General features: G+C 41.4%; 2 protein-coding genes across 7 annotated transcripts in view; both read left to right on the forward strand.

The window, feature by feature from the left end:
- Positions 1 to 4,186, forward strand: part of ska2 (spindle and kinetochore associated complex subunit 2) — a 12,559-nt gene extending 8,373 nt beyond the window's left edge. For 2 of the 4 annotated variants that reach the window (XM_053441464.1, XM_053441461.1), the window contains exons 4-5: positions 1,084 to 1,158; positions 2,270 to 4,186. In XM_053441464.1, the coding sequence (XP_053297439.1) occupies positions 1,084 to 1,158; positions 2,270 to 2,314 (120 nt within the window). In that variant the 3' untranslated portion in view covers positions 2,315 to 4,186. Of the gene's footprint in view, positions 1 to 1,083; positions 1,159 to 1,509 lie in introns of all 4 variants that reach the window. The other 2 variants (XM_053441462.1, XM_053441463.1) reach the window with 2 other exon arrangements.
- A 27,057-nt stretch (positions 4,187 to 31,243) lies between these two features.
- On the forward strand, positions 31,244 to 98,548 carry amot (angiomotin). 3 transcript variants are annotated; one of them, XM_053440883.1, is made up of 13 exons: positions 31,244 to 31,571; positions 52,003 to 52,996; positions 56,302 to 56,875; positions 57,823 to 57,967; positions 60,273 to 60,365; positions 61,131 to 61,276; positions 62,274 to 62,423; positions 62,887 to 63,083; positions 77,715 to 77,843; positions 80,061 to 80,299; positions 80,453 to 80,707; positions 92,914 to 92,985; positions 94,112 to 98,548. In XM_053440883.1, the coding sequence occupies exons 2-13, from the start codon at positions 52,065 to 52,067 to the stop codon at positions 94,243 to 94,245; spliced, it is 3,066 nt and encodes a 1,021-aa protein (XP_053296858.1). In that variant the 5' UTR covers positions 31,244 to 31,571; positions 52,003 to 52,064; the 3' UTR covers positions 94,246 to 98,548. The 3 variants fall into 3 exon arrangements, with proteins under 3 accessions (XP_053296858.1, XP_053296859.1, XP_053296860.1); XM_053440884.1 differs by lacking the exon at positions 92,914 to 92,985; XM_053440885.1 differs by lacking the exons at positions 92,914 to 92,985; positions 94,112 to 98,548 and adding an exon at positions 85,675 to 85,886.
- Positions 98,549 to 107,329: the final 8,781 nt, after the last annotated feature.

The following is a 107,329-nucleotide window of genomic DNA, read 5'->3' on the forward strand; positions in this document are numbered from 1 at the left end:
TGATGCCAAAGAGCTCAATTTTGGTTTCATCTGACCACAGCACTTGCTCCCAAGACTTCTCTGAATCATTCAGGTGATCATTGACGAACTTCAGACGGGCCTGTACATGTGCATTCTTGAGCAGGGGGACCTTGCGGGCACTGCAGGATCTTAATCCATTGCGGCGTAGTGTGTTCCCAATGGTTTTCTTGGTGACTGTGGTCCCAGCTGCCTTGAGATCATTAGCAAGCTCCTCGCGTGTAGTTCTTGGATCATTTCTCACCTTCCTCATCATCAGTGATACCCCACGAGGTGAGATTTTGCAAGGAGCCCCAGAACGAGGACGATTGATGGTTGTTTTGTGCGTCTTCCATTTTCGAACGATCGCACCAACAGTTGTCTCCTTCTCACCCAGCTTCTTGCCTATGGTCTTGTAGCCCAATCCAGCCTTGTGCAGGTCTACAATCTTGTCCCTGATGTCCTTAGACAACTCTTTGGTCTTGCCCATGGTGGAGAGTTTGGAGTCTGACTGATGAATGCATGTACAGGTGTCTTTTATACAGGTGATTGGTGACTGATTGACACACAGGTGTCTTTGCTGCAGGTAACATGTTTTTTTCAGTGTATCTAAGGAGTAGGAGTATTTAACCAGTCTGTGGGAGCCAGAATTGTTGATGGTTGGCAGGGGATCAAATACTTATTTCACTCGATAAAATGCAAGTCTGTTTATATATTTTATTTAAAGTGATTTCCTGGATTTTCCTTTTGATATTCCATCTCTCACTATTGTAATAAACCTACCATTAAAATTATAGACTGTTTGTGTCTTTGTGAATGGGCAAACTTACAAAATCAGCGAGGGATCAAATAATTATTTCCTCCACTGTATATATAATAATGGGCAAACCATTTCAAAAGACACATGTAGAATTAAGTGATTTTGATGATCACAGTTTCCAACTTATGATATACTGGCACAAGCGTATGTCACATATCAGGGACATGCAGATACATTTTGGGGAGCAGGGGCTCAATTTAGACACCCACACACACATTACACTGAATCCGGTTACTATTGACTGTTTCCTTGTTAATGTACTTTAGGTTGAGCCACTGACGAAGTCAGAGCAAGATGCGGCAGAGAACCTGGCTTCAGCTTTAAGTCAGACCACTACAGAAGTAAGTATGGCAAAGTCATTATCTGTGCAAAACATCTGTGCACCTTGGACAATGGATTTTGTAAAAAATTGTCACACTTGTAAATTCGTATTCACAGACAAAAATGCAAAAATACTTTGTCGCCAACACAAAAATTACACACTCAAATTTGTCATTACAGGTTAACAAATCACATATTAAGAAACTCCTCTCACATGTTTTGCTCTAGTCGCTACAGATATGGTGCTAAACATTCATACACCTGTGACAAAGATGTGTACATTTTGTCCACAACTTCAAATCAGTATGTCAATGAAAGTTGCACAATTGTAGAATATTTTTGATAATATTTTTTTCCCCCTCCTTTTCCAGCAGAAGTTCAGTGTGCGTTCACTTTTGCACCAAGGTTCTCAGTGAAAGTGGAACAAACTGATTTGTTTATCTGTAGAGCCTGGAGTAGGCTTTGTAGATATGTAGATTACACATTAAATGAAATCTCAATACAAAGGTGTTTTTTTGAGTTTTAAAAGTGGTTGACAAACCAGCTTATCCAGAAATGATCCAAAGCCGATGTATGTGAAATCACACATTTTAAGATTTTCTCCAACCAGCCCCCTGGTACAATGGCTGTAGAATGTCCAAGTAAGCCCATGTGAGAAAACAGCCGGATGGTCAGAAAAATTCACAGCAGAATGGAGAGCTGTTGGTGATGTGAATGTGCTCCAAAAACACAGGTGAAATATAAAGTTGCAATCAGAAATATTCAACCCCCCCAAAGATTTTAAGGATTTATCAATTAAAGTTTTTCAAAGAGCAAGATTCTGCTTCGGACGACTTTTTTTTGAGTCAACGCAGAAAATGCATGATGTAATATTTGTGGGTAACAGTATATTTTTTTAACATAGCCATGTCACAATTATTCAGCCCCTATATAATATTGTTGTTTTATTGTCTGACAGTTTTTATGGCCTAAATTGGAGTTGAAACATAATTAAGACTTTTGGAACTCAATAATGATCCTTCATTTGCTTCAGCTGTGATGTATATATAAACCCCACTCATGAAGGTATTGTGATGGAAACCTGGAAATACAAGAGCCTGGAAACACAAAATTTGTCTTTGTATTTCATAGGGGCTTTCTGCAGAAAGGATCAACACAGAGCCACAAGGATCTTAGAGTGAAGATGGAGAACAGTCAAATGCAAGGATCTTTTATAGGCGGACTAAGGCTATCTCTCAGAACAAGTTTCGACTGGTTCTGTAGGCGCAGGTTGAGAGAGGAATCTAAACACAGACAACTGATTTACATATGTTACCTTTGATAAGCAAACCCACATTCAGTTCTTGGGATAGAAATAAGTGATAAAAGGGTCTGAGAGTTTTCAGGTCCTACACAGTTCAGACCATAAAACAGTTCAGGTCAAAGTATTTGGACAGGTTGTATATGTATGTAGATATAGGTCTTAAAACTTACTTTTCAACTACAACATAGGTTTCAACCATACTTAGTTATTTTTTCCACGTTAGTGTTCAAGGTGAATAGCAATCAGGGGAAAGACAAAGGAGCTTCCACAAAAGCTGACAGAGGAGATTATTTCATCACACCTGAAGGGCCTTGGGTATAAAAAGATTTCCAATAAAAATAATATTCCAAGAGACACCATTGGGAGCATTATAAGGAAGTTTAAAACTTATGGAACAGTTGCAATCCTGCCTGGCTGGGGAAGAAAGCCAAACATTTCATCAAGGGCCCTTAGTAACTTAGTCAGAACAACTAAGAAAAACCCCTGTGTGACTGCAAGACCCCTACAGGATGACCTGATGAAGGCTGGTACAAGAGCTTCAGTGGCAACTATAAGATGTGCACTGGCAACCCAGTCTCATCAGAAAACGTGTAGTGGCAACGTTAGTCCCCTTGGAAAGACGTTACCATCTCACATTCTGGCCTCTCAGATTGTGAGATGGGAACGCCTCTGTCCGCCAATTGCTTTTGCATTGGCGTGTTCTCACGTCACGTGACTCCCAAGTTCCCGTCTGCGGAAAGGGAATAAATGGCGGAGATTCCTTGTTTTTTCAGATTAAAATATCATTATGTAACTTAGTTTGGGCATAAAAATACATTCTGACACCATTTCTAGCAAGAAATGTGCTCTTTGCTTCCACAGTCTTCAGCCAGTTCATGCTTATGATATATATTTTAATAGTTATCACGAATGTTTTTATCGTTGCTATGAGGGTTGCTATGAACGCTGCCATGCCGAAAACCACGTCCTAGCGTGTTGTTTAAATCACCGTCCCTGCGTTGTGTCATTCAGTGATCGTGAATAAAATTAATATTTTATGATATATTACACCTCTAATGCGAAGATCTAAGAAGTCCCCGTGACTCCGTTCATACCGAGGCAGGCCCGAGTGAGCATGCGTGAGCGGATCGGTCACCTTGGACGGCTTAAAGGCCAATTTATGCTTCTCTCCGTTTTGACGGACGCGGACAGATAGGATCGCCTTCTTTGCCGTGGAACACCCTCTCCGGGGCTCCTCGCTTTTCGTGCAGCTCAGATTTTCTAACTACACATCGGCATGGCGGAGCATAGATATATATAAACACTAGATGTCTCGTCCGCGTTGCCGGCCAATGGAGTCGAACGTCCGCACATGACGGCCATCTTGCCACAGGCAGCTCGCTCACCCATAACATTGTGTTGGTAGTGGAACATGTACATTTTAATTAACTATAACTTGCTCAATTTTCAACCGATTTTTAAACGGTTTGGTTTGTTATAAACACTGGAGATGTAGTTATGACACTGAATACTTATTAATAATTATGTTATGTTCTAAAAAATAGAGTAATGTTCTTAAAAATAGGTACAAGATTTCCCTCTACAAATGAGATGTATACTAATAATTATAACCATGGGTTTTCATATGGAAATATCATTAAACAGAATAGATAGGGGCAATAAATACACAAATGCACAAGGTTTTTATGTTAAATCAATATATAGGCTACTAAAACTCAACATACAGAATGGCAACATGAGACATATGTATACTTTTATAATAGGAATATTACTAATATATAATAAAATAATTTGAATTATCACATGTTTAGTTTAAACAAGTCATAATTCAAATTATTGTATTATATTAGTAACATTCTTTTTATAAAAGTGACATTTATTTGCAGTAAAAAAAAGGTGTAAGAGTTCCATTTACAAATATACATAAAGAAATGCTGCAAGTTGAAAATCCTCACTCTTTACAGAGATGTATACTTATGAATAATTATAACCATGGGTTTTCATATGAAAATAACATTAAACAGAACAGATGGGGCCATAAATACACACATGCACAAGATCTTTATGTTAAATCAATATACCGGCAACTAAAACTCAACATACAGAATGGCAACATGAGACATATGTATACTTTTATAATAGGAATATTACTAATATAATAAAATAATTTGAATTATTACATGTTTAGTTTAAACAAGTAATAATTTGAATTATTGTATTATATTAGTAATATCCTTTTTATAAAAGTGACATTTCTTTGCAGTAAAAAAAGGGTGTAAGATTTCCATTTACAAATATACATAAAGAAATGCTACTGTGGAGGTATACAGATGGAGGACCGACATAATAAATTACCCAAAAAACAGTGAAATCAATACAAATCTATAATATTTACTAACCTCTAAAGAGGCTGGTGATATTCGCCTAAAACGCTGATATGATAATGGTGATTCTTAGGTGAGTCGCATCGACTTTGTGAACGTTATTTTTTCTATTTCCGGTCTGACTGAGACGTTGATTGTACCGGCTGTGGTGATCGGATCTTGAAATGGTTTACATTTCAGTCCTCACTCCTGAAGTGCTCACTGCAGAGCAGCGTCCTGTCAGAAGCAACAAAACCGTCCCTTCTTAGGGCAACCTCCCACGTCCTCCTCCTCTCTCTGGTTTTGGGAAACCTTAAAAAAATGTGAGAAATGTACCCAGATATTTAAATTATTGTCAACATTTTCATTTATGTATGTATGTAAATTAAGAATAAGAACCACACTAAAAACAATAAAAAGGTGTCCAAACAATCTAGCAATACTATTATGCCATAGCCCCGCTGTTCCTGTACATACTTCCAATGAGTAACTAACGATTATCCTAAAACTAAATCATAATATTGTAATATCCTACAGGTGAAAGGTGATCCCACGGGTTCTCGTTTCGAGACATCGGCGATTGGAGCATCCGTAGGCGGCACAAAAGTCTGGCATCTTCAGAATCAGAATCAGAAAGGATTTATTGCCCAGTAGGTTTACACCTACCTGGAATTTTTCTTTGGGAAAAAAGGTGCATACATTTAACAAAAAAAAAAACAATAAGTACTACAAAAACACAATAAGGACTTCACATAAGAAAGAAATAACTATATATGAAACAAACAAAACAAAATTAATACAAGATGTAAATGCAAAACGGAACAGAATGAGGATGTGCAATATGCAATAAACTGTAGTGTGTGTAAATGTAACACAGAATTGAGGCATGGGGATAAGAGTCAAAGACAGATGGGGGTCAGTTGCAGCCGGGAAGAAGCTGGTCTTGTCCACTGGCAATAAAGTCAGCAATTTCCTGTATAAATCATAATGCAAGATGTGAAACCTCAGTTAAATCATGTGCAGCTTAAGTTATATTGAAAAGAAAGAACAATTCTGCCTCTCCCATAAATGTAAAATTACTCGGTACTAGCCTAGCCTAGCCTAGCCGTGGTACACAACTAAGCTGCACGATTAAGTCGTTTTTCGGAGAGAAAAGCTGCGATTTCAACATGTTCAAGCATCCAGAATTATAACCACATTAATAACGTTTGTAAGAAACCAAACCATTTGTAAATCCGTCAAGATTTCAGCGAGATAAGAGTATAAGTGTTTGAGCAGATCACTGACCCTACCTCAGGTTCCACAGATCCTTCCAGAAAGCCTGCCTGTGGCAAGATGGCCGCCAGTGATGACGTTCTAGACTCCGCCGGAAGACATCTAGTCTTTATATATATCTATGTGGCGGAGAGCCCACGGATAGCCCTTGGCTGTGATTGGTCCGCTAACGCCAGCATTTCGGGACGACATCATTTCCGGACCTCAAACTTCCTGTTTCATTCCCTAAATCACAATGAACCTAAATCACAACTACGACTCTGATTAATGTGACAAGTGTGTTAAGCCAGCGGCGTTGTCCGGCTGACGGTGGCTGGTTAGAGCACTTACGGCATGTGTGTACGGTCACATATGGTTATAACGAACTTTCATAACGGGGCTAACGGGCTAGCCACCATGCTAACTGCGGTGGGAACAGCGCAAAAACCCGCTGACTTTAATCCACGGCTGTCATGACACTGTTTCTCAAAAACCGTCAGGTTAGAAGCAAACACTTGGTAGTAGTTAGTATCGGGTGTCCGTGCTGACTGTGTGTGGAAGCTGGGGGGAAGACAGCTGCCTCCGTGTAGCTTCAAGCTGTTGCAGCTGTTGAATTAGCAACACAGTTTGGAAACAAGGACGGGGTACCGCTGCGCTAAGACACGATAACATAAGCATTATGACCCGCTGGGTGACACTTTATTTCAGCAAAAACTGTCGCGTCATCAACAGCCTTTTTCTGTTAGTTGCCATCGTTCACTGTGTGTGAGGAGCCGGGGGGACGTTAATAAACTAGCGTGGACTTCTTCTATATACCTCATGAGGTAGGCTTTCTAAGCTCGACTTCCGTTGCGCCAACTACTGTTCTGGCTGTGAATTGTTTTCCGAACAAAAAGGCTCGTAGAACTATAAATCAAAAAGTGTCCGTCCGATCCGTCCGCCCGTAACGGACTCGGAGAAGCTTAAGGCCGAATTATAGTCGGGTTGTATGCACGCACGCATGCACGCAAGTCACGCAACACGCCCCTTTCGTGCCCTCTGGCGGCTTGCGTGCGTCCGCCAATTTTTCTAACTATACGACAAAGTGATGCGAGCCTCACGCAGCCCGCAAGGCTTGTCATTGGCCTGCTTACTACATCCCGTTCTGAGTCTAGTTTCTGGTTTCATGCCCCACAATACGTGGAAATCACGGAAGATTTAGAAGAACGAATATGGACCAAATAGATGAGCACTTGGCAGAAGAGATCCGAAAGTATGACCACTAGTATAAGCCGTCACTGACTGGCCGATTTGTCCGCCAGAAATAGGCTTTGAGGAGCGGGAGTGGCGATGTAAATAAACAGTCGACGAAGAAGAAGAAGACGTCTCTTCTTTGTGTGTTTTGTCTTCGACCAAAAACGTTACTCCGCCTAGTGTTCTGGCGGTGAATTAAGTTGCAACGCGTTAGAGAAACATAAACCAAAACGAGTCCGTCGATGCAACTGCGTGGCCTTCCCCGGTTGCAGTCGCAGGACTATAATTCGGTCTTAAGGCCAGCGCATGCTTCTGCAACTGCGTCGGCGGCTTTTCACGCAGCTGTGTCGCAGGACTCTTTGTCATTCATGCTTGTCAAACTGTTGCGCGTGTCAAAAAGCAATTCCCCGCCAGAACACTAGGCGGAGTAACGTGTTTTGTCGAAGAGGACCTTAGAGACGCCTTCTTTCTTCTTCGTCGATTGTTTATTTACATAGCCACTGCGGCTCTTCGTAGCCTTTTTCTGGCGAACAAATCCGCCAGTCAGTGACGGGTTATACAAGTGATCATACCTTCGGATCTCTTCTGCCAAACGCTCTTCAATTTGGTCCATATTCGTTCTTCTAAATCTTCCATTGTTTCTGCCGGTATTACAGGGCATGAAACCGGAAATGCGACTCCGGACGGGATGTAGTAAGCAGACCAATAACAGCCTTGCGGGCTGCGTGAGGCTCGCATAGCTTTGCCGTCTAGTTAGAAAAATTGGGCGACGCACGTAAGCACATAAGAAGGGATACATAAGCACGTAAGGGGCCCGGAAGGGCTCTTGCGCTTGGGAGCCCGTGAAAACGCAGAAGCATGCGCCGGCCTTTAGTATGGCGAGTGCTCATTTCTACAGTGGTAGTGGTAGTTGTTCAGTTAAGACACCGTGTTGTGTTAAATGAGTTTGGGTTTTCCTGAGGGTCAGTGAACAGGTCGGAGTGGGGCATGTGACATTTCTAGACCAATGGCTGTGAGGTTGTGTGGGTTGACAGGCTCTCATTGGCTGTTTTGTAGGGGCGCAAGGGTGAATGAGGAAGGGGAGTGAGGAAGACGTTTGTTGACGTGAGGCGTGTCGGAGGAGGAACAAAAAGTGTGACATGTTCGTGTTGACTTTAATAAAGTTACAAATCAGAGAAGAAGTTCCTTGTCTTCTGTGAGGCGGGGACGTTACAGTATTTATGCCTATTGTGTGCTTGATAAATTTGATATCGACTGTTGATGATGAACATTAAGATTATTTTTCCTAAAACGATAATACTTTTGCTTATAACTTTGTATTTGTATTTCCGCTATGTAAAGAGTTGTCTGTACATACTGTTAATCTTCATGTGCCCTGTATTTGCGATGAATAAAAACAAATCTGCTGTCTCCTGGAATTTTATTTTTTAATTTTGTAAAACTGTATAGATGGATAGACATACTGCATAAGGCAAGGGCTAAATCAATTATATAATTTATATATAAAATTCAGCAAACAATTCCAGCAGCAAATGGTTTCAGCAGTTCACACAATCACACAAGGCGTTGGGGTTTGAAGGGTTTTTAATGTACCATACATACAAAACAAATATGAATACATTCCAAAAATACAAATTAACAGTAAGCTAAAGAAACAGCAGGATAGTCTTTTAAATTAAACAATAGAAAAGAATAGTAATAGTAGTAATATATACTATACAGTATATATACAGTATATATATTGACATGCTGTTGTAATACATCAATCTATCTATATATATACACATATATATATAAGTAATAATGACAAAAACTTCTTGAAAAATAAACACTTGTATATGTGTGTATGTGTTTTGTTTATATTCGTGCTTTGTGTATGTATGTCAACTCCTGGTGTTCTCCTTTGGCACCCACTGCAAGCGCCACTTCTTCCCATTGTAATTAACCGGGAATAAAAAATTGTACATTAGCATCGAATGGAATTCAGATCTTGAAAAGGAAGAAGGGCAGTGAGACACAGTGACCTATAAATGCCATACGCATTGAATATGTTAACATGCACTCAGTAAGCTGATTAGTGTAAATTACCTGATTATTATAATAGTCAATTGTCAAGACAGTAACTTATACTTATATAACATAATGCATATTGTTATATAAGAAAAACTAACGATATATAATACTAATTTCTTAATTGTAATATTGCATTAAACATTAAGTAATTTTAGGGACAATCAAATCCAATTAAGAGACATTCTACATGCCAAATGGAACAGGGCTCCGGCTCCACCAGTTACATTACGTTCCCCTGAAAAACATTAAAACATGTTTACCATTATAAGCAAACCAATGGTCAGATACTTTTACAGTTTGAAGTTGTGGTGATTGTAAATCCAGTTAGTATCTCTGTAGTACAACATTTCTTTGTATATTACAACTGAATTTTTTTACCTCAAATTACAACAAATCAAACTTTCAGCCCTTTGCTTTTCACTCGCCCTTACTCTCAGTATGACCTCATATATTAATATAAGCATTGTTGCACAATTTGCTAATCAATTGTCAGTGAGCATCAAAATACTCCTTCCTAAGCTATGCATTTACTACTGGAAATGCAAAAAAACTGAGTTTGTCAATCTAGGGCTGCAACAACTAATCGATTAACAGTGGACTTCCACTCCAACAAAAAACAATTAGTGTTTGGGGTTCCACATGATTCCCCTTGGCTTTATCATCAGCTAAAGTAACATGATTACGTTGATGACTAGCAACATTTCATCTGATTATCTGCTGAGGACTTCAAACCCATTAACCAATCAGTTGGTTTGAAAAAAATAACCACTAGATGGCAGCAAACCTTATTTGGCTTTAGAACAGGGAAACAGATCATGCTTACTGGTTTTAAATCATAGATATCTCAAAATTACTGTCATCATGATATCAATATGGGCGATATACATGTCGCAATAGTCTGTAAAATGTACTGTCTCCTTAAAAAATTTTGTACAGTGGAAATTGCTAGCAATCATGCTTGTCCAAGGCGAAATTGATGTCTATAAATGGATAATTATATAAAATAATTGCACAGCTTCTTTAAAATAGTTCCAGAATCTGAGGGACAGATAACGGCGCACAAACACAAACTCCACTGTTCATTTTTCTCACTTTTGTCGCCCTACGACATGTTTGTGAGTCAAAATCCACTAAAAACATGTGAAAACATGTATAGTGAGCTCAGTTTTAGGGATCATATCCATTCACACACTTATATATATATGTAAATAAAATGACACCACAACATACACACAATTGACCATCACATTTTATTACAAAGACTTAAACAGTTAATTAACCTTAATGGAACCGCCCTTAACTGGTTTAAATCGTATTTTTCTGATTGCTCCCAATTCGTGCAAATTAATGATAAGTCATTTGGCGCACCAAAGTCAACCATGGTGTTCCACAGGGCTCTGTGCTCGGCCCAATTTTATTCTCATTACATATGCTTCCACTAGGAAACATTATCAGGACACACTCTGTAAATTTCCACTGCTATGCGGATGACACCCAGTTATACAGGGATGGTGGTTTCTCCAACCTCAATAGGAAAAAAAAACATTAATATCAGAGTTATGTTTTGTGGTGTAACTAGAATATGCATTATTTTTCAATATATATAAATAAAATACATCCATACAACTTAATTTGATCTATGCTTTAAATGTGGTGTCTATGACTTTTTTCAGCAGACTGAGCTTTATGTTGAGATTTCATATATGCTTCTCCGAGTCCGTTACGGACGGATCGGACGGACACTTTTTGATTTATAGTTCTCCTTTGCTGAAAACAATTGGGCGCCAGAACAGTAGGTGGCGCAACGGAAGACGAGCTTAGAGAAGCCTACCTCATGAGTTCCCAGAAGAAGTCAACGTTCATTATTTACCTGCTCCCGGCTTTTCACACACACAGTCTACGATGGCAGCTCAATAAAATAAAGTGACACCCAGCGGGTCATAATGCTTATGTTATCGTTTCTTAGCGCAGCGGTTCCCCGGTCTTGTGCCGAACTGCGTTGCTAATTCAACAGCTTGAAGCTACACGAGGCATTTAGCTTCCCCCCCAGCTTCCACACACACAGTCAGCAGGGACTCCCGATACTAACTACTACCAAGTGTTTGCTTCTAACCTGTCGGTGTTTGACAAACAGTCTCATGATAGCTGTGGAATTAAAGTCGTGACAGCATGTTTTTTCAAAGTTACCTACGCAGTTAGCATGGTGGCTGGGACGCTAGCGCCGTTATGAAAGTTCGTTATAACCGTATGTGATCGTACCAGCCACCGTCAGCCGGACAACTCCGCTGGCTTAACACACTTGTCACATTAATCGTAGAATCGTAGTTGTGTTTGGGTTTATTGTGATATAGGAAATGAAACAGGAAGTTTGAGGTCCGGAAATTATGTCGTTCCGAAATACTGTCCTTAGCGGACCAATCACAGCCAATGGCTATCCGTAGGCTCTCCGCCATGCCGACGTGTAGTTAGAAAAAATCAGAGCTGCACGAAAAGCTCTCCGTGGAGCCCGTATAGGGCGTTCCACGGCAAAGAAGGCGGTCCTATCTGTCTGTGTCCGTCAAAACGGAGAAGCATAAATTGGCCTTAACTTGCAGCCACCCCTCCCCTACATTCTATCTGGAGTACTTATTTATTCTCTCACAACAATAATTATACTTATATAATGTATTCATTCATTCACAACAATACTCTTCTGCATGATATATTATGAATACTTCTGAAAATGTTTAATGTTATCATACTGTATGTATCTTAGTGTATTCATTTTCTACTTTCATTACCACTTACATTGACTCTGTATAAATCTATGGTATCCATCTGACTTAATACATATATCAAAGTTAGGTCATTTTCTGTTGTCAAAATAACTAAAATATGTATCAATATATATCCTTTGTTGTTTAATGAGGTTTTTTGTCTGTCATTATCTTTCATCCATATCACTATAATGTCTTTTGAGGTGAGAGGGTGGAATATTTCTTATTGCAGCTGTACACTCACAGGCCACGTTATTAGGCCCACCTGTTCAATTTCTTGTTAACACAGAAAGCTTATCAGCGAATCACATGGCAGCCACTCAATGCATTTAAGCATCTAGACGTGTTGAAGACAACTTGCTGAAGATGAAACCGAGCATCAGAATGGAGACGAAAGGGGATTTAAGTGACTTTGAACGTGGCATGGTTGTTGTTGCCAGACGGGTTGGTCTGACTATTTCAAAAACTGCTGATCTACTGGGATTTTCACACAACTATCTCTAGGAAAATGCCTTGTTGATGTTAGTGGTCAGAGGAGAATTGGCATAGTGGTTCGAGATGATAGAAAGTCAACAATAACTCAAATAACCACTTGTTACAACCAAGGTATGCAGAACACGTTGAACCTTGAAGCAGACGGGCTAGAGTAGCAGAGGACCACACCGTGTGCCACTCCTGTCAGCTAAAAACAGGAAACTGAGTCTACAATTCGCACAGACTCACAAAAATTGGACAATAGAAGATTGGAAGGATGTTACCTGGTCTGATGAGTCTCGATATCAGCTGCGACATTCAGATGGTAGGGTCAGAATCTGCCTGGCATCAACGGTTCAGGCTGCTGGTGGTGGTATAATGGTGTGGGGATATGTTCTTGGCACATTTTGGGCCCCTTAGTACCAATAGAGCATCGTTTAAACGCCACACCTTGTTGAATATATGCTGCGAAGAATTAAGGCAGTTCTGAAGGCATAAGGGGGTCCAACCCGGTACTAGCAAGGTGTACCTAATAAAGTGGCCAGTGAGCGTACGTTGAAAGCTTCCAATACTGAATGAGCGGAATTGCACATATTTAATTAAATTAACAAGGCATCTTCCAGCAGCACATGTGACTCTTTCTGCCCCCCTTCACAGCTTACTCTCTCTCTCTTTCCTCTCCCAATAATATAATAAAAATATATTTAAATATAAAAACATGAAAGGAAAATGAAAATGTGTACATACAAGCAAATTGGAATAACCAATTTTCTCACTTATTTTATTTTATTAAAGGTATGAAAAGAATTCAGACATCTGCTCTAGGTATCACGAGAAAAAAGTCTGCTGTTATTGAAATCAAGTTGTAAATTTTAGTTTTAAGTAATTATAAACAAATATATAAATTACATCTCATAATTCTGACATTATTCTGTTCAACTCTGCAATTTTGTTTATAATATAATTTGTCATGTCGTAAATTTAGCTAATGGAACTTTCTAACATGGATATATATAATGATGGAATGCTACTATCTTAGGCTACTTGGGCTTTGTAAGTTCTCGGGCTTTGTAAGTGCTATGTCATATGTTTGGGTTATTTCTCCCCCTCCTTGGAATGATCTTTGACCTATGGGATAGTATCTGGCCTGCTAAGGGACGGTGAAGATCTAGCTGGTGACTTCAACTTAAGTTACTAAAAAACATGTCCACATTTAGGCATAGACCCTATGTGCTATGTTATTTTATCTATAGTTCTATTGGCAACACCTCCTCTTTAAAAGGTCTTGCCTTACAAAGCAGATTTTCACTATCTGGCCTTTGTGATTTCTCCGGGCAGACCATGGAGCCCGCCGGACCTGTGAAACTTCTGTGTAATAAATTCTGTTATGCTGCAAGTTCTGGGTCTGCGTCTCCTCTCTTCAAACACTGACTTCGACAAGACACTGCTGCTTGAAAGATACGACAGTCATTTATTATTCAAGCCTACCTGCTAAATGTTGCAAAGTCCATGTAATTGTTGCCATGTGTATTTCAAATAATTTACTTCAAATTCACTATGAGTGCTCAGACAAGAAGCATCATATGCAAACACCTACCATGGTAAGTTGGTGTTGTGAAGGTGGATGAGCTTTGACATAGCTAGTGGCTGTTCTACATGCCAGAGACGGCATGTCGTATTGTTTTAACATGCTGTATATCGTATAACATTACAATTGATAAGGGTGTTTATTTGCCCAATCCAGCACCAGCAGAAAACATGCCAGTACAAAAATCACCTCTGAGCCGGTAACAGCCAGTGGCTGGAGGCATTAGGTTTTCCGGATTTCTGTTTGTTGTCTGTCTGAATGTGAAATCTCAACAATGCCCTGAGGTAATATCTTCAAATTCGGTACAAATTGTTGGTTGTCAATCAATAAGTTGGACTCAAAGATGACCGGAAAAGGATTTGGTGGTCTAGGTTCAAGGTCACTGTTGCCCCACAAAGCAAATATCTTGCCTTATGAATGCAATACCTCCGGTATGCCTTCAGGGAATCCTTTCACATTTGGCACAAACATTCACTTTAACATGGATTTAATTATGGTAATGGGGTAAAGGTCAAGATCATGGTGGCCTCGCAAAGTACGTTTATGCTATTCTTTAGATCACCTTGAGGGAATGTCTAAAAATGTGGTATATTGTTCACCTTGGAATCAAAGATAAACTGATTACATGTTGTTGCCTGCAGGCCAAATGTCACAGTAACCTCATGTTCCTTTCAATGTGATGTATAGGACTCCCCGTTAGAAATTTAAATTACATGGCACAATTCACCTGGACTCATGGATCTGATTACAATTTGGTTGTCAAAGGTCACTCTGACCTCAAACACATTTTGCCTTTTGAATGTAACATCTCAAATGAACTCTTACAAATTTGGGACACACTCATTCAATTTCAGTGGTAAAAGGTCACAGTTGACTAAAAAAAATGATGATATTTTTTTGCATGTGATATCCCAAGACTGCGCGCCTGAAGGAATTCATTCAACTTTTGATCAGTAACAACTATAAGACTAAGTGATTGCATTTCTCCAAAGGTCAAGGTGACTTAATACGAATCTGGTATTATTATTGAACGAGTATGTACCTGGAAACTGCACTGGTTGGGGTAATTCTAATTGCATCCACGTAATTGACCGTTTTTAACATGACCTCTGGCCATCAATCACTGTGGCAAGACACTCTTTTAGACCATTTTCATATCGAACAATTTCTTCTTTATTTCAGCTACAGTGTGACTCACAGGTAACAAAGCATTAACATCACTACGCATGTGTCGGCATGTACAGACTATACTTGTCAGAAATGGACTTTTACCCACATTTTACTCAATTTGAGCCACATTTTTAAGCTGATCTGAATTATTGATGTTTTTAATAATAACCTTAAACTGGATTTGGGATTTCAGTTGACTGGACCACGATTTTAGCTGCTTTAAAAGCTATAATCGACTTCCGTAATGGCATTGTGTGTGAGAACTTATCTTGTTTAAGTTGAAAAGCAATATTTCTAGTCTGGAGGATGAAATCAAACTGAAGGATAATATGATTCTGGACTTCTCAACTGTTGCTAGTGCTCAGGCAAAACATTTTTATTCCTGGCATGCCCATTTTGCAAGGGACTTGACCAGCTCAGCCCTTCCCCAACCTTCAGCTCCAGTACCGGCCGATAACGACACCACCATTCCGTGTTCCTGCTTCGTCACCACAGAAGCTCCTGGGGCTGCCCCTGGTCAACTTATTCAGACATTCATATTTCCCTGGGGAGGAATTGGGATCCTCTGACCTTCATCTAGCTCCAAATTAAGCCCAACACTTGTATTTACCTAAAACCTTTGTCTTAATCACAAATCACATTGTTTTTGTGGTTTAGCAGTATGCTGTTACCAAAGAGGAACAAAGATAGTTTGCAGCTGGTGCACCACAATTGCCCCCAGGCCTGTGTGCCATGTTTTTTTATTTTTATATATATATATATATGTGTGTGAAAACTATGAGCATACTTGAATTATAGTCTACAGATGCACTCGATTTCTGAAATTGACTCACTCACTGACAATGAATTTTGAATTTCTCCCAAAAAAGCACTTGGCCATTAGATTGTCTGTGTATGATGGTGATGTGTTTAGTATTTACTTGATTCTAACAATGATAAAACATAAATATAATAAACCACACACACAACCAAATCAATAAATAAAATAGACTCTCTGGATCTGGGATAGTAACAGCTTTGATTGGTCCGCTTTGTAGCATCGCACTACCGACAGACAGTTTTTCCGTAATGTTCTGCTTCGCCTCACTTGTTTAATGGTTATACAGACCATCTCCTCCGACCCCTCTCTTTCTTTTGTGCGTTGGTTTTCTTTAAGAAAACGTTCCATATTTTTCATGTTGTTTTCACTTCATCTCATTCTGTGTGTAAGTGTAAACTCTGCATCAATCCCAGACACAGAGGAGAGAAGCGGAATGTTGGTGACATTTTAAAGTAAAAACAAAACAAAAACCCAATGGGCAATATATATTGAGATCAGCTAAATTAATTAAAATATTTGTACGTATCGTACGATACATTGATATTGTAATTATCACGACAGGCCTTAATATTCTAACAATTGATCTGTATGAATACTGTTCATCATGTTATGATTTAAGTTAAGGTTCGGACCCCAAAGCAGACACGGAGTGGTAGTTGAAGGGTAATGGAACAAAGTTTATTGCTGGTGAGGCAGGAGTAGGCTGGAGAGGCAGGGTGCTGGCTGACTTGAAGGTCCTGGCAGGTTGGAGGACGAAGAGCCGAGCAGGGAGGCACACGAGCGTTCTGGAGCGAAGAGCAGAGTAACGGTTAGCATAAATCCAGGTGAAGCGAAAGTGGAGTGTTCAGGCTGCGACTAGCTACCGTAGAAGACGGAATAATCTGGCGTCGAAGTGACGAGACGACCAGGCTTATATTGCAGGGATGATTAGGTGGATTGGAGGCAGGTGTGCCTGCTGCAGTCACCAGCCAGCCACGCCCCCTGCCACACACAACACACAAGGACAACACAGAAAGGCAGGAGACGACACAGCAACAAACTATAAACACAAAAACACAAACACCACACATCACTTCAGTTTGTCTAAATTGCTGAGTCACAGTTAAGTTCACAGGATCTACTTGCTCTAAATAGTCACTTTCCTCAAAGCATAGCTTTCTCTAACAAATGTGTCAACACTTTTTCATTGGGTTTACACATTTGTATTCCCTCTTTCAAAACAGTTAACTCAGATTTCATACAAAGACCTTCATTTCTATTGATTTAATTGTGTTAAACAAAAGGAAAATATCTTGAGTTGCATATTAAATAATACATGGTTTATAGATATGAGCTGGTGAAGTGGTTCGTCTCATTTTTCATTTTCGTCCGCTTATCCGGGGTCGGGTCGCGGGGGGAGCAGCTCAAGCAGGGGGCCCCAGACTTCCCTTTCCCGGGCCACATTGACCAACTCTGACGGGGGGATCCCGAGGCGTTCCCAGGCCAGTGTTGAGATATAATCTCTCCACCTAGTCCTGGGTCTTCCCCGAGGTCTCCTCCCCACTGGACGTGCCTGAAACACCTCCCAAGGAAGGCGCCCAGTGGGCATCCTTACCAGATGCCCGAACCGCATCAGCTGACTCCTTTCTAAGTAAAGGAGCAGCGGCTCTAATCCGAGTTCCTCACGGATGGCTGAGCTTCTCACCCTATCCCTAAGGGAGACGCCCCAGGGATTGATGAGATCCAGCCAGAAATGCTAAAGGCTCTGGGTGTTGAGGGGCTGTCATGGTTGACACGCCTATTCAACATCGCGTGGGAGTCGGGTACAGTGCCAAAGGAGTGGCAAACCGGGGTGGTGGTTCCCCTGTTCAAAAAGGGGGACCAGAGAGTGTGTGCCAATTACAGGGGTATCACACTTCTCAGCCTCCCTGGTAAAGTCTACTCCAAGGTGCTGGAAAGGAGGGTTCGGCCGATCGTCGAACCTCAGATTGAAGTGGTTCGGTTACAGAAAATGTATTCAAGTAAAAGTATTGCTACTTTGTAATTAAAATGACTCAAGTAGAAGTAGAAGTACTCTAAAAAATAAGTATGTGGAGGCGGCTGGGAGAGCACCTCCACCTGTACGAGAGGATCGATCAGCGCAGATGAGAGCTGTTAGCTGATCGATCCTCAGCTTTAAAAGGCAGCATCGGAGCTGCCTCTGGAGGTACTTCATGAGGGAGACACACACAGAGGACCAAGATACATAGAGGTCTGAGGCACAGAGACACACACACAGGAGGTGAGACTCTGGGAAGCACTCAGCTGCAAAGCTAGACCTTTTAAGTTTAGTTAAGTTATGTTACAACGCGTGTGTGGTGTAAATAAAAGATGCCGAAAAGCAACAATATTGTGCTTCTGGCTGTGTGTGGGAGAGCCCCTTGGCATGTTCATATGCCACAAAGTAGTGGAATAAGAGTAAAAAAGCATTTCATAAAAACTAGTGAGTAACTTCATTAAAATGTATTGCGTTCAAACAGGATATTAAAGGGATGCTTCACGAAAAATTCCTTCATTATCTGCTCACCCCTACTTCTTCAGACATAATAAAACAACAGAAAAAACACAACATGCCTTCATACTGCTCGTGTGGTGTCATCCAAGTGTCCGCAAGCCCCGACATTCATATTTGACTTGAAACGAGGTCTTGGAGGTGAGGGGGCTGGGAGAGTACCTTCACTTGGACCACAGAGGATCAATCAGCACAGGTGAGAGCTGATCCTCATGCTTAAAGGGCAGTGTCTGAGCGGCCTCAGAAGACTCTCGAGACACTGAGAATGGATCACAAGGGAGAACACTCAGACAAACTCAGACACGCCAGCAGAAACTGTTGTCCGCTTTATGTTTGATTTAAGTTAATGTTTACACCGGGTCTATAATAAAATGTTAAAAATCGTATGGTTCGTCTCTGGCTGCTGTGGGGAGAGCCAGTGTCGTGCATGAACGAACGCAAAAGAACGCGTTCATTGAACACGTTCACTTTTGTGAGAACGGTGAACTGAATGCAACTCAATGACAAATAATGAATTTGAACGGTGAACACGTTCATATTTCAGCGTCCTCGCTTATAGACGACAGGAAACTATAGACGACACACTTCTTGTTGTAACTCCGACACGCCTGTCATCCACTACTGTGTTTTTCACTCCCCTTCCTCATTCACCCTTGACATGCCAACTCATCAGCCAATGAGAGCCTGTCATGCCAGATAACTCTCCAGCCATCGGTCTAGAACTGTCACTTGCCCCACCCCGACTGGTTCACTGAACCTATGGAAATCCCAATACTTTGACATGGTGTAGTTAGCTGAACATAAGTCATAACAAACACATAGCAGTCAAACAGAACATAAACCTAACTACCAGTCCGTTACAATATTATCTGAGGTCTAGCTAAAACGTTAATGTCTTCCTTCTCCTGAGGAGAGACGCTGTATAAATCGAATGCTTGCACCATGTCGTTGCTCAGTGCCCGTGAAATGTCCGCGATGTAGCCTAACCTGAACCAAGTAACTCGACTTCGCACTACGTTACCCATGATTCATCGCACACACACATGCACACCAAACAAGCAACATATTCCAAGTGTTTCCTTCTTTGGCCAGTGTCTCGGCTCCGAGCCGTAGTCTGGAGCTCGGCTCACGGGTTATCTTGGCTCGCTGTCTGGCCGCTCCATGAAGAAGGAGGAGGAGATGTTTCTTTACTTGGAATGCGGCCACTTTATTTCTCGGATATACAGCAGGAGCAACACTCGCATCACCTCTAGGTGGTCCGTCACTTCTCGTTATAAACACACTTTTAGGGTCTCTTCCCACAATACCCAGGTGCACTACGTCACACACTACAAACTTTCCTTAAAGGGGCAGGCCATACCTGCAACACAACAGCTCTGGTCTCTTACAAAAATGGCTCACTTTCCACCTTAAACTATGAAATGAACTGAACTATGAACTAGTTCAGAATTTAAATGGTGAACTTTGAACGTGAACTATTCATATTTACTTGTGTGAACTGAACTTTGAACTAGTTCATGAGAGGTGTGAACTTGCACAACACTGGTGAGAGCCCCTTGGCATGGTCTACTGCCACAGAGGTATTTTACACCATGATTTAAGCCTAAATGTCCACTACCGGAAGTGGCTATGCTAGGGGACATCAAACATTGCACCTCCGTGTAGGCTATCAGAGGAAATAAGAGAAATTAAAATAAATTTGAATAATAGTACTTGTAGGATTTGAAGGAGGAAAAAAAAGAGTTTTGGCAGGATCACATTTCTTGGATGAGGTATATATATAGCTCCGACACACACAGACTCTGTAATTAAGTCATGTATCGTTATTGTGCCTTATAAAGACCAGTTATAAGCTAATGTTCAATAGGTCTATATTGTAAATGTTTATATTTCTTTATGAGTGATAATGTGTATTAAGATGTTGGAAGTAAAGAGACACCATAACAATTGAATGTATGTTTTATGCACTTTAAAATACAGTTACACTCAGAGAGGCTCTGTGTCGTTATTGCTGTTGCATTCATGCTGTATTCTACAGATATACTTTGTTGCTGTGGTATCAATCTTGTGACCCGTAACATATATCTCCAACCAATATTTTGACATTAAAAAAATAAAATGAGCCAAAAATGGAAATGGAAAACGGAAGGGGTACGTACCTCCTTGGTGTTGTCAGAACATGCTAGCAAATTGAGGCTTTTGGTTAGAGTGTGTGGGTCCAAGCAACTTCGACGAAGGTAGAAATAATTTTATAATAAGTTTTCGTTTTTTTGGGGGTGGGTGTCAGGAGTGAAGCTTGCCTAGAGCGCCAAATGTGCTAGGTCCGGCCCTGGTCATGTCTGTATTGTTTCACCAACTCAATAAACTCGCGAAAGTTGACATCTCTGCCGTGGAGTTTATTTGAGAGCGTTAAGCTGGTTGGATAGCTAGCGTCCGAGCTAGCAAGACCTTCACATTCTCAGAACTGGGGCTAAGCATGTGCTCATGTGATCTGATGGCGTGGATGCTGGTGGAATACACAGTAAGGATTCTGCTAGCTTTGCCAGCATTGGATAGTATGCTGCATTGTATGTCCACCATGACAAATGATTCTCCTTCTTGGACAGAGTGTCTTCTCCAAAATACATTGTGACCTCCTTTTGCACAGTTTCTGCTGCTCCTCTTCATCACACGCACCGGAGTCTGATCCTAGTATATTGTCGAGGAACAATGTTGCACCGTTGACGTGCATTACTAGGCTTTCTTGTGTTGTGCAGGAGGCTCCATTTTCACTTTCATTGGGCTTCGCTTCTTTTTTTGGCAACAAGTGCCAAGTCTTCTACTGTGCTTTGGACCTTGAATAAGTCATTAGCAGGCAAGATCTTAAGTTTTTGAAACGTGGTATCGAAAGCAGAAGCAATTGGAAACGTGTTTGGAAATTCAGGTTGAAACACAACTAGTCCTGTAAATACCTCACTGGTGATGTCTCAAAAGCGGAACTCTCTATGGACTTCTTAAGGCTTTGGAGTAGCTGTGGAATGCAGAGATTGTGACGTTTTGTTACCCTCTCACAAAACACATTAAATCCTTCAAATGGCTCAAGGCTCAGCTCCTCAATCAGGTTCCATGGAGCTGGCTTGAGATCCTGGTAGTGCTGTTCCAACTTGTGTCTTGAACCAGCATATGTTGCGGTGAACCAATTAACAGCTGCATATTCTTAAGCTGGTGCATGCCACTCCACTCCTTTTACAATGTTCGAAAAAGCATCTTACAGCAGACACACACTTGGAGATAAGCTGTTGGTTCTTCAGACCGCTTTGCACAACTGACTTCAGGGTGTGACCTGCACGTTGCACTGATGTCCATCCATGCTTTTCTGCAAAAATCGTCAACGCTACTACGACATCAGCGCCGCTGTCATGGACAAGAGCTCAGATATTTGTTTGTGTCTCTCTTTGAGACTTATCGTTGTCAGACTGTGTGAGACCATTTCCAAATCCTCCCAAAGAGGTGATTGTAACCCTGAGATACACCTCTATTGCAACACTTCCAACAGAGGTGTATCAGTTGTGAGTGTAATACTGTGAGTCTCCTTAAAGCTCTTCTTCAACCTGTCTTTAATTTCTAAAGACTTTATCCCATAATTTTTATGAAGTAGTGATTGTGAAGTGTGTGCCTGTGTTTATAAGTGTAAATTATCCTTTGAAAGCCTTCATCCTTCACCGTGAACAGTGGGCGAATATTTTTGATAATCATGTTCTAATTGATGTCTATGAACTCGGCTTCTTGCTCAATTTAATATGATGCTGCTGTCCGCATGAGGCTTTCCATATGAAAATATGTGAAATAATAATTAGGCCCGAGCACTAATAGTGCGAATACTCTATTGGAATTACTCTGATTATTCTTATTTTTCATTTTCTAATAATTATTGAAATATTTGGAAACCAATTGCCTGAATAGCGGCCTCAAAGGGCAGCCCTTGCGGCACGTTTTACCGAAATGCATGAAAATAGTTTGTCGTATGTATCATACCCTGGTATACAAAATGTTAAGAGGACCCATATTCCAAACCCAACAAGAAGTCAGCGATTTTGGAATAAGTGGTCATTTTTTGGTGATTCGCACACATCACACTTTAACGAATTCCTCCTAGGAAATTTATGAGATCAACTTGGTCCGCGCAGTCCAAACACCTTGATAATGACATGTTGGACTATTCATGGACTTCACCTTTGTTGTGTTTCCCTGGGAAACATGAAGTTGAAACAGTGTGCCAAACTTGACATTTATGATAAGAGTCCTGGCATGACCATCTTTACATGCAAATATTCAACATAGTCATCGGACCACCAACAGGATGCACACCTCAACAGGATGTGAAATTTAACTCTTTAGACCCTGTGCAAACGTACAAAGCTGTACCAGGCCGTGTCAATGGACCCCAAGCATCTAAGCTGCAGAACACCACGTCATAACGCAGTCTGTGAGGGCCCCGATCATTGTCGCTTGCAGTTAAAAAAAAACTCTTCTTGTACGATATGAGTTTCACCTGCTTTGGTGCAAATGAAAGTGACAACAGGTGCATGGAGAGGCAAAAGCAAGACAACCCCCAAAAAGGGAATGGCTTTACATGGCCACAGACAATTGCTCTCTCCTTTCCTCTGGACTGATTCTTCTTCAGTTTTGTGTATTGCTGTCTGCAATAGTGTCCTCACTAGTGGTTGCATGAGGCGATACCTGTAGCCAAATCAGGTTGCACAGGTAGTCCAGGTCCTCCAGGATGGCACATAGGACATACCAGGGGTCTCATTTATAAAAGAGTGCGTAGGATTCATACTAAAAGTGTACGTACGTACAAAACCTTGAAATGGCGTACACAAAAGATATTTCCGATCTATAAAACCATGCACGCACACCTGAACGCAATGTTCGCTTTATAAATCACAGTCCACCTGGAAATGTAGTGGATCTGCCTCCAAATCCGCCCTCCACAAGCCCACTTTCAACCATAAATGGCCAATGCAAAGCACAGCATGAATATCAAATTATGCTGCTGACCAATGGATTTCCACCGTGAGTCCTGACGGAGTCACAGCATCAAGCGATGAGAAGAGGAAGTGATAGTTTCTGACACTGACATCGAGGTGTTTGTTATTGAGGTCGAGGTGAAGAACGATTTTATGGGACAGCAGTGATCTCACTAATAAAGAAAATACACTGACACTCTGCCGCTGCTGTGGATAACACAATGTGTGAAATCAGAAATCGCTGAACCCTCCCTTCCTCCTCGTCCTTCCATTCGCATGCACACGTCGAGCAGATCCCCGCACCACTGTCCCGGCAGTATTTATTTATTTAGAGCATCGGATCGATTCCCTAACATCAGTGGATCCTTGCCGCCACTCTGGGATATTATTTGGAAAGTTTCTTCATTTCTTGTAAGTGATCTCCTGTGCGCTCTGTGCACTGGGTTCTCTGTGCGCCTGATGGAAAAGTCACGTTCACTGCAGAGATTTGATGATACACGCACAGTGTTATAAGATATTATTAAAACCTATTAATGACTCGGCTCCGTAACTCGGCTGTTAAATCGAATCTGGATGTAATTTGCTCTAAGGTGTTTTATATTTTTTAATTGAAAGGCTCCTGTGGAGCAGATATGTCGCGCGAGCAAAACTAAGATGTTGGTTTTAATGTAAATGATGAATTGGATCAATAATCGGCTTCAGTTCACCACCTCACGTCTGCGTCGCCGCTCTCCCATCTCCAAAACGTTTGTACGCATGGGTCAGAGATGGCGTAGAAATACCCTAATTTTTCCGTCAAGTTTGTTTTTATAAATCCCACATATAAAACCATTTGATTGATGCTAGCTGAAGATTAGCCTGAATTGCTAAGAGATGTTTTTTCTAAAATGTAAAGTGAGACATGTACCACAAGTTAAGTTTAGTCTTAAACATATTTTAGTGTCATATTACATTAGATATGTTTTATTTTTAATGTCATAATCATTGTAGAAAAGCCATCATGCCAAGAAACTACACCAGGAAGACAACCTGGGGCCAAACACCCCTCGCAGAGATGGAGAGTGCAGCCGCTGAGGTCATGCAAGGCAAAAAGTCCTTAAGAAAAGCTGGAAGGGATAGAAATATTGACAAGACAACCCTCAAAAGATTCATAAAGAATAAAATCAGTAGCCTGGGGTGCAGTAGCTGAGGCAAAGAGAATATTCACAGATGAGATTGAGGAGGAGCTTGCCAAACACTTGAAACAACTAGCTGACCAGTTCCATGGCCTTGCTCCAGTTAAGTGACGTGAACTGGCATTTGAATACGCAGAGAAAAACAATATCCCTGTCCCTGCCAAATAGACAGAGAAACAATGTGCAGGTAAGCTAATTGACCAATCCCAATGATTCTGTTACTAGTCCGATATTATTTTTGCAATGTATGGTTGTCAAACCACAAAAAAAGCAATCATATTTTCACTGCTCTTTGTCCTGAAGACATTCTGATCATTTCCATTGCTAGGAAACATCCTGAATTAATGGGAAATGTGTAAATTTTACTGATATATCATTTTAGCTCGCCTAGAGGGGAGCAAATGTTAAACATTTCTCACATTACCCCGCTCTCTCCTACAGCTCGCACACCAGAATTGGCAGGTTCGCCAGTTGTGCCCCGCCAGAAAATTGTCAGTGGCATGGCCAGGATGGAACCTGTGATAATTGTGGGGTTGCATAAAAATCACTATAACATTAACATAAAACATGTGTTTGAATATAAAAAACATGACTACATTGAAGCAAAGCTTGCACTATCAAAATGTAAAAATGTAGTGCAATACATATATCTTTTATATTCATACTGTTTTTGTCTGTAGAGTTGCATTGATTGATTGTTGCTGACGGTCTTATTTATATTGTATGTAGGGCCTGCAACTGAGAAGTTGCTCTAAATTTCAGCTGTGTGATGATAATAAAGGCATTATGTTGTAATCTTCAATACAAGTGTCCCAAACTACTGACTGTTAGGGCTGCACAATAATCAGAAAACATGCGATATGCGATAACGTTGTTTAACATGTGATGATGATATGACATGCGATAAATAAACAGTCCCGGGGTCTCTGTTTGTGTGTGCACTGTTAATTTTCCCCTTCAGGTTCTGTGTTCATATATAAGCGTTACAATTCTTTTATATAATCAACTGCTCATAGGGATGAATTTAGCCCATAATGATCCCAAACAGGATGTGCACGCAGCTTGTCCGGCAGTTTGCCTGTGCCAGTGCAGGATTGTTCCACACAGGGAAAACCGCTGATGGCTGTAGCCGAGGCTGTTCCCCGCTGATTTTTACGTTATTATACAATGTACATCAGTAAAGATTTTTTACTTGAATCATGCTCAAAATTGTTCAGGGAAGCTTTGAGAAGTTGGTGACGCCATGTTTGGAAAATTAAGCCTCTACATCGAACGTGACCTTCGATGAAATGCCAACAAATAGGACGTGTTTGTAATGTCACTGCACATGCTCCAATCTGCATCAAGCTTGACATGTACAGTAAGGGGAAACACATACATAACCCAAGGGCAATATTTGGCAGTTGAGGCCAAATGGATCAACAGTGCCACTTACTGGAAATATGAAGTAGTCATTCTGGTTCAAAGGTCATAGGATTTAACTGAATTTTTCATGGCCAACTCCAGACCTTGTAGATGAATCATAACACATAGTCTGTAATGTTTAAATTGTATTGGGTGAGAGAATTCAGCGTCTGTCAACCCTACTATGTGCAAATTAAGAAATAGTCACTTGCTGAAGTCTGTTTTCCAGACACATCTATGGCTTATGCTTTGGCCACACTGGTTGCAGTTGCGTCACGGAATGGCTAGTTTTTCATTTCTACACACATGTTAAAAGAATAGAGCTGCTATCCTAGCTGTGGCTCAGCCGCGCTGCTCTTCTCAAGATGTGAGAAGGGTTCACCGCAGAATAGTAAGACAAAATGATCTGCCAGCACAGTTTCAATTCTTCATTGTACCTTCCTGTAGACTACCTGCATCAATATGAAAGCACTCCCGCGTTTCTGTTGACTGAATTCTTTTATTTGTTTTTAAAAGGTTTTTATTGTGAAATATTTGCAGGAGCGGAAGATGCACGGCTTCATACTGTATAGTGCTGGTCCTTACTTGAGTACACAGGACTACTTTATACAAGTAAAATACAGTAGCCGTACCAGAAACATCAGACAAATAAAATGAAAGGAATTAAATAAATAAAATAAAATGCAAAGATCCTCACTCAGTGCATTTGAGGTTTCAGAGGTTACTCTGCTTAATATGATGTGCTCTAGCCCCACAGCTGAATATGGGCCATGGGAAGATTTTTTTATTGTAATATCAAATACCCTTTCTAGACAGAAAGTCAGAGCTGACAAAGGAAATAGTGGCCTAAAAGGAAGCAGTCCACCAAGCATTGCCTATCTTATCCACAGAGCTGGACTTGGTCAAGCATCAGACCATACAGCCTATACAATGCTGAGCAGCAGATAGTCCAACATTAAATGATGACAGGGTGGTTCAATATGCAGTTACTACTTCACTTACTACACCTCTAGTCCTTACCACACAATGTCAGAACAACTGATGTTGTGCAATGACAGAATAGTAGTTCCAGAAAAGATGAGGCCTGAAATATTGCACAAATTATATATTGAGTATTGTGAAGTGCAGAAAACCTGCTAGGTGTATTATGTGACATGAGATATACAGAGACATTCAATCAATACCCAGTAAATGAACTGAATAAAAAAAACGACTCATCTTTACCAGATGGGGTTTGCTCAAATGAATACTAATGCCTTTCTTCTTGTACTTTTTGTGTGCTTAAGCAATTTTTACATTTGCCATTCTGTTTTGTCTATTGGATTGAAGGTCATCCCTGGGATTCCTTCCTTTCGGTTCAGTCCCTTGCAGTCACCAATTCTTGAGCAGAGCTTTCATCCAAATTTGTCAGGAGTATGATTTCAGACATATCACAACAAGCCCTCATGCTCAAGCCCATTGAGAGAGAAAGAGAGCTGTCCAGACAGCCAGAATAATTTTAACAGACCGAACATTTCTTCATTGCTGCCATCCCAATAAGGCTACATGCCTCTGCAGTGAACCAGGTTTGATTCCGCATGTTGTGCCCCACTCTCTTTTCCCCCCTTTCACCACTTGCTCTCTCTGTCCTATTGAAATAAAGGTCAAAAGCCCCAACAATATAATTTAACAAAAGAGAGATGTGGGCATGCCTATAACAGCAGGCAATATATCTAAACCTCTGCCAGAGCTGAAGTCCGGAATCAGCGTTGCTGTGATGCTGGCCAACAAACGAGGATGGACAAAAACTGCCACCGTCATTAAAGATTGGGACTCATCAAGGTCATACTTACTGTTGTCCAGAGGGATGGAGGAGAACAATGCAAGAATCATCGCCATCGCAGACCCCTCCTGGATGTTCCAGAGGCCTCTGAGACAAGTGGATAGGGACACTTTGAGTGTGAGGGAGAGTTGAACCCACCTTCTCCCGAAATCCACTTCCTGTTCAACTTTCAGTTACTGCACCACAGACTCTGAATCCAACAGTGTTGTGCAAGTTCACACCTCTCATGAACTAGTTCAAAGTTCAGTTCACACAAGTAAATATGAATAGTTCACGTTCATAGTTCACCATTTAAATTCTGAACTAGTTCATAGTTCAGTTCATTTCATAGTTTAAGGTGGAAAGTGAGCCATTTTTGTAAGAGACCAGAGCTGTTGTGTTGCAGGTATGGCATGCCCCTTTAAGGAAAGTTTGTAGTGTGTGACGTAGTGCACCTGGGTATTGTGGGAAGAGACCCTAAAAGTGTGTTTATAACGAGAAGTGACGGAGCACCTAGAGGTGATGCGAGTGTTGCACCTGCTGTATATCCGAGAAATAAAGTGGCCGCATTCCAAGTAAAGAAACATCTCCTCCTCCTTCTTCACGGAGCGGTCCGGACAGCGAGCCAAGATAACCCGTGAGCCGAGCTCCAGACTACGGCTCGGAGCCGAGACACTGGCCAAAGAAGAAAACACTTGGAATACGTTGCTTGTTTGGTGTGCATGTGTGTGTGTGATGAATCATGGGTAACGTAGTGCGAAGTCGAGTTACTTGGTTCAGGTTAGGCTACATCACGGACATTTCACGGGCACTGAGCAACGACATGGTGCAAGCATTCGATTTATACAGCGTCTCTCCTCAGGAGAAGGAAAACATTCCGTAACGTTTTAGCTAGACCTTAGATAATATTGTAACGGACTGGTAGTTAGGTTTATGTTCTGTTTGACTGCTATGTGTTTGTTATGACTTATGTTCAGCTAACTACACCATGTCAATAAGTATTGGGATTTCCATAGGTTCAGTGAACCAGTCGGGGTGGGGCAAGTGACAGTTCTAGACCAATGGCTGGAGAGTTATCTGGCATGACAGGCTCTCATTGGCTGATGAGTTGGCATGTCAAGGGTGAATGAGGAAGGGGAGTGAAGAACACAGTAGTGGATGACGAGTGTCGGAGTTACAACAAGAAGTGTGTCGTGTTCGCTGGACTAAAGTTACACATAAAGAGAGAAGTTTCCTGTCGTCTATAAGCGAGGACGCTGAAATATGAACATGTTCAGCGTTCAAATTCATTATTAGTCATTGAGGTGCGTTCAGTTCATCGTTCTCACAAAAGTGAACGTGTTCAATGAACGCGTTCTTTTGCGTTCGTTCATGCACAACACTGGAATCCAATACATATGACCTCCACAGGCAGGCTTTTGAAGCCACTGGACAAATATGGAGAGGATGCGAAGTAGTTAGGATGTTTGTTTAATAAATGTATGTTTATGGACAAAGCTCTCTCTGATAAATTTACAGCAACTTGCGCTTGCTGTTTTACCTAATTTGATTTATTTCATTGATCGACTACAGCTTGTAGAAAATTCAGCAGCCAGGGTTTTAACGAGAAAGACTGGAAAAAATCACATTACACCAGGTTTTAGTGTCTTTACACTGGCTTCCAGTATCACTGAGGATTAATTAAAAAATAATTTTACTTGTTTCTAAGTCTCTTAATGGTACACCATCAGGTCTTTTACTCCGGGCTTGCTTAAAATCCCAAGAATTTTCATTAAAGGTTTGGGGAAGCAGCTTTCTGTGGCTATGCACCAAAGGTTTGGAACAAACTCCCACCACACAGACAAGCTCCTAAATTTGATTGTTTTAAGAAACAACTTAACACCTATTTCTATGATCTTGATTTTAATAGATTTTATCTTATTTTTTCCAACATTATTATCTTTATTAATATTTTTTTAAACATATTTTACTCCTTTTTCTAGTTTTATGATTTTTTTTATCGTAAGTCTTTGTTTTATGCTAACTTGTTCTTATTGGTCTCTTATTTCATGTCTTTGATTTAGATTTTGTAGTACGTATAGTAATATATACTGTATATATATATATAAATACATATATACATATATATCAAAGGGTTGTCATGATCTTTGCTGCCTCTGGTCCTATCCTCTGTGCTGTTGCTGGTGGTGGTGCTGGCAATTGCAATAGGGCCGCTGTCACCTAGCTCTCTCCCTGGATCTGACCCTTTCACCATTCTCGGTGACCTGAACACCAACATTGTCTCGTAGAATATAAATCAGCTGTTTCCATATTGATAACTACACAGTTCAAAACAACAACAATACTAATGTCTTTACTTTTTACAAGTTTAAATATGAGAGGGCTTTACATCATAACTCTGAGACAAAAACTAACAAACTTACCTGAGACTCCTTGCCTAAGTCAGTCTGTCCCTGCCTGCCTGTCTGTGCTCAGCTCCTCTCTCTGAGTTGCCTCTCTCTGAGTTGCCTTTATCTAACATCCGTGAATAATTCCCAGAAGCACTTTATTACCTTAATATCAACGTGCATTCATATTACTGGGGTCCTTATACTCAGTTGTTGTTTTGGTGCAGTGATGTTTTTTTTTTTACAGTAGCAGTATATTGAACTTTGAGTAGAGAGCCCCCATTAACTAGGCTAAAGCAAATAATATGTCTGATTAGATTTTGTTTTCCTGAAAAAGCAGATCTCTTATATTTGGCTGTCAATGTGTAAAAGTCCACAACATAATGAACCCTTTCAGACAGTGAACATATGTCCCTGTCCCCCGTGAAATCTGCCCCTGGCTGCAGAGTTACAAGTGTCTTCTGGAACTTATAAAAGACCTTTGTTATTTTTGATCTTTTTCTGAGTTGATGGCTGTGACACATGAGCTCAAAACAACGACCAATTTGTGTTGATAATATAACAAATGCTGTGCTCAAACGTTATAATAGTTTGCTGATGTATTGGTTCCTTCCATGGGCTAATTTTGTTAATTATAATTACGTTTGTGAGTTCAAAAGCGAGGAAAATTAGAGAAGGGTCTTCTCTGATGCATTTTTTTCCTCCAGTTGCGTTGACTTGAGTGTGTGTGTGTGTGTGGGGGGGGGGGGGGGGGGGGGGGGGGGGGAAACACACATTCTTCTCATACTGCAGACCAGGCAGGGGGAACTTCCTGCCGTTTCTCCCACACCGCTTCCTCTTTACAGTGTAGCATGAAACTTGCGGGGAAGGACGAAGTCTTTGTGGCAGCGAAGAGGTTCCCTTTCCTGGAAAAAAGGATTCGAACTCGCAGCGAAAGCCAAAAGTGAGCAGCAGCAGAGAATTGGGTTGGTGTAAAAGGAGGTTCAGTGCAGCCGAAGGAGTCGCTTCAGTTCGCTTCGGAGTAAATAAGAGTAAACGATGTTTCCTCGAGCTGACTGACCAAGAAAGTGAACGGAAGCGGCTCTGCAGAAAGGTAAAACTGCGTATATGGAGTAAAGAAGATAGAATGTTGATTAAACTCTCTGTCTTTTGCTCGTTCAAGTTTTATACTGAACCAGTTGAAGGATTACAAATGGCTGTCAGATAAAATCCGTTGAAACCTGGTCATTTTTTCTTTGTTGATCATGAAAGCAGTCAAACGTCTGTTATTGACCCAGAGAGGGTTTACATCTTTTATTCGGTTTCCACTCTCTCAACGTCTCTTCCACATGCTTCTATGATTCTTGACATTGAAGTATTTCCTGCTGATAGCCTCCCAGCAAGTTAAGCTTGAATATTGTGTAGTGTGTGTGGGTGTATCTTTACCTGCATCCCTGCCTGTGTTACCACAACTCCTTGCGTTAGCTGCTTCTCAGACAGCCTCAGCTTTATATTTTCTAGTGAGGGGCCACACAAGGGGCCCTTGTTGTGGTTCAAGGGGCTCCTCAAGGACATGGAAAAACATAGACGTTGTTCCGTCAATGGTGCTGCATACACAATATTGTACTAAGAACATTCACGTGCATGCTATAATCTGCTTATCTTGAGATTTGTATCACAGTTCAGCCACTTCGCAGTAATATGATTTTGTTCTAAAGGCGGGTTCACAAAGCTTTGGTCTGTAGGCACTGCGGCTTGGCTTATTAATGTGACATCCAGGATACTTCATTGGGTGACCTTTGACCTGTAAAAACATCCGTATCGATGGTAGCATAGATTGTTTATTAATATTATTCAGGGTTATAATAGAACTGTTATATTAATATGTATACGTTTATAACATGTGTTAGATAGTATATTGCATTTAACCTTCGGCCATATGACATTACAGCTGAAAAAGTATGTATCTCTGTGTTGAACCAGTGTGTTAATGGCAGCTTGCAGTTCATCTATTTTGTAAGAGAGTAGTGTGGCACTTGACCTAAAACACAAAGTTGTTACACTCTAGGGTGTGAAATAATTTTGATTCTCTCAGGTCATTTCTGGGGATTCTGCATGTTCTCGCTTATCAGCCACACTTAGCATAGAAATGATATCACTAGTGTCCATTTTCCTAAGTTTACCATACGTTTTTTCCAATGTGCATAGCTGAGTTAGCTCTAATGCTAGTGAGCCTCTCTGTTAGCATAGTTACAACTGACAGATGTGTATTTGGGATATCTCCAGCAGTCATCTTATCTCCTGCCAAAATAGGTTTTCCACGAGATTTTGTTGTTTTTTAGGCACTTTCTAGACACAGAAAAATGTAATGCTTACAGAAAAATGTAATGCTTATTTTGAAGAACAGGGTTGGGGTAGTTCAGGTAACTTTATGAGATTGATTTGTAATACCTGGATATATTTTGACCATTGTGCCATTCTGAGCCTGTGTCTTCTTGAGCAAGCTCCGTTATGTTCCAGTCCTACTTTTAATTAGTCAAATTCAAAAACTGTAAAAGCTTATTCCTCATCATTGGTGACATTTGGTACACTTCTCCTTCATTTGCAGTTAGTCTAGCCCTAAAACCTGCCATATCAAAGAAAATACTGTAAACTGATAGCCAGATCACATCATCATTGTTTGATGTTTATTCACAGTTGCAGTAAGAGGGTAGCATCACAAAGTCAAACTGAACAATGCCTACTATTATCACTTGCTTCCAACATACTGTAAATAGTAAAAAATGTCCCAGAACATATCTTGGGTCGCCTTTCAGAATTTTTTAGAAAACCATTAAAAACACAAGGGTTTTCAAAGTCTTTGACAATTTAATACAAGGACACTATTCATGACAAAAAGAGGGTGATCTATGACTTCAGTGCAGAATGGATTAAATGAAATTGATAAATTAGACAGGGTTCAATATAGTCCTGGAACACAGTATTTTGGGGTTAAATAAATATAAGATTCCGTTTGCCATTGATTGTTTGTCAGATTTTTATTTTATTTTATTGAAACTTTAAATAAGACAGTAATGATTCTCAAAAATTGTGTTGTAATTACAGACAGTGGTAATTCAGATTCCTACATGCTTTAATGGGTTTTACTTTAGTCGTAAATAATTGTGTCCTGATCACCTACCTGAAGTATAAGTCGAGAGAAATTACAGAAGTTAAGCTCAGTAACAACTTCGGCTGTTGCTGTGAGGTCACCAGTGCACCTCAAGAATCTGCCATTTTCATGTAGGAAATATTTGCGTGTAAATGAAAACCTCAAATATAAACACTTCTTGTTCTACTTCTACCACTTTCTTCCAGCCACTGCCCCCTCCCTGTTGTTTTCTGCTCCCTTTCCACTTCTTTAACTTCCTGTCATCTGCACTGCACATTTCTTTTCTTTTTCTTCAAAGTCCTAGGTTTTTCAACTTGACTAAATCTCGCCATGTACTCAAAACTTCTCCCAGTGTGAATGGGGTTGTAGAAATTGAACATTATGGACTTTTATAGAATTTCAGGTATTTTATTAAAAAGGTAGAAAATACCAAATAACAGTTATTTTTTACCAAAAGATCACCCTGAAGAATTAAACCAGGAAGCATTACTATGGTTGTCTTGTGTTTTTCATTGTACTTTGATTTCTCCAATTTAAAAGACCATAACGGGGCATAGGGTTGCAAATAACGATTCTGTTGATAATCGATTAATCTGTCGGTTACTTTTTGAGGAATCGATTATTAAATATATAAAAAGGCAAAAGCTACATTTGACCCTTTCCAGCTGTTTATTCAAAAAGCAACTTCATCTTCCTGTACATTGCAGGTTTAACATGAATTACATATATGTGCTACGTAATTATGATGATAATTCCAAATTCAGATATCTACAATTTAGTTCTGACTAAACATCTTCCAGCAGGTTTGTTTTTGTGCTTTAGAACCAAACAACAATTTGTGTTTTTGGTTCACTGCTTTGTGTTCATTTTCAGAGCTACCTCTCTTTATTCAGCCCATAGGTCTCTCGACTAGGGTTTAGTATCGTTTTAATTTTATGGATTCTGATTCTGCTTATCGATTCCGGTTCTTATCAATTCTGCATTTCATTTTCAAAATGGTAAAAACAAAAAAAGAGGTAAAATGTTTAGATAACAAAAATCTCTTTATTGGACTGGACCGATGCACAGTAGCTGTAGCAGTAACGCCTTGTGGAAGCCAGGCAACATTACAAAAAAAAACCACACAGCTCATCTTGGAGCCTTATCAGACATGCTCTTCAACCCTACTTTGTAAATTAGTAGTAACTGAGATAGAAGCAATGTTGAAACTATTTGCCTTAAAAATGTGTGTGTTTAAATTAACCGAAAAACACATAGTCGTATTGTGGATAATTAGTAGAAGAAAATATTCTAATTGTCCCTGTAAACAAATATGAAATCAATAATTGAAAACTTTAAAGAACTGTAATGAATATTATTCTCTCATATTCATAACCAGATAGTGCAAAGCATTTGTGGATAATACCATTTTGAGTTGCTCTTTGTAGGTCTTATTTACATTACATTACATGACAATTCATTTAGCCAACACTTTTATCCAAAGCGACTTACATTAAATGCATACAACAATAAGGATGCAAACCCAGAACAACAAGAAAATATTTATAGGAAACCTACTGGCATAAACCATACAATTCAATTTCTTGAAAATTAGAAAGCAGCAATAGGAGCAACATTTTAGAACTAAAGTGCATTTAGTGCACACCACCTATCAGCATATCAGCCTTTTCCAGTAGTATACGTGATCTTTCTGGGCAGATAGTGTCTCTAGCAGTGGGTGTACCTTCTAACTAGGGGTTGAGGAGGCTTGCACACAAAAATATGAAATGGCCACATCTGATAGCAAAGGATATTTGGTTCTTTGGGTCCACCACCAGGGTCATCACATGTCAATGTTGGTAGCATCTCTTGGTACAGCTTCAGCTCTCTGTGACTGTTGCTGGTTGGACGTGGTGCTTCTGTTAGATAAGACTTTCATTTTCAGGTCATCTTCAGCAGCAAAATGCTCCTCAAGCAGAGGCATCATAGCCCTCTTGCAGCGAGGTGGCTGCTCCTCCTCTTCCTCACTCTCCTCTCCTTCTCCCTGCTCATTCTACCTTGGTTGTCTTTTCTCCTCCTTTGACTGCATTGTTACACTGTCATGGTCATGCTCTGTTGTCCGCTCAGACTCAGGCAGAAACACAGAGTGTGGATGTTTATAACACCCTCATTAAATGGATGAACTCCTCTGCCCTTCTGAAATTGTAATTTGTCAGTCGAGAAAATCTGTCCCTCTCCATTCGCATTCACAAGCTGGCTGCTTGAATTGCAGGATATTTTAAAGGAATAGTTCCATCATCATCATAGAAGGACTTTCAACGAGTTTGTAATGCATAGGAAATTAGTTCATTTTAAATTTAGTTTGAACAGTTTTAGTCCTATTTTGTTTGTGTGTTTTTAAATGTGCACTGTTTGGTGTTGAGCCTTATCAAAAGACAATGTCCCTAATCTTGGCTGTCCATTTTGCCACTGATGCCGTCGAATACACACTTTATGCCCCAAGATTAAGTGTGTGCAAAACAGCCTATGAAGTGTAGCCTTTTTATCGCCACATCTAAGTTCGTGGCATTGTCAACAGTGACAGCCACTATTTGATCGATTATGCCAAATACTTGCAAAATGTCATCACTTTCTTCAGCCATAATTGGTCCTTTATGCGCTGTGTACACTGGTTTTGTTTTGAGTACTTTCTGTCTCATCTTTGCCTCAATTAAATGGTGTGCTGTCCCTGTAAGATAATGGTCTTGAGAAATGCTTATCTAACTGTCGCTGGTTAAGGGAGCTTTGCTAACATCAGTGAGCTCAGATAAAATGTTTGACTTTTCCACCTTGTATCAGGCAGGAATTATCTGATTGCTCAAGCTATCTCTGGAGTGAGGTGTGTCCTTTGGATCATCTCCCTACAATTTGAAATTTAATTTTGGGACTGTGCACCTGTCTTCTCTGCTTCTACTCGTCCACAGTGGGCCTGTGGCTTTACTTTCCAACGCACTCATCCTCTCCTTCAGGGAAACAGTGTCCTGTCGACTTCAGCAAGTTTTTAGACTGAAAACAGAGTCACTTGTTTGACCACGCAAACACGAGCCGGAAGTTTCATGTCTGCGGGATACAGATGCTTCAGTCACAAGGCTGTGATTGGACGAGCCCTTTACCGTGTCAGCAGTTAATGACTGACGTGACGTTTTCAGAGTAAAACTTCGCAAATGTCCTTTTCACTTTCGAAGCAGAGGTTATAACAGTTTTTAAATTGTACTTTTATATGGGATGAGTATTTGACTGAGGACCATTTTGTTCTTTCTGGTGTTAAGTAAATGTACTTACATAATTCTTGCTGTTCTGTGTTTGTACCCTCATAGTAGAATGCACTTATTGTAAGTCGCTTTGGATAAGAGTGTTTTAATGGAATACTGAGAAAGTTTAATAACAACAATAAGACAATTGAAGTTCAAATTATGAGGCAATTTCAGCAGAGTCAACAGCTTAGTTTGCCATGGAGGTGTGAATAAGGGGATGAGTTTGCCAATATTTTGGGAGGACAAATATTTGGGACTTTGACACGATGACACAGTTAATATGCTTTATGTGAGGCACAGTGTTTTGGTGTCAGCAGAAAGACCTTTTCATAGCATTGACCTTTGCTCATGGTATACCATGTAATTCATTATAGCACACTCACTTACATAAGGGAAATCTATATAAGCTACAAGTTCAGAATTTATATTTATTTTAAGCCTGGTGTACTTACGCCATATATTTCAGTTGGTACCTTAATGTCGGCCGATGGTTCTGCGTTTTCAGAGACACGCAAGGACACGCAGTCGCAAGGCCCCTTGCGGGCCTCTTCTGGCTTGCATACCCCTTCTTGCATTTTTGTAACTATACAACATTTCCGGTTTCATGCCCCATAATACCGGCAGAAAACAAGGAAGATTTAGAAGAACGAACATGGACCAAATAGAAGAGCGTTTTCGCAGAAGAGATCCGAAAGTATGACCACATGCATAACCTGTCATTGACGGGATACAAGGACACGCAGATGGCCTGCAATTCCTGGAAGGCGATCATGGCTAACGTCGGTTTTCAGGTCGACGAGTGTACGAAGCTGTGGAGGAAGATCAGGGACAAATTTGTCCGCCAGAAAAAGGCTATGAGGAGCAGAAGTGGCGATGTAAATAAACAGTCGATGATGACTGCCACACACAAAGAAGGCGACTCTAAGGTCATCTTCGTCAAAAAACGTTACTCCACCTAGTGTTCTTGCGGTGAATTGCTTTGCAACACGTGCAACCCTTGGAGAACCATGAATTAAAATTAGTCCGTTGAGACAACTGCGTGGAAAGCCGCAGTTGCAGATCCATGCGCCGGCCTTTAGTTTGTACCTTTTATAAAAAGGTGTTACCTCTGCACCACTGAGTGAAACTATCCTGATTTGCATCCGAAAAGCTCACAGCATTGTCATTTACTTGTGAAAGCCTCCCCTAGGCCTAGGAACAGGGTTGTAAAACTGCCAGAAACTGGAACCCCGCGTCAATTCTGTGCTGCCTGCAGATTCCTGTGAACAGCCTTTAACTGAAAATTCCCCAGAAATTTGCAGCTACACTACCTGACACAAACTTTTCTTTTCATGCAGTGCCTTTCAATACAAATGCCGCGACCGCTCTGTGCAAGTACCCCTGACTGCAGTGTGTATTCCAGGCGGTGCTCAACCTGGACTAGGCGTCAAACGTTTGTCTCCGGCCCAATGAGCACATCTTCAGAAGACATTGAGAGTCGCCTATCCCGTTAGACTTACTCAGAGGTACCACCGAGTGGTGGAAGCCATGCAGCACATTAAAAAATGACCATACTGCTTGAACATATTATGAACACTGCTCCCTAATGAGACATGTCACACCATTATTGGTAGGCTATATATAGTGTGTGGAATTTGTTGAAAAATACATTGAAATGGAGATATGGCAGCCACAGAGCATCAGTGAACATCATAAAACTAAAACCTGTAGTGGTGAGTGTTCAAGCATTAACCTTACCTAAGCTAGTAGCCTATATAGTACCTGATCCTGCAGAGCTGGATGCTTATATGGCATGCTTCTGTGGGTGGGACTTCTACATCCTGAAAAATATTTTAGGAGGAGGGGTTAAAAGTATAATCTTTAGACTAGTTTAAGACTGTACGATTCATCATACGAAAGCCTCTACCCGTAGTTTATTTTGTGCCTCTGAAGTTCTGAGGGAGAACTAGGCACCACCATCGCTGAATTTGCTGCATGTTCGTCTTGAAAAATATAATCACACAACCAGATGGGTCAACATGTATCTTGAAAAGCCTTGTATCCACTAACAATATAATTTCAAATACTTATTTATACATACCTCAGTGAAGTCACATTCCACTTTTGTCACGATGTACTGTAAAGTAAGAAATAGTAGGTTGTTGTGATAGAAAAATAATAATCCCCCAGAATATAATTTTCAGATGTACAAAACTAAAAGGATGTCACATCAACTCTGCATGAGTTTGATTTATGAATCTTTCCTGTAGTTTAAAATTAGTTAGCAAATAGTAGTGTGTCCAGAGGAATAATAAAGAAGACCAAGATGAGCAATAACAATGGTATGCGTAGCAAGCTGCAATTATTATACATTTTCATATGTTATCAATAACAGAAAATAGGACCTCTATATTATATACTAATACCCAGCATCTTACCATCAAAACAAACACCCCACAGTTGTTTGATAGACCTTGCTTTGGTAGGCCCTGTGGTGTGAAAAGACACCTACATTTCAATAAAGGAACGACAACAACATTTTACTGTTAAGTGAAATCATTAAGAAATATCTAACCTCAACATCATCAACGCCAAAAGTCCTTCAAGGCCCAGGGGACAAGATCTCAGCAATATGTCTGGGAACACAATGTATGTGAAAGTTAAGAAAAAGTACAATTCAACAACTTTTTGGAGTACTCCAAAATCATGCAGAAAAACTTTGAAAACAGTTTGAACAGAATTAGGCGTAATCATGCAAAACAACAAAACAAATAAAAGTCACAATTGGCAGAAGCGAACAGCACAATACAAGTGTCATCCATGGCTCTGTTTAATGCATTTAATCAAATATGAAATATTTTAGTTTGAATAAAACAGAGCCATAGATTAAAAAAAATAGATAAGTGGTCTAACACAGAACTACCACTGCCCAGATGTAATAAAACTGCGCCTACAAAACCTGAATTGTTTGGTGCGACAGTCATATCTCCAGTGAGTGCAACGGAGGGGATCTAGAAAAAAAATCTCCCGTGTGGCCTCAGAATCTGCCAATGTTATGTGTTCAAATATTAAAAAAGACAATTTTGACATACAATTGGCAAACCGACTTTTAAGTTGTGGGATTTATAATATAAAACTAAAGACAGTGTTTAATGAAACATATATACACTTTAAAAATAATATTTATTGACGATGTCTGTCTGATCATGACTATGACGGAAGTAGTTCAGTCTTGTCAAGGTTGATTTTCAGGTGGTTTGCAGACATCCACTGAGAGATGTTAGTCAGACAGGCAGAGACTCGTGCTGCTACCCGTGTTTCAGATGGGGGAAAGAGAGAATTAGTTGGGTGTCATCAGCATAGCTGTGGTAAGAAAAGTATTGTGAGTAAATGACAGAGCTGAGGAGAACTTCCATACAATGTTAATGTCAATTTTATCTATATAGCACATTTAAAACAACTTGGTTGACCAAAGTTCTGGACAGCACTTTGGTCAACACTTTTGTCAAGTTACAACGTAATACATAAAAATTCAAGTAATACATTTAAACAAACATTAAAGTTCAATAATACAAATAAAATACAATTATTAATGTAAAATAAAAATATATAATAATAATAATAATAATAAAAAATAATAGAACAAAACAAAATAAGAATACGATAAGAAAAATAAAATCAGCTGCACTGAAACGCACTCAATGGGACCCAGGACGGAACCTAAGGGACTCTAGTAGTGAGAGGACAAGGTTCAGACTAGAGATGTCACGAGAACCGATACTTACGATACCTTTCGATGCTAAAATAACAAAAGTCCGAAGATGCCCATTTTTTTTGAAGCACCGTAAGCACCGTGAGCGCCGATGCCAGCTGTTAGCATCGGTGCTGCGCCTCATCTGGAGCTGCGGCGCTGATCTCTGAGCAGCTGAGACCAGAGAAACTCAGTGTTTTCAATGTTTGCACTAATGAGAAGCTGCCCGTCAGTCAGTGAGCGGCTGCTTCACGTGAACGAACTCTGATCTCACTGTGTGAGTCTCTGAGCATGTGAGAGGGGCGGGGGGCGGAGCCCCGGGGCCTGTGTGTGTGTCAGCAATCTGGGAGCACGCGTACACACAAACACACACATTCCCCAGCTCCTGGTATTTCATGATGGCCTGATTCTTCACTCACGTTCAACGTATGAAAACTGATTATTGCACACATTTTTGTTAATTAAAAAATTAACAAAATGTTTTCCCAAGGGACCACATGTGAAACATGGACAGTTGTGGAGGGCCGGACCAATAGGCTGAACTCAATTCTGCTCATATTATGATTAGGCAATGAAAAAGTGAGGCAGTCACACTTTAATCAACATTTACAGGAACAGTTTTGAACAAAATATGCATGTTTTTTGCAGTTTTTCAAAGATCAACTTTAAGTTAACTTTATACAAAGTGCTATAACTATTTGCATATAGTCTAATCACCCCATTTGCTGGTTTTACTTCTTTTTTTTTTCTTGTTCAGTGAGAGAAATCTAGTCTGCTTTGGGCATGAACAAGTGCACTGAAGTCAGGTTGAATATCTGAGATGGATATGCGAAGGACAGCTGACAGTTGATCAACAGTGAGAGAGGATCTGTATCTGGATTTGTTAAACTTCATCACAGAAAATGGTTGTTCACGTATGTTAGCAGATCCAAAGAGAACCAACATCTTCTGAGCATGCCTCCTCATGTAGACCTGACTGCCGCTTTTGACAAAGTTGATCACACAATCCAATTGTCACACCTGGAAAACTTTGTAGGGATTAAAGGTACAGCACTCAGGTGGTTTGAGTCTTACCTAACAGATAGGAGTTTTTTCTGTCCACTTGGGGGAACACTACTCTGGGAAGGCCCCAATTACATGTGGGGTACCTCAAGGATCCGTTCTAGGCCCTGTGCTTTTCTCTCTATATATGCTGCTCCTAGCATCAATCTTTGAAAAACATAATATCTCCTTTCACTGCTCTATGACGACATCCAAATATACTTGCTCCTGAACCGCAAAACTACATCACTGCAGCCACTCCTTGATTTCATAAATGGCGTAAAATTATGGATGGATTCAAACTTCCTCATATTACATAACAATAAAACTGAGGTTATCGTTTTTGGACAATCTGAACTGCAAGATGTGGACAATCTTTGGCCGTTGGCTTCTTATGCTCGCTCAACTGTAAAGAGTCTTGGTGTTCTTTTTGACAGGGCTTTTAATTTTGATAAACAAATCTCCTCAGTAGTCAGAGGTAGCTTTTTTCAACTTCGACAAATTACAAAAGTAAAGGCCTACCTACCACAAAAGGACCTAGAGACAATTATAAATGGGTTCATAACCTCCCGTCTGGATTACTGTAATTCCCTGTATATAGGCTTAGACAAAGCATCCATTAAACGCCTGCAGCTAGTCCAAAATGCTGCTGCTCGCCTGCTGACTAGGACAAAAAAGAAAGACCATATCACACCCATGCTACGCCTCCTACACTGGCTTCCTGTATGTCACAGGATCGCTTTTAAAATCTTACTTTTAACTTTTAGATCTCTTAACAGACTGGCACCGTTTTATTTATCAGAAATTCTTATTATACACCCTCCAGTTAGGGAACTGAGATCATCCACTTAACTTCTCCTCAACAAACCGCAGACAAAACTAGTAACAAGAGGAGATTGCGCATTTGCAGTGGCCGCACCAAACCTGTGGAACAACCTACCATTTCACATTAGATCTGCCCCGTCTTTAACACTGTTTAAATCACTATTAAAAACGCACCTGTTCTTTCAGGCTTTCCATTGAGTGAGTTTCAGTGCAGCTGATTTTATTTTTCTTATCATATTCTTATATTTTATTTTGTTCTATTATTTTTATTATTATTATTATTATATATTTTTATTTTTATTTTACATTAATAATAGCAATAGCAATAGCAATTTAATTTCAGGGCTAATTTCCCTCATTTTATCTTGTATCCGCCTCAAAAGTTCGACATTTTTTCCTTTCAGATTTGGACAACCATCGGTTGTAACACCTGTCAGTTTGTCCCATTTGAGTCCCAGCTTGTCCAAGCATGCAGTTACCTCCGTGAACAAATCTCTCCCAGTCGTCGTCCCTTTTATTGACCGCATTGCTGCAAGCTCCTCCATAATCTAAAAGTCTTTCGTCATCCCACGTACAAAGATGAGTAAGTGGGCTATGACGCGGACATCACAGCTCTCATCCAGAGCCAAGGAGAAAAAGTCAAAATCAACTACTTTCTTTTGCAGCTAAAGCTTGAGATTTCCTGCGATGTCCTCGATCCTTCTCGTTACGGTTAGCCTGGATAGGGACACATTCTCAAATGCCTCTCTCTTCTCAGGGCATATTAGTGCAGCAGAGTCCACCAAACACTCTTTGATAAACTCCCCATCAGAGAATTGCTCAGTCTTTTTGGCGATTTTGAGGGATACCACAATGCTGATCTTGACAGCTCCATCCCTGGATGTGGAAAGCTTGGTAAAAAGAACCTTGTTGCTTCTGCAGCTTAGCTAGCAAAGCTTCCGATGTCCGTGCTCGTTCTTTATAGGTCAAGTTTATGTAATTCTCTAAATGACGATCCAAATTGTAAGCCTTAAAAACAGCGATCTTTTCTCCACAAACTAGGCACACGGCTTTCCCTTTGACTTCAGTAAATAAATATTTAGCAGTCCATGTCTCGTTAAAAACCCTACATTCTGTATTGATCTTTCTTTTTTTAACGTGGGCTGACATTTTTGTAACTCACATCTCTCCTAAACTCCGTTCGCCAACACATCATACGATCGCATGCATTTTTAAAAAAAAGGCGCATTTAAAATAAAAGAAATGTAGTTGTATTCTGTGCATGAGGTCACGGAGAGCCAAAGGGCCGGATGTGGCCCGGGGGCCGTACAATGCCCAGGTCTGGGTTAGAATAAGGGCTCAATATTTTAAACCGACGCGTCAGACCCACACAAATTATGAATTTACCTTTTCAATTTCTAAAACGTTTCATTTCAATTAATTATAACAAATGTTCTTCTTCAATATCACTACGTAACGCCGGGTTTTTACCGGACGCCGAAGCGCTCCGCCGCGCCGCTCTGCTCCGTGCAGCGCTATTCTCAAGCTTGTGCAGGCGCCCAGCTGTTCACACGGGACGCGCATTTCTTAGTGCCGGTCAGCCAACGATTCTGCTTTCTCCGCTTGTTGTTGTATGTAACCCGTTCACTGTACTGGTTTGGGGGTAAATGATGATGGTCTTCATAGCCCCCTTCCCCCCTCTCTTTCTCTATTTCTCTCTATGTCTATCTGCTTGTGTGCTTTTAGTTTAGTGGATGGGCAGAGGGGGTCATTAAATTATGTGATTGGGGAAATTAAAACTCCAGGACAACAGAAGGGGTATACAAAGTATGGGATGCATATTTTATCATTTATATCATATAAAATATGTCATTAATATCGTTTAAAATCTTCTTACAGTGTGTTTCCTGGCGCGATACGCTTGCAGTGAGCGGAAAAATACACCGTGGTAACTTCAATGTTATTTACAACAGTTGATTGACATGTAGGTTTAGCTAATAGGAAGCCCCTATGTTGGTATGTTATGGACCAATAGGAGGAGGCAATGAATGTGGGGGGCGGGGTCAGACACGGAAGTGAGGACCCGAATAAAGATGTCAACATTAGTACACAGTCTGTCTCACTCACATTATTAAGCAAACTCGACAGACTTGACGCCGAAACCATCGGTGCAGGGCCCATGTGAACCGCACAAAGGTTTAACAGGGGGGTGGATAGGTGCAACTTGCTTTCCTTGGCGCTTCCCGGTGCAGCGCTTTGGAAATGAAATGATATGGTCAATTCGATTTTTTGGAGGAAAATTAATCGTTAAGATTAATCGACGAATCGGTAAAATAGTCGATTGTTTAATCGATAGAAAAATAGTTGTTAGTGGCAGCCCTAGTTAGAATGTAAGGTTGAATTGTGTTAAAAGCAGATGAGAAATCAATAAATTAAAGGCGATCATGACAGCCCTTTCCGTCTCAGCGTTTAAAAAGCAGGAGAGTGTGTGAAGCATCCTCCACTCCTCTGTGAGGGCTGTAGGCAAACTGCTGCGGGTCAAGGACAATTTGTTCAAACATTTTCATTAAAATAGATGTTAAAGCACAGGTCTGAAATCTGTAAGGGTTTTTGGAATGTTTGTTTTAGGTAGAGGGACCACAAAAGCATTTTTCTAGACTGTGGGAACATGTTGTGTCTTAAAAACTTGGCTCAGCTCTTTTGCACAATATTTTAAAATGCGCCCGCAGATATTCACTCTTTCAACATAATTGTGCTGATTTTCCTGAAGTTTAAGACTAAATTCCTGAATTTCATTTCTAAAATCAAACATGTCAAAAGGATTATAAAAGCAATTAAGAGCATATGCGAAAGTAGTGACTGAATCAAAACAATCTAAAGTGACTTGTAGAGATGAGCCGGATACTCGGCTGAAACGAGTATCCGGTACGGATAGAGCACTTTTGCCGAGCACGAGTATTATACGAGTAATACGAGTGAATATCTGTGCTCGGACTGAATGAAAATCCTCACACAGCGTCACAGCGCTCCTCCCCTTCACACACCGCTCTGCTCACTCACTCACAGAACAGCTCTCTGTCTCTCAGTCACTCAGGTTCGCGGGTCTTTTCCGTTAACGTTTAGGGTTTCTTCAGCTTGAAGTTTGTTTTTATTTCAGTTTGTACTTACTTATTAACCAGTAGAGCTCTGTTAAACGTGGGTTCGTTCAGACGTGGTGCTGGTAGCGACTCGCGTTGCGTCTCTGCCTGTCGGAGATTATTATTATTTTTTTTTTAAACATTTTTTTTTTCTTTTACTTCACGCATTGAGTGTCTGACTACTCTCTAGCGTCTGGATTCTCTCTCTCTCTCTCTCTCTCTCTCTCTCTCTCTCTCTCTGCCGGTCGTTGGAGTTTTTTTTTTTTTTTTAAACCGTCAGTTGGCTCTAACCAGTTTTATTTTACTTCACGCACTGAGTGTCTGACACTTTCTAGGTAGTAGTGGTATAAAAAAAAAATATTACAAATTAAGCTACACACACACACACACACTCCTCCTCTCTCTCTCTGTCTCTGTCTTACTCACTCATACACACACACTCACACACACACACACACACACACACACACCTGGTGTGGAAATTAATTAAAAAAAAAAAAAAAATGAAAACACTTATTACATTTCACTTCATAATTGCAACAGCATGTTTTGTATTCATTGTTGCAAAACTTGTTCTGTAAATAGTTCGTTTGCTATTGTGATCAAAATCATTGATCTGAAGCTCAATGCTGATGCTGTCCTGTAATAGTTTTCTAATCAGCAATAACTATAACAATTTCTGATCAACCCATATCAATTGCATGCTTAAAATAACATACTGGTTAAAGCCCCGCCCGTTTCAAGACAACCCGGCCTACTTCCGGGTTAAATCCAGCCCACTTCCGGGTTAAACCACACCCACTTCCGGGTTAGCCCCCGCCCACTCCGAGTAAGGATACGGATACAGATAATTCATATGGTTAACAGAGGATACAGATACAGATAATGCTGTACTCGCTCATCCCTAGTGACTTGAATGCCTTTTGTTTTATTCTGGAGACCATGCTCAGCCAAGGTTGTTTGCGGCCATTTTCCTCTCCAGAGCTGATCTAAAGTTTTGTTTCGCTCTTGAAATTCCTATTTTTAGCTCTTTGGTAGCTATGTGCAGGTCAAACGTGTCCCCCATTTTTAAAAGCAAGTTTCTTTATCTGCAATGCAGATTACACTACTTTGTTGACCTTTGGTTTATTGTCAGGGTCAATTTTAACCCTCTTGTTTGAATGATCATGTACATGCTGAAAACAACATAGGAACATGTAACATCCACCAGTTCATCTAGATCGTCACAGGACTCTTGAAACATCTCCTAGTCAGTGCACTCATGTGCACTGACATGTGCACAACATTCTTGTAAAGACAGCAAAAATTCCATGGTCCAGTCTTTTACCTCCCTAATTTGCATATTTTCCCCTCTTCAAAACAGTTGTGTAGATGGGCAGAAGATGAACACAGTTATGGTCCGCAGAGCCAAGATTTGGAAGTGGGAGAGATTTCAAGCTACCTTAACTGACCCACAACAAAAGTCAAAAGCCTTATCCCGCCTGTTTGGGCAGGAGGCTTTTTAACCCTCGTGTTGTTCTTGGGTCGGATTGACCCAGAGTGTTTGTGTGTGTCTGTGTGTAAGTGTGCGATCATCCGCAAGCCCTGGCCGGTCAGGTAGAGGGTTAGGATGACCCAAGGTTTGTCATTATCTAATTCTCCTGGGTGTAGTTGAGACCAATGGGTTGTCATTCTCGATATTTCTGGGGGGCCAGTTAGATCCCCAGGGAGGGCGCTGGGTTGCTGCACTGTGGGGTCAGTCAGACCAACACCTGATTCCAATTGTAATCTAGAGGGGTATATAGAGAAGCCGGTGTCCCATTCACCGTATGCCAACCTCCCTGACCATGCTACGATATCACGTCAGGCGTGTTTCACTATTGGAACAGCTATTCTCCGAGGATCCCTCCTCTGAGCCCGAAGAGGACGCAAAAGAGCCAGACCTAGAAGCGGACGGACGACCAGATGGAGTAGCAGACCAGAAAGAAGACAGAGACCACTTTGAGGACGACGTGGAGGACAACTCGGAGGATGAGGTAGAAGACAAAGGAGATGACAAGGACTACGACCCAGTGGGTGATGCTTCTGCAGATACGTCATCCTTGGATGAAGAAGAAGAGGGACAAGACCACGGCTGCACCACCACCCCCACCGGACTTGTGGAAGGAGACGCCTTCCAGTCAAGAAACGGGGAAATGACATGCTCATCGAGGGCATACGGCCAGGAAGGGAGCAGCTGCTCCTCGTCCGAGGTTGCTGCGGCTCTAAGCAAAGTCCTGCGCCGGTGAGATAGCATCGGCCTGTTCATCACGCCGACGGTAGAGAACATCATCCTGGAGATGACGAACTGGGAGGGTCGTCGAAAATACGCTGACGAATGGAAAGGGATGGATGAGATTGAACTGTGCGCCTATGTAGGGCTGCTGATCTTAGCGGGCTGTACAGGTCCCGGGGCGAGGCCGCTGCCAGCCTGTGGGACTCCGAGAGCGGTCGGAGTCCCACAGGCTGGCCAGGATGCGGCTAAAACTCTTCCAGACGTACTCCAGACTGCTGGGCTTCGACAACCGCAAGACGAGACTCTGTAGACGAGCCACGGACAAATTGGCGGCCTTGCGAGAGGTCTGGGACACGTGGGTGGCGCGGCTACCGTGTCTCTACAACCCGGGGCCTGAAGTGATCGTGGATGAGCAACTGGTTCTGTTCAGAGGTTAGTTATTATTATTATTATTATTATTATTATTATTATTATTATTATTATTATTATGTGTCTTGTAGATAGCGGCTGCTAATCCTTGTCCGCCTCTCATATCCTCTCCTCTCCTCTTCTTCTTTTTCTCCCTAGGCCGGTGTCCTTTCTGCCAGTACATGCCCAGCAAGCCGGCGAAATACGGGATCAAGTCGTGGGTGGCCTGTGATGCAAAATCCAGCTACGCTTGGAAGATGCAAGTGTACACAAGAAGGCAGGGCAGCGGATGCCTAAAACGGAACATGGGGTTGCGGGTAGTGCTCGAAGTAATGGACGGCCAAGAAGGTCGTAACGTCACATGCTACAATTACTTCACCTCCTACGAACTCGCGCGGCAGCTGCTGGAGAGGAAGATTACCGTGGTCGGCACGGTTCGGAAAAACAAGCCAGAGCTCACGATCGGGACGCTCACGGTAAGGGGAAGAGAGGTGTCCTCATCCAAGTTTGCATTCACGCCCACCGCCACTCTGGTGTCTAACATCCCAAAGAAAAACAGGAACGTGGTGCCGGGATGGGAAACCAGTCATTGTCCTGGACTACAACCGCAGCAAAGGTGGCGTGGACAACCTAGACAAGGTGATCGTAACATACAGCTGCAGGAGGATGACCGCGCGCTGGCCCCTGGTTATCTTTCACAACACTAATGACGTCTCTTCCTACAACGCCTTCAGGATATGGAGAGAGATCAACCCAGACTGGATGCTGGGCAAGCTGAACAAGCAGAGGGTGTTGCTAGAGCAATTGGGAAAGGCTCTCGCGACTCCATGCATCGGTCGAAGGGAGCGTATCCCCCGCACGGAAGCGTCCGCCGCGGTTGTGAAAGCCGTAAAAGCCACAGCCGCACAGAGAGCTATAGTCCTCATAGACGCTCGACCTGAGTGTCCGGCCTCTTCCACGGCCCTAGCAGCAGCCCCGCTCAGGCCGAGTAAGAGGAACAGGTGTCATATATGCCCCAGGAAAAAAGACTGTAAAACTGGCACTGTGTGCTGGCGGTGTAACAAATAAATCTGCAAGGGTTGCTCACATGTCTATTCCCCTACGTGTGCGTCCTAATATGCCGGGGGAAGCAAGGACAACACAAGGGTTAAGAGATACGTGGTTAAAATCACCAAATGTAAAGTTTGGAGCGTCAGTTGAGATTGGCAGATTGGCAGATTTTCAGATTTTGCACGACATTAAAAATGTTGCTCGACACAGAAGCTGCATTTGCCTTCGAAGAATGTACATAGTAGTGACAAAAGGTAGGGGAAACTTGCGGGGCAGGTAAAAAGGCAGCGACCAGATAAACAACCAAACCTCCTAAACAGTAGATGCAGACAGCACACTTACAAAAAAAAACACCATGATCATTGATTTAGATATGCCTTGCTCTGTAAGGAAAAACCTGATAATGTTTGGACATTTCCCTAGCACACTTTTCTGATTGAAAGGGAAAAACTGCAATCAACCTTTATTTCCATGAGCTTTGATATTAACAACACAACTTTTTTTTACTATGTGAAGAGTCCAAACACACTTGACTTATTAAAATAATGACACAACAAAAGAGCACATACTATTTTTCATTCCTCCTTCATAATTGACCTACCATCCCTGCTCCAAATGCAAACACAACAACACTTGCACACAATTGTCTTGCCATTTTTCCAGTATGCTGCTGTAACAAGTGATTTTGCCCAGTCTTTTCTTATTACAACAATTAAACCATTTACCTTCTCCTCATTATCATGCTTGAATCTAGTTTTTTGTATCTTACATCACTAACAACAAAACACATATGCATATGATGATGCATGCTTCATTGTCATGATATTTTCATGGTCTGGTCTGCACTTCATATAATGAAACATAACACAGCTGCAGCACACCTTTCTGCAATTTAATGTACACTTTCTGCTCAATTTCTGTCACTTCTATTACCTTGTACTTACCCCTACTACAGCATTTATTCCACCAGTGCTGCTGCTATTGTTTCTGTCTCAACATGAGGGTAGCAGATATCATGTGCAGTTGGCTGGTTAATATCACAATATTTCATTTTTGCTGTTACCGGAATAGCCCTAGATCCTGGATATTTAATATAATGCTGTTTAGGCACAGTTTTCCTTGGAGCTACTTGTACCCCTTGCGTCCAGTTCCCTCAGCAGTATGTGTCTTAACACCAAGTTAAAGGTACTATTATCATTTTGTGCCTAAGCTATTTTTCCATGGATTTCCACTTCATGGACAGCATAGTAACCATGAGAGTGGAGAGAGAGTTGGGACTGTACAGTATGCTGAGTGCACACAAGCTCACCTGGTAGCATGAGCTCCCAACATATTGAGGCTTTTGAGGACCTACTTTTGTCTGTACTTTTATTTAATCACTTTTATCCCTTTATCCCTAGATACCCTTTATTTCACACAGCTCTCAATAATTCAAATACCCCCTGATTTGTGCTGGATTATACTTTCTCTCCCTTGGCCAGACCTCTTTCACCATTGTTCTCAGTGTTGACTGCATGGAGCAACTCTTTAGTTTTTTGACATGACGTGTACTTGAGTGTCAATATCAGCTGGATCAGGATAATCATCTGTTACATTGCTTTTCTTTTGGTTTGTATATCACATTCAGCTGGTTGGTTTGTAGTTTAAAAGGGAGAATGGGTCCTTAATGAGTCACTTCTGATTGGTTTCTTGAATATGGATTGGTGCAACTTGTTATCTCAGTGTTTTGCCATATCTGAATTTTTTTTATCTAACAACTGCAAGCACAGGGTATACTGTACGTTAATTAATACCATATTGCCTGTGTATGTGGTTGTGGCTCAGGAGCTCAGGAGTGGGTCACTCACTAACCAGAAGGTCACTCGGTCAATCTCCACCTTCTCTAGTCTACATGCTGCAGTGTCCTTGGGCAAGACACTGAATTCCTCCTGACAATTGTACTGGCAGTGCAGGAACTGTGTGTAGAAGTGCTGAGTGATTGGACTTTGATTGGTCCATAAGACTAGAAAGGTGCTGTTTGAATAAAGTCCATATACCATTTGATTTTTGATGCATGTATAGTTGATATGTGGTCAGTGCGTTTGCGATCCTTATTTCCTACTCACACGAGTCTCTTTGATGTCGTTCACTGCTTCTTCATACCTCTTGTTCCAGTTCTGTGCTTCCTTGGTGGTTGAGTGAGGGTTAAGAGATGTGATTTAGTTATGTGTTATGTCACTACACCCACTTTTTAGTCATATTTTTCTGGAAATCAATTACATGCTTCACTTAAGTTAAATACCTACACTGACTAATTTGACATTACTGACATTAGCCCCTACCATTACAACACATATACTGAAATGGAAGTTAATTTAAAGTAACGTTGAATATTGAATATCCCTGAGACAGGTTTTCATTTATTTCGTTGTTGAGCAGCTTAATGTAGATTGATAGATTGATACCTTTTTTCTTGAATGTAACAAGCTGTCATACATCACTGGATGTTCAATGGCTGTTTGTGGGAAACAGCGAATGAATGATGGTCTTGGATGGTCCATGTGCATCTCTGACTTAGAAAATTCATGTCTCGTTTCCCCCCCCCTGTATTTGAGCTTTTAGCTGAATTTTTTTTCTGCCTTTTTTGTATCACTTGGATTGTTTTTGTTCACTAAAATTCAGATTATAATCCTTTTCTCTTTTCTCCTCCTTCTCTCAGGGACTGTAGACCGTGGGCAGGGTTTGTCCTTCCATGAGGTGGGTGATTGATGTGAGGCAGAGATGAGGACGACAGCTGAGGAATCATCAAACAGCAACAACAGTGTGGGTGGTGGATTGGGTGGCGGCAGCACTGTCCTGCAGCGCCTCCTGCAGGAGCAGATGAACCGTAATTACATGCTGCAACAGCAACAACAACAAGGAGGAGTAGCAGGGGGAGGTGGGGGCTACTCAGGACACGGACAGGTTGGCCCCTCCGATGATCACTCCATGACCCCCCACATAGCTCGACAAGAGCCCCAGGGCCAGGAGCTGCAGACAGACAATGGCCTGGAGAAGTTGGGCTCCACCAGAGTAGGAGGAGGGGTTGGGAGCAATGGTGGAGGTTTCGGGACTGGGGGAGGGAGAGGTGGCAGCATTGGAGGGCAATGCCCAAATCCAGAGGACCTCCCTACCTATGAGGAGGCCAAAGTACAGTCCCAATACTTCCGTGGCCATGGTCCTCCTACTCAGTCACAGCAGCAAAACAACCAGCCTCAGCAGCCTCCTCTCTCAGCTTCAGTGGGTGCTACCTTCTATGTCACTGGGGTAACCAGCACCAAGGTGCGTACTGAGGGTCGCCCAACTGTGCAACGAGTGAGTGGTGCAGGAAAAGTGCACCAGGATGATGGGCTGAAGGATCTAAAGCAAGGGCATGTTCGGTCTCTCAGTGAAAGACTTATGCAGCTCTCCCTAGCCACCAGTGGCGTGAAGGCACATGCTCCTGTCACAAGTGCCCCTCTCTCCCCCCAGTTATCCCCACCAGGCCCACAGAGTGACTTCTACAAGCCGCAGCATCGTGGCCCCCCTCCAGACTACCCCTTCAAAGGAATCGGCTCACCTTCAAATCAGCAGGAACCTGGAGGCCATTTTTACCAGGAGCAGAGAGGGAGGGAGCACTCGAGGGAGCTGCTTCCTGTCCGATACCAGCCACCACCTGAGTATGGTTCATTCAGGTAACAAACCTACGCACGCAATATGGTATTAATTAACGTATGTACAGTATAGACACTTAAAGCTGCAATTTTTAACTATCAGCCATCTACTTGATATGTGAAAGGGATGATGTCACAAACCCAGAGAGTGTGTCTTAGTGTTTGTGTATTACATTACATTACATTTAGCTGACGCTTTTTTCCAAAGCGACTTACATTTTTAGTACACTCAACATTTATGAGGGGCCACTTAGGGGTTCAGTATCTTGCCAAGGCCCTTCGCATGCAGATGGGGAAGAGTGGGGTTTGAACCGGCAACCTTCATGTTGGAGAACGCCCGCTCTACCCCCTTGGCCACACCGCCCCCTGTATGCCATTCATGCAATAATAACAATGATTATTATGAATTAAATTAATTTGAACTTGCTTGTGGTCACTCAGTGTCAGTTATTTAATACAGTTTTTTAGCAAAGTCCCCTATTGCAGGGGCAACTTCAGCTAAATTAACTTTAATGAGCCACCTTTATTTTGTTAGCACCATTTCCCATGTTGCTATAGATAATAATATTAGTCAAAATCCTCTCTCTCTATCTTGTCAAGGCAGTATGAAGAAGTTAAAGAGGAGAAGAGAGACAAGGAGGAACTTGTTTTAACATAATTGTTTGTTAAATTTGTATGATATGATATTTTGAATTCTAGCTGAGCTTGTCTTTGAGAATTTCTTACACTTCGATCACCAGGGAGTCAGTCAAGTAAGAGTGAGCTAGTTCAATACCACTGCTTAGTCTATAACACTTACTACTTATATGTAGTTGTTTTGGGGAATAGTATGATATTGAGCATATATAAGTCGTGGTTTAAACTGTGGTGGTTTAACAGTGGGTGATGCTCAACCAATTTTGGTGGGCCGCCTAGACTAAAAATGTCCAAGGTCGATTATTTTGTCCCAGTACAGCCGTGGTAAGGTGGTTGAAATTGCTAGTACTGGGTCGATTGGTCTTATTGTGTACTTTGTACACTTACAAGTAAACGTATCTGTGCTTAATGCAGGATTACACACTGTACATGTGTACACATAGCTGGATGGTAACTTAAAGTTAGTGCAACTGTGAAATACTTTTTTATTGGTATGAAGCCACTAAAACTAACAAAATAAACAGCACAAGGGAGAATGAAATATGCTAGAGCAAGACTTTGAATCCTTGCCAGATGAACTGCCCTGACCTGTGACATTCATACATGCCGATTTTACAATGAAGAGCGTTTATAAATCTTTTTTTAATTCCAATTAATAATGTCAGAACCATAATGATTGTTTTGGAAATTGTGTCTCACCATAGTCATGTTAGAGGTTTCCATAGTGATGACAGAGTACAGAACCAGAAAACATTTCTTTCAAATTAAGTGGAAAATTATGAAAATGCTGCGTTTACCATTATCCGCAAAGACACACATTCATTATATCCGTCCTGTGATTATCAAACAACTCTTTTTTGGCTTCTCAATTTTCTTAACTGCAATGATCAATTATCATATTAAACTGGTTTCCCTTTCACCAAAAAATGTCCTAAGACCAGTTGGCTTTTTCCACAGACAGATTATCAAATACAGTTTAACACAGATTCATGTTGAGTCTAAAACTTCAATAATTATGTCGATCCTGCGTGGGTTTGGTTCCAAAACAAAAAGCACAAAATTATATAATAAACAACTGAATACTCAAAGTTCTAATGACATGGACTTTGGAAAATGATAAAAATAAACATTGAAAAAGACGATATTTGAGAACTTTTCATGGTCTCCCAACAGTGTTCTTGAAACAGGGAGAACAGATCCTGTTGGGCCTGTTTCCCACGCGCCTATTAACCTCAGAATAAACCAAATTCAAACAGCCATGAATACTGCATCAGGCTAGGACGAGTCTAGACATGATCTCTGTGGCTCTGATGATGTACCTTTGTGGGCTAGAAGCAGGAATATTTGCTCCACTCAAAGTCAGCTGAGAGCTGGTGTTTTGTCACCTCCCTCAAATGTAGTTCTACTCAATTAATCTAGACTTGTACATTTAACAATTTGTCCACAACAATATCCAGAGTTGCAATTGATTAAATAAGCTTGACCTTTGCTGTTTTAGACACTCTCTGTTGATATTTTGGATTGTAAAAAACATAATAACAAAATCCTGTATCCTGGGTGTTTGCTAAGAGTCTGGCAACATTACACATGTCTCGCTCAACGAGAAGTGGCACTAAACTGTGCAGCAGCTAGTTGTCCCTCCTCTGCTAGCCACTGCAGCTGTGTCGTGGCTGCCAGGGAAGTTTTTGTAAGAACCATTAATTTATACACCCACATTTATAAACATAAGGCCTAGGTTGAAAAATACTGTAATTCTTCTTGAAATCTGAACTGCAGTTTCAGGTTATCAGCTTACATACATATAGATCAATATGTCTATGATAGTCAAAAAAAGCCACGTTATTGTGCATAATTAAAAAAATTAATTCAAAAACATTTTCTGATGATTCACTAGAAATCCTACAAACATGTTGTCCCATTTTCATGCCAGGTATTATTTTTGATAGAACTTTTTATAACTGGTGTTATACCTGGGTTTAAATATCAAAATCAGCAAAGAAACAATGTTTAAAAAACCCATTTCCAATGGTTTTGGTTTTCCTGCAGAAGTTTGAGATAGGAAGAATAAAATGTATCTCAAGAACTCCTTGAGGACATTTCTTCAACTTCAACATCAGTTGTCACTTGGACTGAAAGAAGTGAATAGATTTCAGTTGTCAAAGGTAAAGGTCACTGTGACCTTATATTATACCTTAAATGTATACGGAAACTGCACTGGCTGGCGGAGGCATACCAACGCATAAGGGAAATTCTAGTTTTTATTGTAAATTAATTGATTTTACAATTTTTTTTGGTTATTGTTCAAGGTTATTTCTGCTCCATTGTTTTTTTTAAATTAAAATACATGGCCATGATCTCAAATTGATTTAAAATATTTTCAGCCCCCAATGCATCTTTTAATTGTTTTTTTAATTTGCTATCACCTTTCCTGAAAGGTACTGTATGGATAATGATTATTATTACTATGCAGAAAAAGAAGAAAGATTTCACACACCCTGCGAATTTTCTCTATTAGGAATCCATAGTCTATTTCAACATCTTATTCTCACTGAGTAAAATTTTATAAACATGTAACTTATAAAAATAAACAGTCACAATGTTTGTTAAAAATATTGATATGTTCTAAACATCAACCTAAGAGACTAGCTTAGGTAGAGGACCATGTAATCACACAGCTGATCTCTTCTCAGGTCCAGTAAGGATGGTTCGCTTCACTCCCAGAGGCCCCTTCACCAGCACAGTCCCACATCCTCTGTCACCTCGGTTGGCTCCTTGTCCCGTGCTCAGTCCACCCTCAGCAGCACGCTCGGTGCCTCCCACTCCTCCCATATTTCCTTTCACCACCAGCACCCCCAGAACCATGGTGAGCCTTTCCATTGCATTGGGCCCCGCAGTCCACAGAGTCCTAGTATGCAACATGCAAGTGAGCCCTTGAACTTAGGGACGATTCATCCACCCCTACAGAGAGGTCATGGTTTCTCACGTGACCCCTATGGCTCTACCCCAAGGATGCACCATCAGCAACAGCACCATCAGTATCATCATCATCATCAGCAGCAGCAGCAGCAGCAGCTGCAAGGACACTTCCAGCTGCCAGTCCAGGCTGGAAATTTCCCCCATCCGCACTCCTACTCCCAACTGCAGGGAGAGCCCTTTGCCATGATGGCACGTACCCACCAGGTGGTGGATGTGTTGACAGAGGAGAACAGGATGTTGAGGCAGGAGATGGAGACGTGTCGTGAGAAAGTCACCAAGTTGCATAAGGTAGCATCTTCTGCAGAAGCCGTTTACAGGATATTGTTCACATTTTCAATATTGATTCCTACTGTCCATACTGACCCCTTCTAAAAGCAATATCAATGTAAGAGAAGGTGGACTCAATCATCAGTTATTTTTCTGTTCATAAATTAATGTTAAATTAATCAATTATAAACTTTTGTCTAAGTTTATAATTGGGAAAAAATCTGGATTCTGTCTTCAGTGTCAAAGTATACAATTAGCATTTATTTGGACTGCTGTTTACGCACCTTGTTTTAGGCACATTTGTGACACTTGATAAAAAAATGCAGCAAAGCAAACATTTTAACAGTCACCTTTTATCTGGGATAGACAACATTCAAAATACCCAGAACTTTGCAAATATTTTGATGGCAGATGGGTGTTCTTCTAAAGGAAGAGATTCTGAGTATGAGATTCTGATGTTCACAGGCAGTGTTTATTATTGTGGAGATGTGGCAGAGGGATAGTAACTGCAGGCATTTTATATTTAAAACTGTAGAGAGTTGGACTCAAATGTAAATAATACTAACATATCAAGTGAATCATATGTGATAAAAGGGGAATAACTTTGAAAAAATCCACTGCCAAATTAATTTAATGATCATTTAATGCATGTAATGTACCTCAATGGAACATGTTTTGGGGAAATGTTGAGATTAAAAAAAAACTAACCTCATTTTAAGTCAGGGGACTTGAGTAAATCTATTTAAAAAATCCATCTGTTCATTCATTCAATGGTAGGTATTTCAGGTTTGTTAACACTGGGCAGGGTCAAATCTCATTCCCTATGAAAAGTGAAAATGACACTTTTTGTGAAGACTGTAAACAGGGAAGTCCCCAAGATGTACCGTTTGATAGAAAGCATACCCAGCAATCAAAATACAGTGTTGTTTGTCAAATGGCTCTCTCTGAGGTCCTGTGTCTGTGAGCAGTTGGAAACAGAGATCCAGCTGGTGTCTGAGGCCTATGAAAATCTTGCCAAGTCCTCCTCCAAGAGGGAGGCCCTGGAGAAAACTATGAGGAACAAGCTGGAGCTGGAGGTGCGCCGGCTGCATGACTTCAACAGGGACCTCCGAGGTGAGAGTGCATAGCGATGCAGTAACCATATAATAATATTTTTATAAAGGTTTTTTCACAGAGGAGAAGCGGAGTGATATGTTAATGTGTTAATACACAGCAAACACATAGCACTGTTTATTATTACTACGTTTATTTACCGTCTATTGAATGGTTCGTTGGCACATCATTGTGCATAAAGTTCAAATGGAAAAAAAGACATGTCCCTGGCTGTAAATGTACACATACGGGATATTTTTACATTTTAAGTAAAAGGAAAGAAAGGTAATTTAATTTAGCCAATTTGTGGTAAATCTGAAGGGTTAGTTTTTTCATGGAAAAGACTTACAACCACAAACATTTCTCTTTTCTTTGTCAGTGTTTTATAGTCATCAATAGTAAATGTTCTGGTTCTGATGAGCTGTAGTAACTGCTTTCACATGTATGAACTGCTGCAGCCACAGTTTTAAAGGGGACATATTATGCCCATTTGACCACAAGTTGATATGGTTCCTTGGGGTCTTAATGAAATGTCTGTATCATTTTTTGGTCAAAATACAACAAAGATCATTTAAAACAGCACCCTTTTTACCCTGTCTGAAACAGTTCCCTCAGATTGACCTGTTTTGAGTGCCTGTTCCTTTAAAAGCTCACGAGCCAGCTCTCTTTCCCTCCCCTTCCATTTTTCCAGAATTTTTGGGTCGGTAGACATGCCAGATACCCAAATTAACGTGTAAAAGCGCAGCAAAAGTGGAATTTTCATAATATGTCCCCTTTAAATGTATAAGCCATAGATGAACAGTCTGATCACTCAATCAGTTTTTTTAGAGATTTGATGAAGGCCAAGTTTTGAGTAGCCACAGGTTTTAAGTATTTCCTGATGTGCTAGTGTTCCTTCTTTGAGCCAAATCAAACTGGGCTTTTTTCCAAAGCTCAAAATGAAAAAAAAAAAACAACCAGAGAAGATAACAATAAACAACATTGTTCTTCCTTTCCTATTGATTTATATGTTAACACACAGGGAAACAAATGTGTCTGTGTGTGTGTGTGTGTCTTCAGTCTGGACTGAATGTGGTCTGCCTCTCTTCAGTGGGTCTCCCAGCAACACTAAAGCCATTTTCAGACATGAACCCCGGAAGATGTCTGGAGAATTTGGTCCGGACTTTCTACAGAAGTTGCCTTTTGCACATGCAGAATGCATAAAGAGTTCTTTGCTCAGACGTGTTCACAACAACATTTCAATTTCCTCAGCAAACAGAGTCAGGACGTAATGTTTTAATTTTCCAAGATAACATGTTTATATTTACAGCACATTGACATATTGAGCGTATGCTCTTATTACCACAAACTCTCTTGACATCTTTGTCACTGTCGCCCCTTTTTTCCCCCTGTTTTCTTTTTGTTTTGTTATTGTTATTTTTGCATCTGTCGCATGTTAGAAACATGATATTTACCCCCACTTACTCACGTTGAATCCTGCATGATCTTCTGCTATGTACTCTCATCAGCTCTTCTAGACATTCTGTGGGCTTAATACTAGGGAAAAAGTCTGTAGGAAGGCTTTCACTAGGACAATTGCATTCAACCCCCACCCCTCCAACCCCACGGAGAAAGTTCTGAGGATCTCTGGAGTTCATTTCATGTCTGAAAGTAGCTTAAGGCTACATACACACTAGTACATTTTCCCTTGAAAATCCATTAACTCAAATACTTCGGTGTTTTAGAGTTGCTTATACAGAGAAGTTTGCTGCTGGCCCTTTATTAGTTTGAAAACTCCAGGGCTGCGTTTTAGGCTGGACGGGCAGAAACAGGGATGTTTGAAAACGGTGATTAGACACTCACAGCCACTTACTTGGGTCTTTTTTTCGATGACAACGTAGCCTTCAATGATTCATCAGGCTCCTATCACATGATCCATTACCAGGAGAACACAACTGGCATTAGCCTCGGCTACCAGTGTAGAATGCAACATGTATAATCAATTACAAGCATTGCATACACTGTTGTCTTTGCTGAAAGCTGTTACACATTTTACAACTGATAACGTGTCCAGCGGCAAGCGAATGCTTTCCTGTTTACACCGGCACATGCATGACCAGTGTATGTGAATGGCCAAGTGATATATATGATATAAGTAAAAGTCATGATCAGAGCAAGTAACGAAGAAAAGTTAGACTTAATGCAACATTCGTACAGATCTACTTTGAGAGATTTTTTTATAATTTTACCTCCAGTATATTTAGTCCCATTCACTTCCTCTTGTTGCCTGTATTGTACTGTATATACCAGTTATTAACTGTGAGCATTTGTGTTGTGTGTGTTTAAGAACGCATGGAGACGGCCAACAAACAACTTGCTGCTAAAGAGTTTGATGGCTCAGAGGACAGTCGCAAAACCATCTCCCAGCTGGTCACACAGAGTGAATAACACGCACGCACACACCTACTCTAACCTACTGTGAAGATTCGGGGTGCCCACCCTTCAGAGGCTGCATTTAAAGACTAAATTCATCAGCGCAGCGCGAAAGTCTCAATTCGGAGACTTACCCAAATAAGGGGTGGGCGGATCGATTCCAAGTATCGATATTACCAATACAAAGGGAACAGTTTCAGTTTCGTTCTTTTAAGTTATTCCCATGCATAGAGAAGAGAAGCTGTCTATCTACCTGGTCAGGAACACGCGCAAACCTTCTCTTTCCTCCTCGCCACTACTGTGTCTGTGTGTTGCTGCAGTGCACACCCTGACCAGTTGAGAACCCTGCTTTCAGGAATGAAATGAAAATGGTTGGCAATAGTTAAGTAGTTTTGTTTTATTATTGGAACATTGATTAAATTCTAAAAGGCTTGAAAACATTACTTGTTTGCACTTCATTCCAATGTATATTTTTTCATGTATTTACTTCAATTTACAATGATAAAATAATTATTTTGCCAAAAAAAAGTGCACTTTTTATATAATAAATCACTATCAGCGATATTAGCCATAAATGATGAAATAAGAAGACCGGACTCAATTTATTTAGCTCCATGTGGTCTACCAGGTCCCCTGAAGGATGAAGCCCCTGAATTGAGACATAGCCATTAAGTCAGATGTGCCATAACTAACATTCTGAGTACATAACTATCACCTTAAAAATATGCTGGAAACCCTTTTTCTACAAGATTTCATGCTTTTGTGTCTTCAGACAAAGAAACACTTCGTGAGAAGGAGAAGCTGGAGATGGAGGTGAACTCACTGCGCTCCACCACTGAAGATCAAAGGAGACACATTGAGATCAGAGACCAGGCACTCAACAATGCTCAGGCCAAGGTAGTCAAGCTGGAGGAGGAGGTAAGAGCATCATCTTTTAATCCTGCAGGTTTTTGGTTTTGTTGTGCTTGTTGTCAACTCTCAGAGCCAGAAAATCCTGATCATCACCTCCTCCCTCCCTGACTCATTGGACCCCCTTCAGTTTGCCTACAGGCCAAATAGGTCAACTGAAGATGTCATCTCCCTAACCCTACACACTGCCCTCTCCCACCTGGACCAGAGGGACACATATGTGAGAACGCTGTTCATTGACTTCAGTGTTCAATGCCGTCGTGCCCCTGATGCTAGTCACCAATCTCAGAGACCTTGGGCTCAACACCGCCTTCTGTGATTGGATCCTGAACTTCCTTACGTGGAGACCTCAGGCTGAACCGTAAGGCTATACAGAGGATGGTGAAGTCTGCCAAGCACATCACCAGGACGCCATCTATTGAGGACCATAGCCAGCGGTGTAGGGAGAAAGCCAACCGGTTAATTAAAGACCCCTATCACCTCATAAACTGTCCTGCCTGCTGCCATTGGGCCGATGGTAATGCAGCAGGCCATCAGACTTTTAAACTCCTCCAATCTGCAATAACTCCTCTAAATCTGCACCATACAACATTTGCACTGCTTTTTTTAGGTGTTTATTTTATTATATCCTATATTAAAACCGTAACATTTTATTTTGTGTCTATTTTATGTTATTTTGTATATATTTATTTAAGTTTGTATACATTATTTTGTATTTTTTGCTTGTGTAATATTTTGAGCATTGCTAGAAGGGAGCCTGTGACCCACGCATTGTATTACCAGCGACTACTGAATGTAATTGTGTGCACATGACAATAAAGTCTTAGCAGAGCCAGACTCAATATGGGCAGCCATCAGAAGAATCGGTTGAAGATAAGGAGAGAGGGGCCAGGAACAGTTTTTATCTCTTGCATTATTGAACACCAGAAAGCAGTTTTTCAAGTGTGTGTGTGTGTGTGTGTGTGTGTGTGTGTGTGTGTGTGTGTGTATGTGTGTGTGTGTGTAGCTGAAAAAGAAGCAGGTTTACGTGGAGAAAGTGGAGAGGATGCAACAAGCCTTGGCTCAGCTTCAGGCAGCTTGTGAGAAGAGGGAGCAACTCGAGCATCGTCTCCGTACGAGACTGGAAAAGGAGCTGGAGTCATTGCGCATGCAGCAGGTAACATGACTTTGGTAACAGCTTATCATACAGAATATTGCTTCTTGAAAAGGATAAGTTTGTCATATTGTATATATCAGCTGTAAACAACAAATACTGTCAGATTTTAACGCATTTTATAACAATGCAGACTATTTGTCTATCTTTAATGAGATCAAAGTGTTGACGGCTTTGGTTCAGTAGGTAGAGTGGGTTGTCTACTAAGCGGAAATTCAGTTTGTGCACCTCAAGTGTGGAAGAAATTGATGCAAGTATAAGGTATAAAAACCGTAACCTGTTATTTTTAAGAAAGCTTGCAGTCATACTAAACTGTTTGTTTGCGCTTTCTCTTTCCCATCTTATCTTTTCATTGTCCCTCTGCAAGCCTTTTACCCTCATTTGACACTCACAGATGACAGATTTGTTTTTTTTCTGTCTCATTCTTTCTTCCTGTCCCCTGTCTTCATGCCTTTGGCTCTCCCAGCGTCAGGGAGCCTCTCACAGCAGTGGTGGGGTCCCATCTGAGTACAATGCCACAGTGCTGATAGAACACCTACGGGAGAAGGAGGAGAAGATCCTGGCTCTGGAGGCCGACATGACCAAGTGGGAGCAGAAATACTTGGAGGAGTGTGTGATGAGGCAGTTTGCATTGGATGCCGCCGCCTCTGTCGCCACGCAGAGGTACATTTGCATTAGAGTTACTGACCTTTAATTTTGTGTGACTGTGGCCCTCGTTGAAGAGGCAGTTGTATGAACATATTTGCTCCTAAGGGGCATGTACAAGCAGAATTTGACGATACCACAAATTACTCTTTCTTGACCATGCCAAGGGGCTCTCACCACAGCAGCCAGAGACAAAACACTCAGGCTTTAACATCTTTACTTGAAAACTAGGTGCAAACACATACTTAACATAAATCCAGCACTTTCTGCTGGCATATAGCAGGTTGGTTTCTGTCCTTGTGTCTCTCCCGTAACTGTCTCCATGTCTCTGAGTCTCCGGCAGGCATCTTAGTTGCTGCCTTTTAAATGTAAGGATAAGCAACCAACAGCTCTCATCTGTTCTGATTGATCCTCTGTGGTGAAGGTGCTCTCCAAGTCCGCTCACCTCAACAATCCTATTAATAGAAAGAATTCTCAACAAAAAAAGGCAACAAAAAGTTGCTAACTCATTCAAAGTTTGGGGCTGTTATGGCTATTTCTTTTTTGGCCATAAGCATCACTATCTCACCTTTTTAGTGTGTTACAGATTTCAGGCTTCGATTTGACCACAAATCTCTGCTTTGACTTGAGTAGCTCTGGGTGATGCGATGCTATAGCCCGAAGCACTTCATTATTATCTGTTATTGGAGAGGTATCTATGGTTGAGCCTGATGCTTTGTTGGGGCCTGCTTTATATTGCCCTTTTTAGGGCCCGACCACCGAATGGTGAGAGGCCCTATTGAAATTGTAAGGATTCTTCTTATTATTAGGGGCCGAGCACGTAATCGGTTGGAGGCCCTATCGAAATTGAAATGATTACTAGGGCTACACTGTAGCACTAACGGGTCCGAGCACAGGCAATTTCAAGTATGTTGCGGTCGGTGAAGAGAGAACATTCGATAAACAAGCGCTCTTTTCCGCGTTGCATGCGTTAGCGCACTGCGGCAAGGATAAACGCTTCACTTCCTGTAGCCAGCAGGTGGCGCTATGATTTTAAGTCATGGTGTCTTTGTTGATGTCATCAGGTCAAGCCTCTTGTCTTACATGTGTAGTTTGGACTCTATTGGACCAAATATGACCAAAATACAGAAGCTTGCGTTTTGATGGCGTGTAATCAAACTTTGCCGCCACACCATGGTCACACTGTATGAAGAAAAGTTGAAATTTGATAACTTTATATCTCCTTTTTTTTGTTAACATTGTCCAATTGACACAAAATTGCTCACGCTACATCAGAGCGCCTACTTGAACAGATCTAAATGTCTATGCGTAATAATAGTGATGGCGCCACCTACTGGCAACAGGAAGTAAGCTTTGTTTTACAACTATCATTCGATTTACATACAATTTTCAGTTTGATGTGCAATTGATAGCGTGGACCGCAATGAGCAATTAGAAGGCAAAGGATCGACATCGCGTGACGGACGCAAGTAGTGAAGCATTTATCTTGCCGCAGTGCGCAAAACGCATGCAACGCGGAGACGTGCGCTTGGTCATCGATCGCTCTCTCCACCGACCGCTACAGGCTTCAACGTGCGGGTGCTCGGGCCCGCAAGTGCTACAACGAAGCCCTAGTTAGGGACCAAGCACCTCCGGTGGGAGGCCCTATTGAAATTGTAAGGATATTCTGAGCGTTTTTCAACATGCTCAAAAAGTTTTAAAAGTTTGCAGTAAATTAGAAAGTGGTGAAAATTTACGTATTCTGGAGTATTTGGAAATGGGTGTGGCAAAATGGCTCAACAGCGCCACCTACGGAAAAGCCCCTCATTTAGCATTCACTGATCCTAACGAAAATAAGGATTAGTTGTGTATCATGACCAGATACACAAAAAAAGCCTCAGGGAGCATTATGAAAAACTTAACAGGAAGCTCGCCATTTTAGATTTAGTGGCCATTTTGGCCATATTCCACATTTTTACTTTGATGTACTTGTCGTAAAGCTTTCATCAGATCGACTTAAAATTTAGACGAGTGTCATCACAAGAAGATGGAGATCTAAAGTTATTGAAAGATCGATTTTTCGTCACACCGTGTGACCGTGGCGGGGCGTCAAAATTTGTTTAAACGCCATCAAAACACGGGCTTCTGTATCTTGGACATATTTGGTCCAATCGAGTCCAAACTAGACACGTAACACAAGCGTCGCGACCTGAAGACATCTATACAGAAATCGTGATTTAAAATGACAGCGCCCCCTGGTGGCAGCAGGAAATGTCTTGTTTTTTGGTACGTCTTACACTTGGATGTATGTCTCCTCATCCACTTTGCAAAACCATGTCAAACTGTGTCAAATGGGTTGCAAGACATTGATAATGTAGGCATAAGTTTACTGTGACTTTTCGTCATGCGCATTATTAATGCCGTGGCTCAAAGTTCATCAGCTCGCCATGACACACGAAATCGCTCTAACTTCCGTGATCATGGGTCCATCGCCCTCAAACTACATATGTGTATCAACAGCCCCCCCTTGAAGATATTCAGATGGTTTTAAGGAATAGGCGTGGCAAAATAACTGACTAGCGCCCCCTAAAGAGGAGCCCCGGCACTACGATTGGTCTACATCTACAAATTGATAGTAACATGTGTCTTTTCATGACAAAGAAATAAGTCTCTTGGATAGATATGCTTAAACAAACAGGAAGCCCGCCATTTTGGATTTAGTGGCCATTTTGGTAATATTCCACATTTTCACTTTGACGCACTTGTCGTAGAGCTTTCATCGGATCAAATTAAAATTTAGATGAGTGACATCAAAAGAAGATGGAGATCTAAAGTTATCAACATTTTAACTTCTCTGGCGTGGCCACGGTTATACAGTATGACGAAAAGTTATACTTTTGATAACATTAGATCTCCATCTTGTTGTGATGACACAAATTTTAAGTTGATTTAATGAAAGCTCTACGACAAGTACATCCAAGCAAAAATGTGGAATATTGCCAAAATGGCCACTAAATCTAAAATGGCGAGCTTCCTGTTGCGTTTTTCATAATGCTCCATGAGGCTTTTTTGTGCATCTGGTCATGATACACAACTATCCTCATTTTCGTGAGGATCAGTGAATGCTAAATGAGGGGCTTTTCCGCAGGTGGCTCTGTTGAGCCATTTTGCCACGCCCAATTCCAAATACAAAGTAAAAAGATTAGACAGACAGATAGCTTCACATTAACGTCAACATCAATACTCTGAATAAGGAGCCTTTAGCAAACGTAATGCTACTTAAAACAGCTGCTCTTAAAATGCAGATGTGACTTTAAATACTCACGTTTCAGTTGATCACAGTAAATCTGTTTCTGCAGAATAATTATCTGTGTAACGTAGTCAAATTATATGGGTTGGCGAGTGAAACATCTTTACGTACCATTAGATAGCTTACGTGGTGGAGCTTATTCTCCAAACACACTCATCCTCATCAACTCTAACGCTTTCCCTGCTGGTTGGACCGGATCATGTCGGTTCATGTCGGGTCAATAGCTCCGTACGGTCCCATTAGCATCGCCATTACTGATGGTATCTTGCCTTCAGGCTAGCGGAGCTAAGCTAAAAGGCGAGGTACAGAGTAGGGCTGTGTTCAAAAAATCGATATGGCAATATATATTGTGACGTCGTCATGCCGATGCGCGCATCGATGCAGATGCTACTGTATCGATACGGCATCCAATTGTTTGATGGCCGTCTTGAAATCGAACTTCACCTATGGTGCAGTGCACGATAATGGCAATAGGTGGAAGCATAGGCAAAAACAGTACAAGGCTCAATTCAAAACAAACAAGGAAGAAACAGCGGAAGAGTTATTGCACGTGAAATGCTTGTCCCGCAGTCTTAATTCAGCAGCTCAACGTGCACTCGAGTCGCCCACCGTTTCTTACTTACTATCCACTGAGGTGTGGAAGAATGCCAAGGAGTTGTGGACCTTAACTGAAGCGGACCTGGCCTGTGCTGAAGATGAGGCTAAAGCCCTGTAGCCGCTAAAAGTTGCAACACTTGTAATGTCCGAAGAAAATACCCCTACGCTGTATGTTATAGCACCGCTGCATGCCCAGCTGTGCAGCTGCGCACATGTGCAAGCAACAGACTCTGAACTTACGAGGGACATTAAAAACACCGTATTCTGGGATCTTGGGAAGAGATACATGAGCGACAGATCCTTTCTTTGCATCGCCTTTTGTTATATATTGGGATTAGAAAGATAATTATTTATTTTACTTTTAAGATCTTTTATTGGCCAGAATTTTAAGTATTTTTAGTAGTGCAATCCCCAAGACTTCGCCTTTGACTTATGGAATAATAAAGAACAGCTGTTGTAGTAAATTCTGTGCAGGAAATGGTCATTATTCAAAAGCAACGTGTATCGAGATTCGTATCGTATCGTGAGGTTGTAGGCAATACCCAGCCCTAGTACAGAGACACCGATACCTGCTCATCACCACTAACACAGAAATACAATACTAAACTTCACATACCACAGAAACGGGAGCGCAGACGTCTTTAGCTTCTCTGTCAGGAAAACAAACCGAAGATCAAACCGTGTTATTCATCCGATATGTGAGAGAGCGAAACCTCTCCACAGACTCGGGGAGTGTTCACAGGGATTAGCCTGTTAGCTAGGGGTGCAACGATTAGTCGACGTCGTCGACAAAATTCGATGACAAAAGTAGTCGACGACGGATATACTCGTCGATGAGTCGTTAGTTACGTCATAGCGCGTGTTGTTCGTGCCGTGCCGATGAACTAAACGTTGTTTTATCGGAGGTGCTGATGGAAACCGCTGAGGAGTGAGCCATCTCGCTTCCTTCCTATCTCTGAAAGTCGCGCATGTGCAGTAGTGACAACACATTGGCCAATGGCGGCGTGCGCTGCAACAGCATCGCGCAACAGGAAGTCCATAGTTCGGGATAACTTCACCCTCAACATGGCCCGAAAAAAACTACCTGCATTATGTGTACGGCGGACCCGCTGTACACGGGTCCGCTCGTCGGAACGCTTACAGCCGGGCCAGACGAGCGGACCGGACCCGCTTAATGCTGGTCCGATCATCGGACCCGCGTACAGCCGGGCCGGACGAGCGGACCGGACCCGCTTAATGCTGGTCCGCTCGTCGGACTCGCGTACAGCCGGGCCGGACGAGCGGGATGGCGGACACGCGCATTTGAGGAGGAGGAGGTTTGACATCGTAACGTAAACGATGCAGACTCGCCTTGGTAAAATAGCCTGTTAGCTAGCTTGCTACATAAAGGTATATACCTGTGCGCAGGATTCTAGAATCCATTACAAAAAATATGGTTTAAACTTTTTTTTTTTTTTTTTTTAACAATTTATTTATTTCAATTTTTCAAACAAACAACAGTGATACAGGGCATCAAATCCCTGCCCACCCCACCCCCACCCCATGGGCCAGAGTGGAACGAAAAAGGACAACAGCAATAACCACAGCAACAAAAAAAAAAAAAAATAAATAAAATAAAATAACAACATCAGCGAAGATAATACTGACAAATCAAAACAAAAAAGATAAAAATAAATAAAAAAATAAAAAAATACATTAAATAAATAAACAAAAATAAACTACAACAAAATCCAGATCACACACAATGTAACAACATAACAACAGTCCCATTCAGTGTATCCAGTCCTATCTCAATGTTGACCACCCGTGTCACGCCCAGGAGCAGCTCCACTGTGTAGGAATGCCACAAATCCTCCCCAACACCTATCAAAAACTGATGACCTCCCCCTGAGACCACACAAAATCTTTTCTGATGGTAAATATGATGAGAGCTCTTTAAGCCACAAGGAAACACCAGGGGGGTCCTCACTTTTCCAGTTGATAGCTATGCATTTGTTAGCTGCAATCAGGGCTAATCTGATAAAACGAGTGTTGACTCTCATATTAATTGGTAAAATCGACAGGTCCCCCAATAGTGTCAGCCGTGGATTGGCCGGGATTTCCACCCCTACAATTCTTTTAACAATGACCAAGATAGAGCTCCAGTACTGCTCCAAACAATCACACGTCCAGAACATGTGGAGAAGGGATCCTATTTCAGTCTTACACCTAGGGCAGTATTCAGAGTAGTTACTACTTATCTCATGGAGACGATGAGGAGTCAAGTAAACCCTGTGTATAAGATTAAACTGTAATAATTTGTGTCGGCTGTTATAGGAGAATGATTGAGAGCTACTACAAATCTTCTTCCATTCAGAGTCCTCAAAGGCATAATCAATGTCGGTTTCCCACTTAAGTTTTACCTTCAAAGCTGTATTTTCTGACAGGCTCATTAGTCTGTTGTAAGCATAGGATAAAAAGCCTTTAGAGTTATGCTTGTCTCGCATCATACTGTCTATCTCAGAGTCCTCTAAGGGGGTAAGTTTCCCACCTTGCTGTACCCTAATGAAATCCCGGACTTGTAAGTATTTATAAAAATGTGCAGAGGGGAGCCCAAAAGAGAGCCTCAGTTGCTCAAAGGATCTCAAATTATTGTGCTCATATAAGTGTCCAAAGGTGCATATACCTCTGCTATACCATTCTCTAGTAAAACCATCTCTCAAAGCCCCAGGTAAGGCCGGGTTAAAATGAAATGGAATAGAGCCATACAGTGTGCGAACACTATGGGACTTTGCTCTGATTTCATCCCAGATTTGTGATGTAAATTTTATCATTGGATTTGAGGATACAGGTTTTTGCTTGTGATAAGAGTTAATAAATGGAATGCTACACAAAGCTTCCGCTGTATGAGACTGTTCAATCTGTTTCCAAGCTGGAGGGTGTTCTAAATCTTTAATCCAAGTCCAGATAGCTCGGGATTGAGCAGCTAAATAGTATAACCGAAAATCTGGTAAATTTAGCCCTCCCTGTTCAGGGGGCCGACAGAGTGTTTTGAGCTTGACTCTGGGAGTTTTACCATTCCACAGAAATCTAGATATCAGTCTGTCCAGGTTTTTAAAGAAAAATTTCGGAATTGGTGTTGGCAATGCTTGAAACAAGTAAAGAAATTTGGGTAAAATATTCATTTTAATACAATTTATTCTTCCAATTAGGGATATGGGAAGAGACTTCCATCTGTCTAGGTCTGCTTCAACTTTTTTAAACAGGGATTCATAGTTGAGAGAGTAAATCTGATGTAGCTGGTTGGATATTTGCAGACCAAGGTAGCAAATTTTACAGGGGTCCCAATGAAAGGGAATGTCTCCTCTTGATAATCCCTGAGCAGCTGGGTTAAGAGGCATCATCACACTTTTCTGTTTGTTTATCCTGTACCCCGAGACGCAGCTATATTCCTCTAACAGGTTGCAGAGGGCAGGTAGCGACGTCTCCAAATTAGTCAAATACAGCATAATGTCGTCGGCATAAAGCGAAATTACGTGCTTTTTGTCTTCGACCATAACACCTTCTATTACAGGATGCGTTCTAATAGCAACTGCGAGGGGCTCGACTGCCAATGAGAAGAGGAGAGGGGACAGGGGGCAGCCCTGGCGAGTGCCGCGTGACGGGGTAAAAAGTGATGAGATGTCAGCATTTGTTCGAATCATTGCTGATGGATTAAGATAGAGTATTTTTATCATTTGTATCAAATTTGGACCAAAATTCATTTTTTCTAAAACTGCAAAGAGATAGGGCCATTCTAAACGATCAAATGCCTTTTCAGCATCTAATGAAAGGGCAACGGCCGGCGTGTTGATGTTTTTGGCGCAGCAAATTACATTGATGAACCTACGAATGTTATCAGAGGAAAAGCGATTCTGAATGAAGCCAGTCTGATCTTTATATATGAGGTCGGGTATCACTTTCTCCAGCCTGGTAGCTATGACCTTGGTGAATACCTTATATTCTGATGAGAGAAGAGCTATGGGCCTATAGGAACCACAGAGTTTTGGGTCCTTACCAGGTTTCAGCAGGACAATAATCAGAGCCTGTTCTAGAGTTTTAGGTAGTTGATGTATTTCAAGTGAGTGATTGAACATATCCATTAGCGGTGTTATTAAATTAGATGCAAATGCTTTATAGAAGTCCATAGAGAACCCATCTGGCCCTGGCGATTTTCCTGCTGAAAGTTTACCAATTGCATTCAAAACCTCCTGTTTAGTAATATCTGCCTCTAGGCTCTCCCGTGTCCCCATCTCCATCCACGGAACGTCCAGCCCCTCTAAGAAGTTAGTCAGTTTATGAGTATCGACCCCCTGAGAGGAATACAAGTCAACATAGAAGTCCTTAAAAATGTCATTAATACATTTGGGATCATGGACTATTGTGGCACCATCCCTGGTCTTAACTGAGGGGATGCATCTAGAGTTTTCTTCTTTTCGGATCTGCCAGGCTAATAATTTACCACTTTTATCGCCATGTTCGTAATATTGTTGTTTCGTTCTAGCCATAGCATTCTCGATCACCCTAGTGGTTAGCAGATTATATTCAGTCCTCTTGATGTTTAAAAGATCTAAAGTCGTATCACTATGAGTCTGAGAATGTTCCCTTTCAAGATTCCTAATCTCTGATTCAACTGTTTTGGTTTTCAGCATGTATTGTTTTTTTTCCCATGATGTATAGCTTATAGTCTCACCTCTCACATAAGCTTTTAAGGATTCCCAAACAGCTGTTGGCGAGGCAGTCCCTTTATTATTGCTAATAAAACTGTCCATTCTATCACTAATAAGTTTAACATAATCTACATCGTTAAGTAGGTGTGTGGGGAATCGCCAAAGTCTGAAATTACTAGTAGCGTTCTTTTGGGCCATCTGGAGCATGAGAGGAGCATGGTCCGAGTGAGTCATAGCTAGATATTCACATGAGGATATAAGGTGAAATCTGTCAGCATGAGTAAGAAAAATATCAATTCTAGAGTAGCTTTTATGAGCATGTGAGTAGAAGGAATACTCACGTACTGACTTGTGTTTATCTCTCCAGACATCTACAAGTTTAAAATCAGCCATTTCTTTTTTGAGAGTTTTCGCTGCTTGAGACAGAGTTTTGGGGTTAGAGGATGACCGATCTTTGGATGGATCCAGGACTAAATTCATATCACCACCTATGAAAAGTTCATTAGCATGACAAGTTAGTGTGAAAAGTAAACTTTGGAAAAATTGAGGGCAGTCGTAATTTGGGCCATATATATTAACTAACGTGATGGGTTCACCTGATAGGGAGCCTTTAAGTATCAAGTATCTGCCCTGTTTGTCTTTTTCAACATTATCTACTTGTAGAGGGACATTTTTACCTATCAGCGTGGCGACACCTCGGGATTGGGATGTGAAGGAGGAGTAAAAGGTCTGCCCTTGCCATTGGCGTGTTAGTCTAGCATGCTCAGCATCGGTTAGATGACTCTCCTGTAGTAGAGCTATATCTATTTTATGATTCTTAAGAAAGTTAAGTACCTTTCTGCGTTTTGACAAATCATTGATGCCATTAGTATTCCATGTCAAATACTTAAAAGCTACCGCTGTCATTTTTTCCCCCTAGATATCTATTTCTCCTATGAGGTGACGTAAGGTCCAGAAACAGGCAATAAATCCAGGCTATTGTTTTATCTAATGGATACATTTCTATGTCTTGTGTACAGAGTAAGAATGTAAAAGGAAAAAAGAACAAAAATAGACTAAACGGAAAAAAAAAAAACAAAAAAAAACAAACAAACAAGAAAACACCCCTCTTGCCCCACTCCCTCCCCAACTGAGGAAGTGCTGAACCCCTAATCTTCCTGACGCTTTCTTAACGCAGCTGAAACCTATATTGCTGCGTCATTGAATGGTGCCTAACCTCCTTAAAAATTAAGTAATCTATTAGCCATTAAGCCAAGTTCACACCAGAAAATTACAACTAGCCTATTTAAGGTGAGGGAACAATGTATGTAATAACAATTACCCAAAACAACGTCAATATACACAAGTAAGACCATGTCTGTCTTAATATGGTGATTTGGAACATTTTATAAACATAGTTTAAAACACAAATGCACCCCCCTAGTAACCTACTTACATCTGGGGTCCGCGATAAAGATGAACAAGTTTGAACAGTGTCCAGAAGGAGAGTGACAGCCAGGTTACAAGTCCAAAACGATGCCAACGGCAGACATGCAGTTACTCCAGGGAACAGCGACACCGCGTCGGAGCAAGAACAAAAATCCTCTGGCCAAACAGGTCTGTGTCATTCAAGCACTGTTGGGCGGTAAAATTGCACCAGCAGGGGAAATAAGTTTCTTCGGCCATCGGAAGTCAGTCCTGTCCATCTGCCGCTGATATAAGTCTTTGTAGATCACGGAACAGGGTCAAGATGCGTAATCCAGTTGACCTTGTAGTAAGTTAGACTTATGGCAGCACATCTGGGTGGTATCTCTTCAGATAATTTTCAGCAGCCTGTGGCGTTGTGAAGGTGCGCCGTCCCCCCTCCAGATCCATTATGAAAGTGGTTGGATGCAGCAGCCTGAAGGTGATGTTCTTTTCTTTGAGTTTCTTTTTCAGAGGTGCAAAGGCTTTCCTCTTCTTGTACAGGGCTGTTGACATATCTCTGAATATCATTATGGCCGAGTTGCCATATTGTAGCGAACTTTTGTTTCGGGCTGCCTCGGTGATCTTGACCGTGTCAGAGAAGCGGAGCAGCCGGATCACAATGGCGCGGGGTCTGGCGCCGTCTGTTGGGCGTTGTAGCAGAGACCTGTGAGCACGCTCCACTTCAAAGATTTCTCCTTCTAAGTCAAGCATCTTGGGTAGCCATTCTCGTATAAATGCTACCGTGTCCTTCCCCTCCACTCCTTCTGGAAAGCCGACCAGCCTCAGGTTCTTCCTACGGGCTCGGTTCTCTTGGTCATCCAGTTGTTCCCTCAGGTCACTCCGTTCGCCGTCCGTAGTTTTTTTGTAGTCATCCAACTCACACTGCATGGCGGCTAGCGCGTCTTCAAACTCACATTGCTTCCCCTCGATGCTCTTTACTCGGTGTCCAATAGCTTCGTTGTCATTGACGATCTTTTCCATTGTTTCAGAAAGCCTGTTTAAACGTCCCTCAATCATGGACTCGATCCTATTTATTCCTTTCTCCATTTCAGAGATGAACCACTGAGGCGCGTGCTGTGGAGGCTGGTCAGCTAGCCCGCCGCCGCTGCTAGCACTCGTTGACGGCACTTGCTTGTTCTTCTCATCTTTGTTTCCGTCGTTCTTTTTCGGTGGCATGGTCTCGTTTTCAGTGTTTCCACTTATTAGAGCACGGTTATCGTCAAGTTGACTTGGTGAAAAATCGGCAGAAGGCCAATGTCAGTAAGCTAGTAAGCGGAGCACGGCACCATGCGTCTGCTTCCTAAGCTTCCATAACCGGAAGTCCCATTAAACTTTTTTTTTTTACGAGTTTAAAAGCGTAATGTTATCCTAGTGCCTGACAAACGTCTTTTTTAATTACAATTATTTAGTCCAAAGAAGACTAGTTTTGTTTGTTGATGCTACTTTCCCTGTCCTTTTTGTTAACAAGAAAATTGGATTTTTGAAATTTAATATATTTTTAGTATCAGCACTTTTCCTGTTCTTTGTTCACAGAAATAGGGAAACTTAAATTAGATTTTTTTTGTTGCTATTATCACTTTGCCTGTCCTTGGTTTTAAATGGACAAAAACTATATTTTTCTTTGCTTTTGTGTCAACAGTACACTAATGTGCAGCAAAGTTTATTAAAATACTTTTTTTTGCATGAAGTGTCGATCTTAATTGTCTTTATTTTCAGTCATCACATGCGTCTAACAACCTCAAGCTAAATTTAATAGCTGTTGGCTAAATAAGAGCAATTGAGAATTTGTGTCATTCATAATCCGATTAGTCGATTAATCGTTTCAATAATCGATGACTAATCGACTATTAGAATAGTCGTTAGTTGCAGCCCTACTGTTAGCTCAGGTAGAGCCAAGCAGCCACAGGCTCGGAGCTGGAGTCGCGTTTGGCATCATTCGAGTCGAGTTGCTGGGCAGATGTCGTGGGGCACATCTGAAAGTGCCCCCCCACCCGATGTTAACTTTGGCCAGTGTGGTTCACGCTCATTGGTGTTTCCATGGCAACGGTCTTAAGCTTGGGCAGTTGCGCCCCGAGCAGAGACGGACGGCAAGAGAGAAGCATTTCACAGAGCAAGCACACAGACAGAAACACACTCGAATCAATTGACTCCAAAACAAGACTATAATGCTTGTGAGTCAAGTTTATTCACACACACATTCACGCTACTTTGCATATAAAATAAAATAAAATATATTGTTCCACAAAGTACAGATCTATTGAGCTTTCTGCACAACAGCGCCATCTGGCTCTGGTTGGGCAGTGCCCCACGTGCCCCTAATGTAGAAACGCCACTGAACTGCTTCACACCTATCGTTGTCTACATAGATACTGTTGAATTACCTGTCCATTAAATGCAACCATTGAGACAAATGAGATGCTTTTTTTGATGTTTGTAAATATATTGTGATAATATATTAATATCTCACCAATAACTAATTTGAGAAGCAGTGTAAACACGGGCTCTTAATTCCTAGGTAACACAAGTTTTGTCTTGGCAAACCTTGGTCTTACACTGCCCTCTAGTGATTTAATATTGCAGGTACAGCAGCTTCATCACCTTCATTTGGGTCTCCACACTTTGCGACCCAGCCATTAATAATCTGCATGATGAAAAGTCACAGTAATCTTATACCTACATTATCAATATCTTGAGACCCATTTGACAAAGTTTGACATTGTTTCGCAAAGTGGATGAGGAGGAATACTTCAAAGTGTAATACGTACCAAAAACAAGACCTTTCTTGATGCCACCAGGGGGCGCTATGATTTCAAGTAATAATTTCTGTGTAGATGTCATCAGGCCGGGACTGTTGTCTTACATGTCTAGTTTGGACTTGATTGGACCATGTATGTTCGAGATACAGATGCTCGTGTTTTGATGACGTGTAACCAAAGTTTGACGCCACGCCACGGTCACACGGTGTGACGAAAAATGAATCCCTAAATCACTTTCATCTCAATCTTGTTGTGATGACACTCATCTAAATTTTAAGTTTATCTGACGAAAGCTCTACAACAAGTACATCAAAGTAAAAATATGGAATATGACCAAAATGGCCACTAAATCCAAAATGGCGGGCTTCCTGTTGCATTTTTCATAATGCTCCAAGATGCTTTTTTTTACAATTAGTCACGATAAACCTGTGTTCCGATTTTGGTGCTCATTCGGTGCTCGGGCCCTAATAAAACAGTTCCAATGGCAGCCACACATGCCCTTGCCCCCCCCCATAGCACTGCCTCCACCATGTTTGACAGATGATGTGGTAAGCTTTGGATCATGTGCCATTCCTTTCTTTCTCCATGTTCTTATCTTCCTGTCAAAGTGTTACAAGTTAATGTTGGTTTCATCTGTCCAAAGAACCTTGTTCAAGAACTGTCCAGGCTTTTCAGTAAGTTTTCTGGCAAAGTCTAATCTGGTGTTCTTGAGTATTAAAAGTGGTTTGCACCATGTGGTGAACCCTCTGTATTTACATTCATCAGGGTGTCTCTTGATTGTAGACTTTAACAATGATATGCCTACCTTTTTGAGAGTGTTCTTGACATGGCTAGATGTTTTGAAGGTTTTCTTTTTCAACCAAAGATAGAATTTTGAAATCATCCAATTAAATGGTAAATGGTCTGTATTTATATTTATATAGTACATTTTCTTGTCTTGATGACCACTTAAAGTTCTTTTTCTCAAATATCTTGCCCATGGACACTTCGGCGGTATGAATGCAGAGATATCAGTAAAGGCAGGCGCATGCTTCTGCAACTGCGTCTGCGGCTTTTCACGCCGCTGTTGCAAAGGACTCGTTGTCATTCATGCTTTTCCAAGCGTTGCGCGTGTTACAAAGCAATTCCTCGCCACAACACTAAGCGGAGTAACATGTTTTGTCGAAGACGACCTTAGAGATGCCTTCTTTCTTCTTTGTCGACTGTTTATTTATATCGCCACTGCGGCTCCTCATAGCCTTTTTCTGGCGGACAAATCCGCCAGAAAAAGACGGGTTATACAAGTGGTCATACTTTCGGTTCTCTTCTGCCAAACGCTCTTCTATTTGGTCCATATTCGTTCTTCTAAAGCTTCCGTTGTTTCTGCCGGTATTATGGGGCATGAAACCGGAAATGCGACCCCTTGAAAGGATGTAGTTAGCAGACCAATCACAGCCTTACGGGCTGCGTGACGCTTACGGAGGTTTGTCTATAGTTAGAAAAATTGGGCGACGCACGTAAGCACGTAAGAAGGGATACATAAGCACGTAAGGGGCCCGGAAGGGCTCTTGCGCTTATGGGCCCGTGAAAATGCAGAAGCATGCACCGGCCTTTAGTCGTTGGGCTCTGTTAGCGCATTCCCCTCACTTGCATCGTTGATGTATGCTAGATGGGTACCAATGGTGTTTTGGGGTGGTTTTAATCACCTACTGCAGCGATTTCGTTTCTGACCTGACAAACTGACCTTTTAACCTGGTTACCAAATCAGGCAATTCATGGATTTCACCTATCCTAGGGTTAAAAAGAAACATTAATATCTGGTCAACAGTTTATTCTAAAGTTCTCAGGATGTTCTGGACAGTACTATAGAATAATGGAGACTCCTGTTTTGCAGGGATACATCTGCATCAATGATCAGCCACTCTTCCAACAGCAGCTATGATACATCAGTAGAGGCTCGAATCCAGAAGGAAGAAGAAGAGATTCTCATGGCCAATCGGCGCTGTCTGGACATGGAAAGCAGGTAATACAATCTTCACGTGCAACCTTCCTCAGATTTTCTCATGTTAATACAAATCTATCCTTTAAGTTGGGAAGATTATGTAATGCAGAATGCCAATTATTAGTTTCTGTGTTTAGGAGGTGGCTTTTTGTTCTTTTATGTGTCTTGAGGGAAAGTATATTTTAGCTCTTAATTAATCAAACAGAATAAAGCTGATAGCTGGTGTAAAGGTTAATTCGCCTTGGGCAATTAGGTGGGCATTAAATGGCCACCTAATTGGCAAGAAACCTGCCTCTACACCAGTTCGTATGAACTGCCTGTTACAGTGCCTTGCATAAGTATTCACCCCCTTTGGACTTTTGTACATTTTGTCATGGTATAACCACAGATTAAAATTTATTTCATCGTGAGTTTATGTAATGGACCAACACAAAATAGTGCATCATTTGGAAGTGGGGGGAAATATTACATGGATTTCACAATTATTTACAAATAAAAATCTGAAAAGTGTTGAGTACATATGTATTCACCCCCTTTACTGTGAAACCCCTAACAAAGATCTGGTGCGACCAATTGCATTCACAAGTCACATTTGCAAGTCACATAATTAGTAAATAGGGTCCACCTGTCTGCAATTTAATCTCAGTATAAATACACCTGTTCTGTGACGGACTCAGAGTTTGTTGGAGATCATTACTGAACAAACAGCATCATGAAGACCAAGGAGCTCACCAAACAGGTCAGGGATAAAGTTGTGGAGAAATATGAAGCAGGGTTAGGTTATAAAAAAATATCCAGAGCTTTGAACATCTCTCTGAGCACTATAAAACCCATCATAAGAAAATGGAAAGAATATGGCACAACCGCAAACCTACCAAGAGGAGGCCGTCCACCCAAACTGAAGAGTCGGACAAGGAGAAAATTAATCAGAGAAGCAACCAGGAGGCCCATGGTTACTCTGGAGGAGTTGCAGAGATCCACAGCTGAGGTGGGAGAATCTGTCCACAGGACAACTATTAGTCGTCTACTCCACAAATCTGGCCTATATGGAAGAGTGGCAAGAAGAAAGCCATTGTTGAAAGGGATCCATAAAAAATCCCGTTTGGAGTTTGCCAGAAGCCATGTGGGAGACACAGTAAACATGTGGAAGAAGGTGCTCTGGTCAGATGAGACCAAAATTGAACTTTTTGGCCTCAATGCAAAACGCTATGTGTGGCGAAAACCCAACACTGCCCATCACCCTGAGCACACCATCCCAACAGTGAAACATGGTGGTGGTAGCATCATGCTGTGGGGATGCTTCTCTTCAGCGGGTACAGGGAAACTGGTCAGAATAGAGGGAAAGATGGATGGAGCCAAATACAGGGAAATCCTTGAAGAAAATCTGATGCAGTCTGCAAAAGACTTGAGACTGGGGCGGAGGTTCATCTTCCAGCAGGACAATGACCCTAAACATACAGCCAGAGCTACAAAGGAATGGTTTGGATTAAAGAATGTTAATGTCTTAAAATGGCCCAGTCAAAGCCCAGACCTCAATCCAATAGAGAATCTATGGCAAGACTTGAAGATTGCGGTTCACAGACGGTCTCCATCCAATCTGACTGAGCTTCATCTTTTTTGCCAAGAAGAATGGACAAACCTTTCCTTCTCTAGATGTGCAAAGCTGGTAGAGACCTACCCCAAAAGACTTGCAGCTGTAATTGCAGCGAAAGGGGGTTCTACCAAGTATTGACACAGGGGGGTGAATACTTATGCACCCAACAGATGTCAACTTTTTTGTTCTCATTATTGTTTGTGTCACAATAAAATTTATTTTGCACTCCAAAGTACTATGCATGTTTTGTTGATCAAACGGGAAAAAGTTTATTTAAGTCTATTTGAATTCCAGTTAGTAACAGTACATAATGGGAAAAAGTCCAAGGGGGGTGAATACTTATGCAAGGCACTGTATGTTTGGTTTGTTTGAGCTGTTGAAAAACCTTTGTCAATATCTTAAGACATTCAACTATGATGAGACTGTGATTTTGGCAGCAATTTCAAACATTAGGAGTTAAAACAGTGATGTGTGGTATGTTATAGCGTTTTTTCAGTAAAGCGTCAAACTTATTGATCAAACAGTAATGTTACAGAACAAGGTCTGCTGTTGTTAATGACTTAAGAGGTCAGTTGAAATGTACAATGTATAAGGAAATTGAGGTGACTCATTCCTGGTCCTCTGTTTTTTTTTACCTAATCCAGGATAAAGAATCTGCATGCCCAGATCATAGAAAAGGATGCCATGATCAAGGTGCTCCACCAGCGCTCAAGGAAGGAGCCCATCAAGTCAGACCTACCGTCTGCAATGAGGCCCTCCAAGTCCCTGATGTCAATCTCCAACAGTGGCTCCGGTGGATCAGGACTGCTCTCTCACAGCTTAGGACTGAGTAGTTCGCCCATCACTGAAGAACGCAAGGACACCTGCTGGAAAGGCAGTCTGGGTAAGAACCAGTAGTCTTGACACAGAATGTGTGACACATGGGAGAACAACAGCTGAGTTGGTACTAGGGGTGTGAATTGGTTATAGACAGTTACTGGTAGCTATTGTGTAACTGTCGTTATCTTGATTAATGGCTGCTCTGTTCATTCACCAGGGCTTCTGCTGGGTCCTGAGTTTCGTACAGAGTCTCTCAGGACAGAATCAATCTCCTCATCCCCCTCCCCAGTGCTTCCCTCCACCCCGATGACCACAGGCCATTCAAAGACGGGCAGCAGGGACAGTTGCACGCAGACCGACAAGGGTCAAGGTCAGGATACCAGCAAGCCCAGCACTCCAGCAGTTCAGAGCATGACACTGCCTGCCCGCCTTTCCAGCCCCGGCCCCATCTACATCCCTGACCGCATAGCAGGTCAGATGATAATTAGAGCATCTGAACTTCTAAGGTTCTGATCACAATGGTATCTTAGGGCACTTGAGCAATACATTTCCAGCTCAGTGTCTTCTTCAAAGTGTGGTTTTAAAAGTGTTTGACCAAATGTAGGTTAAGGAGTGGATGTCACACTCAGTAAATTATAAATTATAATAGAAATTATTTCAGATACAGGCCTTTTTCCAACACTGAAGAGTCAGCACGGTCAGCAGTGAATATTCACTTAAAGTTCAGGATCATTAATAAGATGATTTACCCACAGACTTAGCTCCAGAGAGTTTATCTGGTCATTAATCAGAAAAATGTATTTGAATGGAGCCGAAACACTAGCAAGTCGTTGGCGTTAAGTGAGTAAATATTTTGTAGATGTTATTTAGAAGTCTAAGGGCCTGATCTGCTAAGATCCCAAATAAACAGTGCTAAATTGCGAGTTCATAATAACAGATTGAAGTAGGTGATCTACTAAAAATAAGTAAAAGCATGAGCACTCAGGCGTGACACTTGCGCCATTGTAACGCACCTCAGGAAGCTGGTCAGCGCTGTATCTGGTCTGACGATGGCCATCGGTGCCCTGGCAAGAGTGATCCAAGACGGGATACAGGCAGTGGTGAGGTCTCTCAATACAAGTGGTCCCACAAGAGAGCAGCCAGGGAATGGAGAGGGAGGAGGGCTCACCGAAGGAGATGAACGCACTGGAGACAAGCGCAACTTGCGAAAAAGAAAAACCCCAGTTCAATCAGGAGAGACTTGATTTCCAATTTACAATATTTATTTTACAAACGCACAGAAGAAATGTGAATGTTTTACAGCTTTGGCATTTTAGACCCCTGTGAGATGTCATCAGGATTACAAGGGGATGGAGCATAGCATTGAACAGGAATACCCCAACTGGGTCTAGACTAGGGTTGCAAAATTCCGGGAATTTTCAAAGTTGGAAACTTTCCATGGGAATTAACGGGAATGTACGGGAATTAACGGGAATAAACTGAAAATTGTGTGGGTAATTTATACTAACTGTATTTACCTTGTCATATACAGACATAAATATAAACCTTTTGTTTTGTAATAGGCTGATTTGAGCCCTGAGGAAACTTTGGGCACTTGACTATATGCTTCTGCATCTTTGTGTCATTCTTAACATAGGTCTTTGCACAGTATTTGCAAATGTACACAGCCTTTCCTTCTACATTGGCTGGGGTGAAATGTCTCCACACATGAGATAGTGCACGTGGAATTGTTATGTAGAATAAGATGAGAAAAAAAGCTTGTAAAAAAAACACTAATGCAATGCCACAGATATAAATAGTTGGCCAAACAATTGGAATCGTCTTTAAAAATATTTTACAATTGATGGATAAATTAATAGAAATAGGCTAGATCCTCGGTTCCCAAACTGGGGTACAGGTACCCCAAGGGGTACGCGAAGTGGTTCAGGGGGTACGTGGGGAGAACATTTTATCTGCGTTTTCAAAGTGAAAAAGCCCATTACATTTTCAAACTGAGCTATAAATAATCGTGCAATATTAAATAGTCTGAATAGCCAACTCGCATTGCCAAAAATACCCATATTCAGCAAAATAATTACACTGCCAAAAAAAGTTACAGGTAGGTTAGTGACCGTTAGTCAAAACTAGGGATGGGCATAATTAATCGACAATCGATTAATTGATTGATTGAATGTCTGAAGGGGTACGAGACTGTAAAAAGTTTGGGAACCACTGGGCTAGATGAACAGATGAATAATCCTCAATAAGCATGCTAATATATTTTCCCCAGTAATATCATCGAAACTTACCTGACTAGTCCTGCACACTAGTGTGCAGGATGCTGGGAATTATCTGTATATGTGATGGACAAATGCACAGTGCAGGGTTGAAATTCAACGTGCAACGTGTGCTGCATTCCAAACATCTTTAAAATAGAGTTTTGAATGATATTTTTATTGCCCAGCGTTTAAATTGCTTTTTTTTTTTTTTTTATTTCCTAAATTCCCGAGCTTAATATTCCCATGGAAAGTTTCCGGAAAGTTTCCGGAAATGTTCCGCCCCTTTGCAACCCTAGTCTAGACACTGGTGGTGGTTCATTAGTCAAACGATTTGTTTTGGATAGCCCATATTCGTGAGAATTGTCCTATTGGACACCAATAGGGACATCCTCTGCCCTTAACCCTCAACAAGAGTAAGGAAAAACTACAAAAACCTCCTTAAAAAGGAAAAACGTAGAAACCTCAGGAAGAGCTGCATGCGAGGGATCCCTCTTCCAGGACGGACAGAAGTGCAATGGATGCCACAAGTAATAAGTATATTGTCAGGCAGTTTGTTGCTTTTTTAGTCCGCGATCAGCTCCCACCATGATCGGGTACCGCCGTAATCACAATCCACTGACACTATTGGGATCCATCATCAAGGTCCATGATCGCTCCCAACAGGATGTAAGATTATGCATATAATCAGTTGAGGTCGGCATCCAGAAGAGGTGATGAATATTTCTACTAGAGACTGGAGGAGATTGGGGTGGAGGAAGGGTTATGCAAGTCACTGAAGGACGGCTGACTGCGGAAGAGAAGAGAAGGGATTTTTAAAGTTTGACAGGTTCTGAATGATTGGCCGAAGAGACCGCGCCAGACCTGATTAGACATTAAGGAACACCCACAATCAGCTGATCACTATGCAGGTGAAGTCCTCCATTGGGCTTTCCTGGATATTTTAGGAATGCCCACGATCAGCTGATCGTCTGCAGGTTAAGTCTTCCTCACTGAACTTACGCTAAGCTTCATTTAAAAATGTATTGTATGCAAAGAGAGGGAAATAGAAAGAAATAATGAATATCAATGTAAATATTTCTTTAGGTTTGATGTAAATTTTCTGTTGTTTTGGGGCTGTGATGCTCAGTTTTGATTGGCTGCAGCCATCCTTGTGCAATGCTGTGCAGATTAGCACCTACCTTTCAAACATTAAATATAGATGAAGTCACAATCCCTGCAACTATTTACAGGCTTTGTAAATCACAATGCGTGAGCTAAATTTTTGCATCTACTCCTCCCAAAATAAGTAGAAACACCGAACATTACATATTCCACGGTATCCGCGGGGTCTTGAAAAGTACTAAAAGGTGATATATAAAGTTAGGGAAAATCCAGACCCTTGAAAAGTATTAAAAAGTCTTGAATCTTTTTCGAATTCAAGACTGTTTAGCCAATGGTTTTTTTCCTCTTATACTGTCAGGCCTCAGCCGAAAAATGACACGAGAGATGGTTATTGAATCGGGAGATCGCTCTCGTTTATTTTCCTTCGCACTTCTCTCTCGACAACACCCCCTTCCGTTAGAACCCCCCTTCAAAACAAGAGTCCCAACCAACACCTTGCTTATAACAGGAACTACACATCAACCTTCCACAATAAAGCCACTAAATAAAATAGCTTACAGATGTGTTTTTTTCTCAATCTGTATAGCATATTTGTCAAAAGTTGTTAAAAGTTTATGTGAATTCACTTATTCTAATCCTCAAAACAACGCAACAAAAAAATACCTGGCGTTCAAGCGGGGACGGGGCTCGAGCGGGCTCAGAGCGCGAATTGCGCGAGTCGTTGAATCTTCCATGTAGGATGGCTGGCTGCGAACAGTGCGCTATAAATTATTTATATTGCCGCGATGGGTAAGTGTAAATTCGCTGGGTCGTGGCTTGAACACGAGCCGTTCAAGCCCTGGCTGAAGCCCGTCTCTGGGAATGACCGGGAGGCGTACTGTGCGTTCTGTAAGAAGAAAATTAGCGTAACTTCAATGGGGATTAATGCGCTCCGGTCCCACATGCTAGGAGCAAGCCACAAATCCGCTGCGACACACAGACAGCAGGTGTCAATCGAGCATTGGGCAACACCTTCCTCGGTTAATGTTGTTACACCGCCCACGACGAGTACAGTTCAGACAGCTGAAGCTGGTAACGTTACTGCTAGCGTAGCTAACGTTCACTCAGTTGCCGCCGCAACAGACCTCAGAGGGACGCTGGGAGCCACACCTACGCTGGGCGCAGAAGTGTTGTGGTGTCTGGACACCACTGTGAAACACCACTCTCTAACATCAAATGAAGGCATTTCAGCAATTTTCCAAGAAATGTTTCCCGATTCGGTAATCGCCAAGACGTTCACCTGCGGCAAGGACAAAACCGGGTACATAACAAAATTCGGATTAGCACCATACTTCAAGCAAGAGCTTGTTGATGGTGTCAAAAAGCTGGGCAGTTTGTGCTAATGTTCGATGAGAGCCTCAAATGAGTCCACAAAAAACAAACAGCTCGATGTCCACGTTCAATACTGGGAGGATGACAGAGTCCAATCCAGGTACCTTGGATCTCAATTCTTGGGACATGGCAGAGCCCATGACTTGTTGCATCACATCAAAGTAAGTGTATCTCCGAGCATTTTTTGTTTTGATAATTAAATGTTGTGTTGCTGTGGTTGGTTGCTGGGATACAGATTTGACAAATTTTCTTCGATTTAGAATTGCATTTAAGTTACAATTTAGCATGTCAGCAAATTGTTCCACTCTTTGGGAGTGCAGTTGTCTAATTATGCAATTAACATTGACTTGAATGGCTTGGAAGTAGCCAGAGTAACATGACCTGGATGTAAAATATTCACACAGTTGGTCAATAGGTCTAGTGTACAAACAAACAAGATAATTGCACAAATTTCACAATAATTGTTCAGTACCCTTGTAATTTGTTTGAGCAAAATCTAGGTTTATATTGTATTTTCTTTTCAGGCAATTAGAGCAACACAAAATCACGATTGCTACAATAATTTTATTTAAAATAACTAATTTTAATGCAATTATAAGTTAGAATCTGGACAATAGTTCTACCTTACTGTCTGAATGCCAGTGTATTTCAAGAATAAATGTTCATGGATTATTGTCATTAATAAACTTACTGCCTTGTCAACCCACAGGAATGTGTTGCAAAACTGAATATGAGGCACCTTATGTCCATCAGCATGGATGGCCCGAATGTCAACTTTAAGTTGGTGGAACTTCTCCAGAAAGAACATGCAGAGCTCTATGGAGGTGCTCAGCTGGTCCTGGTTGGAAGCTGTGGTCTTCACACCCTCCACAACGCAGTAAAGGCAGGCTTCACCATGTGGCATCTGGAAAAGCTCCTGAGAGCAATGCACTTCCTCTTCCACAATGTTCCTGCAAGGAGAGAGGACTTCACTAGCCTGACTCAGTCCTCCAGCTTCCCACTACCATTCTGTGGCCACAGATGGGTTGAAAATGTCCCTGTGGCAGAGAGAGCAGTTGAGGTTTGGCCAATGCTACAGATGTATGTGGATGCTGTCAAGAAGAAGAAAGTCCCAAACCCTGCCACTGCCTCGTATGACACCATTGAGGCAGCACAAGGGGATCCATTTATCATTCCCAAGCTGCATTTCTTCCTGGTGATTTCCAGGACCTTCAACCCCTTCCTGACAAAGTACCAAACCGATGAGCCAGTGCTGCCCTTCTTGGCCAAAGACTTGGCTGAGCTGTTGAAGGTACAAATACAGTAATTTAACTGAATTGGATTAATCTATATTAAAAGGAACACTCTGCCAATTTTCATAACAAATCAGTAGTATATCCAAATAGTTTAAATCAACAACTTAAAATCAACTCTCAATAACTGGCATAAGTAACTCTTCACTGATTTTGGATATACTACTGATTTTGTAATGATACAAAGCAGAACATTTCTTTAATTGTTCTGTCACTCATTACATGTCTTTTTTTTTTTAAGAGTCTACTGAAGCGGTTTGTGAAGAGGGAACTCCTACAGGATGACTCGCCCCTGAAACTGACCAAAGTCGATGCAGCTGATAAGGCAAACTGGGTCTCCACTTTGAATGCTGACATAGGCCTGGGTGCAGAATGTGCCATCAAGGTAATTTTGATATATTCATTTTCAGGGTTGCATGTATGCCACTATCTCCCCCCCCGGGGTAGTTTCAAATAAATATCTACTTAAAGTCTTAAAGTTCAATGAGTGTATATACAGTATACAAAGCTTACCGTCTGCTCCATTTATACTCTGTTCCATAAATAAATCAGGCACTTCAGAGCAAGCCAGGAAGCAAGGTCAGTGAGCTTTCTGTGCTCACCTTCAGGAGAGAATGTATGCAGGGCCTGGCTAACATGGTTAAGAAAGTGCAGGAGAAAAGCCCCCTGAAATTCCCAGTGGTCAGGAACATCGCATGCTTGGATCCCACAAAGATGAACACAGATCCAGAGTGGTGCATCAGAAAGATGAAGAATATAGTCCAAACATTCCTGCAGGACAAGCAGTTGGCTGGAGGCATTTCAGCTGGTACAAAAAATATGGTCTATGGACAATAGAAGTTGATACGTAACTGTATTTCCTATAATACTGTCCCAGGCTTTTATTTACCTAAATGACTGAGGGTACCAGTCCTTTATTCAAAGCAGGGTCAAAGAGACATGCCTTTATTTATAATTCCCTGTGTTTGATAAGTAGAGTTGCTTATATTTTAGTACCACACAAGGCTAACAGGCATCAGGAGTTACCAGTAGGTAGTTAAGTGCGCCCTCACTTTGCCTGTACTTAGGGCCAGCCTTTATTTGTTTGTGTCGACCACGTCCCCGGCCAAACCAAGGCTGTATGTTAATAGTATCAATGTGCAGGACCTTTTAATTTGCGTGTATTCTTGCGTAAACATTGTGAAACTGAAATAACTCTTTCTGAAGAAATCTACATTACACTATTTACCTTTTTTATGTGCACAGATGCTGTGAGAAATGTATTTGTCAAATAAATGATGAAGCAGTTTACTGGAATGAAATTGAATGACCTATGACTAATAACTTCTTTTACTTCTCTCTTTTCCCTGTAAATTCTGTAGGTGATGTGATCGTCCAACAGTTCAAGAGCTTTCTTTATGTTGAGGGTAGAGATGAGAGATTCCTCTCCTTTCAGCCACTGAAGCAGCGAGTTGATGTGTTCCTGCACTCAGTAGTTAAGTCCTACCCTGAGCTTTTAATTTTCTCTCAGAGCCTGCTACTTCTGTCCCATGGACAAGCCACGGTACAGAGAGGATTCTCGATAAACAAGCATGTTGAAACCTGCAACATCCAAGAGGAGTTGATGGAAGCTCTGCGCTTGATCTGTGACAAGGTCAGTGTCTGTGGGGGGGTTCTGCAGGTACCCATCACAAAGGAACTCCTGGCTTCTGCAGCCTCCGCAAGGTCCAAATATAGGAATCACCTGGAACAAGAACGGAAGAAGAGAGAGACTGCCAAGCAGGGACTCAAGAGGAAAGCAGTCGTGGATGAGCTGGAAGAGCTGAAAAAGAAAAAGAAAGTCCTAACAGAGGTTTGCTAATTCCTGCAAAAAGTTGCGGATCAGCTGGCAGAGCAGGCAGAGGGAAAGTCTGGATCGCTAATGGCTCAGCTGATAACAAAGTCAAACACCCTCAGGAGAAGGCACAAGGAAAAACGCACTGAGCTGGTTGAAACTGAAAAGTTGTTGGAAAACAAAGCAACTGAATTGAGGCACATGCCATGAATCCTATTTGTAAGGAGTGAGCACTCCCACAGCTCAGTTCAATGTTCAATGTTCAATGTACAGTTCAATGTTCAATGTTTTCACACATACATTTCTGAGTTCTATAAATAAACTGTGCCTTTTGGCTTAGTACCTCAATTTATTCTTTTGAGCTTTATTCATTCCTGGCTGAATCTGAATTATGTTGTGTTGATACAGTGCTACATAGAAGTTCTGGAAAAATTGTGTCGCTGATGTAACCGGTTACAGCTCCTGGTGGCGCTGGGGTCTTGAAAAATATTAGAAGGGTCTTGAAAAAGGTCTTGAAAAGTATTGAATTTAATCTCAGGATTGCTGCATATACCCTGTATTCATTAAGGCAAACGTACTAAATGGATAGCCCATGTTATTCAGCACGCATCCTAAGTGTGCACCATTAGTAGATCAGCTTGCATGTTTTTCTTTGTGGGTGTAATCAAATAAAAAATTGAATCAAGTTAATCACACATTTAAAATACTACTATTTACAAGTACAGTGTTTGAATAAAGAAATGTATAACAAACTGGTCAGGGCTTTTTTAAACTTAATTTGACACCTCAGCCAATTATAATATCCTAATTCACTGAGCAACAACACCCGTAAAAAGCTAACCTAATAAGCAGACAACCACATCAAGTTCAAAAATAACTGCTTGCCTGTAAATAATTTGTAAAATTACATTTTACCCACATGAATTTTACATTGAGTAGGCTTAAGGTTTAAAAAGAAAATGAATGCCAAGGTGTCTTTGAAGATACAAAGTAACAGTCCCTTTTCAAACTCTACAATGAATAACATTACTTGATACTTGTGAACTTGGGTCAAATGACTCCATTCATGAAGTCTTCCTTTTCTTTTAACCTGCTCATCACGGGCTCTGTAGTAAGCACGCCTCTGAAATTGGGCTCTACTCTATTACTACACAGAGCTTTAACTGATTAAAGTGCCTCATCATAAGACAGACTAAAAAGTACCATGGAGTGCTTGGCATTGCCCACAACATCCATAATTAAGAGATTAAGATACATTTATTTATCCCAAACACAGGCACACTCATGCAATTGTAGGGAAATTTAATCTCTGCTTTTAACCCATCTGGTGAAGGACACAGAGCAGTGAGCAACCATGTACGGCGCCCGGGGAGCAGATGTTGGGGGAGTAAGGTGCGTTGCTCAAGGGCACTAGACAGGGTAGGGAGAATCCTCCTGGATTTTTGGACAGGTTGGACAGGCCAGGTTCGTCTTTTAGTTTTTTCTCCGTGGAGTCGAACCAGAGACCTTTTCTGCCCATAGTCCCAAGTTTCTGCCACTAGTCCACCGCCTCCCAACTGAACTGCCAACTTAAATAGAAGACAAGCATATGAGAAACTGTTAACTTCTGCTACAAAGTAAATATAAACAGCTTGTCTGTAAACTGTGAGGTAATATTTCACCCAAATAAAGTCAACATTACATTGAGTGGGCTGAAATCTGAAAAATAAACTGAATGTCATAAATGCCTTAAAAGAGACAAAGTGAACAGTCCTTTTCACATAATTCAATATCAATAACTGTGTAAACGTGTCTACTTTTCTTTTAACCAGTTACTCAGGCAAACTAGCTTGTCGACATTTTCAGAAGCTGACCTCTTCTTCTGTACAATGTGGCCTGCCAACATAAATAGTCTCTCACACGGCACTGTTGAGTAAGGTGTGGCCAGGTGCTTTTGTGTAAGATGTGCCAGCCTACCATGGGAACCAGTGTGTGCTGACCACCACTGTAGTGGACATGTGTCTATGCTGCCATTTGACTCTGCCCTATACCTTTCCGGAGTTTTGTCATTGGAAAGTGCCTCCACATCAGACTCTGACCCCAACAGTAGGAGAGCCACTTTCTTTTTTGGTGGCTCTGGTTCCATTTCCTCGCTGCAGGGATGTGATCAGTTTCTCTGTCCTTCTGCATCTGACTCAGCTTTTGCCACACCTCTTCCCTCTCTGCTGGGCAGGCACCTGAGGTACTTGAATCTGGGATCTAGAGCTGTTGCTACCTTTAACCATGACAGGTTTGTGTTCTCCTTTCGTGTGTTGAGGTCCCCTTTGAATGCAGCCTTTCAGCGCACTATGTAGGCAGGGATAAACATCTGAAATCTCCATTGTATGCAGAAGGTGGCAGAGTGGAGGCAGGACCACAGAACAGGACACATGTTTGTCATCCTTAAAGAGCTCTGTCACATTTTTCATTCATAACATCCATATACAGGGTTCGTACGGTCATGGAAAACCTGGAAAAGTCATGGACTTTTAAAATGTGGAAAAAAATAATCTCCCAAAAGTTTTGGAAAGTCATTGAAATTTGTTATATTCATATTTTCATGTCGTTCATTTTCGGAATGGGCACAATAAATCGACGATCGATTAATTGATCATTAAGAATTTCGTCGATGACATTCTTTTTTCATCGATGAAAACTATTGCATGTTCGCTATGTGGCAGGAGGTCGGAATATCCGAGCTGCCCTGAACGCAGCCCAGTGAGGATGTTAGCAGCTGGAGGAAGCAGCCCGGAGCTAACTCCGCTGCTCGGCTTCATGTGCGCACATGGACCCTCATTCCACGCGGAGGGGAACCCGGACAGACCCGGGTCTGGGTGAGGGGTTCCGGGAGTGAGGGCGTGACAACAACCGGACTGAGTGGTCGAGAACCGTCACATCGAGCTAGCTCTCAGCGGCTAGCTGCTCTCTCATATTTTCAGCGCATATTTTCAAGTGTAACCATTGAACTGATCCCGTTTAGCTGCCACAAGAGTTGTTCATCTTGTAATAAAGACCTCAATGAGGAAACACGCTCTGTTTCTTTATTTTCACTGCATTTTAATATAGCCAATAAAGAGTAAATTTTAATATAAAAATATTACTGATTAATCTAAAGTCGATCGTCAAGTCTCCCGACGATCGATTAAGACAATTTAATCGAATGCCCATCCCTAGTTCATTTACGCTAAGTTTTAAATAATTAATTTGCTTTTAAAGAAATACGCTAAAAATGCCTTGGAATTCTCATTGTTAGTTTGAATACTACATTTTGTCACTTTTTCGCGTATACACCGAGATTTCACAAAATGTTCGGTCATGGAAATTTGGTTTAAAGTTATTGAAAAGTCCTGGAAATCCATTGGTCAAAATGTGTATGAACCCTGCATATAGTGGACAGGCCTAAAATTATTTCTAAAAGAAAATATATTAATAATAAATGAGTTGAGACTAGGTAAATCACTTTACCTGCATGGCTCCAGCAGTGTTTCTATATATGCTAGCCTGTCATATTCAGCTGAGGTTAGCGTGGCCAAGTTGTGCTTCTGCTGGGCCAGCGTTGCCTTAAGTTGCTCTTTGTTGTGCTGGATACGCTTTATCATCTCCAGTGTTGAATGGTAGACTCCTTGCTGTCGCTATCATATATCGAGCACTATCTGTTCCAATAGTGATGACCTTGTCCGTTATCCCCCACTCTTTAGCAACGTCAAGAAACTGGCGAGAGCATGCTTCGGCGAAATGTCTTTTCTCTGTTTTCACTACACCTAACGCAAATGAGTGTGTAGCGTACGTTGTCTAAATTGAAACAATATAAGAGTTGGGCTCCAGACAGGGATTATTCACCTGCCAACCTTTATAATATATCCCGGAACGACAGGAAACCCGGATAGCTCATTTACCTAACTACACAAAACATCAAAGGAAAATAAATCACAAACCATAAATTAGGTTATCAGTATCTCTTCAATTATATTATTTACTCAAGGTAACATCAAATCAAATACGTACGATAGATAAACAGAAAAAAACCCTCTTTTAAACCAAAATATTCAGTACTCCATGAAATCAAATTCTTTTCACAATAAGAACAATTAACCGTCCCTTCAGAAAAAACGTGGAAGAAACTTTCATTAAGAGTTCATATTCAAGGGTTAGTTGGTGTGTGTGTGGGGGGGGGTTGTTGGAGAGGGGAGTGAAGCCTGAAACATGCTTCTGCGACTGCGTCTGCGTCTTTTCACGCCGCTGTGGCGCAAGACTCGTTGTCATTAATGCTTCCCCAACCGTTGCATGTCTTACAAAGCAATTCCGCGCCAGAACACTAGGCGGAGTAATGCTTTTTGTCGAAGACGACCTGAGAGATGCCTTCTTTGTGGGTGTGGCAATTGTTGTCGACTGTTTATTTACCTTCTACCAGTCGTGTTCTCCATTACAAACACACGGTGAACCATGGCAGAGAGTGTATTCACGATTCCAACCGAACAACAATTGATTGAGATGGAGCTGCTGGACATTGAAGAGCAACTTCTTATAATTAGTCATCCGTTGTTTCTGCCTGTATTATGGGGCATGAAACCGAAAATGCAGCTCCAGAAGGGATGTAGAGCAGACCAATCACAGCCTTGCGGCTGTGTGAGCTTGCGGAGCTTTGCCGTAAATTTTAGAAAAAAGGGGCGACGCCCGTCAGCACGTAAGAAGGGATACATAAGCACGTAAGGGACCCGGAAGGGCTCTTGCGCTTACGGGCCCGTGAAAACGCAGAAGCATGTTTCAGGCTTTAGGGTCCAATGAAAAGGTGCAGTAAGGGAAATGTTTGTTCTTTGTTTTGGAGGCCCTTTATCTCCAGGTAGAGAGAAGATGAGGGGGGGAATTTTCCAGAGCCAAGAGAGCTTGGTGAAGCCAGGTGAGTGTCAAGAGTGGACTTATCTGGTTTGTTCCATCCAGGACTGAGGGAATCGTGTTCTGATCCAAGCAGGTTAGATGGGTTTAAAATCCACTTACGGCTCCAGGGATTAGCTTCTCTTCCTCAGGGTCCAGGACGTTGGTGCCATAAATCCATCCAGTTCTTGGTCAACTTTCTTTAACTTGTTTAGCTGTTTTTGTTTCTCCTTCCTACAGTCACTCGCCTTCACCTGTTTACACTCCATACTCCTTTGTTTGAGTTTCCCTCCTCTTTTTTCGTCATAGGCGTGTCACCTTTATTATCTTCCTCGCCCCTCCTTTTCCTGTTGAGGCCTAAAGGGCCATTCTGTCCTTTTAGTTTTTCAAGTGCAGCTGCCAATTATCATCTATTAGATGTGCTGTTATGCCAAGGTAGTTATGGGTGCTTACTGATGTCGAGTGGTCTCCTGTCAGTGCAATAAATGAAGCTCGTGCCAGCTGCTCCACTTTCATTGCCTTTTCACTTCCATAGAGTTCATGGATTCTTGTGACAATAGTTCCCTTGAAGGCGTTTTGTAGGTTAGTCCCCTGAGGCGATCTGGATAATGTCTCGAAGCACCTTGTCTTCAACTATGTGGATGGGTCTGGAGTCTATTGCGACCCATTAAGCGATAGCATTAGTTAGCTTAGTTTTTGTCGTTTTGTTCACAGAGCCGGTTCTGCTGCATTCCGCCAGTGTAGCTTGACGAGCATGGCTTGATGTCGTCTAGGTGTTAGCGTCTGTGTTAGCAAAGATTGTACTTCAGACTCGTTGTACTACGATGGAAAGACAGTTCATCACTGCAGTATGTACACATAACTTTGGTTTTATTTATACTCCCATTCCAAAGCGTTTTTAATCAAAATTTGCCGTTAAGCACACCAGGGTCATCATGGTCATACTTGGTGATATGATTAATTTGCGTCCCAAAAAAAAAAAAACGAGTTAAGGTTTCCAGATTAATTACAAGCGTCAAAGCGTTAACGTTAACAGCCTTAGCTTTAACACACGCAAACCTTTAGTAGATCAGGCCCTATATGTTATAAACAAGCTGAACTTAAATTCTGCCTCTTCTGACTTTCTGATGTTCCTTGTCCTCCTTGTGTAGATGTGGCGGCGTTTCACAGCAGCACCCTGGAGCGGAGGCAACCTGTCCAGTCCCACCTACAGCAACAGCTCCACCCATTAAATCCATCCATCCAACAGGAACTGGACAATGACATGGTGGAGATCCTCATCTGATAGAATGACCTCTCGAAGAAAACATATAAATGAAGATGGCAGTTAAATTAGAACAAACACAACAACATGTAAATCATCCTGGCTCATTCCAAACACCAGCTGACCCTCATGAGACACATTTTCTAATCTTTACACACGCATGCATTCAAACACATTTTCTTTATCATTTCACCAAATCACTGTTTGTTATAGTCATATGAAAAACCTATTAAAAGATAAAAGCAGAATTGTGATAACCTCTGCTTTTCCTAAACTTGAAGTGGAAGTTTATGGCCTTATATTTATCTTTATAACTGTGATGGTGATAATGAACTTAGGGACTTATGTTTGAGGTTTAATGAAAGTCTTTGAGAGTTTTCATTCCTTTTGTATTCTTGAAAAAGTTGACAGGAATAATGAGATGGAATTTAAACAGGGTATTTACTGGGTGAAAATTAGGCAGAGGTGGTACCGTCAGACCTTGCAGGGGTGGGGGAGCCATGCACAGCTCCACTTCCCAGGTACAGTGCACTGAGCAGGGGCAAAGACCCAGGGACCTCTGACCCCTCCACTGCCCAGGCTAGAGTGAGCACATCCCTGCCACAGCGCCACCAAGCCTTGGGCAGACACCCAGGGATCGATAAACAGCTCCACTAAGTCCGCTTACAGTGTTCATTTTGGGTATTTTCATAGATGTGTGTACCGTAAAAAAGTTATATTTTACAGTTGTCTCTGTCACTAATTTACTGCCCCTCTCTGTGTCTCTATCATTTTTGCACTGTGCACTGCCAACCGAATCAAGCCAAACTGAGCCGTCCTGCCATCTCTTACGGCTCTCCATACATTGCCGAAGTTCACAAATTCTGTTGTTTTTACCCAGTCTAAGTTTACACATGGGTCTGATGACACAGTTTGTGTGAGTGTGTCTGGCTGTCTGCTTGTTGGCAAGAGAGGAAGAGAGCGAGCGGAGTTTGAACAGCTCTGAAGAAAGATTTAACTAATTTGGTAAAAGTATGGATCATTTTGTGGTGATCAGTGTTTATGTTGTGGCGTCATTTAAAATAAATCAATGTTTAACCTGAAGAACACAAGGAACGCACTTTGTTTATAGTAATCAACTGCTTATAATGATCCATTTGGCCCAGGATAAACATGATCACTACAAGCTGTTTCCACTGTACTAGAATTTTGTCGAGAGGCGGCATAAAATTTGATGGAGGCAGTTGCCTCACAATACTCTATGCAGTAAAAAAAGACCTGATATATATGTATAAAAAGAGTAGACCAAGCTCCACCTAAAAAAGGAAATTTCGCTCATTATCTACTCACCCTTCAGTGAACTCTCCCTTTTAAGGTAAAATATTTAATTTCTTTGTTAGTATTGCATGAGTCCCAGTGGTTGGTGACAAAGGTTTTGTTTGAATGCAATACTTTTTGACCTGGGGGGTTGTCATAAACCATAATACTTTCAGCAGATTTTAAGAACTTTCTAGAGGCTTACCATCTAGCATTTTTCTTTCATAACATGCAAACGATGCCTAGAAATTAGACTAAACAAAGCAGCTTGTTATTTGAACATGTGACAGATCTGTAAACTATCTCATGCAGTGTTGCTGGAGCCTGGTTAGCTCCTTTGGACCAAATGTCTTGGCTGCCTTTTTGTTGCATTTAATTGCACTAATTATCTTTGAAGTGTTTATTTTTTGCTATTTTAATTCTTTATTACTTCTGACATTAGGTATTGTATTTATATGTAATGTATTACTGTAGTTAGACACAGCACTTGCATAATCAGAAATGATGTCAAATATAAAACATTAATTGTATATATAGTTTTACATAATGTAAGTACTATATTGGTCTTTGTAACTGTGTGACATGGTGGAATCTGAGAGTTGAACCTTACAGTTGTGTTACATTTCAAGAACTGTTAGTGAGATGTGATGTCGCCTGTATGATAGAAGACCCCTTTTTCCTGCAAAATAACCTCAAGATAAAGTCCTCACGGTTCCTCCTGAAACAGCCCCCGACTAATAGATGTAGTTGGTCGGTCACAGGTCGTCTCAAACAGGCAAATGCTGATGCAGAGGTGACCATGTAAAGGAGGGAAGTTTGAGTGTTTTGGAAAGGTGACCACTGGGACTCTCCGCAACAAGGTTGCTGCCTACATGACCCCACTGGTTTGGGTCACTGTCAAGTGACAGAGACTCTTTATGTAATGAATTCAGTATTTCACTTACCATTGTTAAACAACAGTATGGAGGAGATTTGCTTTTAGTATGATGCACGTAATGGAACAAAACTGACAGATGTACACTTTATTATTAATAGCCACTTATGTGACCGTACCTACTACCCACATGACTTGTCAGTATATAAATGTTTTTTTTTTAATTCATTCAAATAAACACCAGCCTTGGCACTGTTACGCAGTGTTACACTATGTCTGCTCCTCCATCAGAATGTTAAATATGATTTCTGTTGTGTTATCAGATAAAGACAATCTACTTTACACTATGCATTATATAATGCTTTGTTGACCAAAGGTCACAGAATGGATTCAAATCTGCAGATAAAATTATTCTGTAAAGTCAAGAAGAGCTCAATCCTCAAAATGTTCATATTTCAGTCAGATGAAATAATGTTCAAGTCCCTCTAAAAACTTCAAGATATTAGCAGGAAATTAAAGTTTTTTTAGTGGTGACTGGTAACCTGGTTGACCTATTCCAGGATACAATGTAGCAATATATTTTTTATGTGTGTGGTTAAATATTTCGGATGAGGTTAATATATTCTAATTAAATATTTCAACTGAAAACCAAACCTTTTTGACCAAATATCTATTAATGGTCAGCCAATGAATGTTTCAAATTTAGATGGTCAGTAGTAGCATTTCATGGCGAAGACACACTGATATGTTGTAAGTTACCTGATGAAATAAGGACTCAGACCACTACTTAACCTCCTCATCAAAAATGATGTTATTTTTTTCTCAACAGAAATCCACATTCCTCAATTGAGATCATGTGAAAATCAAGTTGCTTTCCCTTTCTCGCACAGAATATGCAGCAACCTGTATTTTGAGTGAAACATGTTTATTGCACTCATCACATTTTAGCTCACTGTTGAATCCGTCGCCGTTTTAGTATTGGTTAATAGATATGTTGACAAATTTTGCCATCACTAGCACGTGAAGCTTCCTTCATACTGATATTGTTAAATGTCTATCAATGTGTTGCCATGTGTCCTGTTCGGCTTAGCAAAAAGTTTAAAGACATCTGACCGTCTGGGAATCACAAAGCGTCAGGTGGAATCAGTGTAGCTGGCTAATGTTAAGAGTGCAATCTTCACAAAGTAATCATTTGAAAAGCTGCTTTATCTTCACATTGACCATAGAGAGTTTGGTTTCAGAGTTAAATTGGTTTCCTCAGCCCAGACCCATATGAACTGGTCCCTTTGAGCAAAACAAACTCAGTATTTGTGCAAAACTGAATTGACCCTTCAGTTAGTGGGATTCTCAGGCTTAGACCAAACACATTTCACTGCATGTTTTTTGTGTGACTTATTTTGAGTAGCAGCTTTTATTGATCAGACAGAAACATGCAATGTGTACGGTTAGGGTCAGACGAGTTCTGTGTCATTAAAGCATCGAATAGTCTAATCTTGGGAGTTAAATATTCTGTGTTATGACTCCAAGAAAGTTCAGGGAACGACCTGAGAATAAGGATGTCAGCAGATACTCACATTTGAGAAGTTGGAACCAGTCAAAATTTATTTGTGACAAAATCAATTATTAACACCAATAAAAACCAAGTCATTGTTGACTTATTTTTGTCAATCAATTAATAGTTTCAGCTCCACACAAGGCACTTTTCTGAAATATTTTTCTATCGGCCCTTAACATGAACTGATTTAGTGTCAAACAGTGCCAATACACATCCCTACAACGTTTCTGAATCCTACAAATTTGTATTTTAACTTGAAACTTGGATATGTAACTTAATAATAACACCTGTCGGCTCAGCATAGGCCTATGTCCTGCTTCATTCAGTCCACCATGCATATACTCACTGGAGTCACTATGCAGTGACTGCTTTTGAAAACTGTTTGTCTTTTCCAGGCACTTGTCTTTAATGTTTCTATACAGGCTCTCAAGTCATTAAAACGTGTACTGTGCTTCCTGAATGTACAAACAGTTTTTCATAATGTGAGAAATTGCTGGCAAAGAAAAACTAATTTAAAAAAGTTGTGAAGTCTGTTGGGGAGGACTGATGAAGATCTAGATGTTTACTGGCTGTAGAAAAATAGTAAAAATGTCATTGTCTGTATTGTAGTGATTCTTGCTTAAGCCAAAATGTTTCCAGTAAAGTTTAGGTACATGCTGCATCATTTGTTATTGTTGTACAATCACAGATCACATAAAAGTATATATTTTTTTTTTTACAACATTATCCCTTAGTTTCTTTTTTAAGGTATGAGTTAATGTAGTTTTCTTTCTGTAAACTTTTTGTAACTCTGTCCAAAATAATACATATTTGTTATAAAGTATTAATTAGTAAAGTTAGTATGAACTGAATTATTTTGTTGAATAATGTTGTGCAATAATAGGTAGACTTGATGTTGGCTAATTATTAATAATCATAAAATGTGATTATAAAAATAATACAATTATTTATTACACATAATACAATTATTAATTAAAACGATAAATTTATCAATTAAGAATAATGAGATTATTAATGAAAAACTACAATTATCAATTAAGAATAATACAATTTGTAATTATAATTTAGAAACGACGGGGCACCACCCTGGTATCAGGGACCAACAATCCAATGTAAAGATTAGTCTCATTTAGATCTAGTTCAATTAGAAATCTCAATATTTACTTTTAAGGATTATATAATGAACATTGAAGGTTATGGAGTTCACTTATGCAACATTAATGAATGAGCATTGGTGAAAGAAAAACATTTATTATGAATATAACTAAACAAAGATGTGTATGTGAGTGTGTGTGTCTATATAAATCAGGCTGCTCTCAAAATGGCAGCTGGCCAGATAGCCCCCCCCCCCCCCCCCCTCTTTGAAGTTGTTTTACGACCGGTAGCGGGGGAAGATTTTAATTAGGTAAAGAAATATGCGTGTGTCTGTGTGGATGATAAGTTCGACAAAGAGTGTAGACTGAAATGCAAGGAAAGACCGTGAAGAGCTTTACAAACTAACCTTACTTTTGAATAACTAATAACCTAAAATATCACAACACATATCAAACTCATAAACATCACACAGTATAGAATAAGTAGTCTTGCCTAGTATAAGTAGTATATATGTAACCCATCCGTTGGGAGGGGAAAAAGGAAGTTGCAGTTCAGTTCGCAGTTCTGTGAAGTCTTCTTGCTGGTTGTAAGGATTCTACCTTAGCGGTTCTGCTGAGCTGTGCAGCTCAGATGCTGGTTGGAGTTTTCCTGCAGGACATCAAGTCGCTGCTAGGAGTTTGAAAGAGCTTGAGTTGCGAGGAGGTTTCCTTAGTGAAATGAGCTGGAAGCTACACCCAGGGCCGGACCTAGCACATTTGCCGCTCTAGGCAAGCTTCACCCCCCCAAAAGAACGATTTCCACGAAAACTTATTATAAAATTATTTCTACCTTCTTCGAAGTTGCTTGGAAAAACACATTCTAACCAAAAGCCTCAATGTGCTAGCATGTTCTGACAAAACCAAGGAGGTACGTACCCCTTACGTTCGATTTTTGGTTCATTTTACCCTAAAGTTAGATTAATTTTTTTAATGTCAAAATATTGGTTGGAGATATATGTTACGGGTCACAAGATTGATACCCCAGCAACAAAGTATATCTGTAGAATAAAGCATGAATGCAGCAGCAATAACGACACAGAGCCTTCATTTCCTCATCCAGACTGCATCTTATTCAAATTAAACACAATTTCAAGTACAAGCATTTCTCTGAGTGTAACTGCATTTTAAAGTCCATAAAACACACACATTCAATTATTATGTTGTCTCTTTACTTCAAACATCTTAATACACATTATCCCTCATAAAGAAATATAAACATTTACAATATAGACCTATTGAACATTTGCTTACAACTGGTCTTTATAAGGCACAATAACAATACATGACTTAATTACAGAGTCTGTGTGTGTCGGAGCTGAACTACACTCTGTGTAAAGTAACAATATACTATCGCGACCAGCCTGCAAGACGACGCGCAGGTAAAACAAACACCTATACAGGCGAATGTAGCCCCGCCGACCAAGTCGCGAGTGTCACTGCCCAGCGGAGTTTGTAAGTTTTACCAGTCTAAGTAGATAATCAAAACGACATCAATATGTCTCAATGACACTCGTGGTGATCAAGCGAAGCTTTAGGAGTTAGTTGACTCTCACCCACTACTAAGCTGTAGAATACAGGATGAATGCAGCAGCAATAACGACACGGATCATTCAGTTCCTCATCCAGACTGCATCTGGCATGTGGGCGGACGTTACCCCCAAAGAGACAGTACAGGGGTGCTACTGCTCCAGTGCCAAACGTTCCACCTGAGTGCTGCTGTCATTTACTGATCTTTCTAATGAAACATAAACCAACGTGACTATCACGTATATTATTATTAATTAATTACAATATTTTGGGGCATACCACATATAGAAGGGGGCGCAATAAACTCTGCCCACCAGAGCAAAATATATATTTTTTTTTTCCATTTTTTTTTTTTTTTGCTGGGCGCAGTTTTTTGCGCCCCCCTCTGAGTGGCGCCCTAAGCAAACGCCTATTTCGCCTGTAGGAAAGACTGGCCCCGCTTTCCACAATCAAATTGAGTTGCAAGTGGGAAAAATAGCCGACTTAGGGGTCCGGGAGCATTCATAGTTTTGCGTAGGTGTGTGTGTGAGTTGCACAGAAATTACACCGCGAAAACGCTAGTGGCGGTAGAGTTTCTATGGTGATCAACTTATTGACAAATTCTCTGTTGTCTCTGTTTACTTCAGAACAATGGCAAGTGTTACTAAGTGGATTGTGTTGGAGCTGATAGATGGTGAAGAGCATCTACTTTTTGGTTGTCCGCTTTCGATCCTTCAACTCAATTCAAAATGGTGTTGGGTCTCCCAGAACAGCTCTTGCGGTCCAAGTCGCATCGCTTCGTAGTTACATTTTTGGGGAGGTGCATGTCAGGGTACGGCGCAGGCCTCTGAATTGGGTAAGCATTTAGGCATTGGGTAAAAAATACCTTCGACGCAGAAGCATGATTTGGGTTTAAGGTGGGGGCAGTAAACCAGCCAATCCCGTGCCTTGTTTAGCTTAGATGACGATTCAGTCTTCTCAGGAGTAAACAATTAAAAAATGTTCATACCACATTGAATGTGGTATTAACATAAAGAGAAAACGTCTCTCCTTCTTTGACTTGTACTTTTTTTTGTTCTTTGTTACAATGTACTGTTCTGCAGCTGCTGTAGAACTTTGGACAAAGAGAAACTTCCCCATGGGTACAATACATAATATTGGATTTGATTTGAGCTTGTGGCCACAACTTATTACGTTGTGGGCCACGAGATTTGAATCTGTTCTTTACTTACAAGACCTGGTGAACTGAACTGAAACATTTCAATTAATTACATTATGTAGCCTCTTTAATGAGCTTTAGTTTGAAACAAACTGTCTGCACTTACTCTGATTGATGCCACACTGTTGTGCAAGCGTTTGCAATTATGAGTCAATGAAAACATAGTAAAGGGAGCGTGACTGTTTACATTTGGCACTTGGTCAAAGGCTGGCCTGGCACATCTGGAAACAAGGGGACATTGAGATGGGTGTCTCAGGGGTGGGGATTTACTTAACCAACCAGACATTGTTTTATACTTTCCTTATCCTCATAAGTAAGTATGAACGGGAAGTGTCGCGACCACGCCGAGGCCACCACTTCCCGGCCAACGCGCTCACTAAGAGGCACTCGCTTGGGACTCAACGCGTGTGTGTATGTGAGAAAGAGAAGGGGGAGTGGCTATGGCGAAATGACGAGGTCACGTGGTGACGTCGACTGGCCGAAATTCAAGATGATGTTACGTTCACGTAATTTCAAAATGGAGGTTTACCTAAGTGGCGCCACGTTGCGAATTGCAAAATGGCGGCCGGTCAAGGACTTTAAACAAAGGGGTCTTCAGACAAAGAGATCCTTATCTCCTCGTGGTCTTGGCTAGAACCACATGTTTTAAACAAGGGAACCTTAGAACAACATCTGATCTTCTCAGAGATGTGACCACGCTATTTGAAGCATCAGAGGGTCTGTACATGTATACATGAAATGTGTACGAACGTGTGTGTGGGTAGGTTTAGGAGAAGAGAGAGGAGAGAGATAGGAAAACATGCAAGGGAAAATCAGAGGAGCTCTCAAAAACACATCGTCAGAGATAATCTTTCGGCGAAGCGGGCAAACCAGCTACGTGAGATTTATCGTTTCACAGATGTAAATCTCCGCACAATATCTGTGACGGTAATCCGTTAAACAGGAAACACCGGCTCGTTGCCGCGCGCTTTTCAAAATAAATCGACAGTGGACAAATTAACCGGAAATGGCGTCTCGGGTCGCCGTGTGTTACACGGACTTAAAATAGAGACACGGCGGTCTTCCAACAAACATAGACTCAAATAAATGACAAGCTAAGTATTAATACTATTCTCTGCCCAGACAATAAAGCCTCCTACTCGTTGTTGAGCCTCAGGATACGTGCGCGATCGGCGGATTCCCGGAAAACAAGTGAATAATGTCTTGGTCGCTCAGGCAAGGTGGCGCGGGTTCCTTTGTTACCGCGTGCGTTGGCTAGACCGGAAGTAGAGCAAATTCGTCTCGTGCTCTTGGAACGGAATTAAACGTCGTTCGTCTTCTTCGACGGGATTCTGCCTCGTCCTTCTGCAACAGAATGATGCTTTGTCCTGCAGGGATTAACCGCTGTGGCGCAGTTTGGGGATCGTGAAAAGAAAGTCTTTTTCGCTCGTCCGGCGAGTGAGCTTCCTGTGTGCGGCCTTTTCAAGTTAAAAACAAAAATAGTCTTTCAAAGTAAGCTTCGACTTAAGATAAAAGCAATTGAAAATTAGAACAAACGTTTGTGGTTATGCCTCCTTTAGCAACTAAATCATCTAGCTAGACTGGGAACGGTCTGTTGACGTCTTCAGAGAGCAGGAAATGGCGGAGATTTTTGGAGTCTCACCTGAGAGGTCCTCCTCCTTGAGGAGTTGGTCACGGCTATCAGCCAATTGAATTGTCAGGATTCGATCTCAGTGGGCGGGGCTTGGAACTCAGCGGGGGTCCCAAGGGATCCCCAGGACATTTTCCACAACCAGGGGGAGACTCTTAAGGCCTCTGTATGCTTCTCCGAGTCCATTGCGGACTGACGGACGGACGGAGCGGACGGACCCTTTTTGATTTATAGTTCTACGAGCCTTTTTGTTGTGAAAACAATTCACCGCCAGAACAGTAGATGGCGCAACGGAAGTCGAGCTTAGAGAAGCCTACCTCATGAGGTATATAGAAGTCCACGCTAGTTTATTAACGTCCCCCCGGCTCCTCACACACAGTGAACGATGGCAACTAACAGAAAAAGGATGTTGATGACGCGACAGTTTTTGCTGAAATAAAGTGACACCAAGCGGGTCAAAATGCTTATGTTATCGTGTCTTAACGCAGCGGTTCCCCGGTCTTGTTTCCAAACTGCGTTGCTAATTCAACAGCTGCAACAGCTTGAAGGTACACGGAGGCAGCTAGCTTCCCCCCAGCTTCCACACACAGTCAGCACGGACAGCCGATACTAACTACTACCAAGTGTTTGCTTCTAACCTGACGGTGTTTGAGAAACAGTGTCTTGACAGCCGTGGGATTAAAGTCAGCGGGTTTTTGCGCTGTTCCCACCGCAGTTAGCATGTAGGCTAGCCCGCTAGCCCCGTTATGAAAGTTCGTTATAACCGTATGTGATCGTACACACATGCCGTAAGTGCTCTAACCAGCCACCGTCAGCCGGACAACGCCGCTGTCTTAACACACTTGTCACATTAATCATAGAGTCGTAGTTGTGATTTTGGTTTATTGTGATGTAGGGAATGGAACAGGAAGTTTGAGGTCCCGAAATGCTGGCGTTAGCGGACCAATCACAGCCAAGGGCTATCCGTGGGCTCTCCGCCATTTCGACGTGTAGTTAGAAAAATGAGAGCTGCACGAAAAGCTCTCCGAGGAGCCGCGGAGAGGCCCGGAGAGGGCGTTCCACGTTGGAGAAGGCGGTCCTATCTTTCCGTGTCCGTCAAAACGGAAAAGCATACATTGGCCTTTAGGCCTGCTGGAGAATGTTTTCCCTCCAAAAGTTTAACAACCCTTTGTTTTAACCTCGGCTCCAGTGTCTGGTGGTCAGCCTCTTGGCTCTGGCCCAACACATGCAAACAATAGATCCACTGCATGATAATGTGTGGAAATTGTCTCTGAGTACAGATTCAATGTCACAGGAAATAGTGACAATGAAACAAACACTGAACATATCTGCACTTCTAACTATCCCTATTCAGGCTGCCCCAAAGCTTGATGAGGTGGGGGAGGCTCAGAGGCAATCTACAGCAGTGGTTCTCAAAGTGGGGGGCGTGCGGAAACTCTCCGGGGGGGCGCAATGTTACAGTCCGAGGTGCTGGCAAATGACAGCATGAAGCCATGCAAATTTAAAAGGCACCTCGACACCAATCACCCCGACTTGAAAGAGAAGCCTGTGGAGTTCTTTAAAAGGTAAACGTGATCTATCTATATATTGTGGCGTAGTTGAGGGCGGTGGTGGTGGGCGGCACGCGTTCAAAGACGGTGAGCTTTTTTGCCTTTGCCATCAATAGATCTTCACAGTGTGATTACTTGACAGGAAATGACATGGAATCCAAATTTTTGCACAGATTTTGGCTTTTAAAGGCTGTGGTCAGCTGATGAACAGCCTACTTCAGTTAAATTGTTGTTTTCAATAAATTATCTGCTCACAACTTGTGGGCTCTTGTTCCCATTTCTTCTTTTTGCATTTTGAAACTCTACTTAGAACCTTCCTAAGATTCAACAGTGCAAAATGCAAATTCATGACATTTTTTAACTGGTCTTAAGATTTTGATCAGGAGTGTATGTGTTACTGTCTGTATGTGTTACTGTTCTGTTCCTCCTCTTTGAGTGTGTGTGTGTGGGTGCCTGATTGCTAGCAGGTTGGACCTGCTGATTGGCGTGAGCCAGTGTTAATTTTGTCAGCTATTTTTGATTTAGTCTTAGTCTTAGTCTTTTGACGAAAATGCATATTAGTTTTAGTCACATTTAGTCATTTTTATCATTCTTAGTTTTAGTCTAGTTTTAGTCGACGAAAACGAATTACATTTTAGTCTAGTTTTATTCGACGAAAACGAATTACATTTTAGTCTAGTTTTAGTCACATTTAGTAGCCACATTAAACTCCTTTTCTTCCCTTCTCAGGCCCAGGGACCCTGTGTTGTGTCTACAACTGCATAATAGTCTAGGTTGCAGTACTTAGGTTGTCCATTAGATATCCCTACCAGCATAAGTCTATAGCAGGGGTCAGCAACCTTTACTTTCAAAAGAGTAATTTTGCCCCCTCTTCCCCCAAATAAAATTTGTCTGGAGCCGCAAAAACATATTTGATAACAAAGCTAATAAAGTTTAATATAAAGTTATACTATACTAAACTATAGTTTGTTGCATTTACGAAATTATAGAACGACAATAAAGAAAACTCTTGACATTTTATTGCTATTTGTACCTGTTACAACAAAGGAAAACACAGAACACTTATGAAGAGAAGAAAATACACAGGCAAGTGTACGCCTACTTTGAAATAAATTAAACACAGAACTTTGTAGGACTATTTGAATAAGACGTACCCTATTTTGAAATAAATAAAAACATATAGCTGCAGCCTAATAGCTTAAAAATATGTATTTAGTTTTAAATGTGAAAACAAAAAGTGAGAGCTGGTTAGACTGGAGGCGGACACAGAAACTGAAGCTCGGTACAAACCACCTGCAGCTTCTGCTCTGATCAAGAAGCTGCTGCGCTGATCTCTGATCAGCTGAGAACAGAGAAACTCTGTGTTTTCACTGTTTCCATAGTTAAGAAGCTGCTTCACATGGACAAGCTCAGATCTTGTGTCTCTGAGCGAGTGAGCGGGGCGGGGGCGGAGCCTCGGGACCGGTGCGCTATCTAGGGCGCACACACACAGACACACACAGACACACACAGACACACACAGACACACACAGACACACACAGACACACACAGACACACACAGACACACACAGACACACACACACACACACACACACACAGACACACACAGACACACACAGACACACACAGACACACTCACTCGCCCTCTCCTGATACTTCATGACGGCCTGATGCGATGATGTTTAAACAAATTATGTGACTTAGTCAACCACCAACATTTTCGTCTCGTCTCGTCTCGTCAACGAAAGTTAAAACAGATTTAGTCATTTTTTTTATTTTCAAAGAATCGTTTTCGTTGCGTCTTCGTCTCGTCTTCGTCATGGAAAAAAGATCGTCTCTCCACCAATTCTCCCAGATCCAACTGGGACCAGTGTCAGGCTGAATTATTGTTGTGTTGCGTACAGGGGCGCCGAAAAGGGGGGGTAAAGGAGACGGATTCTAGGGGCCCATGATGGAGGGGGGCCCAGAGAGGCCCCTAATGATGATGAAATTATAATACAGAAAAAATAATGACACTAAGTTATTAACTAACATATAATCACACATGTTTTATTTTCCATGTCCTGGTAACAATTCCTTTATTTGTTTTGGAAGCATCAACCCCTGCAGGGCCCCCCCTTCCCCCCCTTCCCCCCCTCTATTTACGTAAAATGTTTCAGTCCGACTGGATCAGCTGCAGCCGGTAGCGCACCGGCGATTTGTCACAGACAGCGCGCCACAGCGGGCAAAGCGGAGGAGACAGCAGTATGCCTCAAAAATCAGGCAGCCAAAAAAGAAAGGAAAATAAATTAAGAGAGGAGAAGGAGTTGAAGGGTCGACAATATATCACCCAGTATTTCCA

This window comes from Pleuronectes platessa, chromosome 15, assembly GCF_947347685.1.
Source record: "Pleuronectes platessa chromosome 15, fPlePla1.1, whole genome shotgun sequence".
NCBI classification, from domain to species: domain Eukaryota; kingdom Metazoa; phylum Chordata; class Actinopteri; order Pleuronectiformes; family Pleuronectidae; genus Pleuronectes; species Pleuronectes platessa.

Excerpts from the sequence above, each read along its gene's own strand:
- amot (XM_053440883.1), top strand. The coding sequence starts at position 52,065 with ATGAGGACGACAGCTGAGGAATCATCAAACAGCAACAACAGTGTGGGT. Across the intron at positions 80,300-80,452 it reads CTGCTGGAAAGGCAGTCTGG|GGCTTCTGCTGGGTCCTGAG; the intron begins GTAAGAACCAGT and ends TTCATTCACCAG. Across the intron at positions 80,708-92,913 it reads CATCCCTGACCGCATAGCAG|GCCCTTTATCTCCAGGTAGA; the intron begins GTCAGATGATAA and ends TTTGTTTTGGAG.